This window comes from Parasteatoda tepidariorum, chromosome 3 (assembly GCF_982258835.1).
Source record: "Parasteatoda tepidariorum strain Cologne lab strain chromosome 3, Ptep-v5.0, whole genome shotgun sequence".
NCBI classification, from domain to species: Eukaryota; Metazoa; Arthropoda; class Arachnida; order Araneae; family Theridiidae; genus Parasteatoda; species Parasteatoda tepidariorum.
Window position 1 is genome coordinate 70,028,132 of NC_141757.1, and position 144,179 is coordinate 70,172,310.

At 28.6% G+C, this 144,179-nt stretch overlaps 2 protein-coding genes across 2 annotated transcripts in view; one reads left to right on the forward strand and one right to left on the reverse strand.

Moving 5' to 3' along the window:
- The window catches only part of LOC147813890 (uncharacterized), a 5,933-nt gene extending 1,413 nt beyond the window's left edge, over positions 1-4,520 (forward strand). Inside the window, exons 2-4 of the mRNA XM_087160143.1 lie at positions 1-1,964; positions 2,067-3,396; positions 4,443-4,520. The exon at positions 1-1,964 is cut by the window's left edge and continues 77 nt beyond it. Of these exons, the coding sequence (XP_087016269.1) occupies positions 1-1,964; positions 2,067-3,396; positions 4,443-4,520 (3,372 nt within the window). The remainder of the gene's footprint in view (positions 1,965-2,066; positions 3,397-4,442) is intronic.
- Positions 4,521-14,283: 9,763 nt separating this feature from the next.
- Positions 14,284-90,701, reverse strand: LOC107452642 (alpha-glucosidase). The gene is made up of 6 exons (XM_043039289.3): positions 90,378-90,701; positions 38,780-39,098; positions 36,309-36,609; positions 33,615-33,920; positions 28,496-29,146; positions 14,284-17,393 (listed from the first exon to the last, which is right to left on the reverse strand). Exons 2-6 carry the CDS (start codon positions 39,001-39,003, stop codon positions 16,911-16,913), a joined length of 1,965 nt encoding a protein of 654 aa, XP_042895223.2. The 5' UTR covers positions 39,004-39,098; positions 90,378-90,701; the 3' UTR covers positions 14,284-16,910.
- Between the last annotated feature and the right edge of the window lie 53,478 nt (positions 90,702-144,179).

The following is a 144,179-nucleotide window of genomic DNA, read 5'->3' on the forward strand; positions in this document are numbered from 1 at the left end:
CTTATTACAGAAGAGGCAGCTAATTTATTGGGTTTAAAAAGATCGAGTTGTAGGTCAAATTTAATAGGATTAAAAAATACAGTATTTCCGATAACTGAGAAGATTTATTCGCGTATAAGTAATGATGAGGAATCATTTAGTAAGGAACTCGAATTGTTAATTTTGCCAGAAATAGCCGGAAATGTTCCTTCGGAAGAAATAAATATTTCTAATTTGAATTTACCCGGAAACGTAAAGTACGCTAATCCTAATTTTTATTTACCGCAAAAAATATCGATTCTTTTAGGAGGAGACGTATTTTATGAATTGTTAAAAGGAAATCAAATTCGATTAAGGGGTAATTCTATTATTTTAATTGAAACAGTTTTCGGGTGGATGGTTACAGGTTCGATCCCCTCTACACACCCACATGATTCCAAATGTTATTTCATACAGGACAATGTTGATGAAGGGTTAAATAAATTTTGGGAATTAGAGTCAATTGGGATAGTTCCAAATGATAATACAGATGAGGAAAGTACTGCTTTAGCTCTCTTTAAAAATTCTGTAGATTACAAAGAAGGGAGGTATCAAGTTGGGCTACCATGGAAACATGATTTTAGGGAATTAAACGATAACTTAACTGTAGCCAGAGGACGGCTAGATCATTTGATTAGAAAATTTGAGAGACGCTCAGAACTGTATGAAGATTATCGTGAAATTCTGAAAGACTATGAAAATCAAGGCATCATAGAGAAGGTCCCAAAAGACAAAGTACAAACAGATAAACCGCTATTTTATCTACCTTTTTCCATGGTTTACAGAGAATCAGTCAGTTCTAGTAAACGAATAGTTTTTGATGCCAGCTCACATGAAGAAGGTGAACTTTCCTTAAATGACTGTTTATACGCAGGACTTAGCCTAAATCCCCTGATATTTAACATGCTTATATTTTTTCGCTTAAATGCTGTGGTGATCTTAGCAGATATCGAAAAAGCGTTCCTTCAAATATCGTTGAATGAGACAGATCGAAATGCAGTGAGATTTCTTTTTCCAAGTTCGAACCCGGCCATAAGTGAGCAGTATGACATAAATATTTTTAGATTTTGCAGAGTTCTTTTTGGTGTCAACGCCAGTCCCTTCTTGCTTTCTGCCACAATTAAGGAACATATCAAAAAATATCAAGAGTTGCATCCCGCTACGACGAATATGCTCAATGAATGTCTATATGTCGACGACTTCATAGGAGCTCTCGACGACGTGAAATCTGCCTTTCAGATGTCAGACGAAGCCAAGAAAATTATGGCAGAAGCAAGCATGAATCTGTGTAAATGGAGTTCAAACAGCAAGGAACTAGTACAATTATGGAAAGATTGCGGGTTCGAAACCCATCCCATTCATTCGGAAGCCAATCCTATAGCCAATTTACACAAAGTTCTAGGACTGCCATGGCATGTGCATGAAGACTACATCTCTGTAGAACTGAAAGACTTGCTTAAATTCGATGGAAAAGAAAGCATTACTAAAAGAATTGTTTTAAGAACTATCGGAAAACTGTTCGACATATTGGGTTTTCTTAGTCCGTACACAATAAGACTCAAGTGTTTACTCCAAGACTTGTGGCTTAGAAAGTGTCCGTGGGATACGGAACTTCCACCAGACATTCGCCAACAATTTATTCAGTGGAGGTCTGAGTTAGCTGTCATTTCTAAATTACAAGTTCCTAGAATGATTCTAGACTCCAGTCTAGATGATGCCAAGGTACTTCAAATTCATGTATTTTCACACGTTCCCGGTAAACTCAACATTGCTGACATTCTTACGAGAGGAGTTAGTGCAGAAGTTCTTCTGAAAAATGAGGTCTGGTGGTCAGGTCCCGAGTTTTTAAGAAAAGATGAGATTTCAGTGTTTGAGTGCACTAATTCTATTGCTGAAAACTCTTACCTTTCAGAGTTAAAAAAAGGTTCCTCTGTTAAAGAGGATATGTGTTTTGCTTTAACTAATCAAAATGTTATGTTTTATAATTACCTACTTAAACTTACCAATAATTTTTCTAAACTTGTTCGTATAGTTTCATATATTTTTAGATTTATCTATAACTGTAAAAATCCAAGGAACAAGGCAGGTAGGTATTTAGATTCTGAAGAATTGAACAAATCCGAAACTTTTCTCTTAAAATTTGCCCAAAGTGAATATTTAGAAGAATTGAATGCTTTAATGAAAGGTGAGAATGTGAAAGGTAAAAGTAAATTGTCTTCTCTTAATTGTTTTATTGATAAAAAGGGTCTTATACGTGTTGGAGGTCGAATTGTAAATTCAAGTGTTAATGATTGTACTAAACATCCAATTGTCCTTCCAGCAAAACATCCCTTAACCTATATGATTGTACATTATTTTCATTTGAAATATTTACATGTCGGAGCACAAACTTTATTGTACTTAATACGTCAAAAATATTGGCCTGTGAACGGCAGAAATTTGTGCAGGTTGGTAATACACAATTGTGTTACGTGCACAAAAAACAAACCAGTTTTAGAGCAACAATTAATGGGTCAGTTACCTAAAGAACGAATCGAACCTTCTCCTCCATTTACCATAACAGGTATTGATTTTTGTGGACCATTTTATATAAAATTTAAAGGACAAAGGAAAGGTGTTTTAAATAAGATATATGTTGCAATTTATGTATGTTTCTGTACTAAATCAATACATTTAGATTTTGTAAGTGACTTAACATCAACAGGGTTTATAGCTAGCTTGAAAAGATTTTTTTCTAAAAGAGGTAAGGCCTCTAAAATTTTCACTGACAATGGACGAAATTTCGTGGGTGCAGACGCTGAACTGAAACGGCTTTTCAAAATTATTAATTCACCAGATGAACCTTTGGCTCAATATTTTGCCGAGGAAAAAATTGATTGGCATTATAACCCCCCAAGATCACCAAATTTTGGAGGATTATATGAAGCCGGCGTTAAATCTTTTAAATTCCACCTAAAACGGATAGCGGGAAACTCCAATTTTACTTTGGAAGAATTCATTACAGTTTTAGCAGAGATTGAAGGAGTATTAAACTCCAGGCCATTGACTCCATTGTCAGCTGATTTCGAAAACTTTGATACCCTAACACCTGGGCATTTTCTTATTGGGAGACCCATCACTTCCATTACAGAACCCCAACTTGCAGATATCAATGAAAATAGACTCAGTAAATGGGAAAAGATTTCTAAAATTTCTCAAAAAATTTGGAGACTTTGGAAGAGAGATTATTTAAGTAATCTCCAAGAACGCCACAAATGGCAGTTCAGTAAAGATAATGTTAAAATTGGAACTTTAGTGTTGGTGAAAGAAGAGAATTTGCCAGCAACTAAATGGTTAACAGGAAGAATTGAGGAAATATTTAAGGGAAGTGATGGGAAGGTAAGAGTTGTAAATATACGTTTGCCACAAGGCAATATACTTAAAAGATCAGTACGCAACATTAGTATTTTACCTATATATTAATTCTTGTGTTAAAATTTTCATTATAATTGTAAAGTTGAAATTACGTGTATGTATATTTGATGTTTTGTATGAATATTGTCAATTTTTCATTTTATTTTATTATGTAATAAGCATTGTAATTAATAATGATTGGATTTAAACATCCAATCGGCGGGGAGTGTTAAGAATTGCCACGAGGCGGCGCTCTCATCATATAACACATTATTATTCAGTTGCCATTCAACTCTTGAACAGAGAACATGCTCTTGTTACTCAAAATGATCTTGTCAATTTTATGTTATTAAGTTTCAAAATAAATGTTTATGTTTGTTACAGTCCGCTACTTTATAGCTCAATATATCACGAACACTAAACACTGTTAAAAAACACTAATACTTAAATAAGGGCAATACTGTTAAAAAAAACACTAATACTTAAATAAGGAAATCGACTATGTTGAAATAGAACTATTTTTACAAGAGGTTGCTCATACTTTACTGTATTTGAATAAAAGTACAATGTCTTTACTTTCCAAATACAAGGTGCATGTAAAATAACATTAGCACCCCCAAACACCCAAACACTGTAAAAAATTCCGGATGAAAACTACCGACACTCAGAGTGCCGGTACTTTTTACCAGAAAATCAATCCATTTTTACTGTAAATTTTTGCAGAACACAAAAAATCTGACATACCATAAATTTTACGTCATCAGCCAAACATAACCAAGCACCTACCCTTTTTTTTAGGGTTTTATCTTTTAACACATAAATTAGGAATGCTACGTCATTTTGACTTAGGTCCGGCGACGTGGGCAGAGCCTGAACTGATACACTCACTCCAACTGTAATTTTTAAATTAATTTTCACTGTAAATCAGCACACAGTAATGTAAAAAGTACTGTGCAATATTTTACGGTGAAAGGGACCCTGAATGTGAGTATGTTTTACCATAATTTGATTCAGAATGTTTTACTGTGCAGAATGTTATACAGACATTACAACATGACGTTCATGCTCAGCAAGATATGATATTTCAATTTCTTAAAAAAAATAATTAGTATTAAGCATCATGAATAAATTCGTCACTTCAAGCACAATATGTGTAATAAATGAACTTATATTTGTCGTCTAAAACAATAAATAACTTTTTTTCCTTGTAAGGATGCAGCAATTAATACTGTTTTCAAATATAATTCATTATAACTACTATTCTAATATTCAATGTAATTGTATGTTTTGCTTGCTTTCCCCTATTGGCGAATTTCAGTGCCTTACATTTTTATATTTAGTTTCATTTATTTATTTAAACTCGAACCTGCATGATGTGCTGAGCAAAGACGTTGCTTCTTTTCTTTTATAGATTACGTGTTAGGTGACTGTAAGAATCTTGCGTTTTTTTACGTACTTATCCTGCTGTATGGATAACACTTTTGGGAATTGAACAAGTGGAAAAACTGCATATAGAAACTTTACTTCTGCGACAAAAAAATATGCAAATAAAGAGCTTTTCTAAAGATTTCTGCAAAACGTATTATGATATATTTCTTGGAAGCATGTGGGACAATAATAAAAATTCTCAGCATAAGTAATTTTTACGATTCCCGTTTTTACTTAAGAAAAAAACCTTTTTTATATCTCTATGCTGAATTGAACGCGCTGTAAATACAAAAAAATTGGGCATTTTAAATTTTTTTTTCATATGAAAAAACGTAAGCTGATTTCACAGCTTTGTAAACATAGAAACGAAATTGAAGGGTATCAACACTTACGAAGCGTTTCTTTTAAACTAAAAGATCGAAGACGTGGATTTCACAGAAGAAAAATCGATGAAACAAGTCTAAGCCAAAATAACAATAATTTGCAATTTTATCGATAAGACTTTCGCGGTTCAAAAAATAATGCTTTTAAAATTCGGAACCTTTAGTTCGAAAATCTCATGGGAAGTAATGATATATTTTTAAGAAGTAATATTTTACATAAGAAGGCTTTACTTTCGATGTGGCGTTTTTATGAATTTCTGTGAATGAAACATTTCTGATGTATTAGAAAGAATTTTTTCTGAAAAACCGATGATTAATTAAATATTCTTGCTAAACTTATAAATTAATCTTCAAGGCTTAAGATTCAAATAACGCTTTGGTAACGATTTTGTTAAAATTAATCATAAAATATAGTTATGAAATATGTAATAAAATTTGATATTTTTTTCATTATTATTTCTAGCTCGGCATAAAAATCTCTCACCCGATTAAATTTACTTTTCAATTTTGTATTTACTTGTGTGGTTATAACTAAAATTTTTAAAACCAGAATGTCCTATAAACCGTAACCAAACGAATGGAAAAAATACAAAATGAATGATTTATATACCATATATTTCAGTTTTATTAGCCAGAACTAAGGGGTTTTTTACAAGTAGTATCACTAACGTACGGTACGGTAATTTTACGAGAAATTTTTTCTCCGTGTAAAACGCACACAATTACTTTTATTACATTAATAATTGTTTTACTTTTCAATAAAACCACTATTTAGCATAACAACAGAGTTATTTATTTTAAAAGTTCGTACTAGATTATTTGTGTGTCACGATGTAAATCTAAAATAAACGTTTGGAGACGAAATACTTTATCAATTTAATTTATGGATTTAATTTTTTTATAACCGTCGTTGAACAGACGACCCAACTTTGGGTTTACAACTTTGGGTTACAACTTTGGGTTTGGGTTCAACTACGCAGCCTTGTAATTTTTTACCCAATGCAGAAGACAGGGGAATTCCTGCAACGAGTATTGAAAGAAATGCTGAATTCGATTGGAAAAGCCGTCGCTGGGATTCGAACCTGGTTCACCTCATTGGAAGGCGAGCTTTTCATTCCTTGAGCCACCACGGGTCTTACGAATTTGACTGTTGGTTCATTAATTACTGCTTTTTTTATAAAAAAGTCATGCCCGGTCCTTATATATAAATTTAATTTTATCAACGGTTGAAACTTCAATAGAAAAACTAATATTAGTTTCTAAACGCACTTAAATAAATGATATTTGTACCTAAAAAAATACTTATTGTGAATTCTTGGTTATAGAAATTATCTCAATTATTGAAGAAATTATTTCAATTACTGTTATTAAATATTATCTGAATTAATTGTTAATTAGGCGAATATTATTGACCTTTACATTGTTATTTAATGCAATTAAATAATAATCTAGATTTATTATTTTCAGAAACTCCATACGCTAAACAAATAAGACGACTTAAATAAAATACTTTAATTACATGGTATCCCGTAAGGTATTTCCTTAGGAAAACGGGTATTTCTTACAAACTAATTACATGCAACCAAACAGAAGAATAAATCAATTTATTGATTGTAATAAAAGACTATTTCATGCAAACGAAGCTAGTTTTGAAATTAATTATAGTTAGTGGTATAAATAAGCTTTACGTATCTGCCTCAGAGGTACCATAACAATTTCGAAAAGTAATTCTATATTCTTAAGAAAAGGAAACTGAGACAATTATTTGTAAAGGAAGGTTTAATTCTCTTTTTAAAAATATTAACAATATAGTAAAGTATTTTTATCTAAGTCTGACATTATAATAATTTGGCATTATATTGACATTATTTGACATTGTATTAAATATTATTATATTCATAATTTACAGCGAAAATTAAAATTTTGGCGTTTGAATGTTTGCTAATATCTTTTTACAATACAACTTTCTCAAATATATAATTGTTATTACCAAGCTCTTAATTTTATCATTGATAAATAAAAATATATATGATATATAAAAGGCACAAATAACATTACTAATCAGCGTTGAAAATAAATATCATCATTAGTGCGTAAGGAAAATATTCTGATAAAATTACCGTACTGTATAATAATAATATTTCAGGTAAAGAAAAAAAAACTTAAATTTGGTAAATAAAACCAAAATATACAGTATTTAAATCATTCATATTTGATGGCTTTTTCGTTCATATGGCTCACTGGAAGTTTTGCCTCTGTTTTTTTTTTAATTATAGCTCTTATTATAACACATTTAGTAAAATGTACGGTAGTGAAAAGTAAATTCAACCAAATCAATGCCATGCTCTTAGGTATCATTTTTATATCAGGTTTCAGCACATTTTTATACCATGCTGTAAGGTATCATGATAAAATCACCAAAGTTCATCACATATTATAAAACTATATTTTATTGTTAATTTTGCCAAAATCGTTATCAATGCTCTTCGGTGAAAACTACTATGCTTTCCCATAGTTCCTATCAATAGTTTTCCCATACTAGAGTTCCCATAGAGCCAGAAACATTGTAAATTTTATCGATCGTAAGTAGTTGTGAAAATGTTTTTTTTCGTAGTGTCCAGAGAAAATTCTCATTTGTAGTTTTGAAATAACAGAGTGCCATTTAAGAATAATTAAACTTTTTAGTTTTTAACTGTTCAAATAGATTTGTTTATATAATGATACCATGCTTATTATCTGTAGCAAATATTTAGGTACAGAATTTACCATTAACTAAAGGTTTTTTTTTTATAGAAACTGAAAAATTTTGCTTCAGAAAAAGCAAACATAAAAAAAGATATTCGAAATACATCGTTAATTTTTAGAACTCCTTACAAAATAAGATTTCAGATAAGTTATCAAAGAAAATACCTTCGATGCATTAAAATTAACTTGAAAAAATTCAGAGAATAGTACGTCTAGTTTGTGAAATCCCGATCATCAGAAAAAAATTTATACTGCGTGATATACATTCCTTTTTATTTCACTCTGCTCTCATGCTCATATATGTTTCCATATTCTTAATCCGACATTCTCAATAGCGATTCTTCAGATTTTTTCATCATTTATGCTATTTTTTTACTTAAATGTTAATCTTCGATTCCTAATAACCACATTATAGTTCTATTTAATTCAAAACTGAGGCGATAAGGTATTTCTTGATTAAAAATTTTATTCTCTTCATACAAATTGAAAATAGCAGTCGACTCAAGTTCTCAGAAATAAGCTCCCATTTTAAAGATTTGTTAAACGTGAATGAGGCAAGTTGAATGAGGTCATTCACGCCTGACAAGTCTTGGAAATGGGCGCCAGCTTGTGAGTGCTTGTAACATCTCGATTGCCATTTTCATTTTGTGCATTTTCAAAGCGAATGAGTCCCGCAGTGGACTAATCGTTAAGACACTGTTCCCAGCAGATCACAGAAGTCGAGCATCACTGGCTGCTGTCAGTGTGCGGGTGGGTGACCACTTGAATCAGCCTGCGTAGGGACCGAGGGTGTGCGGTATTGGTCCTCGTTAAACTGTTCTACCTTAAAGTCTCGACTTCGCGTGCAAGTCGTCGGGCTACCGAAGCGGAGGCGCCATCCCCTCTGCAGAGGAACAAAATTGTGATGGCAGGTCTTCGGATCATCCTCAGGGATGTTTCCCAGACCGTCGTCAATAGCCCATTGTAAAGCTCTAGTGGGACGTAAATTAAGAACAATAACAACAACAAATTGAATGACGTTTTTGCTTTAATAACACATTAGTTCCATTTCAAAGTTGAGAAGGATTCTGAAAATAAAGATTAAAAAATGGTGATTTCAAAACTTTTTGTATAACTAGTGTAGCAACTACAACAGAACATTATTAATTTATAAATTCAACGCCTGTTTTTTTTTTACCCACTGGCAAAATCGGTCTTGCTTTGGGTTTGACAGAGTGCGCATGTTATTTGGACGTCACCACACTTTTCAACTGTGTTCAAGAGTAATGGTAAACAGTGCGCATGCGTCGTCATTGCGTACGTTGCTATGGCAACCACTGCTATTTGATAATTTTTTTTAGAATTATTTTTTTCTTTTTTATTTTCACCAGCAGTCATATCATAATAATAACTTAGAGTATTTCTATACTCTTTTTATTATTAACTTAGAATTATTGTCATGATGGTGATTTTAATATAAATATGAATACTAAAGAAGGAAAAGCATTTCGTGACGTCTTGAAACACGTATTTAGGCAGGATTTGAAAACCAATTAAACGACAAACATCAATTAAGACAGTTTTTGCAATCCATGATTTGAAATGTTGTGACGTTTATCGGAGTCAAACCAGGAAAAGAAAAAGCATGTGACCAATGGTAACCAGTGATCATAATAAAGCGATGGCAGTTTTTTTACTATTTTTTTTCGCTATTGATGCTTTGTCATCATTTAAGTTAAATATGGGAAGAAAAAATTGCTGACATTTTTAGCTGAAATAGTGTAAGCTGTTAATTTGAAAACATTTGATAATTTTAATTAATAAATTTATTTGGAAAAATAACAGTGTTACCTTCTTTACATGATTCTGACAGTCTTACATTTCACGTGTAAGAAAAGTAGCACTTTGCCGCTGAAATATTTCATCAAAAATATTTCAGAAATGTAATATTTCAGATTTCCTTCAATAAAGTACTTGTTTATTTATTTATTTTTTAAGTTTTCTGGCCCTAAGTAAAGGAAATTTGTTTTACGCTTATTTAAGAATGGACACTCTATTAACGTTAGAAAAGATTTACTAGAAAACAATATAATCCATGTGATTAGAGGGAATTTCTTAGCCTTTTGTACTCTTAAATTGTTCTCATGCGAATTTATTTTTCACCAAAGAGCAGTTCATTAAAGACCTATTAGAAACTGAGAGCAGTGAGTTGTTCCCTTTGTAGACGAAATCCAACATTTATCTAACGCCAAAACTTTAAGGACTTGAGATTGAATTTCAAAGTCCCTCTCGAACAGTCATTTGAAATTCCAGATGTGAATTTACATTTTAGATTTATCTTTGACTTCTATAATCACAGAACTTAGACATCCTATGGTGAATAGACTACAAACTAAAAGCATTATTTGAACTAATGGAATGAAAATCAATGGTTTTAAATCATTTATAATATAGAATATATCAAAAAATATTATAAAATGTGGCTCTAATTGGATAATATAAATTATCCAATTATAACTTTAATTGAAAAACAGAAATGAAAATTGCACTATTTCAGCGACTAAAGAATAAGCTAAATTGAATCTTTAAATTACATTTACTATTTATATAATAAGCAAAGTCAATCCCTCCCAAATATATTTACAAGCAAATATCTCTGTAAGTAAATATTTAATTTACACACAAGTAGGGTAAACTAACCAGTGAAGGAACACTTAAGCTTCACTTGCCATTTGAAAAATCATATTAATTTCAAAAGTCGTAATTTTAGTTAAATGGCAGTGTTAACATATTTGTTACTAATTGCAAATTATGTAAAAAAAATTGTAGAGAACTTACATAATATTGTTTTAAAGTTTTGGAGGTTCAAATAACAAGTAGTAAGAAGACCCAGTGAAGGAACAGCTTTTACTAGTGAATGAACACCCTGTAAAGGAACGCTTAATTTTGGTTATTTTTTAATGCTCTTCATGAATTTATAAGCCATAGAAATATTTAAAAACAAGCCTATTCTTGAAATTATAACATATAAATACTTGGAAAATGTTACTTTTTTTTTGTAATCATGAATTGAAAATTAAAGTATCAACATATTAATACATACTGTTCATTCACTGGGAAATCTATGCCCAGTAAAGGAACATGCCTGTTCCCTCACTGGTTAGAAGTTGTTTTTCGTATTTTTAACATACTTTTGATGTGGAACATCACTAAAGGTACAAGAAAATTAAAGTTTATCTTTTATTTTCATTAACTTAGAAAAAAAACCAGTAAAGGAACATTTGTTCCTTCACTGGTTTTTCATCGTTTGGTGATCCAGTGAATAAACACCCCCTTATCTCAGTACTTTATTATGCCATGATGCTTTAAAAAAATAAAACGTAACTTCAATAACTATATTTTGAATTCTCTTTTTCACAGTGAGAAAATAAAATTATTACATGCTATTAATTCCACTTCAAACATATACTTGCAAACACTCACCTTATAATTTTTTCAAAGAAACAAGGTGTTGCAGAGATAATAACAAATTCAAAAAATTTTCCGGAGAAGTCTATTTGACCAGGTAATCCAAAACATTGCTAGGTGACTTCCTATTGTTTGGCAGTAAGCTATTGTTACCAATCAATCTAAAGAAAAACTTTCAAATTCTTATTTTTAATCAATATATATGAAATGTTCCTTCACTGGTTGGTTTACCCTAATAACCTTTAAGAAAGAATATGAAATATTTTAAAAGAAAAATAATAAGAGGCTGCCCATGACATCGTGTCTTTTAAATTCTTATATATATATATATATATATATATATATATATATATATATATATATATATATATATATATATATATATATATATATATATATATATATAACAATATCAAAAAGCACTCTTTTTTGCGGATATAATCGCGTGAGCTGATGAAAAGATTATATCCTTTATTCCGGTTTTTTTAAATAAAATTTCATTTTTTATTTCTTTTTCTTTTTTTTTTTAAACTGTTGTTTGTTATTTTTTTACTGATTATTTTCTCCCATTTTTTCATATGTCTATAATTTTTCCTTGTTTTATCTTCATTTTGAACTTTCATTCATTTTGAAGAGATAGAGAAAGAATATAGATAGAATACAGTTAGAGAATATTCAAGATATAGAGAAAACATGAAAAACATTGCATAATAATTAAACAAAAAGAGGGAAATTGTTAAATGGTGGGATTAATTATTGTATTGATATATTTTGCTTTGGCCACATTGGTACAATATTAGAAAGCACTCCTTTTTGTAAATATAATCGTGTGAGGTGATGAAGCGAATTACATCTTTTTTCCCGGATTTTGGTTTAAAAAAAAAAAAATTTATTTCTTATATATATTTTTTTGCTATTTTATTTTAATAATTTTCTTCTTCACTTTTTCTTATTCTGTAATTTTTTCAATGTTTTCTCTATATTTTAAACATTTTTCTATATACTTGCAGCTAATGCGCAGTAAATAAAACTTATTAATTTTCTTAAATGCTACTTTTTCTTCTTCATTCAACATATTTATAAACCATCATTTTTTTTTTCCTTTGTTAAAATGTTTTGAAGAGCTCAGTGAGTGAGAAACAAGTTATTTATTTAACGAAAACATCTCCTCACAAAAAGTGTTCTTAATATTATTTTTTCTTATTCCTTAATTGCTAATTAAAAATCTCTGATTAAAATCAAAGCAGTAAATTAAAATATTTTTCTGAAAACTAGAAAAGGAAGTAATTAACAGCCACTGAAAATCTACTCATCTGTACTAACAGACTTATCAATGTAAGAAAACAATAGTTTGAACATAAAAACACTAATTACTGGCATAAAACAAAACTTTAAAAATATTAAGCAGCTAATCCCTTGTCATCATTAAATACTTGATGATTTGCCCACTAATTGCTTTATATTAAAATGTTTTGTTCATGTTTTTCAAGAAATCGTAAAAAATAGTTTTAATGATTCAGTTCATAATGACCTGCTTTAGTTAAATCATCTGAAAATCTTTGTCTATTTAAAATATATGACTGATTCAAAATAAATGTTATCCCAAAAATTCCTTATTGACTTCTGTTTTTTCTTGTTTACGATTAAGTGCAATCATAACTTATAAGATAAATAAAATAAGTATTACACAATGCTTGCTATAATGTTTTGCCTAAAATTTACAATAAAATTTTAAAACAGCTTACACTCATAATCTTTAATATACCAATCAATCTTTAATATACCAATCTTTAATGAACCAACCAACCCATATACATGGAAGGAGAACCGGTTCTTTATCAGCCGCTTGTAAGCAGCTGATAAAGAACCGGTTCTCTTTCCACGCAAACACAATCACTTCGTGATTCCAATAATGTGCATGTCTTACTTCATTTTACCTTTCATATAAGTTTGGTCGGATTTGCATAAATCCTTCATGGTGATGCAATTTTCACAAACATGAGTTTTTACGGAATTTTAACTAATTTTACGTAATTTTACTTTTTATGGTAAAATAATACGGAACAAAAAGTCTGCTGTGCCGCAATATTTTCAGTAATATTAATTGTAAAATCACTGAATCATCGTAATTAAGCAATTATTACTGCAAAATATAAATTTTAACCTTAAAAATGTAAATTAAAATATAATGCAAAATATTAATTTTAATGTTTCTTACGGTAAAATTTATTTAACGGATGGCACACACAAACTACTAACTCTCAGTTTGATTCATGGCCCTACCATTTTTTAACAATGGAGGTATTTAAAATTACGTACATTCAAAGAGAGTGATTAAAAACAACTTGTGAAGCTAAAAGGGTACGAGTAAGAATATAAATGTATTCTGTAATTATAAAGTTATAGTTCAAGTTTGAATAATACATAGATATAAGCTTTTTTTTAGATGTTCTTATACTAATTATATTACAGGTAAATATTTTCAGTTAAAATTATTTCCTGTAAAAATTATTTTACATGCACTGTAAAGCAATTGCGAATCGAATTGTTGTAAAAAGTATGGCCATTAAGACGACGATACTTTTAACTACGAAATCTCTTTTTTCAGTAAAATCTTACGGTGCCAAAATGCGATGTACCATAATTTTTACTGTAGTATTTACTATACAATCACTGCAATGAAAAATTAATTGCTGTAAAAATTACTGTATTAAATTTTACAGTAAAACCAAGACTTTACGGTAAAATGAATTTTAAGGGTACTGAACTCAAGGTGCCAGTACTTTTTTTCGAAATTTGATCCACAATTTCTTAAAACGTTGAAACGTAATTTCTGAATGAAAAACGTACTGAAATAAATCAAAGCATCTAATTATTCTAAACATTTTTTATTTGTAAATGAACAATATGAATTATTATTTAATGAAAATGAAAATAAAATCATAACATACATTTTTTCTCATATATACAAATATTTCATACAATTTTTACAAAAACGTATTTATAAAGCAAAGCAAATACGTTATAAATTTTCCGCGAAAAAAAATTATTAAAAATTTAAAAACTATGCAATTTAATTAGGTATCATTTTTAAAGTACTGTTATGCATGGATTAAAGGAAAATGTTATGTTTCTACATTTGTCTAAATCTACTGAATTTAAATTTTTTTTAAAATTAAAAAGAATTATATTTTAAAAATATTTATTGTAACACAAATTAAGTTATAGACTTCTTTTAAGACTACAGTTTCAAAAAGAAATAGTAACTAAATATTTTTCTTTCCTTTCAAAAAGCATTTAAACAAAATTAGTTCTTATCGTTTTAATATTTTAAATTATTAATTCGGAAATGAGATTTAAAATAAGCATTTTAATTTTATGTTACGAATTACATTTTTTATTGAAAATTTACCTTAAAGTTTACAAAACTGGATTTAAATATCAATTTTAAATAAATTTTAAATTAATGTATGTAAATTGCATATATTTGATTCCGTTATACTTCAATTTATACCTCCAATCTTATTGTTTATATCATCAAAAGCGGGTCTAAAATCATGTAACAAATTGAAAATCTAAGAATAAAAAGCAAATCATAAACTTAAATAACTTATTCAGAAATAAATTAATTTTATATTGCAAATAAAATTGTGATGGAGAAATAATGTATGAAAATTACTCTTTTTATCGGTGCGAAATCTGTATCTGTATCTGCGAAATCTGTATTTGTTTTAAAAAATAAATTAATAAAATACATTTTCTTTCATTTTGAACAACATTATTTTTTTAAATTTGAAGCAAATCATTCATTAATTTCATTATAATGATCTTAATTCGAAGTGCCATCCTTAAAATCTTTTCATTATTTTGTAAAGTAAGTTATAAATTTAAAAAAAGTAAGTTATAAATTTCACGTCACTTCTTATAATCAATAAATTACTTACAATCAATAAAGAACTAAAATATAATATAATCATTTTAAAACGATTTTAATATGAAAATGCTTCTAAAATTTAATATAATCTAAAGTGGATTAGGTTGCGAAGATGAGCAATAGTGTAAAAATTTATTTGTAATAAAATTATCTTTAAAAATCATTTTAAATTTTTTGGCACCCATATTTTTAGTTCGTGCGTTGAAAACGACATACTTTGGCGTCTCAAAGTGTAGAGCCAAATTTGTTAGTCGACTTTTCAAAAGTGTTTTTGAACTATCAAAACTAAATGATATATTTAAAAAAGCCGGAACCAGAAAAAAATACTCGATAATTAGGCCCTCCATTCTTAAAATATCTAATATCAAAAGTAATTCGGAAATTACAATATAGATTTTTATTTTCAAAATGAAATTACATTTTATAAACGGCATTGAGAACTTTTGATGGAATTTTCTATAATGTACTATGGGTAATAATCAGCAAAATGTGTATTTCTAATTTTAATGTACAAATTTTATTTCCTAAGATGCCAATATATCTATCATCAGCTCCAAGATAAAATTTTAACTATGTAAAATATATATACTTTCTCAAATTATTCCATCACTCAAATAGATAATATATAACAATGCCGAAGATAATAAAGATAATTAGTATATATCATTTTGGTAGGCAATGAAATTAGAATATTAAACTTAACAATAGCATGATGTAAAATATGTTTAATATAGCAAACTTTGGAATAAACAAGAAAAAGAGATTAAAACACATTACATGTTAGGTGTATATAATTATATTACCCTGATAAGCTCAACATAATATTCTATCTCGTGGATGAATGCATACATAAACTCGTATATTAAATGGACCGTCGAAAAAAGAAATCTATTTTAAAAATAGTTCACTCTTTGGCCAATAGATGGCACCTTTCGTGTTGTAGAAGAGATGTAAAGTCATGCCATGACAAGAGGAAGAACCTAAATTTTAAGAGACTGGCTTGTTAGATGCGTGCTAGAAGGAAAAAGATGGACGCGGTTTGCAGAAAAAGCTGGTATGAAAGCTAGCATATCAAGTCAAGTTGCTGCAGTACATTGAGAGAAACTTCGTCCAATGTTTAAATTTGCTGTAACGTGTTTCGAACATACATGTTTTTGACAAAAAAAAAATGCATATTGAACACATATGATTAAATAAAGTTTTGCGTCACCACGTTGTATTCATTTGTACTTTACGTCTTCTTTTTTAATAATTTACCGTGAGGTCAAAATTTGAACTTATTTTATTATAGATTTTCAACGATATTCATCCATCAGACGGGACATGATGTTGATCTGAAGAGGGTAAGATTAATTATAAACACTCTGTATTTAGCAGCTTGCTTAACATTTGTATTGATGGAAAACTTTGCCCGTATCCCCAAAAGTTCAGACTTTTGAAGAAAATATACAGTTTTAGCAAAAGTTCTGATTAAAGTCTTTCCGAGAATTTAAAGCGGTGTTTAGTTTGTTCACATTAATTTCACATACCACATCTTATTTTGAACATTCTCCAACATCACATTAGTAAACAACAGCGGTGGGTGGTGGATTGTACATGAGGGCTACTTCTGCAACAAATGCAGCTCCAGGACTCAATGTAAATCCTCGATTTCGAACTCTGGTCCTTGTAGGCTCCAAAGTCTCTATTAGAGTCTTGACATTTCCATATGATTCTGGAAACTCTTTGTCTTCTGAAACGTTGCCAAAATTGGCGGCAAAAACAACTCGTTTGGAGTTTCTGCCATGATGTGTTCGCTCGAGAAGTACGATGCTGGGATCCAAAACCTCAACTCTGTGATCTCTATGTTTGTAGTTTTTTAGAACCGATTTTATAAATCCAATAAATTTGGATAGCTCTTGCAGACGAACATGTTGGTTTTGAACATTGGTCGAGTAGTGGTCAGGATTCAAGGGCAACCACGGGTATGTCATGTTATCAGTAAATCCTCCACTGGAATTGTCAGCTGTCCACTGCATTGGTGTCATTTGTCCTCCACGATATACCTATATGAAGACAAAACAATTCAGATTTAACAAATCAGATAACAAAATATTCGAAAATATTATTTTCTCTAAGAAACGTTTATTGCAAAAGGCAAAATCATTGAATTATGTCATAAATATTTTTTTTTAAAACTTAGAAAGGAAAATGTGTACTTCATTGCAGTACTTTTTCCCTCTCTTTAAATGTTTTAAGGCTGTATGAGATAATAAATCATATTCAATTACACCGGGTTCACCAAACAATACTTTTTATTGTAGCCACATGGATATATATCGGTTAAAATGGACAGCGTGTAGCAATCTTTTTGAACAGAAGTAATTGCACGGGCATCTGTTAATTTTGTTCTCAAACTGCAACTAATTGGGTACTTGCAACTAGAGAAGTAATTAAATGATTATGTCCATCAATGTGATTCAAATCATGTTTAATTTCATACCAGTAAGCAAGGTCACGCGTATGTATCGAACCTCATTGGTCTGTGAATCGACAAATGGCATGATTTACTTACGATGACGTCACTTGAAGCTTCCAGCGGTTGCTGCATTTTTTTAGAACAATGTTATTTTACTTTTTCAGTTAGCAGTGTCACCTGTTGACATTGTAACCCGTTTTGAAACAAATGAGGATAACTAGCCAGTTTCTTAAACAGAACATAACAGATTAATTAGGTTTTTTGGTTTAGGTTAGGTTTTAAGAGTTGGTCAATTTTTGAACTCCCTGTAATTAAAATTTATTAAAAACATATACTCAATTTAAACTTTTATTTTAAAGTAAGTAATGAATTCAAAAGTAAGCTATTTTTTAAATCAACAAACACTTTATTGCCTTATAGATACTGGCACTAAAGTAGTTTATTAAAAATTTAATAAGATCTTTTGAATTTCTTTACATCGTATTTTAAAGAATTGATATTAAAAAAATTAACTTTACAAATGATAAATTCACTCTAAAAAACAATAATTTCTTTTCAAGGAATAAAATCTTGTTTCGTTAGAATTCTTTTTATACTAATAGTAGAAGATAGAAAAAAATTTCAACTGCAAGAAGTATTGGTGGATGTGAAAAAATTAATACAAGTATTGCCAACACGACGATCAGAATGATGATCATTAATTCTCACAAAACATTATTTTTTTTCATAATACTTTAATCTTTAACATTTAATAATAAAGGTGAGAGAGAATTTTCTTTTCAGAAAGAATTTCTCCATTTTTTTTAAATTTATTTTTTTTATGTCTTATGCTTTTTGATTCTCCTTGCTTTACTCTCTTCCTTGTTAATAATGAGTTCTTAAAAATCGATTTGCTGAAAAAAAAATCAATATTTCATTTCTTGAGTAAAGCATTGAATGGTGTTTTTTGGATATGCTAGATTAAAAGTCTTTTTATGATAAAAAAAGGTCAGGTATTTGCAGAATATTTTCACCTCCCTTTTTATGAAATGGAAATGTACGCCCAATATTTTTTCTAGAATTTTTATTAATAAACCAAGAAATAATAGCGTAATATGTAATGTTTTAAAATCAGTGAAGCATTTTTAAGTTAATGATCAGAAAAAGTTTGATAATTCTGGAAAAATGAACACTTCTACAATCACGAAACACGGGGTTTGAGAATGTCAAAAATAAACTGTCAAATGCCACGAAATTGCTCTGATAGAATCCTTCTTTTGTCAAATTACGGAAATAACAATCTTCACATGTTTGAGATTAGGATTTTAATTCGAAGCAATAGGCTTAATGTAACTTATTAAAAAAATTGATAGGAATTGCAGATTAAAATAAATAGAGAATGACTCAGTAAATAATCGATTTTTACCAGGTATTATATATACCCTGGAAACCTGATTCACAAGCAATCTTCAGCCATTAAGAACAAACAATTTTTAAATGAGACAAATGTTTTTTTAGAGAATTGGTCATGGCGTCACAGTGGATAAAAAGAAAACCACCATGCATTTATACTCCTGCTATTCTAAACGTTTTTCTTGCATTGTTTACAGTAGAAGTAAAATTTTAGTTGCATTTAACTTACAAGCGGAACCATATATACCTGTAGTTGCATAAACTTTTTAGAATGCACGGAGATTATATATGATTTAGGAAGAAGTTTTGTCAAATATCTTAGAGAAGAATTTCGTTAAAATATGAAGTGATTCAAAAGAAGCAATTCTTCTTGGAAATAAAAAATGTAGTTTAAGAATTACTGATTTCCGAGAGTTAAAATTTTTATATTTAAGAATGTATTTACTACTACAACATAAATACAAATCACTTACCACTCTTAGAAGCAGTTACTCTATCAGTTTTTAAACATCGTACAACCTACATTTTATCGTTCTAAAACAATTTCTAACTAAAAAGATTTCGTGCTATATCTTATTTCATTCAAATAAAATGTTGATATCAAACTAAATTATTTGTAAATATATTATAATATTACATTTATTGAAATATTTCGAAAGAAAAAACGATATTTTTTAAGATTAAATATGGATTAATCTTGAAAATCAAAGTTTATTTTTAGTTTATAAATTTTTGAGTTGAATTTTTATGAGTTCAGTCCTGTGTAGAATGGATGAAATTTTAGACGTATTGTTTTTTAATCTTTCATGAAAAAAAGCCAAAACTTTCCCCAAACTAATTTTTCCAATTACGGCTTTTAATCTCAAAAATAATTATATATTGATCACTTTTGAGATAGAATTTAATAATTTAATTAGTTAACCGGAAAAAATTTCATAGTTTTATTTAGAGAAAAAATACAAAATTTGTAAAATTTATACACTAGACACATAAAAAGGTGTCTTCATGGTCTTAAAAAATTACCATAGTAGTTAATGCAGAGAAAATATTAGTCTAAAATACATTAGTGAGCGTAATAACTGATTCAATGGAATTCTCCAAAAATAAAATTTTTTCTTGAAAAATAAAGAGTTTTTTTACGCAATGACGTAGCACCACCCGTTTGTGACGTAGATATGATGAACCGTGAGCAATATCAGAAAATAATGGCAGAAAGAATGTGGCCAAAATTAAAACTTTAATGCAATGATGAAATTTTCAATGAGATCCGGGGTCTTGTCATTATTCTAAAATAAATGAAGTAATACTTTGCCAAGAACAAAGTCTGTTTTAGAATTAACTGGCAGACCTCCGAATCTTAATCCCATAGAAAATCTACCGTTTATCTTAAGCCAATTCACAAACTGGATTTCTAAATGAGAATTAGCCTCATATGTCCATCGATTCATGTATTACGGAAGGGTTTATTATTGTGCAATATATGCTTGGTTGAAATAATGCACTTGCTACTACAGAAGAAATAAGTTTCAAGAAAATAAACCTCAAAAATTACTCTTGAAAGTTGCTTTGCTATTGTCTCCAGGCTAAAAGATTTTTCATTCTAACACGTAGGAAATCATTTTACTTTCGTTTAAGAGTTTGTCCTTTTATAGATGAAAGATATGATTATTTTTGGTCCTGTCTGCTCCTATTTTGTTCACTAAAAAGAGGAAAAAACATATATAAGCCTGTCTCTAGCCATTTCCTCTCTGTTAAGATTTGGATGTTTGGAAGAACGATTACAAAGATAGAAATCCCCGAATCCCAAAGAGAAAATTCTATTTTCTGGAAAAATTTTCTTTATTTACTTGTCTTCCATTTTTTTTTCTTCCTTCAGTCGCATTGCCTTGCCGAAAAACTATTTTTACCTAGAGGGAATTCTTTAGCATCTGCTAGTGAAAAAAACAACTTGAGGCACAAGACCCCGAGGAAATACGGGAAAGGCTGATTTCTTACAAGTCTACTTTATTGCTTTGGAAAGAGAAATATTGTTCAATGCTTACAAGTGATATTTTTTCATATAATATATGTAGTTGTCTAAAAAAAATATTTTTTTTTTTTTCAGATTACGAATTTCTTGCTCTCTGTGAAGGTTAAACTATACTAATATAAGATACTTTGCTGTATTTAGGTTCTTTTAAAAAAAGTATCTATGATAGATAAATGCTTCTTTTGTATGTAAATAACAGCTATTTCTAAAAAGCATAATCTTCTTATGCGTCTTGTTTAATTGCTTTACATTACAGTTTTTACATTTGAAAGCATTCATTGTTTACTAAAATTTCATTATGTTTTAGTCTCCTTAAATGATTTAAATAATAAATACTATCTAAACAGTTCATAAAAATAGTTAGGAAATGTTGATAAATAAATTAAGTCTATCTTTTTTTGTTGCCTCCTTCCATTTAATTTTTTTTTGTCCTTTTTCTCTTCCCGGCATTCTCATTAGATAAAATGTAGAGATACTGAGTGGAGTGATAGAGCGAACATTCCTTCCATATTTAAACTGCACTATAATTCGTTGTTCTTCATAGTAGTAAAACTAAACTAAACTGAATAGCGGGACAGTCCATGGAGGGCCAAGGCCTACTGTGACCAAAAAGTGCAGTACTTTCTCCTACAATGCTATATCCAAAGTTCTAATTAAGTGATCACCTGAATGGAAAATCTCTAAGGGAAGAATCCAGCCCCAACAGGAAGCCCAAGCATGCTTGGAACTCATTTTAATGACTCTCTTAAGAAATGAAAATTTGGGACAAGCTTGCCCGTTCTGAAGACAGAACCTTGGACCTGTTTCACCCATCAGCCACCTTGCTTCTCTGTATAATTCTAGCTGTTGTTTTTTCTCAGTTATTTCAAATTTAACGTGCAATTCCATATCTATTTTATAAGTTGTTTGAGAATATTCATTGAAAAGCTTCAAAATAGCAAATCTAAAACAAAACTATAAAGCATCTACCGAAACTTGCAAGCTAAGAAGTAAATCGTTCGTGTTCGTGAATATCTTTTAGTTTAGAGTAAAAAATGCATTCCCCCCCTCCCTTCAAAACCATCTCGCGTGAGCTGAGGTTAATCCCCCAGATTAACTTATGTTTGTTTGCATCGTTATAATATATGACACTGACAGTCAAATGCGAATCACAAAAGTTTGGCTCACTGAAAAATCTTATTAATTTGTTACACATCACCTAACAATTGCCAAGCACCTAGCCCTATTTTTAGCGCTCTCTCTTTTAACGGTCATGTAAGAAATACCCCATAATCCCATGACCCTGATCAAGCGTCATGGGCTGCACCTGAACTGGTACCCATCTCTCCAAATTTCTTCAGCACAGCAAATGAGAAGACTTTTTTCCACGACTGGTTTTACGTGCACTTTGCTGTGTATACATGCCTGTTATTTTGTCGGCAGACAGGATCGAACTCACTACCTCCAGTTCTCTGAACGTGGTTTGAGTGACGCCTTAACCGACTGTGCTACCGGAGTGTTTTTATTCTATTATAATGTATTTTTTATACCAAACAGTGCTCATATTATTCTTATAAGTTATTTTACAATAGGCTAATAAATACATGCTAAATTTGATTTTGAACTTTTTTTTTATTTTCAGTGAATTTATTACTGTTATTAAGATGTGCTCCATGGATGCTGACTATTTTGCTGAGGCACGTCTAACCACCATTATAAGTTTACATAATAACAGTTCGCAGAAAAAGGGTTAAATAATTAGTTAAATCTACACAAATTAATTAACTGGTCTTATTTCAATTAGAAAATCAAAATAATGTGCTGATCAAACATGAAAAATTTCTTTTTAAAAAAGTCTAATTCCTTTAGTTAAAGTATCCGTTAATACACTGATGGATAATTTCTAAATATATTTTTGAAGACATTTCAAGGAACAGAGAACCAAATCAAGTGAAATTTTACAAAAATATACATCAAGCTATGAGGAAAACGATAATGAATGACTAAACAATATTGAAAACATTTAAGACAAACAGAAAATTCAGATGTCACTCAATTTTCCTGTCCTAAATCTCGTAAATCATCTCTAGAAATATCTCTAGAGTTTTTGCAGCTCACCACCCTTTCCCAGAAGGTTCCTAGGGCTAAAAATTGCCTGAAGGGAGCTGCCGCAGTGGATTGGTATCTAATGTCCCAAGACTTTATAAACTACTCTGTTAACTGTTCTGTTATTACCATCAAAGGTACTCATACCATTCTCCATATTAACCCCGCCACAAGTGAAATTTAATCCATCATTTTAGGGGAAGAAATTCTGTAATGCCCGTTAACTTATAATCTCAGTTTCATGGCGTTATCTTTTTGCTATCATTTCTGTCATACTTTGATGCATTTATTAGGTTTCACTTGATTTGCTTAACTACTTCTTGAAAAATTCTATTTGGTCCTAGCGAGCCGAGATGGCTCAGGGGATAGAGCGTTCGCCTTCCAATGAGGTGACTCGGGTTAGAATCCCAGCGATCGCTAGTCTATACGAATTTCGCATCCGGGTTTGCACCGATCACAGTGCAAACTTAAAATATCTTCATTGGTATATGGATCATGGGTTAGAGTCCCTTTGCCATCAGGCTAACCGTGGGAGATTTTCAAGGTTTTCCTCTCCACGTAACATAAATGCGGGTTAGTTTCATCACAAAAGTAGTTCTCTACGAAGGCAAAATTTTTCCCAATGGTTGATCCAGGAGTTTCCTAGTCTTCTGGATCGGGTTCAAAATTACAAGGCTACAGAGTTGAATATTAGTAGTCGAAAATCCAAAAATTAAGTCGGATGTTTAATGACCGTTATAAATATAAATATTTGGTCTTATCAATTACCTATTAGCATATCTTACTTTCTTGTCATCAGATTTATGAAATCATCAAATTCTTTCCAAGTATTTGTAAATCGAAACATATTTTAAGGCACGTTTTCGGTTTGCTAAGAAATCGATAATGACAGTAATGATTTATTGTTTCCGTCAAAATTCTCTAATCTTCCCAGAAATCAATACAATTCAATTCTTTTTTTTACATTTTGTTTATTTATTTGCATCAAGGCTAGCCATGTTTTTTGGCAAGTGTGTTCTCCATATTTTTGTGAAAAATAAATAACTTAAAGAGAATATTTAAAGATATTTACGACATTACATAAAAATTTCGGTTGTTTCATTAAGTATGATTAAACTAGTAGCAATATCTATTCTTAATTTTATTACAAAATACGAGATCATAAGCTTAACGTTTTGATGTTTTTTAAACATTCATTCTTCTAACTAAATACACATTGATATTTTAAAAGTATACGCGTTTTAAGAATGTAAATAAATTATTTCAAGTGCAAATAAATGAGACAAACGAGCTGGATAATTTATAAAAGTTTTCCAACAGTTTTTAAATCGTCTTCAATTCCAAATATCTCTGTGAACAAATATTTAGAATAGTTAAAACAACTAAGCATCAATCCAATAAAAAAATAAGTAATAGTTTCTTCGTTTTCAACTAAATGAGAAAACATGTTTCAACACATGATTGTCATCGTAATAAATATACAATACCAAAAAAGAAGAAAAAAGTACTTTAGAAACCAGACAGGTTCATCAGTTTTCAAGCAAACTTCAATTTCAGCAACAATGCACGCTTTCTTTTATACTAGAATGCACTTTCCGAATAGCATATTTAATCTGAGTTTCGAATGCAATTTCTAATGCAAATAAGAATTTTCTTGCTCTTTCTACTTTTCGCAAAAGATAGATGAATTTATTTACGTTGTAAGACTTCGAAAAAACATTTATATATTCATAGTTAAGAGAAATAGGAAGTAAAAAAATTGCGTGGAAACCTTATTTATCATTTCGCTCATACATTCTTTTTTTTCTTTTTTTTTAGTTAATTTGCTCAGTTTCTTGGAGTTTCCACATTATAGTGCATTCTTATTTACCTGAAATTCTCCAGGGAAATTAAAGTAACTTTTCATGGATAATGCTAGGTGTTTCTCATTTTTTGTTTAGCTTGGCACTTCTTACGTTTAAAGTGAAATGCTTTTATATTGATTAATTCTTGAAGAAATTGAACACTTTCATGTTTAATGATTAACTCGTTTTAGTTTTGAAAGGAAGTAACATTAAAATGACATTAAAGTTTAATTAATAGTACTTTTTGTTTTGTTAATACTTCTTGCAAAGCAGTTTTAAGAAAGTTTAGTTTTCTAAAAAGAGAACACATTTAGAAAATTTAAGTTCTTGTCAACATGTAAATGATTTATTGTGTAATTTCTGCCAAATTAAGGCCTCTCATCGTATTTCTGCCTTTATTTATTATATGTTTGTTAGCTACTATAAACTTATTAACTAAAGCAGACAAATAGCATTCAAATTAAAATTTATTAAATGTTTTGAATTAACAATAATTTGGTTAGAAGTTTACCAACCAAAAGAAATTTCTTACAAACAATTTTTGCAGGCTTTGACAAGCCAGATCTGCATGGTTCACGCCAACTAACATTCACGATTAACTGTTATAAACATCCAGTAGTTATAAAAATAGTATATAATTTTAGGCCCCCATGTCTTCGAGGGTCTATTGAGCGTTATGCATAAAGAAATAAATATCATTCATACATAAACTAAATTTATTAACTAAAACAAGTGCACAACCATCTGATCTGACGGCCGAGAATGAAAAGTAAAGCTGAAAAAATGAGAAACCAAATTACAACTACAGCTGTCAACTGAACGTTGCCAACGGTGTTAAATAAACTTAAAGCTTCAAATAAAGTTAGGTGAGGCTAGATCTATAGCTCACCATAATAATTTACCATAAATCATAATTTTATGTGACCACTCAGCCAATGAAAAATAGCCTGAAGAACTTTTACCTGAAGCCTGAAGAACTTTTACCCAGAATATAATCGAAAAGTCATCTGCACCTTTATTGATTTGAAATTAGTAAAATTGACCCACAAAAGGGAGTTAACCCATTTAAGTATACTTTTAATTTTTTTAGATATATCATGTATACACTGTTTTTTAAAAAATCAAGCGCAAGGAAAGCAGCTCTAAATGAATGAATATCCACTTTACGACATATATATATTTCTGACGTCATTGCCGTCTAATATTGCTCTTCGATCGATTCTGTCGATTATTCAGATGGTAAAATAGCAATAAACAATTCCACTTGGAGAAGAGTGGTTTTTATCAAGTACTAAAGAAAGAAATTGCTATATTCATGTAAAATAAATTTCTTGTACAATATAAATCATTAAAGCTGTAGAAAAAAATTACCAGAAAAAGTAAAGGGATACGTGGAAATTGCACTGAGGTCTATGGCGTTAGCATGTGAGTGAGATAAGTAACAGATGGTGGACATATACTTACCTAATGATTTAGAAACTTTTAATTTCGTGATTAATTGTGATTGATTACTTTTGATTATCAATTTTTCTTTATTAATACTTATTGATTATTTCTTTATTGATTATTTTCTTTCTTTATTAATTTTAAATAAGACTATATTTTAATTTCATTCTTGTGGAGTTAATTTAAGGCTCTTTGTCAAATTATTACACATAATTATTGTTATTATTTTTCTTCCCATAAATGATTCTGAAAAAAATCTGTATATATTTTTCTGTTTATTTGCTCTCTACTTCTCAATTCCACTAATTTAAAAACACGTTTGAAAGCATTGTAATTGTTTCAATTATTGTTAATTGTTTCAGTGGAAAAGTATTAGCTCTTACTCATTTTTCATAATCTTGTGCTTGTTTAATTTGTTTCGACTGTTATTATTTACAGTAAAAAAATCTTTTGCGGAAATCTAGTTATCAAGATAAAATAAATAAAATTCAAATCAGTGACAAATAGTCTATAAAATTCCTAATATATCTATAAATTATATGTATGCATAAAATTCCCAATATATCTATAAATTATAATATATCTATAAAATTCCGAATAAAACGAAATTAAACTTTAATTGAAGAAAATGGTTGAAAACGTTGGAAAGGGTAACTAAATAAAAGTCTTATCAGGTACTGATTTTTCCGTACCAGACAAAGAATGAAATATATAAATTAGATCTTCAACCTTTTTGACACAAAATATTTTCTTCTAAGAAGAAACTAAGCACCTGCAAAATCCTCAATAAAACGAAATTAAGCTTAAATTAAAGAGAATGGTTGAAAACCTTGCAGGGATAAAAATGAGATAATTTAATTAAAATTAACATTTTAACAATAATATACACAGCTTTACCTAACCTTGCATTACCTAACCATGCCTTCTCCAAAGAATGTCAAAATAGTCAAAGAAAGCAAATATTTCATTGAATCTTGCCTTTTTTTAAGATGCTAATTTAAATATTTAATACACTTCGCTTAGCACTAGATTGCCTAAGAAAGTCATTTTGACTGCTTTTAATTTTAATTAGAAAAACAATGATGTATATATTGACACAATTTCTTAGAATTTTGTACGACATATAATTTTTTTATTGTTAATATTTATTAATAACTTGTTATGTAACTGTAAATAATATTAAAAAAATATTAAAAATTAATTTTAAACAAATTTTTTTACACATTATATATTCGTTCACAATCCAGCCATTTTGACTGCTTTTGGGCAATGTAGGTATATACAAAGTTTCCGTCTTTCTAGTGTTAAAAATATTTTTTTCTTCTAAAAATTAGTTTCGTTCCATAGCCTTATAATATAGTAGAATACATGTCATTATGAGTCTGAAACAACGACTTCAAAACTATAAAAATAAATTATGTATAAGATATTTTTTGTTATTAGTTTTTTCCACCAAATAGATTATTATTATAAATATAATGCATGGTTTGCCCTCAAAGCAGTGCTATCACATTACGCTGTTTTGAAAGTCTCTCACAGTGGTTCGAGATTGCGCTTTGGCGCTGTTGATATTGAGTAGCTCATTATCAGCCTCTAAGTTTGTCCTCTTCCTGTAAATATATGTATTGCATCGTCTCGTTTTGTTTTGTGTTAAAATCTGTTTTATGTGTTGCGTCATTTCAAGAGAAATAAAAGTAAATGTTAAGCGCATTTAGCATATCATGCATTTCTTAAAGCCAGAACAATTCCGAATTCCACTTCGTAACTTTAGCCCGAGAATTATTTGTGAATGCTAGCCATTGATGCTAGCTTAGCAATATACAAGTAGAAGCAATTATTTATTTAGTATTTTTTCTTGAATACATAAATAAGGAAAATGATATGGGTACTTACTCTATTGCTGAAAGAATCCACGCTGTCTTTTAATCCAATTTCATCCCCATAAAACAATGAACTCACACCGGGCAAAGTCATTAGCATAAAAAACGCCGCCATACTGTATCTTTCATCTATCCTAGATGCCAGTCTGAATGTATCAGAACTACCCAAATGCCACATCGTAATTGGTGAAATTTTGGGCCAATCAGACACTTTTCTGATGTTTGATATTAGGTTCAGCATTTTCTTTTCCTTTCCCAATAGTATTGGAAAATCCACTAAATCAATGTTTTTCAACACTTCTGAGCGAAACAGACGTTGTTTTGTCTGACTTTCAAGACTATCTACAAATTGTGATGAGACGATGAGAATGCGCTTTGTATAATGTTTATGTTTTGAGCAGGTGTTTGTTGTTTTGTCAAGTTCTGATCTCCATTGGCGAAGAACTGTTACCACGTCTTCAGTTTTCAGTACATGCAGCTTGTCTAAGTGCTTCATGTAAAATCCATCTATGCCAGTATCAATCCAATGAGCCATAGCTCGCTGATATTCTTTTTGTACAAAAGAGTTGGACCAATTAACTATGTAGTGACCACCAAACGTCCTTTGGGGTAATTCCCAGTCCTCTGGTGGGGGACCATCTGTGCTTTCCATTTCTGGTGGATCCTACACGGAGAAAAAATATTCTGGTAAAAATACTGTATTGAAAGGTAATGACTTTTTTTTATAAAGAAAAAGCTATAATTCTTTTAAATAAAACAAAATATACGGTATATAAACCATTTATTTCGGAATTTTTCCATTCGTATGGTTATGGCATAACGGAAATTCTGGTTTTCAAACCTTGTTATTGTTGCTTATCCTCTTCTGGCCTGACGAAGTCAGACCAGATCTATGAACCCGTTGACCTGAAGAAAATCAAACACCAAAAGAGGAGTAGAGTAAATGTCTTCCCAGAGAAGACCAAGACAGTTCAGGATGTGATCGGCGGAAGCGTGGTGTAAGATGGCATTTAGGGCAGATGGGGTGGATTTTAGTTCCTTCGGAAAATAGAAAACCTTTAAGATGGCCGGTAGCTAGGTAGGAGATGGTGGTGCAGACTCTCCTTTCAAAGGGAAGGGTCAAAGAAGCTCCAGGCCTATTTCCCTTGTACCAATGGTGTGTGGGAGGAATCAACCAGTCTCTGAGAAGCTGGGATTTCTTCAGGGAGTAAAGTTCAAGATAGGTAAGATCAGAAGAGGTAGGGTGCCTTTCAAACCTTAAGTTCTTATTACAACACATTTAGTAAAAAATGCAAAACTAAAAAGAAAATTTAACCGAATAAATGATTTTTATGCCATGCTCTAAAGTATCGTGATAAAATTACCAAATTTTAGTGCATTTACCAAATTTTATCACATATTGGAAAACAATATTTTATTGTTAATTTTATCAAAGCTCATCGGTAGAAATTACCGTCCTTTTTGGCGTTCCCATTCTGCCAGAAACACAGTAAATTGTACCATGTCTTGTCAGTTTTGACCATACTTTTTGCTCAGTGCACGCATTGAGAAATGAAGAGTATGTAAATTTGTACCGTCTTTGCTAAAATCAGTATCAATTCAGCTAACTCATTAACGCTCTCCCTCAAAAGCAAAAACGGAAAATCCCACTTTTGGAGATTTTATTTTTTTAATATTAATAAAATCACTATTTTTTCTTTTTAATTTAGTTCAACTGTCGAACTATTATTTCATATTTCTATCTCATTATTTCAACTTGTTAGCCTTCTGTAAAATTGAAGCACAGACTTCAACTTTAAACAAAAATGTTTTATCTGTACGTTATTCAAATCTACTGCTATACTCTCCTTGATACTTTCAATGGCCTGAAGCAGCAAGTGAAAATTCTTATGCGTATGAAAATATAACTATCAGATAAAAGTTCGTGTGTGCAATGACACAAATCAAAGAAAGTGCCAAAAATTCATTCATCAGAATCTATTAACTGTTATTTTATATGATGAGCCTAAAAGTGGCATTGTTTTAGAAGACATACTAATTTGCATACGTAATCTTCACTACTTTAATTAAAAATATTGTTTACTTAAAATAAATCACATTGAGACTTTAGATTAATCAGAAAAACAAAGACTGTAACTTGAGTTATTTCCAATATTTTTCAAACCTAGGCAAGGAACAGGAATACAACACAAATAAAGTAAATTATTTATATACGTTCTCAAATTTGAGTATCGAGTTCATTTAGGATTTTAATAATGTTATCAAACCATACATTTTGTTAAAATATTAACTATATTTACTAAAATCCAGTTTCCATAAGATCTTCATGTTTTTTAGCACTTAGGCATTTAGTACAAAGTAAATGTTTTGTATCTACCACAGAAATTTAAAAAGCTCTTACAATGATATTTGTCAGACGCGAAGCCACGGCGTTGATACCTAATAAGTTTAAACACAACATTGTGTACATAAGATTTAAAACTTTTTAATTATTCCGTAATAGGCCACTAATTATAGGTACCTCTTTGATGCATGTAATGCGCTGTCCCATTCTTGTTGTATTTACTCATTCCCTGTATGATTATTTTATAAGTAACGTGTTTTTTTATGGTTGTTGCTTTTTTCCTTAACAATTTTTCTTTTAAAAAGATTTTTCGCAGAACCATCAGTTTAATTGAAAAAAAACAATTGATGGTACGATATGATAGAAAATTAATAAAAATTAATGAATTTTTTTTATATTAATGTCTCTTCTAAGTACGAACTTTCTTAACTATATGTGGGGCGTAAAAAGAAGTAATTAAGAAAAATATTGCCATGAAGAAATTTTTTTTTACTCCTGGTTAAATATTGCCTGACCATGAAATTAATAACAGAACTCACTAAAATAATTTACTTAAACTAAATGAATTTTTATTTTAATGCACTTTCATAATTGTATGTTTTAATTTTCTGAAGTTGAGCAGTTCATTTAAGAAGACTCTTTATCCGTTAAATTTCTGTTATTTTAATTCCACAGAAAAAGCAAAAATCGTAATCATAAATATGAAATGAAGTGTGAAGCTTATTGTCTACTGGCAGGATTCGAGCCAATAACCTCTGTGTGATTAGTAGGATGCTCCACTATAGTTGCAGTGCCCTACCTAGAGATAGTTAGGGAGCTTTACATATTATATTCGCTTAAAAGTACTTAAGATGCAGTAACATATTCAAAAAGCGAAATTAAAACTACCGATCTTCTGGCTAAGCTATTGGAACCATATTTTCCAAATAGCAACCATTTGTAACGTTAAAATTCGAAATTACGATGTCATGATGTGCCATTGTGGTGGCATCCATAAAGCTTCCTACCTCTTCCTGCACTAGGTTTTATAACTATGGTGGTCGGAGCATCATACAATGAACCCATAAGTCTTTTGCGGTATTCAAATTCGAATTTCTTCTCAAAATTGCTCAATTTTGAAAAAAAGCTTTTTTTACCGTGTCGTGTAGTCTTATACCTTCGAAGTGCGATTTTTGTAACCAAAATTCAAAAAAAAATCCTTCTTTTTTTTAAAATTAGTAGTGATACAGTGCAATTTTGATATTGTTCAAGTTAGGAAAGATTGTATGAAACGTTTCTTTTTATATAATGTAAGAAATATAATTTTCGTTTAAATTTTTTTTCCTTCGTATTTGTACTTTACAACTTTCATTACCTAAAAAAGTACGATAAATAACATTAAGTCACTTGAATACTATTGAAATATTGAGAGATTATTATTATTTTCTAAAGCAAAAATTTTACTTAGAATTAAGAAAAAACCTAAAATTAAAAATTTTCTGGTTTAAAATGATTTAGTATAATATATAATAAAGCTGCAATTTTACAGCAGCATCACTAAACTTTTACTAGTTTTTTAGAACAATTGCACCAGAAAAACATATATCAACTTTAATTTACTAAAATATACTCAAGTATTTAAACTAAATACAATTATTTTCCTTTAAATTTTGCGTTATTGTCTATTAATATTATTATTTTAATTGAAGAAAATTCCTCATTTTTCCAAAATTTATTTTTTAAGTATAGTAAGTAGAGGTATAAGATTTTGGATGAATTTTAATTAACTTATCCCTAGTATAGAAAATTATTTTAGGGTGACTATTAATCATTATGAATATAAAAGATGATCTACAAGGTTTTCTATAAATGTTACTTATTTATATCCTAATTAATTTATAATTTCATTTTTAAACGTAAGGGAAACTAATTTCACTATAAACTATGATAAACAGTTTTGCAAACACGTTAACATTAATATGAACAGAAATGAATTTTTGTACTGATAGTATACGTAATAGACATATAATATAATGAGTGTTAACAAACGTAATGAAATTCAATCTTCATTTGGCAAATATTAATGTAATGAACACTTGCCAAATTAAGACGGATTATCCCCATACTTTAAATAAAGTTAAAACAACGTGGAAACTGATTTCAAAGTTTTTTTGATAATCTTATTTGATCTTGTTCTCTTACCCTATTGGTAAATCCTCTTATCCTTGTTGTCTTTTCTTCTCAATTGAGTTGAAACTCTTTTTCCGAAAAGATTATATAAATGTACATGTGTCATTGCGCTTATTTCATATTGCATTAAATTTATTTCAGCATCACTTTATTACAAATAAAAACGGAAACTTGGCAAAATTAGTCAATAGTTAAATTTTATATATGTTTAGAATTATTGAACTTTCATTAAATTATAATAGAAATCTGACTTAAAATCTTTTTTTTATTCATACTTTTGATCGATAATCAATTCTTTTATGCATGTTTAATTAATTTTATGCAGGAAATAATGAATGAATTAATAAATTAATTAATTTATAATGAAATAATTTTATATAAGTTGAGAATTTTAGAACTTTCATTAAATTATAATCGAAATCTGAATTAAAGTCTTTTTTTTATTCATACTTTTGATCAATAATCAATTATTCTATATATGTTTAATTAATTTTATGTAGAAAAGAATGAATTAATTTCTAAATTAATTCATTTATAATGAAATAATTTTATATAAGGTAAGAATTTTAGAATTTTCATTAAATTATAATAGAAATCTGACTCAAAATCTTTTACATACTTTTGATCGATTATGAGATGCATAAAAGTGCTCGTATCCAGGTATGCCTCTTTCCCAATGCAATGCCCAAGTATGCTGATCGCTAGTGACAGTTGGATTGAGATCTAATACGATTTTCATTCCCCTTCTGTGAGCTTCTTTGACAAGTTGGCGAAAATCTTCTATCCGGCCCAAGTGAGGATCTGCACTATGCAAATCAATTATGTGTTCGTATTCTAGTGGATAGTCAAGAGCACTAAATATGGAATTAAGGCGTATTGCTGTGACGCCAAGATTGTGAATGTAGTCTAACCGACGAATGATTCCCTAGAAAAGAAACCAAAGTCATCTATTTCATTTGAAAACAATTGAAAATATTTAAAATTTTAAAAATTTAAATTTAATCAATAATGAAAAGTATATATACTTTTAGAACTAAAACTGTATCGATTCAAGAAAAATATTTTCTGCAAATTACGTGTTTACCTTTGTTTTCTATGGTAATTGTTCTTTGTGTTCCTATGGTTTTCTATGGTTATTGTTCGTTGTATTTATTAAATGCTTTGAGATACTAAAATTTAACATTATAATAAAAAGCTCAAAATATTATTTAAATACTGTAAATAAATTCATGTTAATCCGATAAGTATTTATTATATCAGACCAGACATTTGACGAAAAATTAATTATTGATATAACTAGGAACTCGCTCACAAATTCCCAAAACTGCTTTTGCAGTTCCTTTCAGATTGTTTCACAGTGTCAGTTTGCTTCCCTCGCTCATTGGATATTTATGTATTTTAATCTAGCTTTGTATGAATGGTGATACACTTTTCAAAATGAAGCTCAAAAATGCAACAGATGCATCCTTGTCAACAGATGCATCCTTACATTTGACTTATATGAATTTCACATAATTTATATATATTACGATTTGATTTATATATATTTCTATGGTAATTCAAAATTGCCTTTAATAATTTGTCACGGAATCCATAATTATTAAGCTTTATAAAACGAATAACATATTTTATAGCCAACAGTAAAAATTGGGCAAAATAAAATTTAATAAAAAATGAATTTCTAGATGAACAACAAAACTGTGTTTGAAATATGTTTCTTCTTCTACAATCGCACTGCAGGCTACTACAGACCAAGACTTTCTCAACAAGTTTCTTCCTACTAATCCCATCTGATTCCACCGTACTTAAAGTACGATTTGTTTGTTGTACGTATACCGTATTCACGTTTACCGTATTTTTATTCGAAGGCTCAGTCATTATATGAAATGATGCTTTCTTGCGAATAATATGCTACTTTTACAACTACTGTGAATTTACAAATGTTACTGATGACTGTTTAGCCTATCTAAAGCCAGCACTGTCTACGCTTATTTTGAAAATGGCTCAAAACGTCAATATGGAGACTGGCCACAGTTTTATGAAAATGAAATTCGTTTGTGTTCCAATTTCTTAATATTTTAAAATTTACTCCAATGTTGCATTACTCTGGCTCATAATGTGCAAAAACAGAGAATGAGGCAGTGATTTCGATAATTTTTATCTTGATGGAAAAATGTCACCAAATTGGCGAATTTTTAAAAAAAGGTCTATAACTTTTTAAATATTTAAGTTGTGTGTCTGTTCTAAAGCCAGATAATTCTTCATGGCCAGATTATATGTATAGCTTCTATTCATTGTATTGCTTCAAGAGTAAATAAAACTTAAACTACTGCTTATTCATTTTTCTTGGTGACAGAACTTCGAAAAACAGCGTTAATGATTCATTTAGTATCCGTCAGTAATATAGAGCTTTTGAGAGTTCCGAATCGGAAATTTTCTAACATTTAGGAGCACCATGCTCTTCTATGAGCACCATGTTCCTTATTTTGGAGAACCGGAGTGTTCCTCTTAGTCTAGTGTCTCTTTTCCAACCTGTTCAGCTTGGATAAACCTGCCAGCTGCAGATTTTCCGGTCATGAAAATGTATATTTCATTAACATATTTTCATGAAAGACCAAGTTTGATACAGACAGTTCAAATGTATTTACTTAAAATAAATCGTTAAAACTTTTCATTTGTAATTTCATACGTGGATTATTTTTCATGAGATTATTATTCTTATACACTTTGCCAAAACATAACCTAAGATATTGTTTAATAAATTATAATCAATATCCATTCAATTCCGCTAAATCTACCACAAAATAAAATAAATTCGAAATTCGAGGTTAGCCTACAGGATTCGCTCAGTTTCAAAGGGCTGTTTATTTGAAAATATACGACGTACTACAAAGACGTTGATATATAAAAAGATATTTATATGTTGCGGTCAATGTGAATAGTCGGTTATTATTAATACTAACCAGTCGATATTAATAATAATCAAATAATTCGGTTAAACTGAATAATTTAAGCAAATTTATCACTTTAACCGGTTATTATTAATAATAACAACCAATTAAGTTAATTTTCTCTGTATTAAGCATGTCGGTGCATTGTATAGTAGCAAATAAACAGTCACTTGAAACTGAATTAAATATTTAGGCCTACTCTTGCGTTTAAAACTCAACACGGTATGGTCTAATCATTTCGATCTAACCATCACCATCATGTAGATCATTACTAAAGTCAGAGTCGATCTTGAAGTCCTATAATGATGTGTGTTGGGAAAGTATCATGCAACGTAACTTGTGCCCATATCATTTCAAAATACCTGAAAATCACCGTATCCATCAGAATCTGTATCTTGGAAGGAAGCTGGATAGATTTCATAGAATACGGCATCTTTGTACCAATGATGGCTTTCAGAGTCATGATGATTAATGGTGGACGTGCTTGATGTTGTGACAAAAAATATTCCAACCCAAAAGGTGACACCTACAGTACAGAGGAGAGACGATAGAAAACATGTTTGTTGGACCGTGGTCCATTGTCGCCAAGTTGTGATTATGCGTGATGGTGATGAAGGAATCTGTCTATGGATAGGACGATAAGTAGGAAGACCAGACTTCAGTCTGCAACGAAAGGAGTAAACATCTAAGTTTTAAAATGATATTTATGCTTTTAATGGATATTTTATAGATTTAAAACACAAACATCATATAAGAATAAGCATATATCACTCATGGCTTGCAATAGTGGCACAACTCAAAAGCACGCGTTTTGATCTAAGAACTGGCGTAAATATGAAAATACACATTCTTTCAGCAGCAATACTAGCGCAACCTATTATTCAACTTGAAGGTAATCTTCGTTTAATCAAGCTGAAGCATTTCTTACGCATTTTCCTTAGCAATGAAAACTTTAAACCCATTTATCTCAAAACTTGATTTTTTGAATTGTGCCGCTACTGCAACCCATGAGCGATATAATCACATTAATGACATCACAAGTTTTATATAAGATGTTATGTATGAATTGTGTATAGTAAATATATATTCCATTTTGTTATATTTGAATTGTTTTATTGCATGTATATGAGCTGCTAAATACACGAATTGTGCGTAAGATGCAAATTTGGTCTATAATAAACTAAATTTGTTTCTTCTAATGCAAAAATATTCAAGCTCTGTTCAACCAACTATTTGATAAATAAAATAGAATATGTTGCAGTTCAAAAATAAGCTTTTTTCCCTTTTTTAAGAAATTGATTGATAAAATCTTCATAATAACTGCAGAATCTGGCATTACGTAAAAAGTATGTGTTACACAGAGTTTCTGAGAAATTTTTAGCTGGATCTAAAAATTAGATTAAACTAAGTTGTATTTTTTTAATCAACCTATCACTAACTATCCTTAATACCAAAGGCTGTAATATTAGGGGACCGGAAAGTAATGTCATTTCGGCCCATTAAATATTCGTTAGTCTCAAAATACAATTCATTTCTTTCGATCCATTTCGATTCATTTTCGATCCAGCATTGAGAGGTGGTTGCTAACGAGGGTGAATACATTATTGATTAAAAATAAAATCTTGACAACAAATATCAAATGCACCGAATCTACAGTACTTTCCGGTCCCCTTAATATTTTAAGTTCAGAATTTTTTTTCTTGCACTCACTTCAATTCATCATACTGTTAAAGCAATCATACTGTAATCAACAATCATACTGTTAAAACAATGGAGGAAATTTGCATTTCAATTAAAAGAAAATCATCTTTAAGTATTTTCAGAAACTAAATTTTAAAATGTTTAGTTTAGATGTTTAGCTTTTAGTTTTAATATAGTGTACTAATATAATAAATAAATGCATTGAACTGGAAAACGAAATTTTTTCTAAACTGTGAAGAGGATGTTAATTACGTGGTCGAAAATTGAAATAATAATAAAATAAATAATTTATCACTCTTTACAAGCACATAACTTTGTTATATATACTTATTTACTTTGCCATAGATAATTATTTGTTTTTACTTAATTTTTTTCATCGTATCTGTAAATCATCGTATCTTACGAATGAAACTATAGGGTATGTTTCTTTTAATTCTGTGTAAATATCTTTACCTTCCATGCCCCGTCAACCAAATTTATTGTCCCTTCAATGATGCGTAGTAAAAAAACAATTGATTGCAAACTCTGCTTTCGTCAGTAACGCCTCGATATGTCTTAAACAAAATAGTAAGCTTCAAAAATGTCCCAAAATAAAAAGCTGCGATGTTTACATAGTAAATAATTAGCAAAATACTCAAACTGTTCCATGATGAACCATAATTTGATATTTTAATTTGGTATTCCACAATTTTTTCTAGGTTTTCGTAAACCAAAACCTTCCCAAAACCAATTAAATATATTGAATTATTCTGCACACTAGTAAAGTTAATTGACTCAATAAATAAATAAGGAGAATAATCTCAAAATTTTAAGATACCAAAATGGATTGCGCGCTGATACCTTTCAAACCTTGCATTTACTGTTTTAATTTTTCAAGTTCTCTTAAAATTTACGTTCTTTGTCTTTCATTTGTTTACCATGTAAAGTTTGAAAACGTGTGAGGAAAAATGAAATGTAATGTTAAAATTTAAACGAAATATAATTATTGAAACACATATGATAGCAATATTCATAATATAGATCAACAACAACATCATAATATAGATGCAAATTAAGGGGGATTATTTAAAACGATTTTAATGCCATAAATAGTATTTTTCATTTTAGTTCAAAGAGTTCAAAGAAGAAGTACCTGCTACATTGAAAAGCTGCTGTACAGTTTTTAAAGAAACCTCTGGATTTATGCACATTTTGTTCAGGCGTTATGAGCACAGGTTTCTGAGGACAATTAGCAAAGACCTGACTCGATGGATTTGGATGAAGCTTTACGTCTAGTGTAAGGTATGGATTTTGGTAGATATCCTTGGATATCCTGGCTTTTGAATGCAAGTCATCTAATGTGGGCAGCGAAGACATCGTTGATTATGTCAACGCTTCAAGTATTTTTTAAGGTATCCCAATAACAGCAGTCAGTAGCCATTTTTAAGACTGGATAATCTACTTCTGATCACCTGGAATGATAAATAAAGAATTTTAAATAAACTGACAATCATCGTTTCATTTTATCTTTCAAAAATATGTTTACATTTTTTTCATTACCTTTTATAACAATATAATAATTTTAGAAAGAACAGAACAGCCTAAATGTTACAGTATGACCTCTATCATTGAAGATGATAATAAATGCTCTTAAACTATGAAGGTTTTTATCGTAAAGTAGGGCCTTTTACCTTCCTTCAGGCTAGCGCATGTGGAGAATACACTAGAGATAAGCTGTGCAGTGTACTTTTAATCCTGATAGCCATACTAAAACTAGACCTTGGCTATTCCTCCATTAATTTAGACAATCATTTTAGTTTTTCAGCCATTCAGTTCGTTTAATACAAAATTGTCTAATATCGCTCATAATTTATAGGTTTAGATCACTCTAAATACATCTTCTCTGATGGCAACTCTGCAATAAATTACCTATAAGACTAATTTCTTACTTGATATATCTTATGTTTAACTCTTTTTTTTAGCGTCCATATACCTTTTTGTCTTTTAAAATTATTATTAAGTCAATAAGCTGGCTGAAATATCATCGCTTTATTAATTTTTAATAATACCACTTTTTTCATTAATATCTTTTTTTTTCCTTTGTTATTCTTATGGTTGCAATTATTATTTGTTGATTCTTATGGTTGCAATTATTATTTGTTGATTCTTATGGTTGCAATTTATGATTTTTGATTTTTTTAAATAAAATGTTTCAATTTTTTGTAGTCAGTAATCTTAAAATAACTACTGTATTGTTTTAATATCTATATTCTCAGAAATTCACATCTTACTATAATATAAGTAAGAAATACACATGGCCTACCACGTTGCTAAAGTCTTGTTTCCTTAAAGTCTTGGAATCGGTTGTGCAGTAACGCTGTTTACAATGAATATGAACTCAAACAAGCTTCAGCAAAAACCAATATTATACTTTAGTGGACAAGGACTTCCAAGTAGTATTGTGTAACGTATTAAGTGTATTGCGTATTGTCCGAAATAGTATTGTTAACGTATTAGCAAAATTTGATAAAAAAATAAATGAAAATAAAATATTTATGCTAACCCTTTTTCTAGATGAAAAACTTACAAATAACATAGTTTTAAATTTCAGTTCCTCACATTTTACGTCCCAATCATGATAGAAAAAAAATTGTACTATCCAAAACGAACCTTTCAAAAATTATAATTATTTATACTTTTTCACGAAGTATTCTAAAACGATGGATTTCTCTTGAACTATAGTTAAGAGCATGTTTGTATTTTGTTGAGTTTGACTTATTTATTTATACCCCAAAAAAGTAAATTTATGAAAAGAAGTCTAGCTGAGGTTTCTTATACCTCTACAAATGATTTTTAATGGATCTATTTATAATAAAGCCATCCAAAAGAATAATTAATAAAAAATTAATAATTCTTTAAAGTGAAAACTCCTCTCTTTACACATAAACTTAATTGAAATTTACTCGTTTTTTCTAAACCTATCGAAACTGTAAATGTTTAAGCTGAAACAAGTTGACATGCAGAAGAAAATATGATTGAATATTTTTCCGAACAACAGCACGCGCCATCTATTGGCGAACTTATAAATATGTTTGAAGATTTTTACTTTATTTTATAACCGTAGTTGAATAGCTGTCCCAATTTTGACTGTACGATTACCAATGTTCAACTCCGTAGCCTTGTAATTTTGAACTCCATCCAGAAGACAAGGGAACTCCTGAATCAAGTTTTCTCAGAAATTTGCCTTTATGGAGGACTTTTTGATGGAGCTAGTCCATACTTGCGTTGCGTGGATTGGAAAACCACGAAAACATCCCAAGATAGACTGGCGGCAAGGAGACTCGAACCCATGATCCATGACATCAGAATATTTTACGTCAGAATTGTGGTCGGTGCGAGACAGGTGCGGAGTTCGTATCAGCGAGCCATCACATGAATTCGAACCCGGATCACATCATTCGATGGCGAGTGCTCTATCCCCGGAGTCAAGTTTGAAGATTGGGGGTAATAACTAGTTGTCTAAGTAAAACACAGCTAAACATACGCTACTATAACTTTTTTTTGATTTTTTTTTTTTTTTTTTTGACGTCGACAGCTTTACGATCACCAAATTTGTTTGTATATTATTTTCATAAAAATTAAAATTTTATTCATAGTGTCTTAAAATATTAGTTTACTTTTCCACTAGTAAATATGAATTAAAAATCTTTACTTTCCTTAAAATTTTAGAGCGAATTTTATTTTATATCTCATAAAAGCGAGGATGCATTTATCCATATTTTAATACTGCGACAGTGTATATATTCCTGCAAACTTGCATATTTCCAAGGACATTTTCGAAATTTCCAAAGCTTCACTCGTCTGCCCCATCAAAAATTGATCTTATTTTGTTATTCCTCGAATCGAAACTAAAACAAAAAAGAAAACACCTTTTACATTGTGGGGGAAATAACAACTTTCGAAAAAGGAATTACTCTGTTCCCCGAAAGTATTCTAGAAGTAAGAGGAAGTCTAACTTGTAGAGGAAGCCTTTTCCTTTAACAAGATACGCAGTCTTTGGAAGTGAAAGGAAAAGGATAATTTATCATGTCTGACAGTTTTATTGTGAAGAAATGGAAGTAGATCCGGAGTCTTGAGTCTATCTTAAAACTTCATCTGTCAAAGAGGTTAACTCTGGAAACTCATATCCTCTCTTAACATCGAACGAAATTTCTCTTCATAAAATATACTTTAAGTTTAAAGCAAAATTTAAATGGCTAGTTTTGAAGTTTACGTCAGTTTTGGAAAAGTTTTTAAGCAGTTTTTTTCCCTCACTCTTTCAAGTGGATTATTTTAGACATGCCTAGCTTAAAGTAGTCATATACTCTTTGTCATTATTAGTTTAAAGTTGCAGGGTCCATTGCTACAATGATTAATAAAATACTATGCTTGTCAGAAACAATGTTTCATATTTTGTAAGGTTTTGCGATGTCATTTCCTGAAATATTTTGCTTTCTAGAGAATATATTATTATAGATATGCAATATATATATATTAAAGATAACATAGATATACAGTCGAACCTCGCTAACTCGAACCTCAATTTCACGAATTTTTTGATATCTCGAAGAAAAAAAAATTCCCTTCAAATTTCCTATACACTCAATGTTAAAAAAACCTTGATTTCTCGAAATTTTTTTTCTAATCCCTCGATAACTTGAATTTTTTTTCCATAAATAGTGTAGATTTGTTTCCTGAAAATAAAAAAATATTCAAAAAAATTTTTTTTTAAGAATGGAAAGTCAATTTTCATAATCATAATCAATTCTCAAACAAACACTTTCTGCAGTAGACACTGTAAGGAGATTTATTGAGAGGCAGCTGAATATGTCAGAGAAGACATTTAAAGCAATAGTCCACTTAGAAAGTGTAATAGACAAACTTTCTTACACATCTCTAAAGCAAACAACAATTGAATCTGTTTAAGTGTAAAAAGTGTTTTTAGAATAAATATGGAATAGTAAATAAGGTATGTAAAGAGCATTTTTCTTCATTATACCATCGATAACATGCTATTTTCGATAATTCGAATTTTCGGTATCTCGAATTTTTTCTCCTCTCCCTTCAAGTTCGAGATATCGAGGTTTGACTGTATATTATATGTACACAGTGAAAAGAGGATTTCGAAAATTGAACAAAAATGTGTCAAAGTAGTTCCAAAACAAATGATAGTCGTATTTAAAAACACAATGACGTCAAAATTAAAAGAGCATACATTCATTTTTGAGAAAAATACACCTGGGGAGAAAAATATGTTAGAGAGATGTTCTTCGGCTGCCGGCAGGGTTCGAACCTGGAAACTCTGGGTTCATAGTTCTTTATATGATAGCCCCTGCAATGTAGCACATCTTAAAATACTAATTTCTGTTTTCAAATGTACAAAGGGTTACTATTTGGAAAATATGGTTCAAATAGCCAAATGGCTTAGTCAGGGGATCGGTAATTTCTGTTTTTGCTTATTTTGCTGCATCTTATAAGCTTTTAAACGAATGGAATGTTGTGTCATTTCGGTGGAAACCATATACAGCTTTCTAACTCTCTCTGGACAGGTTCGTACAACTATAGTGAGTGCATAACATCTTGCTATAAGCACGGAAATCCCTCGTTCGAATTCTGCTGACATATAGCGAACAACTCTCACACAAATTTTTCCTTCCATATACATTTTGCTCAAAACTGAGTATATTCTGTTTCAATTTTGAATATATGGTACTTTCACATTCGAATATTAATTATTTTGGAACTATTTTTACACAATTTTGAGAAAACATTGCTCACAGTGGGGAAGCTGATATAAGATTTTAGTTGTGAGAAAAAGCGTAAATGAGATAGAGTAGTGCGAAGGAAATGGTCTTTTCGAGATACTACCTCAAACCATTTTTTCCTACAATTAAGAACTTTTCAACTAATCACATAAATGTGTCGAATTGCATGGTTGTGCATGTCGTGTTAATGTTACAATTTTAAGACACGTGTTTATTATCCCTCTGAAGCAATTTTAGGATTAAATTCATTTGAATACCTGTAAAAAAACGTCACGTTTATGTGATGAGCTTGATTGACACACTCGTGACGCTTGCAAGTTTGCAATTTCTAAATGATCTCTTTAGAGCAAAGCATTTTCCGCGTTTTTATAGTAACTGAAAATTAAGCCAGTGATTTTAAAAAGAGTTTGTGAATACAGTTGCAATGGTAACCAAGCAAGCTGGTTAAGTTTAAACTTCATTCCAATAGAATCTGGAACTAAATCCATAAAGCAAAATCTGCGTTAATACAATGAGATTCCTTAGGGTCTTTCAATTGAATACTTTTTATTTTCGATGCAACATAACGTAACTTTCGAAGTCAAGAAACAACAAATGATTGTACAAATCTTAAGGTCTAGTGAGCGAAACGAGTAGAGAAAATGGTTATTTAAAGGGTTACTAGCGTTATTTATAAAAATACATGAAATGATTTTAACTCAAATTTTAGTTAAATTTAACAGAACTTAGCTTTTAAATATTCTAATTTATTTTCAACAATTATAACAATATTTTGAAATATTGAAAATGGTAATTCAGATTTAATTAATTAAATTAACTGTTAATTGTTGATTCAGTAAATTAGCCACGATTTTTTTTTAGTAATTTCTCAATTATATGTTTAAAATTCTTTTAAAAATTTATCTAATTTCACTGATTCCATTGGAAGAACCATAACACACGATATATTAAATCTACTTATGTTAAGTTATAGCTATTTTTTAAACATTATTTTAATAAATACTATTTTAATAATAAACAAGTGCTTAGTATCTAATTTGTTCTTACAAAAATGTTAAAGTTGATTTCCTTAAATTTCTATTCCTTAAAAATTAAGATAATTACTACCAATTTAATTAATTAAAATGTAATTTTAGCCCAAAATATATTTAATTAAGTTCCATGAAAATTTAATTAACTACCAGACACCTAATAAAATTTTTTATTTTCTTAATGTATTTCATAATTTATATTTAATCCTTACATTTTATGTATTCATATATAATACTGACGAGGAAAACTCTTCGAAGTTTACTCATAATTAATTATCATACTTACGTTTAGACACTCAAACTAAGTAAATTACATCTTAGAAAAAATCCAATCATTAGATCAAAAGTTATTAAAGGTATGAGTTTTTTTTTTTTGGATATTGTATAATATGCATTATACATTCTTTATTGTTATATTAATTCTACTACCTTAATTATAACACAAAATATATTAAGCATACTAAGCCCAAACTATTATAAAATATTTAAAAATATCAAAAAAATTTTCTCTAAGTAATAGCTTCTTACACAGAAAGTTATAATTACAGTTTTTAAATTTCGTTTTTTTAGAAACTAAAATAATTACTTTCAAGGCAATGAAAGTATTATTTTAATCAAACTATCTTCAATTAAATGACATGAAGATTTAATTAACGACCGCATGTTTAATAAGATGTTATAGAAATTTTAAATCCAACTAGTAATTCATGTTTAAGCCTCGCTTTTTATGTAGCCGTATAATTTTTGCTGATAAGGAATCTGCTTCAATATTTAGAATTTTCTGAGGGGAGGAAGCAAAATAAGATTAACACTCGATTATCTTGGCAGCAAAAAAATTAACTCGATGTAATAAGCTGTTACGAAAATTAGGTAAACGAAATAAATGCGTTCGGAAATTTAATTTCCGATGCGCGAAGTGCTCGCCTTAGGATTAATTTAAATACAGACTCACGTTCTGCTTGAAAGTTTTTTTAGTTTTTCATTTTTTCGAAAAAACTTAAGTAATTATTGCCAGTTGATTAAACTGCGATAAGTTCTGGGATAAAATTAGATTACGGAGATAGGGGAAACATAACTAGTTGAAGCACATATTATTAAAAGTATGTTTTATGATTAGAAAGAGTTTTCGAAGCAGGAAAAATTAGGGAAACTCGGAAATTCGGAATCCTTTTTTCCATTCTGGTAAAAATAGAGTTAAAATATAAAAATAATATTTATGCTTCGTAAAAAAATTTTTTATCTAAATATTTATGCTCTGAAGTAAAAAAAAGCATTTTTTTACCTTGATTTTAAAAGTGTGGCTAAATACATTGGAAAAAAGTATGAAAATCTTTTTTTTAAATATAAAGATAAAATAATTTTTATTTATTAAAATATTAATATTAAAGATTCTGGTAAAAAATACGTATATATTAAAGCTCTAGTAAAATATTAAAATATAAAGAACCGTTTTCAGCAGGTTCAAGTTCCGATAAATATTTTTTCTCAAAAACTGTTGATTAATTGTTAATTAAAATAAAATTAAAAAAACACGCATTTTAAAAAAAATTAAAATATTAGTTTATAATTAGCAGCTTATTTTATTTCAAGGGAATTTAGACTACCTCAATAATATGGAAATATTTTGCCTTTTAAGAAAGAAACGAACCAAATCTAAATCACAAATGCTCAACATATTTTTTAAACAAAATTCCTTATATACAAAACAAGTAAATCCTCACTGAGAAGAAAAAAGTACGAGTGCGGTCAAAACTACCAGAGTACGATAAAATTTACCCTTTTTTTACTCTATTTGAACACAAAAGAGATCGATGATTTTCATCAAGGTAGTTTGTAAATTGTAATTAAAAGATTATTAAAAACATATGTAATACAATGTGAAGTTTTTTAAGCAACCTAATTATAATGTTAAATTTAAGCCATTGGCAATAATTATATAATAAAAAATTGGCAGTAGAAGACAGGAATAGTATTTTCAAGTACACCATGCAGATGACAGGGTTCGGGTATGCCGAAACAGCACAAATGTATGGACCGAAAGTGCATTGCCACCATATTTCAAGCTGGTGGAGGCAATGTTATGGTTTTTGAAAGTTTTCTTGGCGTTGCATGGGTCCTTTGACTCTTGTGGAACAACGTCTGAATGCCAGAGGGTATCTAAGTGTTATCGCAGATCAAGTGCATCCTGTTATGTTAATGGTGTACCCTGCCGGGGTTGGATACTTTCAGCAAGACAATGCCCCTTGTCATATAGCTCGTATTGTTGTTAGATGGTTCAAAGAACATGACTGTGACTTTACCTTACTTTGTTGGCCCACACAATCACCAGATCTCAATCGAATTGAGAATTTGGAAGATGAGATCAAACAGGGCATCAGACAGCTGGATCCAGCGTCACCCAATCTGGGGGAATTGAAAAGTGCAGTTCATCAGATATGGAGTCAAATTCCTCCTACCACCTAAAATCATCACATAGAAAATATGCCTAGAAGAATTCGAGAAGTATTACTGGCCAAAGGTGGTCCAGCAGTGTAATGAGGGTGTGGTCATAATAGTTTGGACACTCAGTGTATATAAAAGTGAATGGGTGTGCAGTGCTCAAAATAAAAAACGGAGCACCCTGAAACACTTTTGATCTAATGATCGGATGTTGACATTCTTAGACTCAATGGTTTGAAAGGATGAACTCAAATATACTAATTAATTAGTTCAGATCATTTTTCTTAAGTTATATATTTTATTTTAAGTCAGACACAACGTACTTTCTCTGAATAAAAATACTTTTTTTTTCCCACTGGATTTGGATTTTTGGCCCCCAAATTGTAGGAGTTCGGAGCAAACTGGGAAATATGCAGTTTTTCACATTACATAAAAGAATAAAATTTGACATTGCAAAATGCAAAATTTTACTAAAATAAATCGAATAGCTTCTGAGAAACCAAATTTTAAAAATAAGAATATTTTAAAATTCGATTTCTCAGGAACTATTTGGCAGATTTCACTCCAATTTTGTATTTTAAATGTAAAATCAAATTCTTCAAAGTTTTGTAAAAATTATATATTTTAATTGTATAAGTTAAGACTGTTATTAAATAAAATAATAAAAAATTTAAAAAATGAAAATTTAAATAATAATAGACGAAAAATATTTACTAAAAGTCAGCTTTTGCTTAAAATTATCTTTGTATAAATGAATTTCATAAATGTGTGCAAAATTTTGTCAAATTTATTAAATGGCTCTCGAGAAAAGGCGAAATGCTTAAAAAGTTTAACTAACATTAAGGGGTCCAAACTTTTGACTGCCTTCTTGACCAAAATATTGGGACTATCCCCTATATTTTGAAGGTAAAATATCCGAAACTGTCGAAAAGTAAAGATATATTTATTCCGAGAAAATGCCTTTTGTGTCTGATTTCGGAACTTAAAATATCATCTGCTCCAATTAATTAGCATTCTTGAAGTCCCCCTCTCGAACCATTAAGTTTCTGCCCAAAAATGTGAAGATCTGACCACTAGATTTTATTTTCTTTTATAACCGTTGTAGAACAGCCGGCCCTTTTTTGGACTTACGACTACTGACGTTTAACTCCGTAGCCTTGTAATTTTGAACCCAATCTAGAAGACAAGGGATACTCTGGATAAAGTATTGGGGGAAATGTGCCTTCGTTCAGGACTTTTTGGTGGAACTAACCCACATTTGCGTTTAATGGAGAGGAAGACCACGAAAACCTCCCACGGTTATCCTGACGGCAAGGGGACTCTAACACATGATCCGTCTACCACTGAGGATAATTCATGTCAGCACTATGGTCGGTGTAAGCCGGGTGCGAAATTCGTATCGACCAGCCATTGCTGGGATTTGAACCCGGTTCACCTCATTGAAGGGCGAATGCTCTATCCCTGGAGTCATCACGGCTTCCGATCATTAGATTACTAGTTATTCAGAGCTGTTCATTTTTTATTTTGTGCACTGTTCAAAGTAATAGATATAGTCTAATAGCCCATTAACGGAAATCTGTGATTTGGATCGTGTTTTTTCTGTAGATTACAAATATTAATGAGGTGTTTATGAATGGGGTTGTTACCTTTTTCAACTCCTTACGCGGTTTAAATATAAAAATAAAACAAGAACCTATAGTTTTCATTTGTTAATTTTTTACAAGATTTAAATTAATAACCCTTAAAAGCTTACAAATACTGATAAAATAACAATTTTGTTTTTATTTTTTCTTCTTTTTCACCTAAAGCCACAGATTTTTTTAAATAACATTTTCAGTCTGTTTTTTATTGTTGAAATTTACAATATAAAAAACTTTATATATAACAGGGGATCCCTTAAGCATTGCGACAAACTTCTAGAGGAGTTAGAACACATCATCAGAACTAAATCCTTTGTGTAGACATAAATATAATAATTGAAAATGGTTGGCAAGCAAAAGTACGTTTTAATTACCAATTAAAAATGTCATAAAATTGATAAGATTGATTTTGATTTATTGGTATAAATATTTGTTTGCTTAGTTATGCAGTCTTTTAGTACTTCATCCGCATCATGGAGATAAATTACTTTTTTTTCCCATTTACTTAAAGAAAGTATTATGTACCATTCTAGATTCGTAAACTTTTTAAAAAAAACAGTTAATACCAATAAAAATTCATTTCACCGTGGATAAAAAATAAAAAAATGAAAATTCTTAGCTTGGAAAAGAATTTTTAATTACTAATACAACGATAATCAATTATAGCAACTAAATGCGCAGTTTCATTTTAACAATTTTGTTTTGGAATTTTGGAAAGTCGCCATGAGGCTAATTAGCATTTCTTATGTTTAAAATGTTATCATAAGTTTTAATGATCTACAAATCATTTTTAATAACGAATTCATCCTGATATTCCATTTTATCAAACCTGAAAAAATGCCCCCGAAATTCTCCAGATCTGAAAAAGTGATCAGATGTAAGAGGTAAAAATTCAAACTATTGTTATTTTTACAGTATGAATTTCATATATATTACTTTAATTTTCGGCTGTATAATTTTAAGTCTCGAGATACTTGAAATTCAACTCTTTTAAATATGCAGACCAGCTAGTCGCCCGAGGTATCTAACATAATATAAAACTATAAATATTATCTGATTCACTCGCATTACCTGTCACGATCTGCCTTTAAATACTACAAAAATTAAAAATATTTTTTAAATCAACCCAAACAAAAACAAATGTACTCAAAGTAATTTATTCCAGAATAGTACTATATGTGCTTTATGTATACATTCTATTTTCTCTTACACTTCACGGAAAGAAACTGCAATTATTGTAGATTGCTAAATATTTTCCAATTTTCTAACGCCAAGCGTAGGAAAAGGGACAAAATCTATTTACGCCCGAACACACGTCGCATCGAAATTGCTCATTACGCATCAGTTGTCTAATTTCTTCAATGAGTTACAGTAAATTTCCAGTCAGTTGCAACACGCACTTGAGTCAATTCACCCACAACTTCCGAAAATATGCCCTAAACTCCTTCTTCGGTAGTGCTCTCTAATCAACGAAACGGTCTTCAATTTAATTTCCCGCCCCACTGCCACATCCAATAGGAATGAAGGAACATTGCGAGGAGTGGAGTTGTATTTCTCCTGGGACAAATAACTGTTGATTGCCAGGGAAGTGAGAATGATAGGCAGAGTTGAGACACTAGAAACAATTGCATTGCCCAGAAATTAGCTCTGTTGCAACATTTTTTTATTTTATTTCTTGTAGTCTTGGAGAATATTTGAAAGAAGAAAATTATTTTGATTGTCCCTGCAATGAGTTTCATTTTTAAAAGGCATAAATACGTTATTCTTGTTACATCAGCTTCATTGCCTTTATTTCAAATGTTTGCAATTTGACCTTCCACGCATTCAGTCTAAAAATAAAGCAAGAACTTAGAGTTTTTATATATTTACTTTATACCAAATTTGAATTTATAACCCTTAAAAGCGTACAAATACTATTTTTTTTAACATTTGTACATCAAATATTTGATCTAGCGTAATTCGGATGTGGGAATTTTAAATCTATAATTAGTTTTGTAAATAAAGTTACAGATTTTTTAAATAACATTAGTCTGTTTTTTGATAAAGTGTGCAGGATTGAAAACGTTATATATAACAGATGGTCTCATAGTCGTTGCTACAAACGTCTAGAGACAAACGTCTAGGACACATCATCAAAAATTAAAATAGCATGGAAACCTGTGTCCAGAAAGGTCCTTATAAGCGACTAGGATCGTTTGCCTATTTTGATCACAAAAGCACACGATAGCACATGTTCATTATAGGGAAGCGACCCTAGCAGCATCTGAAGACATTTCCTGGCATGAGTTCTTACGAGCATTTTATCGCGAGGATTTTATTCCGATAGCTCGAACTCTTCTAGAATTTCGTTGGAGCTTTAATGATTTCCTCTATTGTATATAAGGTATTTAAGCATATATATTCCGACACACAATAGACTAAAAATATCATTTAAAAAAAACTAAAGTTTGGAGAGAGAATTCAATTATAGATTTGAAACCAACGAAAGATAAAAAACCTTTATCTAAGATCCCAGCTATTACTGTGGCCACGCTGATCAAAATTTTTAAACTGTTGTTATTGCTTACTCAACAGTCCCTTACAATTGCATGTTAACAATTAGTTATTTTCACTATGATAAACTATCATGAAATGGAAACAATTCTGCTTCAAGCTTGCAACAATTACGATTAACAGTCGCCAGAGCACTTATAGACTGATCAGTAACTGATCTTTTCCACCATAACATATTTCAAAAAGCAGGCAAAGTTGCCCCGATGAAAAAGTGATCCTATTTGATGCGTTCATCACTATCTATTCATAGCAAACACGCTCCACATAGTAAATCTTTACATTAGATGCTGTACAATGTGCAAAACAAATAAATGAACCACCCTGGATAACTTTTGATGTAATAATAGCATCTTCACCGTCTAGGACTCAATCTAGATAGTTCAAGGGGGTGGCTTCAACTATGCTGATTAATTAGTGCAGACGATATTCTAAGTTACGAAATCAGACACAGAAACGTATTTTCTCTGAATAAACATACCTTTTTTTGACGGATTTGGATTTCTGACCCCAAAAATATAGGGGGTAGCCGCAATCTAGAAATTAAGGTCTCCATAGTTTGGTCAGGAAAGTGTTCCGAAGTATGGACATCTTAATGCTAATTTTACTTTTCGCATATTTCATCATATCTCAAGAATTTTTATGAGAATTGAAATTTTTCTGTACGCACAATTATAAAATTCGTTTATCCATAGATAATTCAATATAACATATAACTTTTAGTTAATATTTATTATTATTTTTTTATCATTTTATTTAAAAATAGTCGGAAAAAATTTGAATTGTAAGGTAAGCAAATTTTTACATAATTTTAAAAATGCAATTTTAAAAGACAGAATTCGAAATTTGAAAAAGTGATAAATAGAATTTTGAAAGAGTATTGTATTTAAAATACAATATTTCAAGAATTACTTGACCGATTTCGCTCAAATTTTGTATTTTGCTACTTAAAATTGCATTCTTTAAAGCAATGTTAAAAAAAATTACCTTGCAATTTAAATTTTTTTTCGATTAATATTCAATAAATTTATTAAGAAAAATAATAAAAAATTACTGAAAGTTACATTTTGCATGGAATTATCTTTGAATAAACCAATTTTATAATTGTATAAAAATTTTCTTTAATTCGCTTTAAAAGTTCTCGACATATGGGGAAATACGAAAAAAGTAAAATGTACATTAAAGGGTCCAAATTTTGAACCGGTTTTCTGACCAAACTATTGGGACAATATTTCTTAGATTGCGGTATTTCGAAGGTCAGAAATCTAAATCCGTCACGAAAAAGGTATGCTTATACAGAGATAGTTCATTGTCGGATGTGATTTCATAGCATCATCTGTATTAATTAGCATATTTAACTCTCCATCGAACCATTAAGATTGAGTCTTAGAACGTAAATATTAGATCAAAAGTTTAATTTGTTAGGTTTATTTTTTTGCGCTTTATACATATATAACATATATTAATACTTAAACCAATAAATGTTTAATGCTGAGATGTCACGTGATACCCAACTTTGTTTGAATAGCTTTTAAAACGTGACTTTATGACTATTTACTCTCTTTGAGTAAAAATCCTTGATTTAATTAAATAGTTCCATCTCTTACATAAAAAATCTCTTAAAGCATAAATAAACATATATAAACTTTAATTTCATTTGGGAATTTTTTTAAATATTATTAAAAATATCACGCTCCTCATTTGCTCGATTTGACTTTATTTCTATTTCATTCAATTAGCGAAATAATATATTTTAACAAAATAAAAATATAGTTAATAAATTTTGTCATTTATGTTCTATTTTCTTAACAGTATTTTCATTTATTAAAACCAACTTTAGTCAAAAAATATCGCATTATTCAAGAAGATTTTAAGGAAGCAGTTAATTTCATATTTTACTTGATATTTTTCGAAACTACCTTCTGTTTCCTTTAAATTTCATTATCTCATCGATAACTAAGATGTCCCTTTTGTTGATGCAGCTAATTATAATGCTGTTAGCAGTTTGTCAGTTCTGCCTTTCATGCTGTACTTCATTTTGTAAAATTGATTTATTTGACACAAGCTACGTTCATTAACAATGTCATCTCCTCAAACGCAATTATTATGATTCCTTTTCTTTGTGGGGAAACATGTTTGAAGTCTTTTTGGTAACTAAATGAAACAATGTCTTTAATGAAACAAAAGATAATTTCCGTACAATAAGTGACAAGAACAGACATTACACTTCCACTAATTGTAAGTGCGTCGTAGTTTGTGTCTTATCATTTTATTATCAAATAAAGTCTTACAAATAAGATAAAAAGTAAACATACACCAAACGTCGATGATATTTTTTTTAATTAAAGTGCACTTTACTAAAGGTCAAAAATATAACATAAAAATACAAGAATTTGCAATTGTTTGCAGAAATATCAGGGACTTTATGGAAAACGGAAATAACTGAAAGGAGAAAATTATTGTTCTTCTCTTTATGGTATTTTGGCAGTCAATAATAGTTCAAAGGGACGAAGAATTCTGGTAAAATTACCGAATTATATGTTGATGACATTTCTGGTAAAAAAATAATTTTGATAATAATACCAAAATTATTGTATATTTATAATCCATCTATTCGGTAATTTTCTCTGTTCGGATTGTAACGGCTTATCAAAAATTCGAGTTTTCAAAATAATAGTTTTTATTACAAAAAAAGTAGTAATAAAATACAAAACTGAAAAGCAAATTTAACCGAATAAATTGTTTTTATGCTATACTCCAAGAAATCATGATAAATTTACCGAATTTTGCCACATTTACTAAATGTTATCACACATATTACGACTATATCTTATGTTTAATTTAACCAAAGTCATTACCAAAGCGCTTCGATAAAAATTACCAATATTATCTAGTACAACATTTACACTTTAGTGATGACTAAACCGAATGCACTGAACAACTGTAGTTAAATATTCTAATTCTCTTACCTCTCCTCAAAACCCGTCTCTTTAATTAGTTTAAAACATTTTATTACTAAATTTTTTCAGCGTCTAGCTGTTGGCTGGGGTTTTACTCACGAGGAAGTACTTTGATTTTAATTTGAACTATTTGTTCGCGATTTAAACAGAGATATCCACGTTATTGTTAAGTTCTTTATGCATTAAAATTTATTATTTTAAAATGTATCCGGCAGGCCATTAAATCACACAAACCACCTAAAGTATGAGTTTGGGACATTTCATCATAGTAGGCAGCAGAAGTATTAAAATTATTTCCATCTCTGCAGTGAGAACTCTTTCTGCAGTAAGATAGAAAACTCATCCAAATGCACCATCACGTGCTGTACTACCTCCTCACGCACCTCTCGAACCATGACTTGAGTATCGTATAATATACATGCACATAAACTTAAACATAAACGGTGTATACATCTTAAACATAAGCAGTGTTATTGTGCCATTTCTAAATAACTACTACGTTTCTTAGTCTTTATTTCTATAAAAGTGCAAAATTATTCTAAATAAATACTCAATGCAAAACTAATTATTTAACATTACTGAAATTATTATTTAAATTAACCTAACGAAATGAATTTAAATTAAAACTTAACGTACACTTAATTCACTAACACTAAAAAAATATTAATTAAAACAACCTAGCGAAAAGAATAATAACTATTGCTTTGCCAGTAGACAGAGAAATACCCAAGTTTATAGTGCCACTTTCTAAATATATATATTTATACAATTTAATTTATACATTGCACACACATACATTATATATGTGTGTATATATATACATATATATATATATATATATATATATATATATATATATATATATATATATATATATATATATATATATATATATATATATATATATATATATATATATATATATATATATATATATATATATATATATATATGTATATATCTATATATGTATATATATATATATATATATATATATATATATATATATATATATATATATATATATATATATATATATATATATATATATATATATATATATATATATATATATATATATATATATATATATTTGTATAGATAGATGTAATATTAAACTAGTGTATCGTAACGATATTTTAATTTTAAATACATATGTCATCTTTTTACATGTTCCATTTAATGGATACTTTTTTCCTCGATGTCTGTACTTTTTACCATAATTTTATCTGGAATTTTTCGCAGTGTTGGCATACAAGAACAAAATGTGCCTACATTGGAGTTCTTTTTAAATTCTACAAAATTCATTTCATTAATTTTTTTAATTCACTTACTTTGTTTCTTTTAATTCACATACATTTATCTGCCTGTTTACTTTTAAATATATTTGACTATTCGCCAGAAAAATAGTTTGATATAAAGTGAAGAAAGAAATCTTATAGAAAAACTACAAAATTCGATACTCAAAATATTTCTTATAGCCAATAACTTATTAATTACCTATGAGTCGTTAAAAAATTTTACGATATTTCACAAAAAAATTTAAATTAATATTTTTTCCGTATTTTGGAATGAAATTTTACAACTAAATATTTCTGCTAAACTAGTAGTGGTAAAATTCATATGACTCATTAAATGAAACAAATAAATAAATAGATATATTGGTAACAAAAATACGTCTCATAGAATATCTGAAAAATATATATCATACAAGGAGAGACAGTCGATTACCAAAATCCTTTTACCTCAAGATTCCTATTTCGAGTTCTTTTATAACTATTTTTCTCCTAAATCCTTTCAGTTATGAAATCAAAATGGATTTTTGATTACTGCTATTTTAAGAAATGCCATTCAGCTTGCTAGACTGAAAAGGCGACTATTTTTTTTTTCATCTGCTCCATCTTTATCTTGGAGAGTGATGAGCACCTTCTCACGTGATGATGATTATTGACAAAGGGGAAACTGATTTTTCGTTTTTATTCCGTCGCATTTTATTTGGATACCAATATTTTGGGAAAGTTTATACCTCTCAAAAATAAAATAATAGCATTTTATATTAGCATTATGTCAGTGATGACCTAGAACGTCATAACATACCTTAACAAATATTTTATGAAAAATGGCACAGCAGGAAATGAAATATCAGGGTGAAGCGAATAGTTTTCTCCCATTTAAATTTGAACATATATTAGCAAGTATTGTTAGTTTTGTAAGTATTTCTTAAAATTGTGAAGCAATTTATCTCTTATATTTTATCTTTTATCTTTATCTTTTATCTTTATCTTTTATCTTTATCTTTTATCTTTATCTTTTATCTTTATCTTTTATCTTTATCTTTTATCTTTATCTTTTATCTTTATCTTTTATCTTTATCTTTTATCTTTATCTTTTATCTTTATCTTTTATCTTTATCTTTTATCTTTATCTTTTATCTTTATCTTTTATCTTTATCTTTTATCTTTATCTTTTATCTTTATCTTTTATCTTTATCTTTTATCTTTATCTTTTATCTTTATCTTTTATCTTTATCTTTTATCTTTATCTTTTATCTATAAAAACAGTTATGAAAATAGTATATATTTACTAAAGATGGTTATTTTATGAGACAACAGAGATTTTCAAAGCAAATTGTAGTTATCGATTTTTCAAAGTCTTGTGAGACCAAACAATGTAATGATAGAGTAACATTTCAGTTAATCAAAAACTAGATAACGAACGCCTTTCTTTTCCACGAAACTATGGAATTTGCTTAATTTTGCGGTATTTCACAAGTAATCATATGATGTACAGTCTACAGATGGACATAACTATTCCATACATTAGTCGTGATAAGACATATTAATCATAAATAGATGTTTTAAGCATCCAACGGTTTTATCCTTTTGTGCCGTATATTTTAGAAAAATAATTAGTTGACTACAATGATTCAGTGATTTTTACATTAAATATTACTATAAAAATTATGGTGCATCAGATTTTTGGTTCCTTGCTATTTTACTGTAAAATGGATATTACGCTAAAAAAATACCGGAACATTAGGTGCCGTCGCATTTTACTGTAATATGATCTGGAATTTCTAACAGTGTAATTACAAAATAAAGTAACTAAAAATTTTAATATTTCAGATGGACTATTGGCATTAGCAAGATTAAAATGCAAAAAGTAATATGGAAGTATAAACTGTATTTGGAAATTATATAAAGCAAGGAAAATATTTATTTAATAGCCATTTTATCACAAAATTATAATCAAGACAAGTATTAAAAAAACAACAAACAATTTTAATGTGTTAAAAAAAAAACTTTAACTTCGCAAACTGCAGATCACGACTAAGGATCAGTTTTCGCATCACTATCAGAATTACAAAAAGTAAAATAACATTCACATAAGCGTGCACTGTAAAAAATTTCCGGATCAAACTAGGGTACTTTTTATCGTAGAATCCATTTTTACCGAAAAACGTTAAGGAACAAAAATCTAATATACCGTAATTTTTACAGTAATATTTATTTTAAAATCACTAAATCACCGTTGTTATATAATCTACGGTGTAAAATTTTACGGATGACGTCCCCTGGGTGTCGGTGCTTTTTACTGCAATCTGATCCGGAAATTTTACGGTGTATCTTTTGGCATATTAACGATAGATAACTGATATTTTTACCTTAAATATTGTTTAATACTTTAATTATATTAAGGAAATATTACGTAAACAATGCCTACAAATAAATATTAACAAACAACGACATCCCAGACTATTATTTATAAATGCATACCTGACAAACGCATCGATAATTTATTATCGTAAATTCTAAATTTAGAATATGCAAGCTAGATGCTTAATCTTGAGAAGAATTATCAGGCTCTCGAGAAAACTTTGCGAAACTCTGCAAAATTGCTTGGAACTTTGAAGTTGAAGTAAAGACCTCATAAGCTTTACTCGATTCACTTCAACTCCTTTCCCCGCGCAGATATTCGATAATTAGAATTCTCGGTAGGAGGTGGATTTGCAGATTTGTAGCTGGCACGGTCACACACTTTAAAGTACTTTAATTTTCAGGCTTGCCGATGACATGAGCTTAGTTACGGATAATCTGCTTTCGTAGAAGTTGTGAGGCAATTTTGTACTTCTAAAGTATTATTTTATTTAGAGAAATGAAATGAATATTTTCATTTAGTATAAAAATATTGTCTAAGAACAAACTTTATTCATTGCTGATAGATAAGAATTCAAAAGCGGTTATGGTGAGTTTGTGGTGCATGCAACGGTTTATCATTTCGAAAATTTTGAATGTGGAATAAATTTTTTAACAATATATTCTGTTTTTATGAGTAAATTTTGCATTTTAACCTTGAAATGTTATTTTTGTACATATCATTTAAATAATTACGATATTGTAAGATTATCATTTCTGTTACAACGCTTTCAAAAGAAAACAACTTACAAAAGAGTACCGTTTTACCAGTTACTGAACTTCCTTGAAGTCAAGCTTGAGAAACATTTATAATAATTAAATTTATTATAATAGTTATTAAAGTTTATTTGTAACGTTAATTAATTTTGAATATTTTGGATATGGAATATTTTTTTTAAACAATAAATTCGGTTTTTGAGTAAACTTTGCATTTTAAACTCAAAATGTTATTTCTGCATTTATTATCAGTTAAATAATTACGTTATTGTAAGATAATCCTTTCTGCTGCAAAGTTTTAAAAAGAAATCTTAATAAAGTGTACCATCTTATCATTTTGTGTATCATTGGTATCAACTTAGAGAAAAGTTTATAACTGTCTTGAAGTCGGTAATATTGAACGATGGCATATAAAAAGGACATAGAAAAACATTTATGATTGCACGATGATATGACCCTTCACAAATATTTATTAATATTTATAATTTTTAAAAAAATGAAAATTAAATTTACTTTAATTGGTTTTTGGCACATTAGTTTAGATTTTTACTTGGAGAAGCCTACCTTTGTTTTTTGTTCTTTTTCGATCGGCAATTCGATGTCGTTTTTCTCTCTCAAAGAATACTCAAGTTTTTTTTTTGTCTGGAATTTTATGTATTCTTTTAAAATGTAGTTTCTGAAACATGAAGCCGTATTTTCTTAATACGTATAGAAAATATGTTACGAAAATTCGTCTTGAAAATATTTTATTCAATTTATATGCATATGATTCGATTTATATGCATATGCTTTGATTTACATTACTCCGGCATTACATTTGGAATTTCTTGATATAAACAATTAGTTTTAGCCCTTAGACAGGAATCCGTTTTAAGTCCGTTAATTCCCTATTCTCGAAAAACATAATAAAATCCAAAGAAAAGCGACAATGAAAGAATACAAGAAACACAAATCAATTTAAGTCAATGAGCAATGATAAAAGCTTTTCTTTCGTGCTTTAATACTTAAATATCATGTAAACTAAAATGCAACTCCACATTACTTATTATGTTTTGTTACAATGTTACTTGCGTAAATTAATTAGCATAATTAAAATTAAATAAAGAACAGTTTGTATCCATGAACAGCTTGCTTTTACTCTTTCATTTCTACCGAATTTATGAGATTGTTCAAATATTTTATCGTCCACGCCCACGACAGAAATTTCTTAATTGAAATAGTATACGATTACATATAAAAGGCATATTCTTTTCCTAATTTCATACTTATAACTATATGTTGCTCACGCAAAAATTAAATTTCATATACTTCATGAAAATCTATCTATCTACTTCCTAGAATCTAACTACTTACGCATTAATTTCTAATACAATATAGATTTTTATCTTTAATACAGTAGCTTTAAAGATTTAATTATGTAAAAATAGAACTTTTCGTAATCAAAAAATTTGAACGTGATTGTATTATTTTCGTTATTGAATTTACATATTTCATTACATTAATTATATTTGAAAATACAATTGCCTTAGTTATAAGAATAAATGTAATCGAATTTAGGATGCCATGGTTACGTTATGATAGTGTTACAGTAAATTTATTCTTAGCCATTGTTTAATGTCGTTACACTGCAACACTATTGGCACTCAGACACTCTGGGTGCCGATATTTCTTACCGTGAAACCCATTTTTACAGGTATACCAAAATTTAACTAATAAAATGTTATAACGTAAATTTTACTGTTATAGTTTTTGTAAAATTAATGAATAGTTCTAATGAGAATATTATAATTAAAATTATGGAATAATACTTAACGGTAAAAATGGGTTTTACAGTTAAATGGATTTTACGGTACACCTGAAGTGCCGGTATTTTATACCGCAATTTGGCAATTTGACAATGTAGAATATGGGAGAAATATTAGGTTCTTAAAGAAAACAACAGATATATAGAAAATGTTATGATGCTTACATCTTTACAAAATAGACATTAAATGCTTTGCTCTTTTGACTCCACATTAGAAACATTAAATAGTAACGCAAATATCTCGAAACTTTATATTAGAAACGGGTAATAATTATAAATACATCAATATATGTACATTTCTGAATTATTTTTCGACTTTTGTAAATCGTAAACTTATAAAAACAGTTCCATAGTAACACAAAGAATTTCAATAAATTTTTTATTTTCATGGCAATTTGTTTGAAATTAGGCATAACTAATATTCTGTTAATACGGTAAAATTTATAAACTGCAAACTCATAATAAGGATTATATAATCGAGGAAAGTTTAAGGGAAATAATTTTTAAACGATATTCGTATAACAATCAAGAATTCAATTTAATTTTTTATGTAGTTTATTAAGCTATTAATGTAAATACTTAAACTTAATTTAATTAACATAAATACTTTAAAATAAAAGCATTCCGGCATTAAGTTATAAGCAATGATTTATTTTTTATTCATATATATTAGAAATATATTGCAAAATGTTTTTTTTTGATCTCGTCAAAAACAAAATATGAGCTCGTGTTTTAAAAATATTTTATTTTTGAAAGACCATTATTTATCTTCGATTGTTCAGAAATCGTTGTCGATCACCTACAATTAGACCAAAAAAAAAACTTTCTTTTGTTTGGTTGATAAATCACCAACGATCGGTTGAATTAAAACAAAAACATTTATCTATTAATTATCAGGGATGATTTATTTAAATCCACAAGAACTATATCACATGAAAAAAATTTCGGCCGAGTCTAAAGCAAAATTTAAGCTGGCTCTTTGAAATTATTTTACTTTTAAAAGACCATCTACATACGATTGTTCAGACATTGATGTTAACCATCTACCACTAGACTAAAAAAATATATCTCTTTTTTTAGTTGATAAGACACCAACAATTGATTGAAATAAGATAAAAAAATATTTACCAATTATTTATCAGCTATGCTTTATTTATCATTTTATATTCGCGAGAAATATATTACATAAAGTCTTTCATGACCTTGCCAAAATCAAAACATAAGCTCGCTTTCTTAAACATTTTTGTTTTTGAAAAAATAACTATTTATGTTTGTTCAGACATCGATGTCAGCCATCTACTATTATACGAAAAAGATATTTCTTTTCTTTAGTTGATATAGCAGCAAAAATAAGATAAATAGAACTAAAATCAATCATATAGTTACCCAACCATCTATCATTTATTTATTATTTATATTCATTAGATTTATATTACACAAATACATATTTTTTAATTTCGACAAATTATTCGCAATACAAGACCACTTTCTAAATATGTTTCACTATTCATAACTTCAACTATCTTTGAATGTTCAGATATCTATACTAGACATCTATTGTTAGACTTGAAAAAATATTTCTTTCGTAAAAGTTATCACTTTTACCATATCTCTTACCATTCCATTTGCGGGCTCAGCACTTTCATGCATTTTGAAATAGCTGCCGAAATAAAAGATATAACATTTCCCGAGACGAACAAAATTTTAAGAATAAAGTTTCAGAATATTTCGATATACTATAAAAGCAACTAACAGATACTTTAGTACTTCTAACACTATCAGCTTAGAGCCTCCCACTTTTATGAATTTTTTTCTTTCATTTCTATTTCGCGAAATAAAATCGAGAGTTCCAGGAAAAAGCGAAATATTTTAAGTCATTTTCCCCCTTTCGCTTTATGAATTCTGACTGCAGAAAGTACAAGACTCGTCAGAAAGGTACTTAAAGTTCTTATTTGAAATAAATACATTTTATAACTTTAAAACATCCATAGTACTCGTTAAACTAACATATGTATCAGTATTAACACATTACGTATAAAACATAGTTGGACATGAATAAACATAATTGGACTTATATAGTTAGGCAATAATATATTACATAAAGTCATACTGTACAATAGTAATGTATACCACTATATATAACTATATTTGTAATATATATAACTGTATAAAAAATTCAGTTTTTGCTTTGTATTTTTTTTTACTTTTTTTATATTTTTATGCAATTATTAGATGTGATATTAAGGAAACATTTAATGAAAGGCATATAAAACTGAATATAGTAACAAATCAGCTAAATGGGACCCGAGGGCACATTTTTTATATTTTTTGAAAATGGATAAATTTTTTGAATATTTTATGATTTTGTATCATACAATAAGTATACAAAAAGATACAATTATGCCCGGTAAAAAAAAATTATTTCTGTTTTTAATAAATTTGCGTTTTTAATGTTATGCTTCAATCAATTTTTTTACATTATTATTATTTTTTTTTTTTTGAAAAAGAAGAAAGATGCCCTTAGTTAATTTATTGTTTTTTGATATTACTAATTGAAATAAAAATTTAAATTCTCAAGCTTTTAATTTCATATTTTTCTTTTCAATATTTCGGAAAAGTGAAAAAGTACATTGGTCACCAAAAATTAAGGTTTGACCCGTTTTTTGTGTCTAATATGAAATCGAATAAACATAGAAGCAAGAAGTTTGAAACCTTCAAAAACCTTCCTTATAAAACCTCCTAATTTTTCATGGAGTCTGTGCATAGGTAGGGTCTAGGAGACTGGCTGTTTTTCATTCCTCGTTACGAAATGGTTAACACATATGCCGTGGGTCTCATAGTTGAATCCCATAGTAGTTATTAAAACTCCGTTAACAAATTAGTTTCTGATTCGAGTCCTAGTACACAGTCGCTAAGATGTGTACTGAGAAGGAACATTTCTGCCTTTTTTGTATTAAATCATGTTTATACTTAGATTAATGTAAGTTTATATGTTGCATTCAATAAAAAAATGATGTATGAAAAATGAGTTATTAATGTTAAAAAATGATATATAAATCCCATATAAAAATTGACATATCCTACAAATTTCTTGTTTTAATGTATATGTATTTTCAAATCAGCCACTAAACACAGTTTGTATAAAAAGCAAATTCTAAAAATGTTTCGCAAATTTCTTGAAGCCAAACTGAAGAAAATAATTTCCTCAAACCTAGACGTACATCATCTTGCTTTGATTTGATATACAATTATTATTTGCAGTTTGACATGTATTTTTATGTCAGAACAGTATGAAAACTACGAACAAAGAGTTTCTGAGAGGATCGTTCACATTAATTCTAAATTTTTTTTCAGAAGTAAAATTTTAAATGACCTTTTGGAAATAATTTTTTTTTCTCTAAAAATAAAGTTTTTTTTCAACTATACTTATTCCGCAAGTAAGATGAACCAACAAAATATCAGCCTTTTACTACCATATGACTAATTTCAAGTCGAAAACTGAAAAACTAGTTTTCACAAAAATGGGATTAAAGCCAATTCCTAGAAATTATCTTCTGTTACGAGTGATTATTTTCAACACATTGTCTTCAGCAAAGAAAATGACCATTAAATACCTGACATACTATTCCCCATAGAACAAGCCTTTCCCCATAAATGAAGACTAATGTCTGAGCTTAACGTCTCAAGGAATAATCCAGATACATTAGGTATGGGTCATTGAATGTTAGGTTTTTCATACAGTTAATCATTCTTACTGTGAATCTAGAAAGTAAGCCCTCTGGTGGATTAATCGAAATATAATGAGATTTGAAATAAATCCAGAAATAAGCTGTTTTTATTATTTTATTTTATCGTTTTACGGGCAGACTATATTTTTTCTAAAACCCGAATCTAATTTAATAAAATTGATTCGACGAAAGTAAAAAAGAAACTACACATTGCAAAACAAAACCGTTTAGTTCATTAAAAAGATAGACAAAATTACTTTTGAAATTTATTGTGATAGTTAAATGTGAAAGAAACAAAATACCAATTGTCAAAAATAGACGAAAAATATTTGAAAATTCCAATTTAAAAAAATGAAAAGAGTCAAAATTGAATAGTTTGATATGGATTGCTTCAGTGACTGAGAATAATTTCTCACCAAGTTTCAAAATTAATTATAAAGATTGTCTAGAAATAATGCTGCTAGTTGTAAAACTTAAAAATATTGTTTGTCGTGCATGTCATTTCAATTCAAATATTTGCATGGGTATGCGTTCTTCTCACATTGTTATTTTTCAAATGGTTATTTTCAAAATATTGCCTTATATTTTTCCTCAATTAGCAGCGCCATCTGCTTAAGAAATTTTTAAACATTTTAAAACTTAGTGAGAATAAATTTTATTGTTCTCTAAGCAATACGCAGTAAGCTGAACATTTCTACTCCTTTCATTTTTTTAATATTTCTTTAAAATAGTTAGTCTTCTTTATAACACTCGGTATTATATTTATTTTAATTTAAAGTAAATATGCTGTATATTTCAATAGTCAAATTACCTCATTAGTCAAATTACCACCAATCAACAACATACATGTCATCAATCATGATTTGACCAGTATCCCTGAGAAGTACACATCCCACCCTGTGAATAGATACTAGCACAACACATATCTTACAATGAAGGAAATTTTTTTTAACATTCTGCAAAAACATAGGAAAAGTACACTTAATGCTACAATACATTTTTAGTTAACATTATACGAAAAACGCCTGTAATACTAGCAACGGAATCTTTGTATGGTACTCTATGCCTTTATTACTAAGTTTAATGCAGTAAGAGTGGTCTTTATACGATACTATAAAATTATGAAATCTTAATTTCCTCCAGAGATTTTGCAGCAATACTCCACAGTCCTTTTTTACTGTTTTGACAAGACATTTCAAATAAAATAGTGAATCTAATATCAACAAACAAGCGATTTGTCTTTTTTTCGAACCTCAAAGTGCAACTAGAAAAATCAATTCCAAAATGCTATTTGCTTTATGTCTTTTTTATCTTTCAAAATTATTTGAGTAAAACGAGTTATTTTTAGATTTCAAAAATATCGTTCCTCATTTATCAAATAGTTATCTTCAAAAATCTATGACATTGCATAAAGTAAAGTATGGCCTGAAGGAAGCAAGAATTCAAAGTCAATAATTAAAAGTTAAAAAGAAATAAAATAATTTAAACAAATATAAAAGAAATGACTTAGAGCTGTTTAATTATTTAGGCAACCAAGAGCTTATTTTAAAGGCCAGAAGCAGTTTAAATTTAAAAAGAAGCTTTGCAGATTTAAAATTTTATCTTAACAACCAAGCAAAATTTTTTTCTTTTTAAGAACAATGCTATGATATTAAATTCTTAATACTCTAAATTGGAAATCCGAATTTTCGGAATATTTTAAGACAATTTATAAATATTTGATTAAGAAACTTTTTATATCAACTTTTTTTAGCGATGTTCACCCACTAGCTATTTGTCTAATCTATTTAATTTCCGAACAACTACTGCAATAACAACTTCAACTAGCAATTCACTTCAACTTTATTGCTCTGAAAAATTTAATTTATGGATTATTAATGTTTAATTGTTTCCCAGGACATCTTGCTTAAGATGTGAAAACTAAGTTTATTTATTTCAAAGGAATTGTCCAACTGAACTTTTTTTTGAAATTGTTAGACCCTTTTAATGAATTTATGATATGAAATGAGCTTTAGTAGACACTTTTTAATACAAATATGTATATATAATTGCAAATATTTTTCAATAAAAAACAATATTCAGAGAAATTAGTTGAAAGGGAACTGAAAATATTTCTACACGTAACATGAACCGTAATTTCTTTTTATTTCGGAATTACTTTCCAAAAACGAAAAATTTCTCAGTTCTATATTCGATACTTGTATTAAACTCTCAAAATTGGTTACAGAAAAGGTTTTAAAAATAAATAACAAAAATATAAGTTTTTACATAACTCAAAACCACTGCCTGCAAATTGATATATTGTCTGTTACCACACAATTCTTATTTCTTATATTCATAAAAGAAATATAATTAGATACTTGAAATAATTTATGTTTAGTTGATGACACAGAGAGATTTTGATAAAAAGCGCTTTTTACTATGTCGGGTTGTTCATCAAAATCTATTGAATAAAAATATTTATTTCTACTGGATAATAAATTTTATTAGATTTTGAGAATAAATCAAATAGAATTTTAATTTTTTTTAAACATTAATTATTTTCGAATTTCATTCTTTAAAATGTTATGTTTGTTAATAGATGAGGAAAACTACATAACAGTCAGAAAATTACTTGCAAGATTTTCTTTAAAGAAAAGCGAATTCATGTATTACTAATGGTAGTAAAATTTTATATGAAGAGTCTTTATCTATAATATGTAAAAAATATTAGGAGTTATGATAAGAAACATGATAATTTGCATCAAAATTTGCCAAAACCGTATCTACTAATTTTTTTGCATGAAAAATATTAAATAAACTGTGTAGTAGTTTGTACGCTTAAGGTAAGCCAGTAAGACATATATTAATAATACTAAAACTTACCTTTTTCGATGTACTTTTTCTAAGAGACTATTTGCGATACTGCTTTGAAATTTTTTTGGGATATTTGAGATTATATCAGTTGTATAAGGGGATAAAATTTTGGAGTTAACAGGGATATTTTTTTAGTTCTGAAGGATTTATGCTCAAAAATGATTAAACTTTTTTAAAAAATTAAAAGTTCTCAGTTCATAATTTTGTTTAAAAAAAAGCTCCGTTAAAGATATGTAATAACAGTGTAAATCTGTATATGTGTGGAAACAAAAACGCAGCAATATTTTGTTTCAATTCTGAGAAAAGGTATATCGAAAAATGTCTGTTTTAGCATCATTGGTAAATGCCTTGCCAACTATTCCCCTTAATTATTCTTAAAAATTACAAATTGAAATGAAATATTTTTTTCTGTTTTATACCAAATTTTGCAACCGCCAAATTTAGAAAATGATCTATGCGTTAAGAACTATAATTTTTAAATAAGAACTGTAGCGTACATAAAAAATCAGTATACATAAAAAAGGAATAATTTTCTGCAGTTTATTGTATTTAATTTCAGTTTATAGTACAGTTTATTGTAGTATATAATATCTTTTATTTCAAAAGACCCTATCATTTCTCATTTTAACGGAATTGCCTCGCATTCGGAAAACTAACTTTGATTGGTTAGAAATCCAGCGTATTTTTTAATATTATGAAAACGTACAGCTTTACCCTAAATCAAACACAAATAAAAACTTTTTATTAATAGTCTGGTGTGCAATAAACTTTACATGATTCTGAAAGTCTATGAAATTTCTTCTCTCACGTTGGTAATTAACCATTTAAAACAGAATTTTCTTTAAACATATTTTTCATACTTTTTTTTCAATATTTTGAATAAATTTAGGCAAAAATAAGAGAAAAATATTACATTTAGAGTCTAAATAATTTATAATTATGAAAAACATATGCGAAACACCTGTGTTCCTTTCGGGTTTTAAGGTTAAATCTTCCAAACACGGCTCATTTTCAAATAATAATTTTTTCAAATTTGAAGCTATTTATATCTAAGCGAGGTATTCTATTAGTGTTTCTTGCAGAAATTTCTTTAGTTTAGAAATTTTTGAATATGAATGAAAACAAATTCCAAACTACTCTTTTCGATTTTCTATTTTAGTTCAAATATAATTCTGATAATCTAACAGATTTGTGAGTAATTATTAGACTAATTTTTATGATTGAAAAATACCAAAAATATTTTTTTACTTGTAATTAGAGCAACATCGGTGTCCAATCTGCGTCAAAGGGTCAAAATTTGAGCTCGTTTCAAAACTGGTTTTATAATATTTTTCACTCATGCGTAACTGAACGCAGCGGGAATATTCCTTTCCTTAATCTTTTTCAACCATCATACATTTATAACAAATGCGAATGAGAACAATTAATGAATTACAACTGAGTAAAATTATTCCAATTTTTAAGAACATTAACATTAATGAAACTTATAACCATTATTTTATTTTACGAAACTTATGATGTTTAGATTTTTATAACTTTATCTAGCGTATTCTGACCATTCAATAAAAGTTTGTTCCAAAATTACATCTGCACTACCGTTGTTCGAATATGGCTTCGAAATCCTTTAAAATCTGCGAGTTAAATTTATCTACTCTCATTTAATCTCCATTAATAACTTTTCGTAAATCAAAATTTAACTGTAACAACGATAAATTACCTTAATTGTTTCCGCTTATTTCACTAATGAGCTTTTAATGTTTAGGATGAATTTTGAATGAAGAGATGCAGAAATTTATGCAATATTGTTTTAGTTTCATATTCTGTATTTTTCAGGGTAATTCAGGGGAAAAAAATCTATTTCTTTTTACATTTTTTAGATTAGTTTATGCCTCTTTTGATTTAAACTACGCAACAATATTTTATTATATAAATGATACGTTCTTTTTCTCTTCTAATATTTGATTAAATACTACTGATTTAAATTAACGATTCAATTAATTTATGTTAGAGAAAACGTTATTGTGTGAGGTATCTGTTTTTTATAATTATGTATTCTAAAAAAAACATATTGACGTGCTAGAAAAATAGTAATAGGCCAGAGTATAAAAATAATTAAAGTATGCAAGCAATTAGAGTAGCAAGATACAGTTAAGCTACACTGCAAAAACTAAATTACGTTAAAATCCATTTTTATTGAAACATGTAACGCAACCGAAAATATGATTTACCGTAATTTTTACTCAATAATAATTACTGTAAAAGCTCGGAATCACTCTAATTAAATAAATATCACTGTAAAAAATATGGTATAATATTTTAAGGTAAAAGTGGATTTTATGGATATATATATATATATATATATATATATATATATTTTCCGGATCACATAACAGTGAAAAATACCCCCAATTTCGGTGCATCATCCGTAAAATCTATTTTTACCTTAAAATATTACAACGCAATTTTTACAGTATAACAGAATGATTGTCTAGCTGGCAAAAAAAAAAAAAAAAAAAAAAAAAAAAACGGAACAACCGAAGATAATTTCTAAGTTTTCTTCTCCGCGTAAAAAATGTGTAGAATTAGTTTAACTCAATAAACGCTTTAGAGAAAAAACAGTTAATTCAGTAATTTTCTAGTTGCTTCCGTTGACCACAAAATTGCAAAGGCTTGGAAGCTGAACATTGCAGCCGCAAGTCCGATATGAACCAGCTGTTCAAAGCTGATAGTTTAATTTGAAAATTTTGATTATGAAAAGATTATGATTTATTAAAATATTATTTTAAAATAATTAAAAAAAACAGTCACTTTGGACTGTGCTGTTTGAATCTTTCGATCATTATCAAACACTGATAGAAATGGAGTTCGAATTTATTGCACAGCACACTCTAACTTTGCATTCTTCTTCTTCAATTATGTATTCTAACAGTAATGTTACCATTCTACCCATAATCTAAAATTCCTCTGAAATATTCCACGAAGAAAAGTGTTTATGAAACTTTATAATTTACTAAGGTCTTTCTTTTCCAACTATCTTATAAATCAAAATTATATAAAATTATTTATATTAATTTCTTTTTCCAATTTTCTGCTTTACTTTTTCCAAAGGTTATGATCTAATTTTTTACTTTTTACCTTCTTTTAACTTACTAATTATTACTCTAAATTTATGTTTTATACCCTATTCTTTAATTCAGATAATAATTACAATTTATTAGAAATTCAAGCAAAATACAATTCTCAGAGCAAAACTGAAGTACATTTTTAAGCCTCATTCTAAATACGCTACGATATCGGGGAATTGAATAATAACTTAACTACTTTCAAACATCGTTTAGTAAATCTCTGCTTTCTCAAATATGTATAGAAAATTAATTCATAATTATTTTCAATAGCTGTGCAAATAAATTTATAATTAAATTTTTGAATATTCAAAAAAGTAACTTAACTGTTAAACTTTAGTCATTAAGTTATAAAAGCTGCATAATATTCAATTAAAAATCGAATTGTGATAAAGGAATATTAGAGGATCATTATTTAATATTTTATTGCTTCGTAAAAAAAGTATTCAAGCTCTTTTTATGAACCTGATCTCAGCAGAAAAATTTGGAACTTTATTAACATTTTGTCTTTAATTAGTTTCTCAAAGAATTTAAAAGTGAGAGAATTTCTTTTTTATTAACATGCTTCTAATAATTTTTTTTTCTCTGGGAAAATATTTTTTTAAGAAAAAAATCAGTAACATTTTAATAAACAGTAGCCGCACCATATTGATTATTTAACTTTGACAACTGTTTGGCTACTTCTGCATGTTTTATATGTTTTTATGTTTTATATGTTTTTATGTTTTATATGTTTTTATGTTTTATTTGTTTTTATGTTTTATATGTTTTTATGTTTTATATGTTTTTATGTTTTATTTGTTTTTTATGTTTTATATGTTTTTATGTTTTCATGTTTTACATGTTTTTATGTTTTTTATGTTTTTTATGTTTTTATGTTTTATTTGTTTTTATGTTTTATATGTTTTTATGTTTTATATGTTTTTATGTTTTATTTGTTTTTTATGTTTTATATGTTTTTATGTTTTCATGTTTTACATGTTTTTATGTTTTTTATGTTTTTTATGTTTTTATGTTTTATATGTTTTTGTATGTTTTATATGTTTAATATGTTTTTAAGTTTCTATTCAGAAAAAAAGGAAAACAAAACGCTACGTAACGCAATTAACCCGTATTTCTTAGATGATCTATCATAAAAAAGGGATTATTACTAGTGTATTCAGCTTTATATTAATAAATTATAAATAAATAAAATTAATTTGAACGTTTTCTTCAAGAAAAAAAAAGAAAATATAGCCATAACAAAATGTTTTAAAAGCTAAGATTTATTGGAACTCCGATATTTCAGCGAAGATAATATTTGTATTATTTTTAGCTCTAAAGGCAAAGTAAAATTTAAATTAATATTAGATTCAGAGAGTTACTTCTATTAAATTTGCAAACAGAAAAAAAATGTTTTAACTCAACGCTAAAACAAATTTTTTCCGTTTGAAACTTTGCATGGAAGTAACTATGCTACGTAAAAAAATTGTTTTGCTCCAAAAGAACGAATTTCTAGCAGTATCAAACGATATTGCTGAAAACAGGCTTCTGACAGTAAGAGGATAAAAGGGAAACGGAAGATTAGCTAGAGACCAACAGCGCTCTAAGGATGGAAAATACAAAACAAGTTTCACCTCTAGGCCACCTCTCAATTATGGGAAGTTACTCTAAAAGACTAAAAACAGAAATTTCCATGAAGAAACCGCGACTTATTTGCAGTAAATTTAATAAATTCCTTCTAAAATTCAAATTATTTTATTTTACTTAAAAGTTGCTTATTTTATTTCATAATCTTCGTCTATACAGATATTTAAATTTACTTAGGATACTTATAAATTGGTTAAAATAGTGCAATTTTTGGCAAAAGAAAATTTTAAGAGTTTTAATCTGATACATAAACACATAAACTTAATGCAAAATAAGAAGAGATTGAAGATTTAGCTGAAATAATAAATCATTCATAGATGTTGTTTTTTTTTTTTTTTCAATTTTCGAAAAACAAGAAACTACAGAAGAATAAATACATATAAGATACTTAATAAAAAATAGCAAATGCATTAAACGGTTTACTATGTATGAAAATAAAATTAATATTTACTTCCTGCAGTGTTAGAAATGTTTCGAAAAAAAATGGTTAACTAACAATTTTTCTAATTGTTATTTTACCATATTCAAGCAAAACAGTTAAATGACCATAAGTAAGATGGTATTCAAACTACTGTTAGCTATGAGAAAAACCATTTATTAACTGTTTTCATTTAATACGGTGAAGCAACCAGAATTTTATCGCACCAACTGAGCCTAATTAATGAAGCTACATAGTTCCTTGCCACTGAGTACATATTTTAGCCGAGAGGACCAATTTGTCAATCTCATGACCGACAGAACGTGGGTTCGAGTCCAAGCGTTGACACCGCAATATTTATTCCATTTCATTCAACACATGAAGAGTTTCCAATCTGCTGCACTCCACAGTTTGTGACCAGGGACTATTAGAATATGATATGCTCCTTCATGCCTAGATGTCAGCATCATAAAGCTGTTTAACATAAAAATGTCTTGTATTTTCCATCTCTCACGATAGGTGAAAAAACCAAATAAACTAATTAAACCCCATTCCACGGTTTATTTGACAAAACACAACACAACTACAAACTAATTCCAATGTCCTATACTTAACGAAAGCTCCGATGTACAGTTAAATTTATTTTTAACGTTTTTCAAACCAAGCTAGTTTTAAATGGTTAAAAATCCGTATAAGTTTGTATTCATTGTTTTTTAACCACACTAGTTGTAAACGGTTTCAAAACCATAAAGGTAAAATATATTCTTTACCATAAACTTAACAGCTAATTGAATTGACAGACTGATGCCTGTTGTTTTACCGTAATTTTAGAATAAAAATTCATATGGTGTGGTAGTGTTAAAATTTGTTAATTTATTAAGTGCTTTTTTTAATTTTAGTTCCAAATTTAAAGAAGTAAAATGCACACATAGAATCGATTATGCGCTACTGATAATTCAGCAATGACTTTAAATATAAAGATCAGAAATTAATAGGTAGGCAATAGCATCAAACCCATAGCATTTTAACATAAAATATTAAGATTCAATGCTGACTACTGATACTAATATCTGAATAAAAATGCAATTTGTATCGCAGTAAATTGAGTTAAAAATGCTTTGTTTATTCATTTTAAAGCATTCAAGATATGCATTTCTCACAGAATTCTCAACTCCATATTATAATGCATGCCACGAAACTTAATTTTGAATTCAAAAATCATTCTCTTGTGTAATTAAAAACACTCCTTTACGTATCTGTTTCCGCCTTAAACATGAAAATAACTGCTTTTCTGGAAGTATATTAACTATTGTTTACTGAAGTATCAAAGGTATAAACAGGGAGGAAATTAACAAGATTTGACTGCTTGTCTCATTTAATATCACGCTCACGTTTTAAAGTTTATGTAAATCAACGAAAACAATCTCGGAATAACATTTAAAGAAATAATTTTTCTTTGAAATCATGATGTTATTGTACAGTTTTTCCTTTCTGTAAGCTTAGATCTTTTTTTTTATCTAAAAAATAGTTCTTCGGATCAATTCTTCGAGTTAAATAAAAAAAATATCAAGCAAAAATGGTACTTTTAACGCCTACAGAATTATTTTCATTAAATTCTCTCTAAAAACTTTGAAAATGGGTAAATAAAGTTAACATTTGTGCATTTTTAGTATTTTATATTTTTTTTAAAAACTAGACAAATCGTTTCCCTCCATATGATGTTTCCTTCATTGATGATAACTATATTGTCTCTTGTGCTAAATTATTAGAGCCGTAAAAGCACTGTAATTAAGGCACAGAGTTGTCAAGGTTAAGGGCCCTGGTTCCATATCCTGTTTTGGTTTAAGCCAAAACCAGATTCAAATCGATGGGTGAAAGTCAAGGCATCTACAGTGCAAAAACTTCCAACTCAAATTACGGTAAAAAGTAGTAGCACCCTAAATACAGTATCCCTAAAATTCCATTTTATCTAATAATCTATTTTTACGTAAAGAATTTCATAACATAATTTTACAGTAGCATTTATTTAATTGCAGTGATTCAGAGTTTTTACAATGAATATTACTGTAAAAATTGTGATTTATCAGATATTATGTTCTGTAAACTTTTATGGTAAGTATGAATTTTGCGGTAAAATGTTCTGGCTCTCTAGTACTTTTAGTGTAGTACTTTTTTCCGATATTGGATCCAAATTTTTTTTACAGTCTGGTGTCCAATGTTGACCACACTACCACTGTTGACCACCAATGTTGACCACAATAATGACCACACTACCACCATCTGCCAGTTTGTCACGAATTTGTGAAGTGGGAAAATTCATAAGCCTCTTGGCTGACAACTGGCTGTTGTTTACTTGCTCTTCATACACACATACACGTTTCTGGTTAAATTATCGTACTATATAATAATCTCTGGTAAAAAAAACATATATCTGGAATTGAAAACCAAATTATACCGTATTTAAATTTTTCCATAAACTTTTTTCCGTTCATATGATTACAGTTTATTCTTATTATTATTATGGATACAGTTAATTCTGCCTTTCACAATTAAAATTTTTGTTACCACACATTTGGTAACAAATATAAATTGAAAAGTAAATTTAACCGAATATAGTTTTATGCCATGCTCTAAGGTATCATGATAGTATTATGAATTTTAACTACATTTATAAAATTTTATCTCGTATTATAAAACCACATTCATTCTTTATTTTACCAAATTCATTACCAAAGCGTTTTAATAAAAATTTCGTTCAATTTTGGTGTTCCCATAGAGTCAGAAACACATTAAATTTTACCATATTTTAGTATTTTTGATCATAATTTTTCTCAGTACAATTTACCAAATTAGTGAAATTTTATGCATGAACTAAATGCATAAAAATTCTCTAAAATTTTTCTCCGTTTAGCGTATGAATGATTTGGAACGGCATTTAATAATACTATTAGACAAATTTGATTTACTTCGCCTCAAATTAACATGATAAGGTAGACAGGTAAAAAAGGTTTTGCTCCCAGTTCTTCCATGGAATAAATTAATTTATTGACAAAATCGGTCAACTTGAGGTAGATGGTGAACTTACAAATTTGGTCCCTTGACAGATTTCACTGTTGTAAAGATATGAATCTACACATTAATTCTTGGAGATTAAGTAATCTTACTAAATTTTGATTTAAATACTTAACAATAAAAACTCCACAAGTTTTTAATGATAGATTACACCCTTTTAACATTGATGCAAAAAAAAAAAAAAATGCTTTGATGCTTGTATTATTTTGTAAGCGTATGTATATGTAATTGCCTATTTCTGCCATACGAATTTTTTAGCCTCAGACTCAACTGAAAAGAGCGAAATTTATATCTTCTCAAAAAACTCCTTTTCTAACTTTTGAAACTAAGATTTGAAATAAGGATATTCTGTATTTTAGCAACGTTCACGCTTTATCGCCAAATAAGTGGCTAAAAATAGAATATAGGTAAAGGTGCGAGTTGCCGGAGGTGGCAAGATAACAACAAATTGCTATTTCATAGAAGCTTTTTCCTTTTGGAAAAAAAAGAATACATTTTAAACATTTATTGATGTTATTTTCTTTCTCGCAGAACTTGAAAAAAGATTTTTGATTTATTGCAGAAAGCAAAGTGATATTTTTGGATCATATTTTATGATGGTATATAAAATTTATTTTTTGGAGGTGAACAGTACGTGCTAACTATTTTATAATTTAATAAATGCTCTGCATTTTTTTTATAAATACAAACTTTATTAAATAATAAAATATTCTTAATAAGTTTGTAAGTTATACAGCTCCATTTGATTTTCGTCTTATTATAAAATCCATACAAATCTGGATATTTATTTTCATTTATATTTTTTTATCCATTATTTTTTAATGTAATATTTTATTTCAAAACTTAATAAAAGTCTTACTTGATGTAGCATCTCTTGATAATGTTTTTAAAAACCGACCACGCAAATAACTTTAAATTTGTCTACAACAAGTATTAACACTTTGATATTTTTTGTATGTTCCAATTTAATTTGCGAAATTTAGCCTCACAAATTGCTTTCAACTAGGAATTTACACTATTATACAAAATTTTTATGAAGAACGCTAAATAAAACAATAAAACAATATAATAATGCGTGAAAATATTACTTCTTAATTACCAGTTGAGTTGTTATGATCTTTTCATCCTTCATCAAAAATCAATATAAACATAAATAACTTCACAATCACTTTTTCTTAAAAATGTACATGATTATATTTGCAAACGATTTAGCAATCTTTACTGCGTGGGAATCACTGTAACTGACAAAATACTAATTTTTTAATTAGTGTTCGTTGTCATTTTATTGAATTCAAAATTTTTATTTGAGGAGAAATAATACAGTGGAGGCCTGTATCAAAGAAGGATCGTTTTATGAAATTTGCGATGATTGGATTAATTTATTTTAGTATATTTTTTTATCCTAATATACATATTTTGATCTTAATTTTATCTTGTAACAAATGAAGAAAATTAAAACAAATAGCGCTTACATAATTTTATGTTCATAACATATTTTTTAAAGTTTCCAAAACTGGCTGAACATAAATTGAAATAACTCATTTAAATTTAACTCCCTTTTGATTTTTTAAGCCATATGAAAACGTCATTTTTGTTTGCACGCAAGAGTTAAAAACTAATTTCTTTTCACAAAATAGCAGTGGTTTGAGAAATTCAAAATATAACATAAAATTGGTTACATTTCCTTTTTTACTCGAAACCAGTCAACTCAATTAAAAAAAATTCTACCTGCAACGAAAGCAATACTAATTGTAAATATTATATTAAAATCAGTAAATCAGTTATACTAGTAATTCGACTAGTTTGAGATACAGTAAGTAAGAGAAATATAAATACAGCTTCTAGTAAATTGCGTTTAAAGTTTTGCGAACAATAATTTATATAAATATATAAAATTTTGCAATTAACTATAATGCATCAATTTCAAGTTCATAAGATGCTTTTTCTCTATCATTCATAGCATTTTCAAGTGATATCCCTTTTTTTGTCTATCTACCTACGTATGACGACTCGTGTATTATTAGGGTAGCAACCGAAATTCTGCGGTCATCTTCATTTTGAGCATATTCTTTTGCTGTTAGGCCTACAATTACTTCTAATTGCTTTGTAGCAGCCAATAATACTTTGCGACCTTCATTAAAAATTATTACAGATAAATGAGCTGTAATTTCATCTATTTCAAATATTTATTACATTATTAGAAATACTTATCCCATTTTGACCAACCATTATTGAATTCATCATGTCAAAAAAGGATTAGAATCTTCAGAAAGTGGTTTTAAAATAAATCTGAAAAGTGATTGCAAAAAATGACTAGCTCATGTCAGTTCTACTAGGCATTCAAACATGCTTATTTTAATCCTTTCTTTGCTTTTATAGAACTCAATAACAATAATCCTCAAAGTTCGTTATTGTTTTAGTTTTTTTCTGGATTGATTGCTAATTTACTGATAATTTTTAATTCAAATTTGCGAAAATTCAAAAACTAAACATAAAGGGTCATTAAACATAAAAATTAGCCAATAAAATATTGATAAGATTTATCTTTTCTTCCGTTTTTTTCTTCATTGCCAAAAAACCTTATTACTCAATTTAAGATTTGTATTATGCCATCCACTAATAAGAGATGAGAACGCATATAAGGAGATTTTTTAAACTCTTTATCCTTAAGCAATAATATAGAATCAATATAAGAAGCTATAGGGAAAGTTTTTTGCTTCACTAACTACTTATAAAACATTTCACATGAATTTAAAATTAAAACTTTTCTTGAAATAGAATATACTAATTTCAAACTTTCAGATATTGTTTTTATTTTTTATTTTTATAAAACTCGTTTAATTAAAAACAGGATTTGATCCCACTAAAAATATATATCTTCGCGTTTTAGCACACACAATTGAATTAATATAAGTTCATTTGAAATGCAATAACGGGGTCTGGAACTTTCTCACCACTCAAATAAATATTCAAGTCTCCTCGTTAAATGCTTATAACTAAGTTTCATTCATATCACATGAAGTATTATTAAGAAATATCTAAATTAATTCAATAAGACTTGACGATTGAGAATACATATTAATCATTTTCATTCCCAAATGAGCAGCTAAAATAATAGCTTATTCATTTTAGTTTGAAGCACGTATTGAATCCGTTATGAATTGAATGAATATAATTTATTAATTCTCCGGTATTGTTTATAAGCTACAGAAATTTTACAAAGTAATATTATTATACATTATTGTTATATGAGTTAACTTAGAAATATAAATTATTATTTCAGTAAAATATTTGGAATGCAAATGAGAAGATCACTAGTTAGTTAACAATGGAAGATTTAGAATTCCTTATCAACTATAAAAGAATTTTATTCAAATCGTCAACAATGTAATGTTCCCAGAGGAAGCTCCCGAACTGTAAAAAGGTAATTTAGCATTGCGTTAGGATTAAAATTTTTCTGGAAATTAAACAATTGTTTCTTTTTTAAAGACAAATGCTGAATAAAAATAAAAAACTAAACAGTATCTAAATAAAAAAAGAATTATTGTTTTTTTTTCTTCTTTTTTTTTAATTTTCATTTTTAAAAGCTAAGATTTAAATGCTATTATTTTTTTACCATTATTTATTATTATTGTAAATAAATTCATAATTTTCTTTATCTGCATTTCTTACGATAGTTATTTTTCATAAAATAATTTTATTGCTGATTTTAATTATAATCTAATAATTAAAAATGTGTAGTTGTTAAAATTGATTATCGTATAATACTTAAACGCATATATGTAATATAAGTCAGAACTTTTTCCTGAAGTTTATCATTGATTTGAAATATCAGTTTTCTGCTATAAATATCATCATCATCAACAACAACAATGGTTCGACAACCCAGGGTGAGCCTTAGCCTTCTCAAGAAATTTTTCCAGACCAACCTTATTCCTGCCAGCATTTTCTAGTGTTTACTTTTTAAAACCACCAGGTCTAGGTTATCTATCCATCTCAAATTAGGACTGCCCTTTTTTCGTGTGCCAACTGATCTGGCATTAAATACTCTTTTTGTTGAACTGTCTTCATCCATTCTGATAACGTGCCCTGCTCATTTTATTCTTTGTCTTTTAATGAAGTTAATAATGTCAGGTTCATTATATGAGTGATAAAGCTCTAAATTCGTTTTTCTAACCCTAACTCCATTATTTATTTATTATTATTTTTTTTTTTTTGGATTCCTCCAAAAATACTTCTCGATACCTTTCTCTCAAAGATACCCAACATAATCTCATCCGTACGAGTCATCTTCAAAAGTTTCACGGGCAAGTTAAAATTTCACAGGCATATGTTAAAATTGAAATTGATTTTAAAAGAGATTTATATACATAAAACTTTTGTTTTTCTATGAACTACATTAGATCTTATGTATTTTTGAATTCCCTTAAGGCAACTATTTGCTATTGTGATTCTCTTTTGTATTTCCATTCTAATATTGTTCCTGTTGTTGATTACAGAACCTAAGTAAGCGAAATTTCCAACAACCTCAAATTTATTTTCTTCAATTTCTAAGTGGGTGTCATTGAAGTTTGTTTTAGTAAAGTACAAATACTTAGTTTTGTTCTCATTCATTCTCAGGCCCATCCTGGGAGCCGATTTTTCTAAAGAAATAAAAGCCTGTCTTAGTTCTATATGTGTTCAACCAATAATATCATCAGCAAAGGCTAAAAGTTGCACATATCATTAAAAATATTTCTCCTGGTGTTAATGTTGGAATCTCTTTCTAATTCTTGCTTTTATTTTTTCTAATGTTAAATTGAAGAGTAGGCATGCCAATGCATCCCCCTTTCACGCACCATGATTTATCACCTTTAGGCTTGACAGATTATTTTGTATTTTGACCCTAATTTTTAGTTTTGTAGAAGGTATAAGTAAAATATATGTATAATATATTTATATTGATAATCCTAAAAGTTTATTTTCCAGGTTTTATGATGTTGTTTTTCTACAAGACATTTGGAAGAAATAAATTGCATAACATCCATTTATTTTTGTTAACTGTAATAACAAAAACTAAGAGTTAAGTTATGCATGCATTTATTCTAATAAACATGGAATTTTAAAGATCTTAAAAAGTAAGAGAGCAAAAAAAAATATTTATATTTTAGGCAATTAAAATAAAAGTTTCACGTATATTTTCTTAAAAAAATATAGATTGTTAATATTATTTACTATGGGAAAAGTAGGTACATTATTTGTAACAATTACTAAACTTAATATTTAAATTGTCGTAAATAATTAATTTTAGAGTACAAAATACAATAGTATACATTCTGTACAAGCTCCAAATCCAGCAAATTCATTTCTTTGTATCAAGCATCTGCATTGTGAAGTTGAAGTTAAGCATCATTCAGTTATTAAGAACATGACATGACATTTTCCTCATATTATTCACAAGCATATGAATAATATGCTGTGATTAAGAAGATTTGTTAGCTCATAAATTAAATCGTTATATACAATAGAGTTTTCGCCTATTAATTATACATTGCGTTTGGGCAATTAAATTCTACATCTGCATATAATTCTCGAAAAGACATTCTGTTCTATTGGCGTGAGGATCATCATTATGACAGGTAACAGGTTTAGGTATAAATTTTAGAACAGTAATTGCTTGTAATATTACATGATAAATATTATTTTAAATAAAAAAGAAAACGTATGATCCAAATAATATAATTTCATATTAATCTTAGATATAGCTGATTAAAAACTCTGAAATTGTTAAAACCTAACTCAATTAAGTTAACAAATATTAAATATAAGTTTATGGTTTTGATTCATTTATATGTTTTCATTATTTGCTGTATAACTCCGATGCATCATTTATAGAATAAGTTTTCGTGGTCCAGTTTATTTTCACATTCAAACAGTAAAATTTCTTATTTGATTATTTATATTTTGGGGTATTGATTCATTATTTAAAGATTGTAGTAAGGAAAATCTAGACAAAAAAGCTGAAATAAATGAATTACGTATGGGAGTACTTAAAACCAAACAAATCAGAATTTAGCGCCATCTTGTAAAAGAAATCAAAACTACAACCAAATATATCTGTTAAAGAATTAAAAGATAAGATAATTCATTGAAATGACTGTGATATATAAAATTTGAATGACAGAATGATAGATAAAATATTTTTTAGTGATCACAAAAATATATAAATATGAACATATTTTTATTCAAATCACAAAAATATTTAAATGTACCTTCAATATGTATAACAAAATGATTAGTATAAATTGTTATTAAATGCTGCTAAAAAGGCAAACATTTACAGCGTATTGCTAATTAAATAAGTTAATAAAAAATTTAAAATTTATACGCGAACATGCAGTTCCCCGGATATTTCAGAAATTTTTATATTCATTTTATCTCACACTTTTTCTCTTTCTCAGTTAGGGGTGACAATTAAACAAATCTAACATGAATTGTTCATTAAATATACAACCGACAGAAATTTTTATTTTACAATTCAGGTAATATACGGGAGAGTTTTTAGTAACTTAACGAATGAACAACGCACGATAGTTGTAAATATAGATAGGATTTGTAGCCAAGGTAAGTGACAAGGTAATAGCTTTACTTTGGGGTACATAAAATTTGTATACATAAAATGAACTCATAATGCATATAAGTGATATATTTAAGATACATGGAGAATAGAATTCCTGTAAAATTATCGTACTGTATGGTAATGTCATTTCTAATAATTATAATAAAAAAAACATAATTCAGCTAATGTAACCAAAATATACGGAATTAATACCATTCATATGATAATTATTTTCTAATCATCTGGTAAATTTAATATGAAATTCTGGTTTTCAAAATTATAGTTTTTATTTACCACACGTGTAGGAAAATATACAAAACTGAAAAGTAAATTTAGCCGAATACATGGGTTTTATGACATAGTTTAAGACACCATGACAAAATTTTCAAATTTTATCTCATTTATCTAATTTTCTCACATATTATAAAGCAATATTTTATTGTTAATTTTATCAAAATTACTACAAAAGCGCTTCGATAAGAATTACAGGGATTTTTGGTGCTCTCATAGACTCAGAAACACTAAAAAATTTCTATATTCCGGTAGTTTTAACCATATTTTTTTTCTGAGTGTACATACAATGTACATATTTATATATAAAAATGTATACATCAATGAATGAAGTAAGAATAATGTATACTTTAAAAACAATAAAAAGAATAGAAAGAAATTAGTAAAATAATAAAGCAAAAAACAGCTTTTTCGCAATATTATTATAATTAATATCGTTTGGACTTTTTTTGGCAGTAACATTTTTATTTATAATGATTCGAAATACCGGGCATTTTTCATGATTTCCTTAAATTTTCGAATTGCAAAAGTATGTCACAACATATTTATAAAATTCATAAAGTACATATTGTATTTTTCTCAGTGAAGTTTCTTTTTCATTATTCTTCACAAAGGGCATTTACAGGGGATAGACAAAATAATGGAAACACTTCTATACTAACACAATTCTTCATAATATTCAAGAAATACTAATTTTATAAATTTAGAAGTCTTTAAATCATGCGATTTCTCATACTTCTCAATGAAGTTTAAAGCTTTTCGGGGTTTGAAAAACCGACAATAAATTATAAATGGAAAATAATGTTTTCGATCATTCTATACCAAAAAGTATAGCAATACATTTGTAATTTCTAACAATTATTTTAGTTATTACATGCATTATTGCACAAAATTTCTTAAACTTTTAGATGAAATATTTATAAAGATATGGACATTTTTATAAAAAAACAAATTTTTTTTGTCTTACGTTTTTTGCTATAACTTTGAAAATAAGTAAAATTAAACAGAATTTTTGGTGCAATTTAAAACTAATTAAAAAATTTGCAACAAAAAAAAAATTTTGAAAACCGTGCAATATATATATAAATAGTTCTTTTATATTGCGCAAGAGCAGAAAAAATCTTATTTCCTCTTTTTTTCTTGATTGAAAAACTCTTTTTTTTTCTTGAAAATTTTGTAGAAAATCGTATTTGGCAACTAATTAAAAAAAATTCGATTTGAATGTGATAAAAATTTTAAAAGTTTCAAGCAATTTTCAAAGTAGTTTTTTTTTTTTTGCTTTTTTAAAGAAACTCAAAATAATAAATTTTCCACAAATATTATTTTGTATCATAAGACAAAATTAAATAACGAATAATAATACTATGCAATAAGCGTTCATACACCGAAATATGATTGTATAAGCATAAAAACATGTGAAAGAAACGATACTTTTATGGGGGATGCTCCTCAACAATGCCAATGTAATTTTTAGTAAATCTTGTTTGTTCGTCAAAATGAAAGTTGTGGAAAACCTGTTATCACTTTTAGTTTCTTTTATGAAGTATTAAAACTACTTAGAAAATTGCTTGAAAGTTTTTAAGATCGGGCATTTTTCAATAGTTGCCAAATACGATTTACTACAAAATTATGAGAAGAAAATGCTCAATTTTTTCCGCCCATGCGTAAGATTCACTTCAAAATGATCAAAAGGAGTTTTAAAATTTTTCCCTGGCACACTCAATGTAAAATAAATACTTTAATTATTTTTAATTAGCGCAGTTTTGTATTATTTCGCTCAAATTTTAAAGCAAAAAATTTGTGATTAATTTTAAATTGCACCAATTTTTTTTTTTTAATTTTATTGAATATATCGCTTTTGGGCTGCAATAGCGGCACAACACAAAAAAATAAAGTTTTGAGAAAAGTGGGTTTAAAGTTTAAATTACTAAGGAAAATGCATAGGAAATGCTTTAGTTTACTTAAACGAAGATAACCTTCAAGTTGAATTTGAGTTGTGCTAGTATTGCTGCTGAAGCGAATGTGTATTTTCATATTTACGCCCGTTCTTAGACCAAAACGCGTGTTTTTTGAGTTGTGCCACTATTGCAGCCCATGAGCGGTATTTAAAGTTATAACAAAGAAAAACGTAAAAAAAAATACTAGCTTATTTCATAAAAATGTCCATATCTTCATAACTATTTAATTTTGGTTTACGAAATTTGTTCAATTATTTCATATAATAACCAAAATATCTGTAAAAAAATTACACATTTATTGCTACATTTTTTGACTTGGGGTGATAAAAAACAATATTTCCCATTTCTAATTTATTGTAGGTCCCTCAAGCCTCTAAAAGCCTTAATCAGTATTGATAAGTATGAGAAATTGCGTAACCTAAACACTTCTAAATTTACAATTAATTATTAATGCTTCTCTTAGTATTTTTTGAGAAAGGTAAAGAAAAGTGTTAGTCCATCCCCTGTATTTTGAGTAAATGTCTCATGAAATAATAGTTTTTAATGAAAAAATCGTTTATGTTTTATTTATAGAATATAATCCCGAACATATTAACAAAATTTACTCCTGCAGTATTTCTGTCCATAGTACAATAATCTATATATATGTGTTTTATTGCGTAATCTGTTTTTCTCTTGATGTAAAGAGATTATGCCATTATGTTTCATAATGTGTTTCTATTTTCATCGAAAACACAACGAGCACGGAATTCTCTGAACATATTAGGAAGGAATAAAATCCTAAGCATTTCTTATCAACACTATTGTTATTTATTGAACTTTGAACCAACCATTATTCATCTATTTAGGCTTAAACTTTTCCAATTTTTAAAAAGTTAGATATTTTTTAAATAATTGGATTAACTGTTTATTATATATAAGTGAGAAAAAATTTTTATAAATGGACTAACTATATATCATATATTAGTGAAAAAATGCATTTTAATTTATGGATTAACTATAACATATTAGTGAAAATATTTTTCTTAAGTTAAGGGATTAACTATTTATTATATATTAACAATTTTTTTTTATATTCATGAATCTGCAGCTCAAACTAAAAGTATTAATATATTTCTTCTGGTCAATTTGGTTTTAAAAAAGCTGCGCAAAAGGAAAAGAGTAATGTTTTTCCAAAAAAACTGGACAAAAGGAAAACAAATATTAATGAAGTCAATGCTTCGGTCAAAAAATATATATCTAAAAGTGAAATTTTCAATTTCAGGGATTCTAATTCATCTAAAGTGCGTCATTCTTCTTAAAAATTTTATCTAGATATTCGGAGAAATCTTTATTTTTTATACGTTTACAGTTATGTGCTTGATTTGAGCAATTGCTTCGATTATTTATTTCCAGAGAGTTCCGTTTAAAAAAAATATCGAAGGAGAGAGATTCCGTTATATTTTCTCTCTGTCACTTGCTCTTCAACATTTTTTAACAGTTTTTGAAGACCCAGTGGTTCAAGTGTCAAGGTTTCAGAAAATCACTACATTGACAGTTGCCGAAAGTATTTCATATGTTAGGAAGTTATTATTTTTTTCGTCAGAAAAACATTTTTTAAATTTAAGTAATATCATTGTATTTTCTTGCAATCTTTTTGACTTAATTCAAAATTGTTCATCTTTATGAAAAAATAATAACCGATTATGCAATTTTGTCTCCTTTCATTTACATGGCTTGTTCCGATAAATGAAATAAACTTAGTTTCAATCACTCCTTCGTATAATTTCCTCAATTTTTTTTAGCAGTTTCTAAGAGTGACAACTATTTATAATTTAAAAAAAAGACCTCTTATAAGAAATACAAAGCTATTTATCACTTAAAAACGTTAATTTTATTTATTTGTAGTAGGTGTTTTCGAATTTAATAATCTTTATTATTATGATACTAAAGTAGTTGCTGATAAAGATTTGTTCTGGAGTATGATGTTTTCCCATCTCAAGCTCTGGGTTTCCAATTGCATTTTTTTTCATATGACAACTCAAACACCTACAATAACAAATTGATCGTACTTTTATTTTTAAGTCAATGATCGTACTTTTATTTTTAAGTCTTGAATTATTCTTTATTTTCGTTTTTACATTTATAGATACCTGATTATAATAAATAAAAAATCTTATCGAAGCATTTTTCTTACTTATAATGAATATTTTAGAAAATTAAATTTTTTGTTATAAAAAAAATAATAATTTATTAATAATAATGATAATAATAATAATAACTAATAATAATTAAAAATTAATAATTAATAATTAATAATAATAATAATAATAATAATTAATAATTAATAATAATAATTTATAATAATAATAATTAATAATAATACTAATTAATAATAATAATAATAATTAATAATAATAATAATAATTAATAATAATACTAATTAATAATAATAATAATAATTAATAATAATACTAATTAATAATAATAATAATAATTAATAATAATAATAATAATAATTAATAATAATAATTAATAATAATAATAATAATAATAATTAATAATAATAATAATTAATAATAATAATAATAATAATTAATAATAATAATAATAATTAATAATAATAACAACAAAATTAAGAGGACGTAATGTAATGTAGATAGTATTTGATCACTAGGTTTACAGATTCATTGCTAAAGTTGCGCTTATGGTTTTTCAAAAGCATTAATAACAAACAAAAAAGATAATAAAAGTAAATAAAAAATTAAAAAATTAGACATAAAGTCTAAAAAGACAACATAAAAACTAAATTATAAGTTTTGAACATTTGAACATTCGATTATATAACGAAGTGTTCTGTAACCACCACGTTTAATATATCTTTTGAAAATCCCTGATAAGAGAATGCATATCAGAGGTCTAAAATTAGTATTTAAGAAACGTAAAAACAATAACGCAAAAATTACTATTGAATTAGGCGAGATGTGAAATAGTTTGGTTGCCTTATAAATCTTGGAGCTGTTTTAAATAATCGTCTATCAGCTCATCTCTGCTTTCTCCAACTATGCGCTAGATTTCGATGTTCTGAGTCACAGCAATGATACGATAGATTTAAATAGATTATTTTGTAATTATTTTGCAGATTTTTCTACTTTATATTAATTTAGAACCACTAATAATCATATTTTTGCAAGGATTCAAACACTATATATTAGTATATTACTAGCCTTACTTCATAGTAAGGCTAGTAATAGAGATTATCCTATATTTAATTTAGTGTTGAAGTCTTTCCTAAATATAAATTTTTAAGTATTAGCACACAATATTTGTTAAAGTAAATGCAAAAAAGGAAAAAAAAATCATCATACTAACAATTTTATGGCATATATTATTTTTAATATTTTTTCTAATAACAAAGTAAATAAGTTATCAGGGGATATATTCTAGTATAAAAAATAAAATGAAATTTTCTTAACATGTGTTAGAAAATATTTCCTTTATGTAGAAATTTTTAATAGAATTATATTGTAAGATTCAGGGGAAAAACAAAAGGGCATTCGGTAAGCGTTTTTCTTAGGTTGGGAGATAGAGTTAATTAAATTAGTTTCTAACTGGTTAAACTCGTTTATTACAATCTTGTGAGTTTTTTAAAGCAATGTTAAAAAGATTAAAATGTAAATTTTCTAAATGTTAAAATATTAAGTACTTCGTAACAGTTTTATTTGATTCATTTGGGTGCATTTAATTACAAAGTATTTAGTTTAGTAATTATGATATTTTTGTAGCAAATTTTAAACCACCTGAAAAAGTGTCCTTTGATTTGTGAATTCGAAAAAATATATTTTTTAGGTTAAGCAAAATATAGTTTTCTATTGCAAATATCAAAACTTAAAAGTTTCGTCTGAGCTACAATTCTCATTGTAATTTCAAGGTATCAGGGTAATTAAAAAAAAAAATTCTGATTCATGTAATTCCTCGATAAAGACAATGTAGTACTTTTAATTCATTTTTAATAAGTAGTTTTATTTAATGCGCTTAAAAATATACGTCAATTCAATACATTTTGCTTTAAAATACAAAGTTTAATTAAATCCATGCACTAAACACCTACAATATATTTTGCATAATTTTTGTTTAATGCTAATATATCGTATAAATGTATTGCATTGCAATTACGACATTCATAATTTTCAGACATTTTTTATTATAAATATTTTTAATTTGCGCACTTAATTTATTTGTATTGAGTGTAAAACTCCTTTACAATTAGAAGAAAATCATTAAATGATATTTTTACTGACCTCTGCCCTAAAACTTAGATTTTATTCATACGAAAGATCGAAAAATATAACATTTTGATGGAAACTTGCAAAAAATGTGAAATAGTTTCAAAAAGACAATTTAAAGGAAAGATAACTTTTACACCGTTGAAACGAATTATATCATGCGACTTCAGGTAATAAGGAATTTACAAATTTGTAATGATAAATTAAAATTACAACATTAAACTACTCATTCCACACACAAATCGCAAATTAAATAGAAGAGTCCATTTTTCAAGTGGTGTAAGTCATTTTCATTTTAAAATGCAATTTTATGCAATTAAACCTTCTTATTTACACGAATAGCGGCATACATTTTGAAACAATGAAGTATCGTCAATCTGGTTTAGAATTTAAATTCTACGTTTACAGTTTAATACAATATAATTTAAGTAAATTTATAGTGCAAAAATAATAATTTTTTATTGAAGCTACGAATAATAATTTTCGAATAGACAAATAGTAGTAATTTTAAGAAAAATCAACAAAATATACAATAAAGGTTTGCAGTTAATCATTAAAAAGTATTACGAAAGTTTAAATAAGTATTTTTTCAATATAAAAAGAATAAATAGTAACAATACCTATGAAGCATAAACAGTAGCATAAACCAGTAAAAACAGTATCATTTACGATGTAAACAGCAACAATAACATACAAAGCAAGAAAATTTAATGCAATGATTTGTCTCAACAATTGAGATAGTTGAAAAAAATACATGGCAAAATATTCAGGAAAAATTGCGCACTGTATGGTAATGGTATTTCTAGTTTATAAAATATCAATAAATAACATAATTCTTTCATTAAAAAACAAAACATACTTTATTTAACCATTCATATAGTAATTTTCCGCTCATATGGTTACAGCTTACCAAAAATTCTAGTTCTTAAAACTTATTTCCCACACATTTAGTAAATGCAATTTAACCAACTAAATTTAATCTTTAAAGTTTATCACATATTATTAAACCATATTTATTTAACATTTTTATTTTTTTCGCTTTGGTAATGGTTTTTACCAAAGTCCTTGTTAAAGTGCCTCGGTGAAAACTACCGAGACAGAAGAACGATAAATTTTGCAATATTCTAGCAGTTCTGACCATATTTTTTTTCTAAGTGTACCAAATTACATATGTATTACTAAACAATATACACTTGATTAATTTATTTAACAATCGTTTAAAGTTTAAATTCAAATATATATATATATATATATATATATATATATATATATATATATGCGTGCTGAAACGTATCACAACATCAATTCATATTATCCTATTATCATCAACATCATATTATCATAATTCTAATGAAAAATGTTTAAACTATGTGGTGTATTCGTACTTTATTCCATACAGCTTTATAAATAAGCTTACAAAACTGTATATAACACACTGGAAACTAAGTAAAATTCGTCTCAAATAAATAAAAATTTACTTTATGTTAGTATTCTTGTTGAAGTACTGCAAGTTAAAAGTTATTATTTTAGTTATATTTGAATTTAAATAACTTTTTTCAAATAATACACTCTATTTAGAAAGTGCAAAGCCACAGATTTGTAAAAATTATGCATTCAATTAAAATAAATCAACAGAAACTACATTGCCATCTAAAATAAATTATTGTAGAATAAATAAGACTTTAAAATATCTTATTGAATTGTTGTTTGAATTGAAAATATTAAAAGTGGTTATATGAATTTTATGAAAATGTAGGTCTTATTTTCTGAATATTTCTGTAAAATTTATATACACTATTGAAAACAGGTAAAATTTTATTGATGAAAATTTATTGTATCCTTAGTTTTGTAAAACTACACCAATATATTTTTGTCCATAAAATTATGCTGACAACTGAATAAAATTCATATATGAATAAAACTCGAGCAATTTGTAATTGAATAATTGTTATTTATATCACTTTAAGAACCATTAAGAGTTTTGAAATAAATTGAAATTAAATTTAGTAGCTTTTCTTTTTGAATAATACGATTGATTCAGTCTGTCACAATGCAAATCTCTTCAACATTACGCATGCAATAAAAGTTCTAACAATATTGACAACCAAGTTAAATTCTTGTGTAATTCAATTTCCAAAAAACGGGGGGGAAAGAAATATTCGAGAATTGCTCACCTATCCACATCCGGAGTCACCCTTCAAAAAAGGAGAGGATGCCGGATCTCCAAATGTCAATAACTTCACTCCCCTTTTCTCACATTTAATTCCACACAACTCAGTGATGAACTTCAACTTCAGAATTCTCCGCCATGCAAGTAATCTAATGAAGAGACGGTCGGTATGAGGTGGAGAAAAAAATTCACCTCCACTTTGGGCTGCACTCCGGAGAATTCCAGATTCTCCCGAATTTCTGAATCCGGTGAAAGAACCTAGAGAGCGAATAGAACGCAAAACGAGACGCATCTGAAGAGCTGGTAGGAGGAGGACCGGTTAAGCAGTGTTCGTTGCGTGAGGGCGCAACTTTCGTTCCTATTCCACGCGCACCACCCCCTAAAGGGCTCCTCGACCCCCTCTCCAGTCATCTTAGAAAGTTTGAAAATCAGGAGAAGTAATGAGGGAGAGGTCATCAAATATCTAGGTAAACCCATAAAAGCTGTCATGATCATTAGGCAAATTCGGGAAAAAGAAAAAAAGATTTTCACGGGTTTTTAGCCTGATTTAAATATTTGTTTTCTGAAGGCCTGATTAAATTACAAGCAGAATCGGATGTATTCTGACTGATATTTTTTTCTTCTTCTACTTTTATCAGAAGTAAGAATCTCAGTGTTTGCTTTTCTTATTTACACAAATTTACATAAAGTGACTGGTTTGTGAATAAAGAACATTTGTATAACACAAAATGTGTATACCTTTTCAATTAAGCTTTACAAAAATGTGGATTTAATTTGAAGCTTCAATTAGTTTCAGGAGATTTATGTCTTGTCCTGTTTAAGTATTATGAAGTTATCAGAAATAAATATGTCTGCTATTTCTTTAACATTATACATTAATAATTTTAAACCAATTAATTGCTATTTTGAACATAATACTGTCTACTAATAAGTAACAAAAAATTATTCTGCTTGAAAATGTTTTGTTTTATGAATTTCTAAACAAATTTAGAAATGTGATGCAACCTGTCACAAAAATTATCAAAATCTAAAAATTACGGAAATTTTTAGACCCAACAATAAGTTAAAATATTTATAATATGCTAGTAAATATAATAAATTAATAATACACGAACTGATCATCTTATAGTTACACCTCTTATAGTTACACCTCTTATGATCTTCTTCATATTGTTTTATAACTATTAATTTCTTCAAAATAAAGGAAAAAATTACTTTTTTAATTGCATTACGAAAAATAATTTTTTTTCAATTTCGACATTCAACAAGTACTAATTTTGACTGAAATACTTCTTTCAAATATCATTTTTTTTTATCTTACCACGGCCAGTGACTATATTCGGTTCTCGTTGTATCAGAGTTGTAAGTAAGAAATTATGATAACCAATTTTCTTTTATTATATGCGATAAAACTCAGTGCAAAATAATGATATGTAACAATTTTTTTTCGATATTAACCACAGGAACTTTATAAATGTTAACATTCACCAAACTTTGAAATTTAGTGAAACATATAGCCCCTTTTTTTCTACATTTTTCATCACTTCTTACCATATTACTGATTTTGAAAACAATTTTGAGTTTTAATTGCTAACCACAGCTGTAACCTGGATAACTTAACCAGAGTTAACCTACGTCATTTACTTATCGCATTTGTTTATTATTAATGTTCATTTCTCTTAAAACTGCATTCTACACAATTTTACCTGACACAAGCTCCTATTGTTTAGGCCTATTTCTCCTATTTTTTATTATATAACTTGGATTAAAAGAAGTTAACATTTCTTGTATTTTTTTATTATTTAACTCTTATTTTTTTATATCATTTAATATTTCCAACTTGATTCTAAAGAAGTTAAACTTCTAAGCTCTTTAAATGTAATTTCTCAACCATATTAAATCGTCATTGTTGTTTTTTTTTCTTAAAATTAATCCATAAATCTCATCGATCTTTTAATGTATTAAAAATGATACAAAATTAGCACTATCGATTATTTTTTGAGAAGGCACTGCGTCTTTATTTAGAAAAAATATTTCTGGCCGAAAGTCAATTAAATTCCAATTTAATTTAAACCAGTGGTTTGCATATTAGTTAAATTCGTATTTCTCTTCGTTAAGAGAAAAAATATATTCCTTTGAAAAAAAAGTATAAAATTTAATATTTTAGTTTTCACTTATAGAATTAAGTATGGATTTTCATGTTCTTTGAAGCCAAATAAAATTATCCGTACAAGAGAACTATATTCTTTTAAAAAGTTTGGGTCGCATTGAATCATAAAATAATCGTTCAAGTTTGATGAAACGGTCCCAAATTGAACTACTGATAAAAACAATTAAATGGAAAAAGGTTGTTTGTTTCAAACAACGAAATAAGTAACGCCTGTACGCAAATAAGGTATCAGATGATAGCAAAGACTTCACAAATACATTTATAGCTTATGACGCATTAGTCACGCATCAGCGTAAGTAGGGCTGCGAACATGTTTGTGTAGAGGTACTTCATTTACTTGCCGAAATATGTAGAGTGAGGACGTTTTAAAACATCGTAGCTTTGTCCAACCCTTGATTTTTGAACAGTTTTTTTTTTATCTTTTACCATCCTTAGTATGACCAGTCGTCATCGTCTAGACTAGTGATTAATAACTGGCGGCCCGCGGGGCACATCCGGCCCTTATAGCCTTTTTTGTGGCTCGCGAACTAAAATATATTAGTTGTCATTTTTTACGGACAATTTTCATAAAAAATCTATATGGGTTTAAAATACTTTTTTTTGCTTAAAAAACCCCCAATTTCTTCGTTTCCGTGAAAATTAACATACCAACGGTGCAATAAAATTTATTTATCAGGTTTTGCATCAAAGAAAATATTTATTCAAGTACAAAATTAATACTGTGTGTTGCTTAAAAATCTACTTCTTATTATAATTTGTAATTAAATACTTTTGTTTTGTACAACTTGATAAAAATCTGACAGTAATATTTAATGTTCCTTCAAACATGAAAGAATCCTAAATAAAATTTTGATAAAGCTGCGGCCTGCCATTTGACTGGTGTTTTAATTGCGGCTCTCGGTCTCATGTAAGTTGAAAACCCCTGGTCTAGACGATACCACAAGATGGCGGGTAGTTGAAAGACTCGAAACACCCTAATCGCAGGCTCCCTATTTTAGAACCCTCAGGGCTTCGAGAAACGTGGTGTCCACTCTGTACCATTTTACAAAGTCAGACAGGAATAGTAGTCCGCCAACCTGGTCAAGAACTCAAAAGGGGGAAAATGTGGCCTCAAGACCGTTATTTGAGACTCCAAAAGGAATAGGTCCGCGACAGTGACACAACTGTCTGGCAACAGAGTAATGTAAAAGGAAGCTGATAACAGTCACCTGTATACTTAATGTTGGTGGCATGCATGCCAGGCACCTTGTAGTCTGCTTCCCTTTAATTGTTAACCACAAAAAGAACCATCTATTATGGAGCCGAGAACACCTGTCTTGGACTAGTGTAGTTTTTCATTGCAAACAAATATGTATATTTGTCGCTCCAATTGCTTTCATCAGTGTATATTATCATGCTAAAATTATGACTTTTCCGAAATTATTCCCTTCATGACAGCGTGGAAGATCGCATGAATTTTTAAGGATACGTTGTTGCAAAGTTTGAGTATAAATATTAAATTATATAAATTATTGGTTAGAATAATTATTATGTTATTATTATAAATATTGAATTACAATTATCGTTAATATAAATATTAAATTGCAATAATTATTAATATAAGTATTAAATTAATTTACACATTTTTATCTAAAAAGAAAAGCAAACTTTTATAAAGAATCTGATTGATTGTTTTTAAATAAAATTTAGAAAATTGCTTGAATTTTGTCTGAACAATACTGATAGTTGCAATTTTTAAAATGCAAAAAGTAATGCTCAAGTAAAGAATATACTTAATTGGAATCATGTATTATAAAATAAAAAATTATTTCAAATCATTTGGTAAAAGAAATCAATTTTGAAAGATATTAGCTCCACAAACCTTAAGCGATTAACGATAAATGCGGATCAAAGGTTGGAAGTAGAATAGTCAAAAGTCGATTTTTGAAGAGCTATCTCTTTTTTGTCTTCCTTATGCGCACGCCAGTTGGAAGATTTAACCTTAAATTAGTATACTATAGATTAACGGAAAAGAAACACATACTTGAATAGTCTATTAAATAATGATTCACTTAAAAATATAATTTTTTCATTCACATAAAATATTTTGCGAACTATTAAAAATGAATGACCTACCTCCTACACCACTTGAACAAGTAGTAAATATTAAAACGACACTTTCTCGTTAACATAAGACATTTCCTCGAATAAAACTTGATAAATTAGATTGTTTAATTAGTAAAAACTGGCATTAATAAGTTACAAACAGTGCCGAAATTACAATTAAAAATTATCAAAAAGACTATAGACGACAGATATTACTTCGTTCATCCAACAGTCTGCCCAAATATTTGTACCTATGCCTTTAAAATTAAACTCCAGTTTACAATATATTTTATGTATATATCCCATTTAGAGTTTTAGAATCATCGTTCAAGAACCACACAAATAAAGTTCCAACACTTCTCAAGGTAGACACGAAATAGTATTTTATTAATACATCATTTAATCTGAAGAAGAAAAAAATATACAAACTCATTGAACTACTTTCTTATACCAGATAAGGCAATGAACTAGATTCAGTTTCGATCATCGAAGTTCATTCCAGGGACAGGCAATTCTTGTTCAAGGTCCAACCTCTCCATTTCAATTTTTCAGAGGAAGTCAAATTTCTTCCAAGGTGCAATGGACTTCTGGATTAAGGAAGAGAGCTATCGCTTCACGGTTTTATGAACTCACTAGGAAGTTAGCTACCTTCTCTTTTATTTCAAGTTCAGAAAGACTCTTCCGTGTCATTTTCTTTAAGGAAGAGAGAAACAGACACTAGTCATCTAGAATATGTCGTGCTACTTCCTTGAACTTAATTTGAGTCAATGTGTCAGTAGATGATGAAAACTGTGTCAACTGTGTAAACAGAAGAGTTCATCGGTATTATTGGGTTTTCAATAACTGTGATGACCTTGGTTTAACTTTTCATTTTAATTCTATTTATAGATTTAATTTCAATTATACCCTTTATCGGTTTTTAATTGTTGATTAGAATTTAACGAAAGAATATTTTTTTTACACTTAGAAATATTTAAAAAGTTGTGCTCTACCGGAACAATCAATTGTTGGCTAGAATTTTACTGCTTCACATTTTGGGACCAACGTTGTGATGGTGATAATGTGATCAGCAACACGCACCGGCTGAAATTGCTGTCCAGACAAGTAGGTACTCATCGATATGAAACTGGAGAGACTACTGGACGCTGCCAGAAACAGAATTTTGGTCCTTTACCAAATATTAGTCTCCGAAATGTCAGCAAAGGGAGAAATTTAAACATAAAACTAATCAATTTGTTTTTGTGATACTTTAATTTTTGTTAAGTTATAAAGTAGAATCTTTGTAATTATGAATAAACAAAAATAATAAAGTTGGTAAATGTATCCTTGTTATGTTCGTATTTGACCGGATGACATATTTGGGGACATTTTTGGAGCTCTTTTGAAATCTAAAGGTTCATGTTAACAAGCGCAATGATAATCAAGCTTTGAAGTGAGAGATTTATGGCTGTAAGAGTGACATATATCCGATATATAATTGAGATCTGTCAATAGGAATTTTTTTGTTCGAACGCTTCTTTTCCAATTCAACTGATTTATTTTTAGCAGCATAAAATTCTCAAAATAATAATTATTTTTTCATAAAATTAAAAAGAAATATTTTCGCAAAAACTTTATTTTCTGAGAAATATATACTTTAAGCATTTAAAAATACATATCTCAAGACGGATAAGATAATGCATAACGGAGTTTTAAGTTCAAAATTTTGATATAAAACTATATTTTATTAATTTACTTTCAACATTATAGGAGTATAAATTTATTCCCAAGATTTTTCTCTTCGCCACACTTAGTAATGAATGAAAACTTTCATCACAAAAACTAATTCAAAATATACACACATAATATGACTTCTTTAACACATTTTTTCCTGATTTAAGTTTTTATATTTTAAAGATAAAAGACGAAGAAAAAGATTCTTATTTAAAGGAAAATCTTACTAATTGCTTTATTTAAATTTTTAAACAGTTTTTCAACTGTTAGCTTGAATACACAATATTATTCAAACATTGCCATGATCAAAAGAATTCGTTTATTAATGATAAATTTCTATTGCTAGAATCTAATTTTTAACAACCTTTCGCGTTCTGCCTATATAAGGACAGTTTCGTTTTTTGTTCGAGTAGAGCTAATATTTACTTTCACAAATTTATTTAGCAATTTTTCAATTCATTTCAACGCATATGTAGTCAAGAAAGTCTGATGACGTTAAAATATGTGGAATATTTTTACATTTTACCAAAAAGCTTATACAATTCAAAGAAGGTTTCGAAAATAATAATGTAAATAATTTTTAGCTATTGTTGACAATATATATATTTTTTTATTTTAAGAATTTTGTAGAAGAGTTACTTATAAGTAAAACAATGCGTTGCTTGTAATTTCACGAGTAACAGAGCCTCCTGCTCACTTATTCTCACCAACCTCTACGATTTCGTAAGAACATTTTTGCTTCTTGACACAAAATAGTTCCTTTAAAAAGGTCAAATCTCAACTTAAAACACATGTACTACAAATAATTCTGTTTGCGTACGCTTATTTTTCTTACATTTGAACATTTTTTAATGATTCTGTTGAGACTTGTTCATGAGCACAAATCATTTTTCTCAGTAATCAATTCATTAAAATAACATTTGGAATTAGAGATATATTGTAATAACAATTTGGTTTGATTACCATTGCAACTTCAACCATAATGTTTCTTTTTAAATTTTAATGTAATATAATATTTGGTTCATATCGAAACCCGTTAAGTGTTTTTCGTTAAATAGATTATTAAGTTATAGCGGGAAAAGTTATTTCCTTATAATGTTTCACGATATTGCATTAAGTATTTTAAATGCATTTGTTGAGTGGGCACAGTTTCTCAAAAAAAAACTCATAATAAAAGTAGATACAACTTTTGATAAAAAATATACTTGAGGGTGCCCCTACTCGAAATTAGCGACTTATGTTTGTCCCCATTCCAGTTTGCGCAGAACACCGTGGTAACAGGAATGGCAGCCAAAACATAATGATATTTCAATAAACATTGGAAAATTTCAACGAAACATCGGCCAAAACTTTATCAAATTGCAATGAATCGAATATATGCAAAATTAATGAACCCAGTAAAATGCATTTTGAATCGAAGCAAGAATTAATGGAGTAAGCACAGAAAGAAAAGGAGAAAAAAACAACTCACTTCTTCATTAAGCTTGAATATCCTCAGATTTGTGTGCACAGAATTGTCTAATAGCAGTTAGACACTGTCTAAATTTATCATGAATATTCCTCCATCGCCACATATATTCGGCAAAATACGAATCGAAAATGGCGTCTGTGGTACGGACTGGCTGTGAAATCTTTTTCTAAAGTCCCTTTTTATGACTGCCCACATACCTTCGATCTTATTGACCAGAAGCAAAAGTAACCTTACCTATCCTACGTAGAACTAACAGACCTCTGAAATTACATATACCGTTTAACATTTAAAAATAACGCTAAAATCTAAACCAATCAGAATCACGATTGAGTTCCAAAATCACCCAGCTTGGCGATCAACCGCGATCATAACTTAGCGAGAATCAAGGGGTACCCTCAAATATAGTCTACCCAAACAATTAACTAGTAATCGAGTACAGCCTTAAAAGTTAGACCTTTAACTTAGAATAATAATTAGGGTTGAATTATCATTAGAATAATAAATACATGACGCCCGGTGGCTGAGTGGTAGCTCTTCGCGCTTCCATGCCACAGGTTCTGGGTTCGATCCTCGGGCCGCGCAGGGTTGACGCAGCCGTTCATCCCTTCAGTGGGTCGATAAATGAGTACCAAGCATGCTTGAGAACTAAACACTAGGGGTTTCGCGTTCGGGTGACCATCTAACCGGAACATCTGCTTCTGCACCCCAAACCCCAAGGTCAAGAAAACTGAGATGGGCACAGTAGGCCTTGGCCCTCCATGGGCTGTCGCGCCACTGAGTTTAGTTTTTAGTTTAATAATAATAATTAGGGCCAAGCAAATGAAAATAAATATCTTTAAATTAAGGCTGATGTTTTGTTGCGAAGCAATAACTTAATTTAGATAATTTTATGCTAAGATCAGTCAAAAAACAAGTCTTCTAACTGGAAATATCGTTCATTATTATCCTCTCTATGATCTTTGTGATAGTTAATCAAGTAATCCGAGGTGTCATGCATTTACCATCTGCTTCTAAAGTATTACTAAGTTTACAAATGAGCTAAGGTTACAAATCTTAATTTGTAAGTTTATTTTTTAAATGTATATAATAAGATTATTACCTTTTTTAAAAATTTCAGATCCTTAAAACTCATCATTTTGTAACTAATTTGATTTTCATAAAAGACATTTCAGTATCATTAAATTGACAACAAAAAGTGCTTTTAAATTATAAATTAGTTGCTCATTAAATAGGAAATTAGTGCTCATATTATTTTTTATAACTTAATCTGGGAGATGGGGAAATAAGAATCTGAATCTAGGGCACCCTTAAAAAAGCTATCTAGCATTAGACTTATAAGAAGCAAACAAAATTATAAGGAGAAATTTTTTCTCAGATAAACTCGTTTCTTAACAACTATAGAAAAACATTTAATAACTAGAGAGAAAATTTAAAAAAAAAAAATTATCAAACTCTAATGAGTTGCTTAGCAACGAATAGGAATTAAATGAAATACCCCGGATCTCAGATTATTTGAAAAAAATTCCTTGCTAAACACTGCAGAGTATCCCCTTATTTTCAAACAGAACTTATTTAAAAAGCAATTACGCGTTGATAAAACCAGCAAGTTATTAAGAAACTGTGTGAAATTGTATTGATTTGTATTTCAGTTCACTAGCTTTAGAAAGCGTAACAACCGTCTTTTTCAATTGAAAGCAATTCTTATTAATAACCTTGCAGTAAAAAATTAAGATTTACGTGCTTCTGATGATAATATTTCTTCGAACTCCAAGGAAAAAAATTCTGAATTTGCTTCCATGCCTATTTCTACTGATCACTTCAAAAAACCTACGAGAACTTTTATTAAATAAGAATCAAAACTTAAATTCAATCCGACTTGTTCGAAGATTTAATTAAATGGCTTTTTAAAAATATAATAAACATTGCCCATTTACTAGACGACACTGTTACATAGAGAAGGCTAAAGTAGCTAATTGACTATCCTGATTATTTTGCCAAGCTTCTTACAATAATAAAATATTATCACACTCTGATAGAATGAGTACTCTAATTTATGACAATTGGCTTTGTTTTTGGCGAAATAGTTTTCTGGGATATCATTCTAATCGAATTCAGCCAAATTGAAAAAATTTCACTTGTTTGAGGATTTGCTTTAAGCTAAAATAGAAGAAATGAGAACACAACCCTATTCAGTAACTGTAACCCGAGTAACCTGTTAAGCAAGAGAGTGCACTAACTCTTATACCATCCAGTCATTTGCAGTGTAAGAAAATTCCAAATCAAATTACGAGAAGTATCGGCACTTTGTATGCATTATCCGTAAAATCTATTTTACCGTTAAGTATTATGCAATAATTTTTCCAGTAATACTTATTTAATTAGAGTGAATCAGTACTTTCCCGGTAATTATTACTGTAAAAATCACCGTTTGTTAGATTTTTCTGTTCCGTAAAGTGTTCCGGAAGGATGCAAAAGTCAAAATTCATCAAAAATTTATAAAATGTGTTATAACTTAAAATAAACAAAACTTTTTTCTAAGAAATATGTGCACCTTTTTCAAAAAAAAAATAATATAGTTTTCCTTGCCATTCTATAAATACAGTTGATTAGAACTATGTCTCCTCCATGTCGCTCGCTTATTACACTGACAGAATAATTAAAGCTTTTAAAACATTAATTTGAATGAACTATTTTTTCCAAATAGTATGTGAACATTAATTTTAGAGTTATAACTGTTGATTTCAATGGACAATATTCTCCCCTTCTAAGACATTTTCTTCAAAACATGTTGATAAGAGCCCTTTCTTCCACCTCAGGTGTGAACGTTATCACAAGTCACTCCTAGAAAATAGATAGTGCTTGCCCTACATACTATTTGAATAATCGATCATTCGATGGCTTAGTCTTTAAAAGAATCAAACTTCAAAAAAGTTTCATGAACAAGAAATTTTCTGTAAAAATTGTTAATCTTATAAAGTACATTGAACCTTTGAATTAAAAAAAACTAATCCAAAAAAATTCGGAAAAAAACTTTTTTTGATAAAATCATTATGAAAAAAGAAAAAAAGAAAAATTCAGAAGAAATAAAAATGTTAATACATTTTCGTTACAAATTCTTGTACAGTTTTTCACAAAATTAAAAAAAGGTTAGTTTATTTACTTTATTATGCGTATAAACTTATAAAAGTAGCAAAAAAATTATTATTATTATAATTTTTTAAATGTTCATTTTTAGGTAAAAACTAAGATATTTTTTGCACATAAGCTAACCACTGTAAAACTTTCTGAGACCCAAAACAAAAAATCCTTTGGGGATTTTTATTAGAAGGCTATCAACTATGTTTTAAACTATTATCTTAAAAGGAATTGCATTACTACTGAGTTAAGAATCAATGTAGTTAAGAAAACAAATTTTTAAAAATTTTAGTACTTGTACGATGCGTTTTGTACAATGCGAAAAAACACGCATAAAAATGAAATGCTACTTTTTTCTCTTAGTCTGAAGTTCGAAACATGTGTGCTATAAATATAAACACTCACTAAACTTTTTTTACCATTATATTATTAAACAACATGAAATATTGTGTATATAAGGTGGTGAAAAACGTGAAAAAATCTTGATTTGAGATAAACGCATTTATTCACTGCCATCACTTTGCACAAAAACTGCTATAACCTTGTAAGTAATTTTAGTACAAACAAAATTTAAGTATTTTAAAGGTAAAATAATCTAAATTTCGCACTAGTCAGATACCTTAAAATAGAAAAAAAAACTATATTGTCAATTTGAAGAGCTAATTATAATAGTTAAAATTGTTAGCTTTTTTTAGGTTATGCAAATAGCAAAACGAAGCATGTTTTTAAATAGATTGACTAAACAATTTCAATTACTTTGCATATTTTAATGAAATTTTCTTATAACCCCGTTATTTTATCTGGTTCCATATAATTCTATTCATTCTATAAATGAAACTGATTTTTAGACTAACTAGAGTCCTCAAATAACAACCAGAATTTTTTTAAAATGAACTAACTTATACTCTTCAATCGTCCTTCGTAAAAAAATTGCTGTCTTTTTTTTTTTTTTTTTTTTTTGCGCTAGGTGTAACAAAAACAGTCTTGGTGTCTCTTTTTCAGTCTATTTGATGAGCATATTTTTTTAAAAATAAAAATCATTCTTTTTCTTTTAGTTCTATATCAATACACGTTTTTTTAGAGAAAATAAAGAATTTTTTTGCATTATTAAAATTTAATTTTATTTGATGAAATATTACCTAGCATAATTATTTTAAATTCATAAAAAATACTGCGCTTCTATTCAAAGATAAAGCTATTTTTATTTTATTTGGGTAGAATCTATTATTGAAATAATGCTAAGTAAAAGTTTTCAGAATTTGTTGAAAACGTGATGATAGCATAATACCTATCCTGTTTTAAAAATAAAAAAGCCCATAAACAAATCTGAAAGTGGTATTCTTTTAATTTCATGTATCACTTTTAATGCATCTTTAATAATAAAATCTAATGGCTTAAATACTTCATTATTTGAAGACTTTTCTTTTTAATGAAAACTGAGAGTTTATGTTTTTAATTTCTTAAAATATTTACGTCTAAAAAATTAATCTCACCAGGTTTAGCAATGCTATTATTTTTATTTTTTTGTTGGTAATTAGCCTGAGGGAAAAAAAAGCATTTTATTTTTAAAAGAATTTTTCTTTAAACATCTGCATTTCATAGGGCTAATAATTTTTTTTTACTTACTTAGTCATTTATTATATTTTTTTCGTCGTTTGCAAAGAAAATTTTTCAACTAAGGAAAAATAATATTTACTTTTTTTTTAATTAGCATACCTCCTTAGTAACACTAGATTCTTGCTTTCTGTTTTCTTTCTATATTAATTAGACGTAACAGGAGATTTTGCAAAAACTGTGCTAGGGTCTTTAGTGATATAAGTCCTTTAATTAAATATGAAAATTCTTTTTGCAATGCTCTTATAATTAAAAATAACATCATTGCTTGAACATTTTAATACCAGTTCAATAAATAAATTCAACTTCATACTAAAATGAAATAAAATTAAAAAAATACAAAGTTTTAATGTTTCTACTGATATTATGATAACAGTTCAACAAATCTATAAAACTTATAATAAATTAATGTAGCTTCACTTTCATAAATAATATTCTCACTATAATGAATCAACAATCATTGAACTGTAATTCGCTAACTTTGCAAATCATTGCAGCACGAAATCACGTGATTTGTGACGAAAGGGGAACTCTCCAATATGCAACAAAAATATTTCTTTACTCAAAAAACCATCTCATGCATTGTGAGAGATTGTTAATTAGAATGATGCAACTAGAATGAAGAAAAAATTGTTACCAATAAACCGACCGGTTTGTATGGTGGTCAAGGAGTTGACCCTGCACCAGGAAGATCACGGATTTGAAACCCGCTTCAGGCATGATTATAATTTATCGCTCTGCTCCATCTTGTATTGTTTAGGTGACACTTATCTACCGATATGGTGTCATAATTTTCCTTGTGTGTTGAAGGAATGGAGGAAATATTCCAGTGTCATCGTTTGGCATCGAACCCCTGTGCAGCCGACCATGAAATTGACAGAGTAGTCCTCTCAGCTAAAGTATGTACTCAACTGCACGAAAATTGACTAGCTTCATAAGATGTTTGCTTCACAATTTTACTATAACATTATTAGGCTTTAGCCATTGTGCTAGGCCGTTGATGGAAATAACAATATGAAATTGTTATCCTCATGACATAACTTAGAATTCACATTTATTTCGAAGAACGTGCGATCGATTCTCATTGACTGCTGCCTAGTAGACACGGAAAAAATTTCGATTGTTTAACCATGCTAGAAAAAAAAACGGTCAATTAATAATTTTTCTCACAAATGTCTTTTTTTGTAGCTCTTTGACTCATTTGGTTAAATATGGTGAAATAGCAATTAATTAAATTGTCATTTAATAATTTTTAAATGAAATTTCTAACCTTGTATATAGACTTTTATGATAACTAATCCTTATTAATAATGTAATTTTTTTTATAAATGAATGAAATCGAGACGCACATGTTCTACCCGACATTCAAAACAGCTTGATATTTCAATAACTGCATTGTTTCATTGTATTTTTAAAAATAAAATATTAAAAGAACAATACAAAAAGGGAAGAAAAAAAATGGAATATGATAATGGAATAAATTAAAAAAAATAATATAATTTTAAATAAATTATAAAAAACTAAAGTTAATAGAAAAATCCATGATACTATTCCAAAACTGAAGAGCTTAAAGAGATGCAATGCTAAGAAAGCCACGCTTCTCAATTTTTTTAGGTTAAGGTTAGGCTAGGTTAGTTTAGTTAACCACCATACTGTTATAAATCCTTCGAGTAACGCAATGGGAGAAAAAATGAGGAAAAAAAATTTTTTATCTTCTTTTCTGCAAACAGAATCATTTAATTTCATACGTGGTCAGCTAGTAAAGAATTAATAATACTGTAATTTATTTTACTCAAATGTTTTCAGCACATTTGTCTAGTTTTTAAAATTTAAAATAACTTAACAAATTCCGTCATTCAGAGCTTGCCGGAACTTTATATTTAATATTTCAACAGCATTGTCTTAACAACAAAAGAAAAAGGTGTGAGATGTTATAAAATATCGATTTCTATCGAACATAATTGAAAATAAAAAAAAATTTTAAAAAAAACACAGAATAAGATATCTCAACTCGATAAAGAACCGCAGAAAGCGATCGACATTTCGAATGCAATTTTCTCCTTCTCATTCTAAGCAGTTTTATCACCCGATCGTTGCCATTCCAACGTGGCGAATAAATGTAGTTTCAGAAATTCGATTGCGGTGTTAGGAGACCAGCCACAGTTTATGAATACCAATGACGATCGAAAACGACGATTGTTAAAGCTTCTCTATCTTTCTAAAGGTAGTATTTAATATGCAATGTAATCTCTCCCATGCTTCTGACTGATATAATTGCATCTTTCATAACTTAATGCACTGCAGGGAAAGGCATTATGCAAGTATGCTTGCCCTTCTATAGCCATGCTGGAAGTTACTTTGGATTAATAGAATTTTGCTATATTGGTAGAACTGTGACAAACAAAATTTGCCCAAACAAATTAGTTTCAGTCAATGAATATGAAGATTTAATTTGAGTGTAATAAGGAAGTCTTATTCCTTTTCTGTTTTCTCCTCTAAAATTTTCTTTTAGAAATCACTTTTTTGTATTTATTTTCTATAGTATCCATTAGGGATAAATAAATATGTTTAGCTTAAATCGAGTTCAGTTTGGAAAATCTGATCAATCGGACACTGTAGAAATTTTTCGTGTATATATACACCAAAAACGGATAAAAGAAACGACTTTACACCACAGGGTTTCACTAAGTATTTCCCCATACACCATATATAGATATGATGCACATATGAATCAGAAAAGTTGCTTTTACGATAGAAGTTAAATATTATAAAATTAGATTATTCAGTTTGCGTATTAATGCAATTTTCATGACTCTAAAATTAAAAACCTCCATGCATTTTATAACTGTTTATATGAGAAGTTTGCCAAATCAATCTAACAAGCAGATTGAAATTACTTGGTAAATAATGGACCACAATCAATTGTTTTTATCAGTCAGGAAGGAGGATTGAAACTTACTTGGTATTAAATCAGCTATGTCAAGTTTGTTATTTAAATCCGACAAGGCGTACACACATCATGTAAGCAAACCGCCGTAGTGACCACCATAAAGTCAATTTCTACGAATTGCACAATTATTCGCCTTTACTTTTCTAGTAATAGTCCAAAGCATTTGTTATTTATTTTAAATGTGACCTACCATCAATTCACACAAGACTTTAGATTAATAATTTAAACATACACTGATTATTCGAAAAATTTACGGAGAAACAAAACAGACAACCTTCTTCGTCAACCAGCTTCAAATTGGTAAAAAAATTAATCAATTATTAATTAAGATTTAACTACACCCTCTGAAGTGTGTAAGAACGCTCGATTTAGTACTAAACTATAGTAATTTGTTATTGAAATGTAGTAATCGGTCCTTCAATTTTTAGAGTCAAAATGAATAATTTGCTTATGAGGCAATCGAAATTATTTGAATAGTTCGGTAACGGTCCAAAATTTCATCTATTATTAAAAATCAATTCCATGAAAGATTTTATTAAATATACATTTTTATGATTTGTCTTTACTATGAATTATTACTATCCAATAAAGGATAGTATTGAGCAAAAGTTTGGCATCAATTGTAAAAATTTGCCGCCAAAAACATACTGTAATATATGCCTCTATTTCGTCTAATATTTGCGAAAACTCGAATATATATATATATATATATATATATATATATATATATATATATATATATATATATATATATATATATATATATATATATATATATATATATAAGGTGCAGATAGGTAGTCTGAAGTATCAGGTACCAAGTGCTCACCAACTGGTCCTGCAATTCCCTCACATTGCGAGGGGGCAGCGTGACAGCACGAATTTGGTTTTCCAAGTAGGACCACAAATGCTCTATTGGATTAAGGTCAGGTGAATTTGGGGGCCAAGACATGACTTGAAAGTCACTGGAATGTTCCTCAAACTAATCCACGACGATTCGACCCTTATGACATGGTGCATTATCCTGTTGGTAAACACCATCCCCCGCAGGAAAAACTGTTGCCATGAATAGGTGAACCTGGTCTGCAACTATGTTCAAGTAGCTTACAGACGTCAGGGATTGTTGTATGAGGATTATGGGTCCTAATGTGCCCCATGAAAACATTGTTCCTGGGCGAGAAACCATAAAAACCTGGGCGAGGCCATTGTTATAGATGGAGGGAGGTCATACTGTAATGGCTCTTCGGTGTATATATATATATATATATATAAAGAAAATATTACATTTTTAACTAGGCCCAAGGAGCGGAGCACTCACTGAATTCCGCCTAGCTACCGGGCATGACTGCCTAAGGAACCATCTTTATAGAGTCAAAATTGTTCTTTCCCCGATACGCACTCTGTGCAGCTCTGGTGAAGTCATGGACTCTCCACATCTACTCTACTGTCCTGCTTTAGGCAAGATTTTCTCGCTGAGCATTAATGGGAGGCTAGAGATGTTAGATTAATGAACTTCGTTTCAGCATTTTTTGCTGTTCTCTGTGTTCATTCTTTGTACTTGTTTTGTGCAGCAACTGTTCATAATCTGCCATTAGAGATAAAAAATTTTAAAAAAATTTCTACCAAAATTTTAAAACCTTCCAACATTTTTTTTCAACGGTGTTTAAAATAATATTAATGGTACAAAAGTTTTATTTAAGTTTTGCATTTTCAGTTTTATTTATTAAAACATCTTAAGATATGTTACCTCTTTTACAAAAAGTTTATTTTTAACTAAATTTAAGACAGTGGCTTTTACTACCAGTTCAATTTTTTTTAATATTTTAAATATTTAATAAAATTTACTCTTAACTTCGTTTTCAAAGAAAGAAAAATGATTTGGCAACGACTAGAGTAATTATCATAATCTAAAGTTGAAGATTGCAAACATAACTCCATTCTTTAATTTCACAAATACTAATAAAAGGAATTAAAATGATTTATGGATGATAAAATTAATTGATTTATTCTGCTGATTTATTTATTATTTTCATGTGTATGGTATTTTTGAGTTTATGAAGGTTTTTATAATTCAAATAATATTCAGTATATGTCAAAACGTCAGTATTACTCAAAAAATTCATATTTCATCGTTTCTAAAGCTATCATTTTTTTTCAGAAAGCAAGTAAGTTTAAAATAGAAACTCAATCGCACTACGACATTTGTCATTATTACGATCGTAAAAAATGAAAAATTCAACTACTTTGAAACAGTTTCTTTGTGTTATTTGCTTTATGAGGGCCATTTTTTTGGAATGATTAAAATTATTCATGTACAAACTATCAAATTTTTTCATTTATTTCAATTTGGGCTTAAAAATTTTTTTTTCGCAAAAGAGCTTGACTACTATGTAAACAGTAGCAAGTAAATGCCTATGTTTTGCTGTTGTTATCTAATGTTATTAGCTATTTGTCGGCTGTTAAATTTAGGCTATTCCTCAGAAACTATGGTTAAACTGTTCTTCGGAATATTTTTCGTCATTTAAATTATAGCTTTTTAGCACATAATGTACCAATTTTATTAACTCCTGAAAATTTAAAACCATTAAACATACTTTAAGGCAAAATTTTTGTCCATCTCCAGTCAGCGCACATTTTAGTTAATAATAAAAATTTCACAAAATGTTAATATAAACATGAACCACAGTTTTCTTAAATTAAACAACGTTTGTATTCTATTTTTCTGAAATTGTTTTTTTTTAAATGTTACTCTCAAGCTGAATTGTTTCAACTCAAAAAACATGCAAAAAATATAATTAGAAACTATGTAAAATATAAATCACATAAAAGTTATTTAAGGACTTTATAGTAATGCCAAACAATACTTTTTATCGAAAAGTATACTATTTCTATCAATCTTGAAAGTTTATAAATGTTCACGAGTTCTTAAAATTGATAATTTGTTTTTAACGTTGTTATATAAATTTTAATCGTCATTTGAAACAACCCCTTTTTAGCGTGTAATAAGCTAATTTTATAACTCTCAGTAGTTTGTAAATAGTATTCGTGAATTTTAAGTTTTGTTAAACTTCTGATTTTAATGCAGATTGCACAGTTTAAAATTGAATATGACTCACATGTGTGGATTCTCACTATAAAAGCCTTAAAGCTGAGACACTCAAACAAGTATGCTTCATCTCTATTTGGACATTCCATGCACAGTTCGAAGGTTGCTGTTTCAACCGCTTGTTTTTTCTGGTATCATGCATTTCCTGGTGTGTCTACAGCAAAAGAAAGGAAAGTGTCTTTTTGGGACCAGATATACTATCTGGCCAGAAGTGTCCGGACACCCAATTGTAATGCTGGTAGAAGCATAATATGGTGGGGGTGTTTCTCGTGGTTTGATCTGTGTCCGTTAGTTCCTGTGGTTAGAAACATGAACTCTAAGATGTATGTGGACATTCTGGATAATGCTGCATTCCCAGTTCTATGGCAATATTTCCGGGAAGGCACGTTTCTCTTCTAGCTGGATAACTGTTCCATTCACACACCGAGGCTTGCACAGACGTAGTTAGACGAAAAGGGTGCTCAAAACCTGGACTGGCCTTCTCAGAACCCATATCTAAATATCATAGAACACCTGTGGGATGAATTAGAGCCCAGATTACGTGGCTAGCCAAATCGATCATCCTCACTCACTTCAGCTGTGACGGAAGCCTGGAAGTCAATTCCTATGGCCACCTATCAAATTCTGGTGGAAAGTTTTCTCAGGGGTGTGCAGGCTGTAATCGATGCAAAAGGGGAACCAACATCGTATTAATATGTGCCTCAGGAACCGGACACCACTGGTTTTCCAGTTACTTTTGGCTATGATGAGAATTATAAGCATGTATGAAAAAAGTTCAAAAGTTGTAAAAGATTCTATGTAAAATCTTAATTATCAGGTGATATTATACAGCTTTATTGCTTTTATGCAACTGAAACCGGTTTTCACTTGCTTACGTTAGTGTATCAATTGGTTAAATTAGACGATATATAATATAAATATAGAATATTTATTATATCAAGCATTATATTAGCATATTATAATAATTAGATCAAATTATTAGAAGCACTGTAGTTTTCTAATAATGACATGATTTGCACGAGTTTATATGCAATACTTTTATATTTAAACATACATGTAATGGGTTTTTATTTACGTATATACTTTCTATTTGTATTTATTTTTAACGTATTGCATTCCAATGTTAACCAATTGATACGGGAGCGTAAACAAATGCAAACCGGTTTCATCCCAGTAAAAACAATACAGCTGTATAGTATCATCTGATAATAATAATTTCACATAGAATTTTATAGTGCGTCTATGATATGGCCAGGAACATATATATGTGTGTGTATTAAAGTAAATTTTCACTTAAAACTTCTTAATTATTAATTTGTTTTATTTCCTAGAAATGTATTTGCATGGTATATAATGCAGTATTTTAATAAATTTCTAAGAGATTGTTACATAATGGACAAAAAGGAATAACATATTTGAAATTAGCATACTAAAAAAGCATAAAAGTCAATTGCTACTTAGCAAAAAAAAATTGTTCTCTGAAAATTAGCAGACAAATGTTAAAAGAAAGCTTAGTATTTAAGAAAAGATACTTAAACTATTAGTAATTCTTATAATGTCTGTACAATACTTTTAACAGGTTTCTCTACGTTGTTTTAAATTAAAGATTTGTTTAAAGTTTAAGTCTCTAAATTGTGATTTTGAAATTTTCTTGGTGAAGCAGCAACTAAAAAACACCCTTAATAATTTTCATTTGTGTTAAAACCTTTCGCGATATTGAATTTTTTTACTAATGTTTTTTTTTAATTATTATTTTTAGCATTAAAGCTATTTATTTATATTAAGATACACATAATTCTTTACAGTTATATCGTGTACAGTGTACGAAATAAAAAAGTGTACATTATATATAACTTTAGGTCTAATTGGATTTTTCACGTATTAGAACTCTGTCTTAATGATTCAATGACCTATCCTTAAATATTCCTATTAATTAATACAGCAGGATATTTTAAGTTACGAAATCAGTCACGAAAGCCTACAGGTCCTCCTACTGGCTGCCTAACTCTTCAAATTTTTAATCTTGAGGACTGAGTCCATCTATTTAAGTTTAGGCCTTTCTCTTCTTCTTGTGTTAATTAATTTAGATGAAAAATTTCTTTTAGAGAATTACTGTCATTCATATGGATAACATGCACAATCAAAATGAGGTGACATATTTTTACGTAGTGATTCATTGAACAAGCGGCATATTCGGTGTTTCGTCTTCAAATCTGGGTACCAGTTTCTGGATTCTTCCGAAGATGCTTTGTAGGATCTTACCTTCAAAGGTACTCAAAATCTTTTAATCTTTTCCGGTCATTGCTCAGGTGTTTGAATTGTGAGCCAAAATTAGACGGAGAAGTGTCGTTGGTCGCAATAACTTCGCCCTTTTAGATAAAATGTCAGACCTAAATAAATGTCTTATACCAGAGTAATAGTTACAACTATTACTCTGTTTATTTTTATTGGAATACAATTGTTTTTAAGCAATAATAGCAGATAAGTGAATTATGCAATTGCTTCTAGTTTATAACTCCAAAATTTTTGTTGTCCGAAGATAAGGAAAAAATAATTTTTAATAATTACTTGCTATTTTTTATTATTTAATTTAATAATAGTCCGAAAAATTTTGAATTACAATGTATTAAAGGTCAAGTTCGCAACTTTGAATGACTAAACACAAAATTTCATTTAAATAAGTAGAATAGTTCTCGAGAAATTAAATTTTGAATAGACGGCTTCTTCGAAAGGATGAAATACGCAAAAAGTCCATACTTTCCTGCCTGCTCTCTTGCCTGAATAATTTGGACCATATTTTCTAAATTGCAGCTTGACCCCATAAATTACAAATCAGGTATCCAAACCCGATGAAATAAGGGTATGTGTAATTAGAGAAAGTACGTTTTTATGCCTGATTCTGTAATTTGTATCGTCCCCACTTATTAATTTTTTTCAGGTTAGTACATTGAACCACCTAAATTGAGTCCTAATACATAAAAATTCGGTTATAGGATATTTCCTACTTGTTTGAATTCGATATAAAAATACCTAATAACTTATTTTTTGAACAGTTCATGCGGATGAAATATATCTTAGCTCATTTTGATTTCTTGAAAATCCCCCTTAAAGGGCGATGTTCTTAAAAACACAAATATCATTTACTCTATGATATTCTAAAGGATAGCTTATTTTTATAAACTAAAGATGTTTAAGAGGTTTAAGATTGTTCAAGAAACTGCTACTGAAATTTTTAAAACATGAAGAAAGAAATTAAAGAGTAGAAACAGTTTTTTAAAACTGTGACTTAAAAGCTAGTACTTTAGCAAAACTATTGATGACCCTATCCATTTTAAACCATTTTAATGCTATATATAGCCTTTTAAAAATATTTATCAACTGAAAAAGTAATAAACTAGGAAAAAAACTTTTAGAAATCCTCTACTGTTCAAAACATTAATCTCAGAAAGTTACAGTCTTAAAAATGATTATTTTTTTTTAAAAAAAGGACATTTAAATGACTTCGAAGGAAAGTACTGAAGACTTAAATTTTATTTTATGACAATTTGGTGAGCAATATCTTTTCAAGATTTTTAAGCTTTGCTTTTGGAATTTTGAACATGAAGGGAAAAAAGCAATCTATAATCACTCTTAAAATATACAGCAAAGTAAAGATAAAAAGCAGGTGAAAGCAGGTAGCCTAATTAAAGTTGCTAATAAAAATTTTTGATTTCTAAGAATTGAAATATGACAATTAAAATCATGTTCTGAGACAAAATATTATTCCATTTAATAAGGTTTAAAACAGAAGGAATATTTCGTAAAAGCTGACCATTTATTATTAATTATATCATAAAAACAAAATACATAAATAAAAGATATTTATTATATGATATAATACGTTATAATCGATTTTATATTCAAATTTAAAGATGCACGAAGTTTCTCAAGCGATTGCAAATATCTATAACATTTGTAACAATTTGAGCCTAAAAAATTGCTTTAAAAAGTCAAACAATTGTTTTCATTAACTAACTAAAACGTAACAAATTTCGCTTTCCTTTTACATCTGGATCAACGACAATTTATATACAGGCCTATATATACCTCTATATCTCTGCATGTTCGTAATTCAGATAATCAACATCATGGAGCATTAATTACGGTTAGGGATTATTAATTTGCAGGATATATAAACATAGATAAAATGTAACTAAAAATGAAAAATGAAAGGTTTTCTGTTAGCAGGCTCCTACTAATTCCATTTGTTTCTAAAGTTTCTGTGACTTCTAAAATTTTCATTATTTTTAATTTCAGCCAAATCTTGTTCCTTCACTAAATTCTTCAGTTTTCAGCCAGAAAACAAATTTATTTACAAAGTTGATGCAAGTATGTAGCATAAGAACTTAAATTAACCATTTTGGTAAGGAATATAGTCAATTGCAGGCTGGTATTCAATTTCTCACGCTACTTATAGAACTATCAACTAAGCATACCAGAAGAAGCCGTTACTAGGACACTGCTGTCCTAGTAACGAATTGGTTAAATCTAGTCGCCTGCCTTTTTTCCTGAAACTTGCCTAACAAGAAGACATAAATCTTCAGGTGCTCATGACAGGTGTGTATTCTGCAAGAATATTTTTTGCAGTATATCCTTCCAGAAAAGGAAATGCTTAATATATCTTGTAAGGTAAAAGACTTCTTGACGTTCTGTTATATTACTTCAGAAACAATTTTTCAAGACGTTTATTCTATTTTTTTTCGAAACTTGTTCAATATTTAAAAATAAATTCATTCCTTTAATAAATAACTTTTTTAGTCGATATAAAAAATACAATCCCGTGCAAAACTTTTTTAATAATAATATTTTGTATGATAATTTTATTCACTTTCTTAATTTTTTTTCATATAGAATATTCATATTCATCGAATAAAGAATTGATGAATTACCATTTTTCGTTTTGTTTATAGGTTGCTTCGTGTTTAAAATCTTCTTGATTGGTGCTGAAAATATTCTATTTTATATTCGATAGTGTTATACAATGAAACCTTACTTTACATATACTGCTCGTAGATGGACACCTTACAGTATGAACAATTCTCAGTCTCTGTAAGTCTCCCATAAATATATCATTTGCTTTCTTTCCAACTTCCACCATTTACGGCTAAAGATTTTGGCAAATTATCTCAACAAATTAAAAATTGAATCTCCTGTGATTCTTATTATTACTGTAAATATACAATTTATGCAAATATCGAAGATCTGATATTCGTATGTTTAAGTTTTGAAATTTAACTTCTTCTGCTTATGTAAACTATTACCACACTGCTTCAAAGATCATGTGAAGCTAGTATCTCCAGGTTGCCATGTATGCATTATAGACTCCTTCTCTAAAAGCGGATACTCTCTTAACCGGACAAGGACAGCTCTTAACTGTTATCTCACTATTGCTAAGATCATGGGAATCAAGTACTTCCAGGTTGTCATGAACGCCTGAAGATTAATATCTTCTTGTTAGGCAAGTTTCGGGAAAAAAGGAAGGCATTCTGCATAGAAGAGCCATTACATTATGACCACCCTGCTAATAACAAGTAGGGCTACCTTTAGCCCTCAAAATTGATAGCACCCGCCGTGGCATTGATTCCACAAGGTGCTGATAGGTAGTCTGAGGTATCTGGTACCAAGGGCTCACCAACTGGTCCTGCAATTCCCTCACATTGCGAGGGGGTAGCGTGGCAGCACGAATTTGGTTTGCCAAGTAGGACCACAAATGCTCTATTGGATTAAGGTCAGGTGAATTTGGGGGCCAAGACGTGACTTGAAAGTCACTGGAATGTTCCTCGACGATTCGACCCTTATGGCATGGTGCATTATCCTGTTGGTAAACACCATCCCCCGCAGGAAAAACCGTTGGCATGAATGGGTGAACCTGGTCTGCAACTATGTTCAAGTAGCTTACAGACGTCAGGGATTGCTCTATGAGGATTATGGGTTCTAATGTGCCCCATGAAAACATTGTTCCCAGGCGAACCCATTGTTATAGATGGAGGGGGGTTATAATGTAATGGCTCTTCGGTGTAGATCTCTTTCCGAAGGCGGATATTCTCCTAACTACACACGGACAGCAATTTGCATCTTAAGAGCTCTTAACTGTTATCTCACTACTACTAAGATCATGGGAAGCTAGTACTTCCGAGCTGTCATGCATGCATTACATATCCTTTTTCTTAGGCGAATACTTTATGAACCAGACGAGGCGAATAATTTGCCTCTTAAAATTCTTTGATAAAGTAAAATCAGAACCGTTCCTTTTCCTTAACCATATTCTTTTCATTCAAAATTTCACAATTGTTGTTATCGAGCCGTGATAGCTCAGAGGATAGAGTGGTTGCCTTCCAATGATGTTAACCGGGTTCGATACCCAACGACGTCTGGTCGATACGAATTCCAACCACAACGGTGACATAAAAAATATTCAGTGGTGAACGGATCATGGGTTAGAGTCCCTTTGCCGTCAGGGCAGCAGTGGGAGGTTCTCGTGGTCTTCCTCTCCATATAACGCAAATGCGGGTTAGTTCCATCAAAACATCTTCCATGAATACGAAATTTCTCCAAATACTTGATCCAGGAGTTCCCTTGTCTTCTGGATTGGGTACAAAATTACAAGGCTACATAGTTGAGCATTAGTAGTCGTAAACCCAAATAATTGGGTCAGCTGTTCAACGACGGTTATAAAAAATCTTTGTTTTCAAAATAAAATTTATTTACTTCAAATGCTTTTATTCTTTTTTTTTTTGTTAAATAACGTATAATGAATCGAATTTCAATAGCAGTAAATATAAGCGTAACACAAATATTAAATGCAAGATTTTTTGCATCAGATTACTATAGTCCATGCAACATTCTATTTGAACAGAATTCAACTGTCTTCTGACATTGGGTACAAAATTACAAGGCTACATAGTTGAACATTAGTAGTCGTAAACCCAAATAATTGGGTCGGCTGTTCAACGACGGTTATTAAAAAAATTGTTGTTTTCAAAATAAAATTTATTTACTTCAAATGCTTTTATTCTTTTTTTTTTGTTAAATAACGTATAATGAATCGAATTTCAATAGCAGTAAATATAAGCGTAAAACAAATATTAAATGCAAGATTTTTTGCATCAGATTACTATAGACCATGCAACATTCTATTTGAACAGAATTCAACTGTCTTCTGTATTGGGTACAAAATTACAAGGCTACATAGTTGAACATTAGTAGTCGTAAACCCAAATAATTGGGTCGGCTGTTCAACGACGGTTATTAAAAAAATTGTTGTTTTCAAAATAAAATTTATTTACTTCAAATGCTTTTATTCTTTTTTTTTGTTAAATAACGTACAATGAATCGAATTTCAATAGCAGTAAATATAAGCGTAACACAAATATTAAATGCAAGATTTTTTGCATCAGATTACTATAGTCCATGCAACATTCTATTTGAACAGAATTCAACTGTCTTCTGTATTGGGTACAAAATTACAAGGCTACATAGTTGAATATTAGTAGTCGTAAACCCAAATAATTGGGTCGGCTGTTCAACGACGGTTATTAAAAAAATTGTTGTTTTCAAAATAAAATTTATTTACTTCAAATGCTTTTATTCTTTTTTTTGTTAAATAACGTATAATGAATCGAATTCCAATAGCAGTAAAGCGTAACACAAATATTAAATGCCAGATGCTTTGAATCAGATTACTTTAGTCTAAGCAACATTCGATTGGAACAGATATTTTATTCCAAATAAATTTCATTAGAAATAAAAATTTTTAGGGTAAAATGAAAGCTATTACATAGAGTTAATATTCCAAAAATGAAACCCATATTTATTTTAATATTTTGTAATTATCCGAACAGTGCAATGGTATAGCACCTTGTTCCACCAGATTAAATGAGCTGCTTCAAAGATGCACAAAGACTTAAATGCGGACTCCCTCTAAATCTTTCTTGAGACATTTTAATTCCGAATCGTTAATTGCGTCCACACATGAATGAACAAAACGGTTTTGAGTGGAGACTTGTGGAATGACTGGTGATGGGGAAGCTCTTTAATTAACTCGCAACCTCGTATGATTTACATCATCATGGATGATCGCCTCGATGGAACGAATGTCAGCCAAGGGCTTTTGGCAGATGATGGACGTCCCCAGCCCTTCCATTAAAAGCGCAGTTTGATTGGTACTTCGCAATTCATTTGCTCTTTCATGGAGGCTTGTTGCCGCTCGGTTAGGTTCTCACAATTCAACCCTGCAGCTGGCATTCACACAAAGCTGTGAAGTTAGTAGTTCAGAGCCATTAGATTTGTTCTGTCATTCCAGGAAATGCTCATTGATGGAAATTTGAGCAATCATTAACTGAGCTTGAATAGTAAAGTTTCCAATAAATATTGTTGAAGTCAATAAAATGGTTAATGAGAGTGTGCAAAATGAGTCTCTTACTGTAGAGAGTCTTAATAGATATAATTAAAGTATGCGTGGGTTGTATTTTTATTCCTTATGATTATACTATTAATTTAATGCTGTACTATACTATATTACTTTAAACTACTTTTAAATTATATTTATAATAAATTGAGTTCATCGCGGTAAAAATGTGCAATTTTTTCCATCGATTTAGGATAAACGAATGGAATTTTTTTAGAGATAGATCTATAAATTTTTTACATTTGAGTTTTACACTAACTATTTTAATAAAGCATTTAAAATTGGGGTTTTCTTATAAAATAGCTTAACATGATAGGCGGCATAAATGGCGTTAATGACATTAAATGACACTACATATGACAAATACTGCCTATAAAATTGCCAAAATACACTAACAGAAATGAAACTCAGTAATCATCTGCTGTGTTTCATTATTTTTCATAAAAATTTCGTCCCAAATTCACATAACTTGTTCCCAAAAAAATGAGCCCTCAATTATATAACAAAATTTTTTCCCTCCTCATGTTTCATTACATTTTGAGAATTTTATCTAATATTTTCCAGCAATTTTTTTATCTGATTTTATCTGACTTTAAAGTAATTTGCACTAATGATTCAGTTGTAAGTAAGCTCACAAATCTAGCAGATTTGTCATGTTTGATTGAAACCTGATTAAAAAAAGTTGTCAAAGGCATTAATCTTAATGTATAAATGTTATGTAAATGAGTATGTTATGCTATGTAAATATATATTTATGTAGTTTAAGGTTTTATTATCATTTATATGAATTCTAAAGTTCTTAGAATATTCTGTTACGTTCTTTTTCACATTTCATTTCATATAATTTTGCGTGCTTCAAGAGGAAGCGTCGGTCCCCCAATTCTTTCTATGTAAAAAGTGATTCGATAAATCCGATCTAATTTCTGCATAAATTTCAATTATTATCAACAGACAAAATTGTTTGCTATAATGTTGCTTCATTTCTTAAATTCTACATTGCATTTTCATATATTGAGGTACATTTCAATAGGTAGGTAATTAGATCAGTATATTTTATTACCAAAGGCATTGTCGTTTGTTAAATATTTTTTCTAAAAGCGAAGCTATAAGGAACAGCTTTGTTGAGGGGTTCAACCCCGGGGCGATTAAACCCCTATAGCAAAAAAACACACATTTTCTTTATTTCTTACACGCATGAAAATTTTTTAATCCCTACATTCCTCGATTCGTGAAAAAAAGATACTTGAAAACATAAACGTTCTGCTCACCACCATGCGGCTCACTGCATGGCAAACTCAAGCACTCCATCTCTGACGCTTGATGGCACCACTAGATCCACTAATTAAGTCATACTCTGCTTTTACTTAAGAAAAATGACTTCGCTACAATTCAAATTTGAGAATTTATTCCAGAAAAATTACTAAATTCTTAATTGATATAAAAATGCTTCTTCATTTCTTGTATTATTGGTATAAATACCGTAGATTAGCTATACTGTATTTCCGGGAAAATTTCTAAATTTTCTTACAGAATACTTTGCTTATTTTAAAGTAGTAGAGCATTCATAAACTTTACCGAGATTATTTGCAGAGATTTTAAACCACACCTCCATTCTCATGTTACTTTATAAGAATCTATTGCATACAAAAGAAAATTTCCTACACATTTTCTTCGATGCTTATGGCTTGAATAATTAAAATGTTTCAACTGACAGGTAAAAAAGAGACACCTTACTGAAGACATTTCAGTTTGTTAAAATATAACTCAATTGTAAAAGAATTCTTTGTACTTCCTTCCAACGAAACACCATAAGACCAAATACTTACTAATAAATTTGAAACCTTTGAGGAATGAGTAAAACTGCATTTAACGATTTGTACCAGAAACTAGCCGTGACATCATGCATTACATTTATGCTTGCCGTAATATATATATATATATATATATATATATATATATATATATATATATATATATATATATATATATACAAAGGACAAGTAAACGACTAATATATAAATATATATAAGGAAAAATTGTGGTTCGATAAATCAGGAATTCTATTAAATTAATATTGATAATTCATCTAAAAAATTAAAGCAGAACTAAATCCTAATATCTTATAGCTATGAAAAAAAACGTTCCAAAACTTGAAGCCAATTAATTATGCTAAGGTGACACGTTACTAATAAATAATGTGTCAATTCAGTTCATATTTTCGTATTTCCATTTATAAAATCCGGTGACATGCTTTTCTCCGATATCAAGCATAAATAACAACAAGAACGTGTTAAAAATGTTTTCAACTAAATGAACTAAAGGCTACAGCAGTGTTCTGATCAAACTATCGACTTTTCTTCCTCATATCCATAAAAGAACTCTTAACTTAGTTATTAGAACATTTCATCGTATCATCCCAATAACGACACATTCGAAAAGATAGATGATTCATTCTAATGAGATTTCATTGATTAATCAGCTTCATAACAAATGAAAACTCCTTTACCTATCTTCCATTAATATATTGGCAACCAACAGAATCTTCCAATAAAACGTGTAATTGAAACGATAGAGCCGAAAGCTCACTCCGTTATTTATAGCCTGCGTATTATTTATGGCCTCAACCTGAATGCGGGAATAATTTCCTATTGGTTATTGAGTTAAAAGATATCTCATAACCCGTTGCTCTTAGTTAAATAAAATGTCAATACAAATAAAAGTGCTTAAAAAAATAATTTGAATTAGGGTATTGATTTTTTCGAGAGGGATTTAGTATTTGGTTTTAGGTAATAAAATTTTATGAGCTGGAGTTATTGCCATCGGAATGTTATTAACTTTTAATTTATGTCCAGGTATTGGCAAATTAATAATTCAATTATATTTGATATTTCTTCCCCGGCTTAAATAAATGCATTGATAAGAATTCATGCATGTTGAAATAAAGATAGTTTATGGCATTCATATTAGAAGTTTTATGCATTTATTAATGTCATAACTAGTTTATTTTTGTTTTCTTTCATTCCCCTTAGCGAAAAATAGCCACATCCACAAAATGTTAAAGTTTTGCTAAATACTTTGGAACTTAAGTACTAAAATTCAATGCGAAAATTATGTGATACTGTATTTTTTCTCTTTTTATGCTTAATTATATTACATATGAGTCCCTTTAGGTTTTCTTGAGTATAATTTGGTTTTGCAAAAGTAATAAATATGTGCCAATTACCCCGAAAAGGAAAACGACGACTGAAAATAGAAATATTGAACTAGCAGAGTTCTGCTTAGTGTCCTTATTCTCATCAAATTTCAAAATTATTTGAAAAATTTGTCTATAGATGGCACTCATGACAATAAAAGCTATCGAAAAATGTTTTTTTTTTAATGTCAGACCATTTTAACTGCTATTGTAGGCGCATCAGCAATCGCCCCCCCCCCCCAAATTGAACTACGTTGTTTATAAAAATATTGGTTATTTTGTAAACATAGTTCAGTAAAAAAATAGTCAGCAATAATGAAAACTTTCGTACTCTTTCATAGTATTTGCAGATATTCTGCATACCCACCATTGTGCCTATTATTAGTTCTTTCATATGATTTTATTTATGCCTTTTGCAAGTTATTTGGCTTCGCTGGCTGTGCTCCCATTGACTTAATGTCCAATTAGATCATTCAAGAAATTAAATGGTCTCATTAATGTTCCAATTTTTGACAATCATTCTGAAACTATTAAACCAAAAGTTTGGACCTAGATTTCTTTGAGTATAAGAATTATAGAGTGTAGTCACTATCTAGAAAATGTAGTTCAAATATCCAAATGAATAAAAAGCAAATAACTTTGTGCTATACAAAGATGTGTTAAGCAAAAGGAAAAATAAATATAAATACCAGAAAATAATATAAATATCATATAAATACAATACCATAAAAAGAAACAAATATTACTTTGATTATAAGACATCATTTGGGCATATTTCAACTTGTTTAGCTTTAACTATAGTCCAAAAAGCTTAATGAGAAAGCAATCAAATGTTAAAGACCCTTTACATTTCACATTTTTGTTTACTTCATCATGTGTATGGAATTGTTTAACCAAATAAAAAAATGTACCTGATTACAAAACTCGATTTTCCTAAGGTAGCTTCAAAAAAATAGTCTCAAGTATTTTTTTAAATGTGAGATGAAAAATTGTTTGTGCAACCTTAAGTAATTTGAAATGGAGAAATCCCAACTTTAAACGAAATTCCTGAATAGTTAAAAAACGTGATTTCTTTGAAACTATTCAGAACATTTATTTCAAATTTTTCATTTATATTTAAATTGGGTAAAATGATATAGAATGAGTATACTTCCTGTTTTTTGATTATTATTAAATTAAGTTTTAAAAACTAATAAGGAACCATAAATTAATTATATTTTGAATTTTACTGCAGTTTGCTAAATTTCTTCATATATATGATTAAATAAATCTAAAGATATGATAAAGTTCAAAAAAGCGTTCTTAATATTTTAAAGGAACCAAACTTTTTACCGCTCTCTTAATAAAACTATTAAGACTATATTGCAACCAAAAATATCAAAAATCAAAATCCGACGAAAAATGGTACTTTTATTCAAAAAAAAGGTCATTTTTGGTTCTGATTGCGTAAGTAAAATTAACAGCTGCATAATTAGCATGTTAAATGTTAGGACATTTTAAGCCTTAATATTGCTTCTTATTACCTGAAAATCTCGTTAGACAGTTTTTCATGCTTTTTTTTTTTTTTTGCCGATTTCATAAGTATAAGATAAACCACTGGGATAAACGTTGTGAAAAAATTTAAATAACATTAAAGGTTTTAGAAAGGTTGCGCCATTAGAAATTTTTAGGTAAATTGATTAAATAGCAATTTATTTAATTATTGTTTTACCAAATTCAACCAAAATAGCGAAATAACTATTAAAAAATAATTTTCAAACTGTTAATCGGGACAAAAAAAAGTTATCGATTGTTTTTACCTAATACTGTTTAAAAACTAAAATTCTATCCCCGTCAACCAGGCTCACATTATGAAGCCATTTTGGTTCATTCAGCATATTGTAATTGAGAGGGCTAATTGGTTAAACTCATGAATGGGATTCAAATCCCAAAGTTGATACGCTACCATTCTGTCAACACATGAAGAGTTTCCAGTTTACTGCACTCCTCAATCTGTGTCCCTAGACTTATAGAATAAGAAACTATCAGACACGCATAAATGGCGCTGCACTCACAGAGCTCCAATGTCTCTTTAAATTTTATTTTTATGGCTTAGAAGCTAGATTGTAGATAGTAAATGGTTACAAAACCGTATAATTTTGTATTCGTAAAAGTTGCAAACGGTTTCAAAACCGTTAAGGTAAAGAATTGTTCCTAACCATTAACTTAGCGTTATAATATTCAATGGATTAATCGGATAAACAGACTGCCTGCTGGTTATTTTACCGTAATTTCAGAATAAAAATTCTAACTATGTATTTTTCCTTTTTTTAAATTTTAAATTCCTGTATTGATCATCTTTGGAGAAAAGTATAGAACACTAATAACTACTGAAGGATTATTCAATCCTTATGCCAATGAATAATAGTAATTACTTCTTAATACTGTGTGCGAAGAATACTAAGCTATAATTATTTGACTATAAATTCAATTTTCAAATCTATTCACAACACAGAGTTGACAAGAGCTTCAAGCAATGTATTACGCTCTATAATTTCTCGAATTAAGCAAACTTTCGTATGATTGGGTTCGAGAGTGTAGTAGTTAAGTTTCAAACTCGAACATTTGTCTTAACAATCTCTAAAGGTTCATTTGATTAAACAATAACTGTTTTAAATGTTACTTTGTGTGGATGTCAGCAAAATTTAAAAAGTAAAATCTTTGAATTTAATGTTTATCATTACAATTTCGATTGGAAAAAAATTATTACCAATTTCGTTCTAGTTAAATATCTGCATAAATATAATAAAATATATAGATAAAAGGTATTTTTAGTAAAAACTGCATTTTTCAAATAGACTAAAAACGAAAAAATTATTTTTTTTTTATCTGGTGTAAAATGAAGCACGTAGGATGTACATTGGGCAAAGGGTTTTGCGGTAATTAATAGACTTACATTACAACTTTTATTTATTTATTAAGACTTTTATTTACTTATTAATTGTTGAACTCCGCGTTTATCATTTTTTATAGGTTTGACAAAGGTAAAATCATTTTCTCCGGTAAAGTCTACTAGGAAAAGCTATTTTAATATTTTTAGTTTTGTGTCTGTGAGTTTTTGATATCGAGAAGTATTCGGAATTTTAATCAGCAATAAAATAGTAATACATTTTTCAGGTACAAATATCGAAACAATTGGTGTCAGGCAAAGAGATTCATTAAAATTTGAGCGCTTTAGCTAGTCTGAATAAATTTCTTGACAACAAATATCTTATTGCGATCGAAAACGATTAAAAAAAAATTTGTCATCAAACACAAAACTCCAGAAATTTGAGATCTCTAATTAGTCAGAAAGTAGTCGGAGTTTTGACTGAAGATAAATTCTCCACAGCAATAATGCGGTAAAACATTTCGTTTCATGGGTGTCAGGAAGAAATTGAAACTTTCGTTGTCATCAGGCACATCTTATACACAGTATCAGGCACACTACGAGTGAGTACTCTAGCTACTCGTAAAGTTGTTTATCCTACTGACAGTTCTGCACATAAAAAGTCGTATTTTAACCTGTAGTCTTCTCTGCATAGCAAAACCGATTTTCCATGTCATGTTTTTAGATAGGTAAATAGTGATAGGGTTGAACAATCCTCCCAATTTTGCCCATTCTCTAAATCGCTTGTAGGTTAAGCTTCGATCGTAAATTCTAATCATACTCACACAAAATCAAAGTAATAAAAGCGTAGAAAAAAATAAATTCTTTTATAATATAAAAATAAACCCTTTTTAAATATCTATATCTTATAATTCTAAAATTTATATAAAAAAATCAGTTTCAATTATATATATATATATATATATATATATATAAAACATAATATATACAATATATAAAATATATTGAATATATATAATATATAAAATATATTGAATATATATATATATATATATATATAACGTCGTTGCCGAGTGGAAGGATTAAAACAGGTCATAGGTCGGGAAGGAGGGTACAAAATTTATTTATTAATTATTAGACAAGAGCAGTCATGAGAGTGAGTGAAAGTCCACATGAAAAGTTGCGCTCCTTGGTTATATGTTAGGGAAAATCTTGCAAAGTAAAATCCGTAAAATGTCTTAATTTAGGGAAAGAGGGAAATCTTAGTAGTTGCTATTGGTTTATGAAATGGATCGAACGTTTCCCACACAAGAGCAAAAGGAAAAATGTCCTGCTCTTAATTAAATGCATACTTGAGCCAAAAATAGATTTAAGAACAGGATGTGGCTTCTAAAAGTGTGAGAAAGTATTTCGTTTTGAATAATTAATTAAGATGAAGTTTTATAAAAGAAACTAACATAAAAAGATTAATTGAAGCTTTTTATGTTACATCCCCCCTCGCCAAAAATGTTTAGTTACAATCCAAAAATTTTAAAAATTATCCATTTGCAAAATCTTCCCTTTGGTAGAAGCACAATTAAAATAATCAAATTTGTAATGTTGACAATATATAAAAGTAATATAAATTATAAAACATTTACATATGTTCTCATTGTAAAAATTTTAACACAATTAAAAACCTGTAGTACCTTTATCAGCAAATTTAAAATTTTCATTTTCAACAGTTTTTTTTTCTGAATTAACAGCTTTTTCTATTTCAAAAGTATTTTGTTTAAAGATCACAACACAGCTTTTTCACTATAAGAATTCTTCATAATAATACAATTTAAGTTAACTCTTCAGCCATGATAAAAAATAATAAACATTTGTTAGAAATGTGTAATTTAAAATGTAAAACACAAAAAACATTTTTGCAGGAAAAATTTTAATCTGGAATTAGACTTGAGTTTTGTTTACCTTGTTTGAAAACAAAAATGACACAGTGGTTGTTATTCTGAAGTCCAAGATTTCAATATTGTCTTTATTTCACTTTATTTGTTATTTACCTTTAATATTTATCACTTTAATAGCAAAATATCCACACAAAAATTTTTTTTTTCTCTTTGTCCAAAATTTGCCTTCTATAACATTTTTTCTTTTCTTTTTCTCTCTTATTTTTCTTTCTACCTTCTTTTATTTTACTTTTCTTTCTACTTTCTTTATATTTATTTATTTGTACTTTTATTTTCTTTCTTGGTATTTTTATTGCAATTATTAACCCGGATTTCAGGAAATATGTGTACAGACAAATTGCTTTTATAATCAGAAAAGGTGATCAGTCTTCTCAGATTTTACATTACAACCCGTTTAACACAATTTATCACTAATTGAAATCCAAAACAAAGCTTTCAAATTTAATATGGTATTAAGGTAAATCAGTTTTCAATTTTTGACTGATCTAGCTATTTTCCTTATTTTAATCAGAAGTGCAAGTTTGGTTTATTTGCAAATTACCTTTTTTTTCTGTCTTTTTTTTTTCATTTATACCTTTCTTTTTGGACATAATTTTTTTTTTCAAGAATTTTAGTTCGGATATTTTTTTAAAGTAATTTTTGTGCAGAGATCTTAATTGATAATTTAATTTGTCACAATTGTTAGGGAATTCAAATATTTTCATTTCTATCTTAAACGTGTTTTTGAAGTGTATTTGGTTACTAAATTTTTCAATTTGTGTTTGATCATTTTCCTATCTGTATGCTGGAATTAAAGTTCAGAAATAAAGAAACGATTTGTTTATGGAAATTACTGAGCTAGAACAGAGCTATGAACTAATTACCAACGTTGGACTAAAGCATTAATGTCTGGTTGTACTTCAATTTTAATTCTAACAACAAGTATTTTATTCATTTTTCCAAACTATTTGCATTAGTTTTAACATTTCTTGATTTAATTTTTGCCACACCGTAATTGCATTCATATATTAAAATTGAATTTCAATAATTATTGCAGTTGCATTACGAAGAGAAAAAAATTTAAATGGCATCTTCATCTTAAACCCTAATCACTGTAAAACAAAAATATAATTTCTACTACTCAAAAAATCATAGAAGCTGTAACACATAAAACCATAAATTTGAAAATAATTTCTCGAAACATTTCTTATGACAATCAATTCACTGAAAATAAAAATTTCAAGAAAAAAAAATTTTCAACAGTAAATACGATTAATATATAAAAAGTAGTTTCACTTTGAAACATCAAATATGGGAAAAAATTAAAATCATAATCATTTAAGAAATTGATTTATGAGAAATGTAAAAAACTTTAACTCAAAGGATACCTGAAAAAGTTCGAATTAGTCCGAGATATTTTGAAAACCACAACAGAGATGGGAATGCGTTGAAATTCCGTAAACACAATTCCAAAACCAAAGACGTGAGCTGCTAGGGAAAAAATTTGTTTCTTCGTTAAGATGAATCGTAAATTAACACCAATAGTGACGGAGAAATTGAAGCTTATTTTTCTTTTGAATGTCGAATATTTAAGTAGACCATCGTGGGTGTGAGAACAATTATTCATCGACGATAAGATCCAGCTCAGCACTTAAGAGTGGCAAAATCAACGCTTTCTCAAAGGGATAGTTTCAATAAAACATTTTAATTATCAGGAATTCGATGCAGTTATTCTTTTTAGTCCAAGGAAGGAAATTGAAGCTCAGCTTTCTAGTAGTCTCAGGAACGTAGACAAAATATGCAGCTTAGACATATGGAAAACCGATAATCATTTTGTTCCACTGTGCGTAATTATCATTTATAATAAACAAATAGTTTGAAGAGTTTATTTTTTTGATGAAGATATTGGTTGAATTAATTATTGCCATAAGTTGAAGAAGAATTTGACTGCTTATTTACCAATTGTCCATTTGAAAAAATGATTTGAAGTTATTCCATATTTTTGATGTACCCTCTTCCGAAGTTGATTTATTTATTTTCAAATGAGATATTTAATATCTTTAATGTACCGTACGAACTGTACCCCTTCCCGACCGTTCAATCCTGTCGACTTATAACGTCGTTGCCGAGTGGAAGGATTAAAACAGGTCATAGGTCGGGAAGGAGGGTACAAAATTTATTTATTAATTATTAGACAAGAGCAGTCATGAGAGTGAGTGAAAGTCCACATGAAAAGTTGCGCTCCTTGGTTATATGTTAGGGAAAATCTTGCAAAGTAAAATCCGTAAAATGTCTTAATTTAGGGAAAGAGGGAAATCTTAGTAGTTGCTACTGGTTTATGAAATGGATCGAACGTTTCCCACACAAGAGCAAAGGGAAAAATGTCCTGCTCTTAATTAAATGCATACTTGAGCCAAAAATAGATTTAAGAACAGGATGTGGCTTCTAAAAGTGTGAGAAAGTATTTCGTTTTGAATAATTAATTAAGATGAAGTTTTATAAAAGAAACTAACATAAAAAGATTAATTGAAGCTTTTTATGTTACATATATATATATATATATATATATATTTACCTGTCAAACAATCTGAAACCCATCAATGCGGAGTAATATAATCTCCGAACCATCTGATGAAATAGAACAAACGTACTTAAAAAACAAAAAATAGAACTGTAGCAAAAAAAAATAAAAATATTAAAATTAATGGCTTTTAAATTATTACTACTAGTTTTAATATTCAAAAGAAAATAATTATTTAGGAAATAAGTAGTTAAAAATTCTTTTAGTATTAATAGTGTTATGGTTTAGCAAGCTGCACGAAATATGCTTGAAAAACAAAGATAAAATAATCCAAGACAGTTTTTTTTTCAGCTACAATAACAAATTCAAGAAAACGGCTAATGTTATGCAAATGATGTAAAGATATGCAGACAGTTATAATAAATTGAAATTATGAAGAATTTTCAGCTACAGTTAAACATCAGTTAAATGAATTTGAGTTGGAAACTTGTCAAGTGTTTTCCGAATAGCTTTCATTGTAAACAAATTGGCAGATAGCCATCTAGAAATCTTGAATCTTTCATCAAAATATATCCGTATTATTAAATCAAACATGGCTGAATCTTTTTTAAAAAAATTTTACCGAGGAAAATCGAAGTTGTAAAAATTTAACTTAATAATTGAAATATAATATTTCGAAAAAGTGAAAAAAGATTTTATTTTTACTGTATTGCTATCTTTCATTAAAACTTCATGATAATGAAAATGTCCCATAAAGATTAAATTTGCGGCAGAAAAATAGATAGAGTTAAAAATGTATGGTTTGTTACGTTTGGATTAATAAACTTTGTATTTCATGCTTCCCAAGTTTCAGAATTAATAATGATGATTAGTCATCAGAAGGAGCTGCTGAATAGAAAAATGATATACTATGTTAGGATTGTTCTGCAATGTTGTTCTGCAAAACATTCGCCCTGAAGTTTACGCAAGGTTATATAAATTTCGTCTTCACACTGCACTACATTGTTGTAGTAGAGAATGGTAATTCTGGAAATATTGTTTCAAAGATCATACTATTTTTTTCTCACTTAGAAGAACCATCTGTTGACCAACTTTGTAACTAATTCTAAAGTATGAGAATAAAAAATAGCTTCCTAAGCTGCATGCATTTCTCGCTCCTTTCTTTAATTGATTTTTGTACTCGTCGCGCAACTACGCGTTTAAAAATGTTTTATTTAAAATAAAATAATTTATTCCAACAAATTAATCTGTAATTAAATTGCAGATTTTCATCTATATGAAAATAATTAAGAAAACTCTTTTATTCTATAGTAAATTACATATTTCTTTATATAATCATTCTTAACCCTAAATACTTCGTAGAGATTTGCTATAAAGTGATAGATGACTCTTTAAATGAGGTTGACGTATTGGAAGTGTTGAGGAAACAGATAACTTCCAGGTTGATATATGGGTGGAAGCTGTGTTTTCATCAATGATTTATCACTTAAGAAAACAGAATGGATAAGTAGGTCATAAATGTTATCCGCAACTAAAATTATTCTTCTTATAGCCGGTTTTTTGAAACAGATTAAAATTTGATGATTGAAACCAAACTAATCTTTCAATGCACGGTTCATTCTGTGAGAGTAGAATGAATTTTCAATTTTAATGATGTTATCTGATTGTAAGTGTAAAGAATAAACTCTTATAAGGGAGTGATTCCCGATTTTCACATTAATATAAAAAAATTTATTATAGACTCCCTACATGCAAATTTGTATTGTTTGAGAGTTGAGATTTTGAAGCTTTTTTACATTGAAAAAAAAATAAAAGCTGAATTTCGAAGTAAAGCTTTAATTTAACTGTATTTGTTCGATTGTTAAAATGAGTTTATTGAACTTTAAAACGGAAAAATATTTTGAAAATTTTAAAAATATTTATTTTTAAAAAAATATCATTAATTTGGTGAGATTTTAAAGATTGTTAAAAATGAGGACTATTTTAACAAAATCAAATGGCAAATGCAATTCATTTTAATTTCTGATCTTCAAACTGTCTTCCTTCGTATAATTTGTACTGTTTACGCGGAGTTATGAACATGAAAATGAATTAATAAAACTTGACCGAACAGTTACGATTCAATATTACAATCTCACAGCATATTACCTATTGTATTCATATGGCGATTGAACATTAGAAGACCAGACATAAATGAAATAAACAAAAATATATAAAAGATATGTCAGAAACATTTCAAAAATAATCGAACTAAAATCTCTGATAAAAGAAGTAGAATTGATTAGAAAACTTTATGTTTCACCTCAGATGGACAATGTGAAAACAATTTAAAACACTGATATAAATCTACACTATTCTATTTCAACCCAATGATTTTTTTAATGAAGTATGAGAACTCAACTTACTATAAATCACACAAAAAATATTATTCTCTCATACTACAAATATAATTGTGCAGAAATAGACAACAACGTGACAGAAACACTAAAGTATAAACTGTAGAGTGTCAACTATTCAAATCTAACGTATAAAATAAGCGTTTCCTTTAACTGTTTTTAAAGTGAGTCGAAGACTTTTCGGCTGGGAGAAACTTTTAGAAAAGCGTCGTGATGACGCCAGAGTGGGATCATGCTAAACAGCAAACACTTAAGGCAATTTTTCAAAGGCTCCGTCGTCATATGAAATTATTCTTTTTTGTTTATGATCTGCTATTTTTGTAGCTGCTGTTAGTTTACAACAGTTGAAGTGAGTTTGCAACTCTTGACGGTTGGGTCAAGTTCAGTCAAGTTGGGTCAAGTCTAAAATCAGAGCTTATCTATGATTCTTTAAAAAATGGCGCAAAACGTCATTGTATAAAAAAGCCACAGTTTCGTGAGAATGAAAAGCGCTTGCGGTCTTTTTTTTTAACATTTAAAAATTTACCCCAATGCTGCATTATCTGGGCTTACAAAAAATTACAAAAACTGAGAATAAGGTAGTGGGTTTGATAATTATCAGCTAGGTGAACAATGTCCCCAAATTGGCTATTTTTAAGAAAGTTTAATAATTTTTAAAACAATATATATATATATATATATATATATATATATATATATATATATATATATATATATATATATATATATATATATATATATATATATATATATCACTTTATTTTAAGTGGTAAGGCACTTAAACTGATTTTTTTAAATTACCTTGTACTCATTCACAACATAATGTTTCATTACCTGATATACTTTTCCCTGTTTTTCGAAATCTTAACTAATTTGTTTAATTTTTTATGCATTTCATAAATCTAAATTTGAAATTAATAATAATAATATCATATTTTTTGCTTTGAAAAATTTATTGCAGTACTATTCTTACAATATTTTGAAACAAAAAAGCAAATTGCTGGTTCATAAATGATCTGCCGACTTAATATGTATTATGCAAATTAAAGTATTTCAAGCTATGACATTAGCTTGTATAGAGATATGATGTTTAAAATTTAGGATGATTTTTTGTGATAAAATTGAAATATAGTCTATAGGGGGAAAAAATAAAATTTTATGAAACCTTTCGGACCGAATTCCTCTATTCGAAAATGCAAGTACTATATGGGATTAAAATAATGACATATTTCGACAACAATTTATATTACGATAAAGCTAAATATAACAAGACGTTTTCAAATACACTTTTCCCAGCAAAATTTTCATAGCTATATTTTGAAATCTCTGCTATTATTATTAAATTTTTATGTTCTTTATGCATCCAAAACTTGCATAGAAATGTCATTATGCAAAGGGAATTCAAGAAAAGAACGTTATGGTATTTCGTGTAAGATAGGGAATTTCTTCTCTGAAAATCCCTTCATGTTGAAAAGAAGAAAAGGAATCTACATATTTTTAAACCCGTTTCATATGCCAGAAAAGTTGTTCGTTTTTTTTTTCCTTTTGCTCTACGCTAATGGACTACGTTAACGGTTCGAAAACTTAAATAACCATTTCTGTTCTTTTTGAAGAAAAAAAATTTCATTTTCTTACGATATTAAATTCCGTATCCGAGGTTTTTGATTCCATATTTCTGGTTTTATTCCAAAAGGAATTGAATGAATGAATTGAAAGTAAAATGCAAAAATCTCAGAGGCTGATTTGAAACGCAAAATAAACGTAACAGCCGGGTTTTTTCCGCAGAAATAATGCTTTGAGGGAAATTTATAACGAAATACATTTTTTTTTCAATATTCTACTTTGAAAGAAATATATAAATACGAAGGAAATCATGAAAATTCTTTGGTCACAAAAAATTTAGATTCCAGAGCATTTTCTTCGACATAAATGTTGTTGTGACATCTTTTGACATGCGAATTGACATTTTGACACCTACCAAATCCTTATCTTTTATTTGCAGTTGTGGAGACTTCCTTTGAAAAATAAAATCACTATTCTGGAAATAACTGTTAGAATCTCTCCAGGAAATAAGGGGGTTTGAAGGAACAGAGCGGTAAAAAAGAACCGTTAAATAAAAGTATTCTTACTCTAAAGAATAAAAGATAACATATTTCTCGCAGGACTTTTTTTTAACTGGTTCTAGTTATATTTTATTTAAGGGTTCTAAATCGTTTTAGAGATATTTTCAAGGTGTTTCGTAATGACCACCTTTAAAATGTGTTTCAAATAAAATTAAAATGAAATTATAAGAAAATTCTCTGCGCACATTTTTATACCCTAATAATATATAAGGAGGGAGAAACAAAGACATACCCAAACGGTAACCAATTATTACTTTATTCGGAAAGCGTTAATTTGAGATTTAAACAATCAAAAACCAGCGTGTATATCAACACTGTTAGAAATTTTGGAGTAAGAAAACTTATAGCATTCTTTAAAGTTGCTGCAAACTTAATACGACCCCAACTTGAGTCATATTATCGTCCTTCTGAAACCTATTTACACAATACTCTCGTACAATTTCAACAGAAACATGATTCAATTCGAACTCTTATAAAGTTTGTAATTAAATATCACACCATATTAGGGTCCGACATTGAAACGATTTTAGGAAGAGATTTTTCTGAGTAAACTACATTTGCCTTTAACAATATACCACTTTTAAGTTTCATTCTTAATTAAATTGCTTCAAAATATTTGAATCTTTAAAATTGTTTTAGATGATTTTGAAAAATTTTCATCATTCTATTTCTGACATTTAAAAACTCTGACCAATCCCTAATTCATCAGATGGATTGTGTTAAAATTACAAGGCTACAGATTAAAACATTAACAGCCGTAAACCCAGAAATAGGTTGTCTGTCTAACCCCGGATATGTAATAAAATAAACTTGTAAGGTATTCGAAAAAGAACTATTAAGCTGATGGGTTAATTTGTACCAGAGCAGATTCCAATAGATAGTGTTTAAACAAAACATCGAAGACGTCTGTGCCGAGAATGACATATTTTGTCTTAATTATGTTGCCAAACTTAAGAGGAAAAATAATATTAGATACGATTTAGATCACAATGGTAACACTTACATGCAATGATTGCTATTCGTTGAATAATCTTCCAAATTGATGGTAATCTTTTCTTAAGATAAAGGAGGAAAATTCTTTTTCATAATTAATAAGCCTTTTTTGTTATTATCCTGCATTCTCTAAATATTTATTTTTTATTTTCAGACAGTATAATTTCTGTTGGCATTACCGCGCAACCACGAGAATGCAAATGATGTGACGTCCGGTCGTTAGAAATTGTATGCATACAAAGAACCCAAAACCGGAGATGTTCTTATTGGCTCTTCAGTTGAATTTTGTCGTTATGCCGGCTGTCATGTTTATTACAAACTAGGGATATTTTTTTCATGAGTATTTTAACTTAAAATAGAGTTTGTTTTTATCAAATTCTGTCTTCAATTAAATCTGCACTAACCGCTTTCACGCCTTTGTATATAGTTATTATGATAAAATAAACACAAATACAAGATCATAAACAGAAATATATTATGTAGAATACCTCCTTGTTTTTTGCTCCTGGCAATGCTAAATATTTATACCCTATCAGGGTCAAATTCTTATTCCAATGCATATCACGACGATTCATAGTTTGGACCATAGCAATTTTTGCATCCTCGGTTTTCCTGTCTTGGTTTTGTCTTGTAATCGTCTCCGTTAAGAAAGTTCGCTGGAATAAACTTTCATTCTGAATAAAGTTTTCTCCCGTCAACTCAAAGATCGTATTGCGTAATACAAAAGTCATCAAAACTGTTAATTTTTCTACATAGAATTTTTTTTTTCTTTATGCCCCCAGAAACCTGCTCATCTAAAATGCCAGCAGTTCTTCATTTTTAACATTATGAAGACTGAACATTGCGGTATGCTTAAAAAGTCTGAATGGGCCAGTCTGGCTCTCACCAGATTGTTTGTGTGTAGATTAATTAGACATCCAAAATCTTAAAATATAATCATAATATATTTAACAAGAGGTATATCAAAGATTCGGTCATCAAACTTCTATGGTATTTAATTTGATTAGCGAAAATATTTGACTAAATCAAGCGAAATATTTGTAAAGCTAATATTTGTCTAGTTGAAAATATATAACTGGGGTACCTTATGCCCACTAATGGCTACCTTATATCCAAACTTACCTAGGGTTATGGTGTACCTACCAAAATACCTTGGGGCCACCCTACCCCTTGTATGAGGTTCTATATGAACGTTCCTGTAAGGTCAACACATTAATGATTAAATAGGCACTTAAATTGTATAAAATTATGAGAAGTCAGAAATACTCAATACTTTTAGTAAGTTATTTTTTGAATTACAGAACAATAAAAAAACAAAAGGGGCCAAAATAGTCCCAGTCATATTTCTAATCTTACTATTTGAAAACAAATTTCAAAAAATAATTGCAAACCTTTTGCGGTTACATATTGGAAGATATAATATCTTACATAAATATTATAATCGTATAGATAAATCATATAATATTTTTCATAAATAACGTAATGTTATTCGCATAATACTGTAAATAAATAATATATTTTGTTCCTAAACAGCTGTATTTAAATTTACATTTTTAAATTGCATACCTCATTCTAAGAAATTACAGCTCCTACAATCATTTACCTAAGACTTAGACCAAAGCATTAAATGTCTGGAAATTATTTTATGCAAGTATTAGTACTAATTTGAATATGTGCTATTAGAAAGAGTAGTTAGTAACTCCGACTTAAATAGGCTGCTAGCATGACAACATGGCATATGTTCCATGCGACTCTGTCAAGAAAGGTAATCCTTTTTAGTCGAGCTACTTAGAATTAAACCTTTTAGATTATGTAAAAGCTGCATTCATCTTAACATGGTATCTATGACAACCACTATTCTTCTTGTTTTTAATTTAGATTAGAAACGCAAGTCATTTCTAGATCCTCGTTTATTACAATTCCTTATTTATGATTGTCTCATTTCGACTTGTCTAAAGAGGACTTCAGTATTCTAATTGCTCCTCATACTTTTCATTCGAACTGTTAGAGAAAGAAAAGTACCAATTTAGCTTCCCTACCTGATTGCGAAGAAGAATTTTCTTTCTGTCATAGATTTCGGTTGATATTTCTCAATGTATGGCAGTAATTATTTTTACGCATCACAAATGGTTAATCGCAATTATAATTTGAAAATAATCTATATTGAAACTTAAATATTTCCATTTAAAGAAAATTTTTTTAAATTATAATGACGATTATTAATATTTGCACTATCCCATAAATGATTTTCTTTAAGGAAGTAGATCTTTTCTTATACCATCAGCAGGAGGCTCTTAAAATGTATTTATGGATGTAAAGTATGCGCTTTTAAGTTAGCTTTCAACGTGGCACGATGTTACACTTTATTATGAAGTAAAAATAAATACAATAAACGAAATAAATATTTTTTTGATTAACAATAACGATGCATTAAAAATATTAGAAATTGCATACTCGATTAATACTTATAAAACAAAATTAGTTGCTTAGAGCAAATATTTTGCTATAAAATTTACTAAGTTAACTGGTTTTAAGTTCTTCGCGTTTTAGTGACATCTAAGAGCCTTTATTAATATTTTTTGCACTATTATCTACGAAATAGCGTTTAAAAAAAGAACTGTATGTTTATAAGAACATTACAAAAGTAAAACTCTTTTTTTCTTCATTTTTATTTGCCATTTCTAACTTTTGTCTTCTCAATGTTTTATTTGACTTCTAATGGAGAGAAAACCACTGTTTTTCGAAAACAAAAAGTACTGCATTGTTGCGTAGAACACCAAATTTTAGGGTTTCTTCTTTGCCTTTACTACCATGCAAATTTTCTAATAGTGATCACAGACTAACAGCATCAACCGTTATTTAATTTTTTATTTTTAAATTTCAAAACAAATTTCTACTTTGATGGCAGAATCTGTCTTTATTAGATGGTGCAGCAGCTACTTTTCTCGATCTAACTTACTAGATAACAGAACCGAATCCTTTTCCATGGTATAGGTGGCTCAAAATTGAATTAGATGGCTCAGCTACTTTTCTCGATCTAAATTACTAGATAACTGAGCCAAATCCTTTTCCAGGGTATCGGTGTCTCAAAATTGAATTAGATGACGCAGCTACATTTCTCGATCTAATTTACTAGATAATAGAACCGAATACTTTTCTATGGTATAAGTGTCTCAAAATTGAATTAGATGGCGCAGCTACTTTTCTCGATCTAACTTACTAGATAACAGAACCGAACACTTTTCTATTGTATAAGTGTCTCAAAATTAAATTAGATGGCGCAGCTACTTTTCTCGCTCTAACTTACTAGATAACTGAGCCAAATCCTTTTCCGGGGTATCGGTGTCTCAAAATTGAATTAGATGACGCAGCTACATTTCTCGATATAACTTACTAGATAACAGAACCGAATACTTTTCTATGGTATAAGTGTCTCAAAATTGAATTAGATGGCGCAGCTACTTTTCTCGATCTAACTTACTAGATAACTGAGCCAAATCCTTTTCCGGGGTATCGGTGTCTCAAAATTGAAATAGATGACGCAGCTACATTTCTCGATCTAACTTACTAGATAACAGAACCGAACACTTTTCTATTGTATAAGTGTCTCAAAATTAAATTAGATGGCGCAGCTACTTTTCTCGCTCTAACTTACTAGATAACTGAGCCAAATCCTTTTCCGGGGTATCGGTGTCTCAAAATTGAATTAGATGACGCAGCTACATTTCTCGATATAACTTACTAGATAACAGAACCGAATACTTTTCTATGGTATAAGTGTCTCAAAATTGAATTAGATGGCGCAGCTACTTTTCTCGATCTAACTTACTAGATAACTGAGCCAAATCCTTTTCCGGGGTATCGGTGTCTCAAAATTGAATTAGATGACGCAGCTACATTTCTCGATATAACTTACTAGATAACAGAACCGAATACTTTTCTATGGTATAAGTGTCTCAAAATTGAATTAGATGGCGCAGCTACTTTTCTCGATCTAACTTACTAGATAACTGAGCCAAATCCTTTTCCGGGGTATCGGTGTCTCAAAATTGAAATAGATGACGCAGCTACATTTCTCGATCTAACTTACTAGATAACAGAACCGAATCCTTTTCCATGTTATAGGTGTTTCAAAATTGAAAACATATAAAATTACTTTTATTAGGATGGCGTCTTAAAAATAAGCACGCGCTGTAAATAAAGAAAAAAAAACGAATTAAACAATATTAAAATTTAGAAAAGCACGATTAATAATTTAGGCTTTGTTCTCGTCGTTTTGTTTTAGCACAAAATACATCTTATCCTCACTCGAAACAGTTAAATTTATGCTGCATATTTTTGCAAAAAAGTGACTTTCCCACGATGAAAATAATTTTGGTAAAATTATAAAACTATCGTATAATGTGATAGCGATATTTCTAATGAAAAAAAATCATAATTCTGGTTAATAAAATCAAAATATACGGTATTAAAACCATTCTTTAGTAATTCTTCCATTCATATGAAAAAGTTCTTGTTTTCAAAATCATAGTTCTTATTACCCCCATTTAGTAAATAATACAAAACTGAAAGGCAAATTTAACCGAATGAAATATTTTCATGCCATATTTTTAGATACCATGATAAAATTACTAAAAATTACCACCTTTAATTAAATTTTATCACTTACCTTATTTTATTCTTAATTATCTTATTTTATTCTTAATTATCTTATTTTATTCTTAATTATCTTATTTTATTCTTAATTATCTTATTTTATTCTTAATTATCTTATTTTATTCTTAATTATCTTATTTTATTCTTAATTATCTTATTTCATTCTTAATTATCTTATTTTATTCCTAATTATCTTATTTTATTCTTAATTATACCAAAATCATTACCAAAGTACTCTGGTGAAAATTACCAAGAGCCTTAGAGTCCAATAGAGCAAAAAACACGGTTAATCTTACCATATTATGATCTAACCATACCTTACCATATAATTTTGACTATAATTTTTTCCCAGTTAAAAAGGGGGAAAAAGCAGTTTTCCAAGCTAAAAACTTCAATTTCATCCTAAGAATCTAAATCTAGGAAACAAAAGAGTTCTGTAGCTAGCACCGAGATGATCTCAGGATCTTCATGAGGCTCGATCAAGAGAGAACTTTGCGCACAGATCTGTAAAAATTTACAATTGAAATGACTAATTCTTTATATTATGTAAAGTTACATGTTATATCTAAATTTTTTCGACAACAGTTACATTTATAGTTTTTGAATTCGTATTAAAGATTTTATAAAATGTTCAGGTTTTCTTACTTAATTCTTAGTGCTGGTTATACGCTAACTAGAAAACTATTTATTATATTTTATTCTGATGTATTGTTATTTAAAAATTAGTTAAAAATTATTCAATGAAATAATTACATGAATAAGTTTCTCCCTTTATTTTGTTTATTTCGTTTAAATATATTTTGTAAAATTTATACATACATTATAAAATCTTAAACAGTCTAGTTAATAACTAGTTATTTATCCAAAGACAAGTTATTTATTGTTTCTAAAGCAGATTAGAATATTCCTTAAACTTTCGAAAAAGAGCTTCATAATTTTTAGCAAAAATAATACTAAACGGAGAGTAGTTTAAAAAGGTTACACTTAATCTATATGTAATTTTTTTTACTTTCTCTGATTTACGTTGTTTAAAGTTAAACATTATAAAACTAATTTCTACTTAATATGATAAAATAGTAGGACATTATCCGAGATGTAATAGTATCTACTACCGAGGCTATTAAATATTCTAGCTCCAAAAATACTTAACTCTGTTTAAATATTTTGATAAAATAATTTATCCTCACTTTAAATTAATCGTTTGAAAAACCAAACACCTGCTTAGATATTAAGCTCTCGCTGTCTGCTATAAAGAAAAAGTAGCTTTACACGAGGCTGTGAATTAATGACCGAAACTTTCTACGGCACTGCTTAAATGAACATACGCTGAAGAATTTTCCCACTTTTCATTCTTTCTCTTTAGCAGTAACTTTTAACTACCATTGAACAACACCATAAAGATGATAATAACCGAAAGAAAAACAAAACTTTTGTAGCCAATAGACATCAACCTTTCCCTATTCACACTTTTCTTCCAAAAGATTAAACGACCGGAAGTAAGGCCAAAACTTTTAGGCGATAGGGCTCTCTCTCAAGAAAGAGAGATTGGGATAAAGCCGGTCCCTCTTAAAGTAAAAGTATAGTGCAATAGGAAGAAAAAAAAAAGTTATTTTTCGCCTTGCAAAAATAATCGATTATTCTGAAATCGATATCCCAAAAGGAGGAAAATAGCTATGCTCATTGACTTGATGGTAAGCTTAGTTGCAGGTGCCACTAAGTAGTCTCCTTGGAGACCCATTGCCCGATGTGTTTCTGATGATGGCTCTAAATGATCATCGAGTTGGGCTGCAGAGACAATCAACCCACATGCTAAACGAAAGAAGGCAGTGTTGTCTTCTTAAGTAGTATCTAGTTACTCCTTTGTTTTATTTGATCGTTTGCTTTTTGTTTTTCGACAATAACATTTGAAAGGAGAATCGAAGTGAAATGTTTTAATTTATTTTTCTGTATCAGCTAACACTGTAAGATTAACACTTTGGCAATAATGGGTAGAAGCAGTTTTAACACTTAATTAACGTTTTCCTATTGTTATTTCGTGTTGATAATTGTTCTCTTTTAACAAGGGTTTGTTCCGAGAGTCAATAAAGGTTTGATTTCGAAAACAAGGCCATCCTCATTTCGATTAAATTATAATCTGTATTTTTGTATAAACTTACTAATTGTAGTTTTAATTCTTTTGATATATTTTTTTAAATTAGAAAAATTTCATTAAAGGTGATGGTAAATTTAAAATATCTTTAGGTTTGGTTGATCGACTGCTTCCTTTTGGCAAATACATTTAAAAAAATGTACCGAAATGAAATGCTTAAATTATTTTGCCATAGTGGTTAAAATCACTGACCTCCTTATTGGATTGCTGATACGGAACATTTTAAGTAAAAAAATTGTGATAGTGACATCAATACTAATCTGTTTACATTATTGTGACCTTCAATTTAAAACTGTTTCTTTTTTCGCCTTTATGAGTGATAATCTTTTTACATTATTATAACACGCATTTTACATTATTACATTATTACATATTACATTATTATATATATCTGTTTACATTATTAGACCTTCTTTAATTTAAAACTGTTACTCTTTTCCCCTTTTCCCCTTCAGCAAATGATAGAAGGATAAAAAAATCAGAACCCAGAAAACATTCATTACGAAAACAGTATTTTCTCTAATACTGTTTTAATTGTTGCCACGCAAGAAAACTCTCTTATTTCTTTTTAAGGTGATAAAAAATCACTTGAATAATTACGAAAGTGAATGGGGAAAAAATAATAAGTCATCAGATTTGTTTAAACATTACGCTTCTTCACTAAATTCAGATAATTGCTGCAGGATGAGAAAGATTACATCTGAAATTTATGAACTTTTCTTTGAGGAAAAGAAATTATAATAATGTGATTAATGTTATTCAAATATTCATGGAAAAAGTTATTTTTAGTTGAAATTGCAAATTTCGAAAAATATTGGCATTTTATTTAGAATAGCTTAGGTTTATTGTGTAATAAATCAAAACTTTTTTTCTCCTTCAAAAATTTTGAGTTCAAATATCAGGCGCGTTTTCTTTTGACATAAAATATTGAATATTTATAGAGTTGTGAAATAATATTTTATCTTACAAGAGATAAATTAACGTATTAAATTATATTATAACTTTAATAAATCCATTTAAGGTTAATCCTGGGGAAACAATTTCCTTAAATAAATGTATACCCTTATATTTGAAATCACTTATAAATTAATAAATTCAAATTTTGAAAACTGTATATTACAAATTATGTTGTCTTTAACCCTTTAAGAGTTAAAACCCAGGTCAACATTTTCCTTAAATCTTCCTTCAAAACACTACTTCGCAATTGAAAAATATGGAAAAACTGGCTTTATAAGCATGTAGCTGAAAGTTTCAAAAAATACCGAGACTTACGTTTTGAGGGTTAAAAATAAATTATCCAACTTAAAATGTAATAAAAACTTATTTTTCTTCTCTTACGCTGTAAAAAGTTTTTTTTTTTTTAAATTGAGCGAAAAATAGCTCCAAAACATATAGTGGTCCCCGCATTAACACATCATAACACACTAATTTCTAATTTCAATGATAAAAAAGGTTACAATTTGGAAAATATCGTTTCGATAGCTTAGTCAGGAGATGAGATTGGTAATTTTAATTTCACTTTCGACTTGTTTCACTATATCTTTAAAACTTTTAACCGAATGAAATGTACGAATCTCCTTAACTCTCCCTGGACTAGGTTGTACAACTATGGTGGTTATAGCATTCTACTACGAAGCCAGATGTCATTGGTTTGAATTCTGCAGGTAGCCAATGAACATCTCTTACGCAATTCTCTCTCCACGCACTTTTGAAACTATACATTTTTCTAAAAAATGAATACATGCTATTTCAATTTTGAGTACACGTAGTTTTCAGATTTAACTGTTATTTCTTTTTTGTTAAATTTTGACACACACTGTTAGAAATTTCTCGGAAAAAATGGTTAAATAACAATTTAGTGAATGGTTATTTTACCTTATTAAATCAAAACAGTCAAATAACCATAAATAAAATGGTAATGAAACTGTTAAGTATGAGAAAAACCGTTTATTAACTGCTTTCACCTAATAATACGGTTAAACAACCAGGATCTTATCTCACCAACTAGAACCACCTAATGAAGCTACTTAATTATTTGCAACTGAGTAGATATCATAGCTCAGCGGGCTTATCTGTCAATCTCATGACCGGCGGAACTGGAGTTCGAGTCCTAGTGTTGACACCACAATATTTCCTCCATTCCCTTCAACAAATGAAAAATTTCCAGTGTCCGGCACTCTCCACTGCCTATTACCTTACGGAATGCCGAGCTCCTATGTCTAGTTAAATAATTAATTATTTTTTACTGTTATGAAAAAAGCTAGTTGCAAATGGTTAAAAAACTGTATAGTTTTGTATTCATGGCTTTATAACTGTACTTTTTGTAAGTGTTTTCAAAACCATAGAGGAAAAAAATGGTCTTTACGTAATTTTTACGGTTAATCGGATGGGCAGACAGCTGCCAGTTATTTTTTACCATAATTTTAAAATGAAAATTTTAACAGTGCCGTTTTGCTCAATTTTAAGAAACCATTTCTTACAGCGTAAGCTTAAAAAAAGAAATGTATTACTTTTTAAAGCATTTTAACAGCATATTTTGTTGGTGCCAAGTTTATATTATTTTAGTTCGTAAAACAATAAATGTTTACTCATATTTGTATGTACTGCAGTTATTTGTAGTCAAGAAGAAATGACTTCCACTTAAGCACCAGCAGAAAATGAGATAAATCGCAAAGGTAACCCCCTTTGGTAAAACTTACCTAACAAGAAGACATAAATCTTCAGACGTTTGTGACAGGTGGGTATTCTTTAAGAATACTTTTACCGTATATCATTCCGAAGAAGGAAAAAACTAATATATCTTACCAGTGGACAAACTTCTCAGCTTTCTTTTACAATATCCATAAGCAAGGTTTTAAGATAAATTTTTGCTTTTCTTTCCGGAATCATTTTCAGGAACTCCACATTTCTTGAATAAAACAACGGTAATAAATTTTAAACTTCATAATTCATTGTGTGATGTATAAACGCAACATTGCTTTGAGATTAATTTAGATTATCAGTTAAGCATTATTTGAAGAACTCTGGTTAAAGTTTGATATAACCGGGTTTTGTAGGGGTAAGGCATATTTTCTTAATAATAAAAATAGATTCTATTCAAAGAAATATGATAAATATTGATTTTATTCAAAGCAAAAGAATAAGAAAGAACAGAATTTAAACAATATTTTATGAAATTTTGTAAATTTAATCAGTGAGATTTAGTTTTGGAAACTAGAAAACAATACCCTTACTATGCACAACGAAAAAAATAATGATCAAAACTATCAGAATATGTTAAAATTTACATTAATTTTTGACTCTATAGAAACAGAAAATCAAATTTTTACCGAAACGCTTTAGTAATGATTTCGGTAAAACTAACAATGAAATACGCTTTTATAATCTGTAAGAAAATTTGTTAATTTGTTATACTTTAGAGCATGGCATAAAAGCCAGATTTTTTCAACAGAAATATCATTACTATACGGTATGGTAAGAATACGAGAATTTTTTCTCCATTTGAATATGGTTCTTAAGAAATATGTTTCAAAATTTTACATACTTCTTCAACATTATCAATCAAACAAAGGTTTTTTTTTAAAAATTAACAGGTGAATTTTTGAAAAAAAATAAACATAAAATATACGATTTAATGCAAAATTTATAAAATAATAAAATATTTCAAATAAAATAATGATATATTTAAAATAGTTTTGTTGTTTTTCTTGTTAAATAAAAATATTTTATTTAACAAGAGCAATATTTTATTTAGAAGAGCAGCCTCATAAGTTTTTTTTTTATTTTTTCATTGATTTTCACTCTTTTTGTGAATTTATGTTGGAATAAAGATTTTATGAGTTTATGTACTTGTAAAAAGCAAGTTCTACCATAATCACAGAAATTTACAATTTTGCTTCAATACAATCATAATGCTTGCATATAGGATTAAACGGAATATATATATAAGATTAAACGGAATATGTATATAGGATTAAACGGATGGATTTCACAGAATATATAAGTTGAATATTTTTAATATTTCATCTTAGAAAAATTATTATCGTACAAGCAAAACGAGACTAAAATATAAAATAATTTAGTGAAGCCAAGAATTAGCAAAGGAACTGCAAATCAGTTCCTTTTGTTTTCTTAACAATTCTTTAAGACTTCAACTTAAATTAAAATTGAGTTATAATAAAGTAAGAACAATATTATATATTAATAAATCAAGCTCCCAATTGGTAAAATTTAATTCAGTGTATATAAAACACAGATCTAAAAATTTACTAAAAACATTTAAAGC

Bases quoted from the DNA above. Each gene is read 5' to 3' on its own strand.
- LOC107452642 (XM_043039289.3), bottom strand. From the start codon at position 39,003: ATGTCTTCGCTGCCCACATTAGATGACTTGCATTCAAAAGCCAGGATA. The intron at 29,147-33,614 runs GTATGTAAAAGA...TTCTCCGTGTAG, and splicing joins CATCTCATAATCGATCAAAA to GATCCACCAGAAATGGAAAG. The intron at 17,394-28,495 runs GTAAGTACCCAT...GTCTTCATATAG, and splicing joins TGGATTCTTTCAGCAATAGA to GTATATCGTGGAGGACAAAT.